The sequence below is a fragment of the Nelusetta ayraudi genome, unplaced genomic scaffold (assembly GCF_046127955.1).
Source record: "Nelusetta ayraudi isolate G7.1 ecotype Tasmania unplaced genomic scaffold, CSIRO-AGI_Nayr_v1 ptg000009l, whole genome shotgun sequence".
Lineage (NCBI taxonomy): Eukaryota > Metazoa > Chordata > Actinopteri > Tetraodontiformes > Monacanthidae > Nelusetta > Nelusetta ayraudi.
Genome location: NW_027466059.1, coordinates 1,060,245 through 1,183,540, shown reverse-complemented (window position 1 = coordinate 1,183,540; position 123,296 = coordinate 1,060,245). Strand labels below are relative to the sequence as shown.

Genomic DNA, 123,296 nt, shown 5'->3' with positions numbered 1-123,296 from the left:
CATTTACATTCGAGGATGGGGAGAAGGGGAGTGGGAGGAGGAGGAGGGAGGAGGTGGAAAAAAAAGAAGCAAACGGGCAGGTGGAAAGTAGGCAGAGTGGTGTAAGTCATTGAGCAGATAATTAAAAAAAAGGCACTGCCAAATGATTTAGCCTCGCAATACAGTCAGAGAGAGCGCGCGCACGGGTAAATATGTTAATCCCACCCCCCTTCCCTCCCTCTCCACCTCCGACTCCATTCTTAGCCAACTTCAAAGACAGGGCCGTGAATGAAACGAGACTCGAGTGCGTCAGGAGAACACTGGCACTGCAAAGTCCTCCGAGCTGTTAATTTCCATCACAGCCTCGTGGGCTACACAACGGCGCTTCTGAGAAAACTAGGGGGGGAAATGTCTCTCTCTCTCTCTCTCTCTCGCTCTCTCTCTCTCTCTCCCTCCCCCGGTCGAAGTTGTTTCCTCCTCCATGTGCGCCCTTATTTGCATAGCCAATAGTTCCTCGGTTCGAGCGAGGCTGTGCGATTGTTACTGGGCAGACTTCCTACCTTCCTTCCTACCCCCCATTCACTCTTCCTCCCCCCCATCATCCCCCCCTGTCGGTCTGTGGGTCTGTCTTCTCTGGTCATTTGTCTGTCTCTCTCCCCATCTGTTTCTGCAACACGCCGGCGTCACGAACCCCCGGTTCGAACGACTTCATGCGCTTCATTTTACTAAAAAAATGTCGGAATGTCCGCATGTTCGTCAAGTTTCACCCAGCAGCGGTAGGTAGAGGAGTTGAAAAAAAAAAAAAAAAAAAAAAAAAAAAGTTGCGTTCACGTGCCAGAGCGGGTGGACTTTATTTTAAAACGTGAAAAAAAATCGAGAAAAAAATATTTATGAATCTTATTGGCCATATCATAAAACGAAAAATTAAAAAAAAGATTACAGGTACAATAGAAAAAGCTGGTATGTTTTAATAAGCAGTTTCTTCTCTAAAATGACATAATCTTAATATACAGCGCATAAAAACGCCATTTTTATCCAGCTCAAGATTTTTTATTTAATTTTTATTTCTTTTTAAACAATTCAACAAAAATGGTTATGATTTCCGTGGAGATACGCCCCCTACTTATGAAATTAAGTATATTTCTTGATAAAAACGACAATAATAACACTAAAAAAAAATAAAAAGAATTAAAAAAAAAAATCAGGACGCCTTGGTGAAGGAAGCAGGTGCTCCCTCTCTCTCCTCCTCCTGCTCCTGCTTCATCAGCTGCTTCCAGCTAACCGGGATGTTTTCAGAGCAGTGCTCACAACATTAGGAATTTAAGACTAGTCAAACTCGCCGAGGACCATTAACTCACCGCCCACCACCCCAGAGCAGGATGCAATGCAAATACACTGTCACTCCTTCAAAAAAAAAGTTTGAGAAACTCGTGTGGAGGCTGATTTAAGGTATTTCCCCCACCATCAAATCAAATTCTAAAATAAAGATCAATCCTCTCTCTGAGAATCACTTGACAAGTTGCACTTTGATAAAACAAAACAAAAAAAAAAAGCACATTGTCATGAGGAGTTTCTGTGTTCAGAGCAGTGACGGCTGCTCTCACACAGAGCTGAGGACAGCAGCGGCGCGGTCCGTCCCCCGGAAGCGTTCAATTACATATCAGGCAAGGCAGAAAAAAAAAAAAAAAAAAAAAAAAAAAAAAAAAAAATCGGAACACACCCCATTGGTTAGAAAAAAAAGCAACTTGCAAGTTAACAAGTTGCGACACCATGCAGCTCCACTGAAACAGGAACGTTTTAAGCAACAACTGAGCTTCTAAAAAGTTCGTTTCATCTCCAGAACGCGGTGCAGCGATTATCTGTCCGCTAAAAAAAAAGAGAAAAAATATAGAATCCAGCTGTTGCGTCAAAAATCTTGTTTTCTTCGAATCAGGTTGAAAAAATAGCTGGCGCAAGTTGAGAAATGCACACGTTTGCACTAAATAAACATCAGACGCATCTTAAGTGTTTTGGAACAATTCTTCGAAAAATGTTGAGGAAACTTCGGAGTTCCGCCCACTTTTTCCAAATCTCAATCTTCATATTATTAATGATATTAAAAAAAATAAATAGGTAAATAAAAACGCGAGGCCACTTTTAAAGATCGATCGGCGAGTCATCATCACGTTTCAAATCAGCCAGTCACGAGCAGGCAGCACCCCGAGGTGGCTCTGCTTTTTTTCTTCTTCTTTTCTTTTTCTTTTTTTTGACGCAGCTATTACCGACATGAACGGGGGGAATCGGGAGGCTGAGAGGAGTGAGTGAGAGGAGTGAGAGGAGTGACCCACATGAGACAAGAGAGGTGTCTGTCGAGGGGGTGGGGGGTGGGGGGGGAATTCGGCAGGCTGAATATCAAAGCAGTCAGAGTTGTGAAATGACAGCGGCTCAGGTCTGAGCGTGTTTATTTGGAAGCAGAAGCACGCGGTGACAAATTACCATCAGTGCGTCTGGCACCTTCGAGGCTACACTTCCAAAAACACAGAGAAATTATACAGGCGTTTATTTGTTATTGTACAAAAATAAAAAAGGAGAATCGATCAAATTAAAGCAAAACATGCATTAAAATGTATTTAAATTTACACGATCTAATCAAGTCATCAAATGAGATGCAGTTGAACCTGTCAGGTTCCTCCCAAAACTAAATGTGAAATTTAAAATGAATTTTCGTGTGTGTGTTTCCCTGAGAAGGTCTAAACAGTCAGGCAGAGATATCATCTCCTCTGGCATGTGACAGAGCAAACAGCAACACACCTGCAACAGCAGGTCAGCAACTAGCAGGCACAGAAGTGCACGTCAGCATCAAACAGAAAATAACGATGTGGTTCTTGGTCACCACTGCTCTTTTGTTTGAAGCATTTGAAAATAAAGAGAAAATGTAAAAAAGAAAGAATGTAAAAAAATGCTTTGACTGATGTGTGTCAAATCTTCCACATATTTCCAGTTAAATATTGAATAGGTTAGTTTGTGAACTTTTGAAGATGATGTAATTATTTTCTTAATTTTTATGACAAATAATTACAATAATATTTTTTGTAATATTTTGATTGTGTTCTAACACTGCAATTATATACATTTTTATTCAATGGATAAAGAATTGACTTATTTAGAGAAAAGATAATTCATAAAATGAGTTAATTGGAAATAAAACAATTAACTCAAGTGAAACATTTTATTCTTAAAATTAATATTTGCTCTTTTACTAAATATTTCATAGGTGAATATGTTTGATTTATGTTTGGTATGAATTCTACAAGCAAATATTTTTTTTCAATTACAGAAAAAAAATAACATACATGGAAATATGTGCAGGCGGCAAAAGGGAAGAATGAGAAATGAGCACAAAATATAGCGTAATAATTACATTAAAATATGTTTTTTTATATTTATTTATAAAAGAGAGATGCAGAGCAAATTAGAAGGGAGCATTTTATCAATGAAAGGGGCAATAAACAAGAAACAGGTGGAAGCTCGATTGTGTTCATTATGTCTTCAGTTTACATATTTGTGTCTTTCTGTTGTTCAGACAAAGGTTCTGTTTGTCCTTCCAGAAGTGTCCCGAGGATGGACAAACAGAACCCTTGTCTGAACAGAAGAAAGACACAAACCTCAGAGACAGGTGAGGCTCGCAGCCGCCTCCTCCCTCTCTGCCCCAACTTCACTTTCCTGGGATTCATCCACGAGCTGAAGCACCCAGCTCACTTCCGCGAGGAGCAGAGCGACGAGACGGCGTCCTCCTCCCAGATCCACAGCAAACATTTAATGAATTACAAACACACAAAACAACCCACAGAAGAATTTCCTTCACACCTCTGCACGCCTCTGAAGCGACAATTCCATTTACAAGAAAGATATCGACTCCAAAACACACACACACACACACACACACACACACACACACACCATTTGTTTACCGTGCCCGTGTTTCCCCATTTTTTGCACGTATTGTTCTGTGGTTGAGTAGCTGCAGATGTGGCAGCCAAACAACAACCCAGAGAAAACCTACTCATCCATGATCTGAAAAAAAAAAAAAACTTAAAAAAAAAAGACACAAAACAAAAACACCACATGTGAGAATTCATCGCAAAGTCCTCGGCTTTAATGGCCCAGGAGGACGGCAAGCCGGAAGTGCTCGGTGTAAACACGTCCAGGCAATTTGTATCTGATGCTTCGCTGCCTCCCGCTGCGTCCCGCCGATGCACCAAAGGCAAAAACGACAACGGCTCGCCGTCGCTTTCTTGCCCTTTGGGATGAACACTCCAACCGTTACAAACCGTCTATTCATTTGACTAGATTTTTCTTTGTTGTTGTTGTTGTTGTAAATTTGAATGGCCGCACACATGTGCTCCTCCAGACTCGGGGCATTGAACAACAAAACAAAACTCTCAGAAATTGTGGGCGGCGAGATGAGTGAGTCACAAAAGGTTCGCCACCGCGTCGGGACGAAAACAAGTTGAGAAGTAGGATGAAGAATCATCAAGACGCAGCTCAGATACACCAGTTTGGAGGTGAACACAACAACGTCTCGTTTCTCCAGGGGTCTGGGGTCAATCAGCTGATCCAATGACCGGCACCGTCCCTGACATTTCCACCCTCCACCAACCACCGGTTGGGATTCCTCCGCTTGGCCCCCCGTGTGACTGATGCCGCAACAATGTAGCTTTGGTACCGAGCGCCAGACTCCCTCAGAAAATTCTTTTTACGCAATGCACATCCTCCCTGAATTCTTCCAGACGTGCCCTTATCTCATTAGCCGGAGGAGAGACCGGGCGGCCGAATGGGAAGAGATTCTTTTAATTGTCTGCGTCCGTCTCTGGGACGGAGTCACGTGGGCGCTTCGCTCCGGACCCAGGTAGCAACTGGCCAGGATCCGGGAATCTAAGAACGTCAAGAGTGCGAAAGGAGGCTGCAAGCCGCGGACGTCAGAGGCAGAAGCGGCGTTGCTCAACGTGGAAATTCAATCATTCAATCAATCATTATTATCCCCGTGTTGGTGGAAAGTCCCTTCCCACTTAAAACATCCCTAAAGGTTCATAACAAAACAGCCGATCTGTTGTCTTCAAGCGGCGCCGCAGAAGCAGCAGCAGCAGAAAAACAGAGAGTGAAAATAACTCGAGTGACTAAAAGGTGCCATCAGGTTCATCCAAGGTTATCAAAGGGCTGATTCATTGTCTGATCAGCTGCGTCTGTTTTAAAGCTGCACGCAGACGTTGTCTGCTTTGCCTTCCAGACACGTCCGATGTGAATGTTGCAACACGGCTTTCACGTGAAACTCCAGCAAAAAAAAAAAAAGAAAAGTTTTGAAGACCAAAAAAGTTACTCTTTTTTTGTTGTTACTCTTAAAGAAATAATAATGTGGGATTAATGTGATGATGGATGACGGATATTTTTCAGTCTTTCAAATTCTACATATTCAATACATCTGAATGAAAAAGAGCGAACACAAAACAGAGATAAAAAACTGTTTCAGTGCCTACAGATACAATATGATGCAGTGGAAAGAGACAAAGCAAGTTGCGAGGGGGGCATTCATCAAGGATGCGGATAAACATCCTCGTTATCATTATCTTCACATCGCATCCTGTTGCTCCTAAAGTTTCACTGTGATGCATATTTGCGTGCGGGATCAATGTGTGAACATATGATTGGCTTAGATGGACTCTGAATTTATTATTCTGAGAGCCTGTCATGTGGTGGGTGGGGTGTGGGTGCTGTGGAAGTTGGAGAGCAGTGTGTTTGTATGTGGGACCTTCTTGAAAACGAGGTGCTGCATCTCGAGGGAATAACCTGAATAAATTGAAACATATGAATTAACCATCTCCTGAGTCGGAGCAGCATCTGTAAAATAAGACTGATCCGGTGTGAACAGACCGACGTGCTGCTGGTCCTCTGCCACTCAAGCCTCGACCGCGACTGGTCAAAAGACTTTCATTACTTTTTTAAAAATTTTTTTTTTTTTCAAAACACAAGTCATTACTTGACAAAACTGGCGAGGCGACATTCCTGCCCGCCCCGCCCGCGCGCATGTTTTCGCAGATAGTTCCGGTAGACGCATTTTCTCGCCCGCTTTGGCTCTTTTCTCCCGAACCCTAACCGACGCCTGAACGCCTCTCCCAGCGTGGCGCCTCCCTCTCTGCTTTTCGTCCAAACGTTGCGGACGTGCCAACGACGATGCATCAAACCCCTGCAGCCGGTGCCTTGCTGCAGGGGAGCTGCTCGCTGAAGAACGAGCGGGGGGGGGGGTTCTTCGGCTCCACCAGCTCCCACCAGTATGAGTGATGTCATCAATGTGGTGTTGTAGTCGAGACACAACCGACCGACCGAGACCGACGACGCACCAAAACAAGCATGGCGGCGGCAAAAGAAGAAAAAAAACCAAAACAGCGAGTGCATTTGTAGCTGTAAGTACGAGCTGTATTTTGAGTTAATCTCGTCTAAATGAAAGAGTATTGTGGTTCGTTGTACGTTGTGTGCAGGAAACAAGACATTCTCAACTTGGGAAATCTCCACGTCGCACCTCATAAATGGCTGAAAGCCATGTTTACAAGTAAATCAGCAGTACTCTGCACAGTAGAGATCTTTTAACTACTACGCTTCTAACTATTTTAACAATATGGGCTGTGCAAAAGGCACCAGTGGTGTACACGAGTTTGTTCGGTGAAATGTGCAATTTGCGTTCAGAGAGCAAGCATTCATTCATGTTGAGAGGACAGAGGCAATATTTGGAATTGCAAAATTTGCACTTTGATCAAGTTCATTCCAAAACATGAGCAACTGTTACTTTATCTTTTTTTTTTTTTTTTAAAGTAAAGTAATTAGTAAAGGATTACGTATAAAACAAAGTAGTTAAAGAAGTAATATAGATGACTTTTTTTTATTTACAGAGTAATCAGTAATTAGTAGTTGGATTACTTTTATGGAGTAATCCCAACAACACTGGTCATTGCAAGTCTCGAGAGGTCTTGATAAAAAAAAAAAAATCCGCCCAGTCCGACACCAAGACAAAACCAAAACCAATCTCGCGTACTACAACACTACATCAAAGATGGCCGCCCTTCGTCGGATATTCTGCCCCGTATCACCCCTCTCAATCACACCAAACCGTGTCAGACCTGTGGTTTTACGCATTTTTCTGATGAAAAATGCACGGAAAGGGTACGAAGTGTCGGAACGGTGCCTGTAAAGTGTTGGTGTCAAGTGATTTCGATGTCAGGGGGAAAACTTGCCGGGTGACGACGCGCTTCCAGGCAGCGAAAGCGACAGCGGGTTTGACGGAGGGTGCAGCTGGTCGAAGGTGTGTCCAAGGGGCTGAGGGACGAGGTGCAGGTTTCGTTGTTGTATTTCTACAACTTCCCTGACAACAACGGAAGCGGCGCACGGGTCAGCAGCTTTGAAGCTACGTACACATACGCGCAATATGAGTGTATAAAGTGTTTCAAAATGACAGTTTTTTAATCATTGTGGGCATTTAGTATCAGCACAGAAGAACTAATTCTGAAATATTGCAAGTTTATTTTGTTATTTTCTAATGGGAGGTAAGGAGTTGTTCAGGTGAGATATAAATAATAACAGGAACTGACAGAGCGGATAACTTGTAAACAAAACGATTAAAAAAAAGATTTACTTCACTTCTTCTGCTTCTTCTTCTGTGCTACAATGATATCTCACCTATAAACCAGCTCAGTGGTCTAGTGGTAGTGTGTCCGCCCTGAGACTGGTGGGTCGTGGATTCAATCTCCGGCCAGGTCATACCAAAGACTGTAAAAATGGAACCCATTGCCTCCCTGCCTGGCACTCAGTATTCCGGTTGGGGGGTTCGATCACCCAATGATTCCCCGGTCGTGACACCACTGCTGCCCACCGCTCACTCAGAGGATGCTGGGTCAAATACGGAGGAGAAATCTCACATCCTACAGGTTGTGACAATCACTCGGGCTTTAACTTCAAACCTGACAATTTCACGACAAACCAACTCCAAATACTTGGACAACAGCAAGGAGCGGAAACAGAAGCTGTCAGAAGATTCACGAAACTTGAGAGTCCTTTGGCGGAATGGTGTTTGCTGGTCAAATAGTGTTTTTTTTAATAGTCCGGAGCCACTTTCTTGCACCTTTCTCTTGGAAAAAGCCAAACAAAGCAAACAAAACGGTGTCGACAAACCTTGTCCTTCCGTCACCCCTCCAGTTCCCGAAACAACAAAGACGGAGGTGTTCATCTTTTCAGGCGCTCCGCCAACGCAAAGTTAAACCCGCCATTAATAACTAGAAGCAGCTTCTTTTTTTTTCTTGCGGCGTCGCCATTCATCACAGATGTCGTTGACAGCTTGTTGAGCGACAGATGACTCCTCTCCGCCGGCCCAATTGTGGTGGAAGGTGTGCCTGCGGAACAATGAGGTCTGGTAGCGGCGGACAAACCTTCAGTTAACTCAAGAAACAAGCTGTCTGGTATTCATTTACCCCCCCCCCGACCCCAACCACCCCCCGTCTCTCACTCTCTCTGCTCTGCTTCCTTCATCCCTTCTTCCATCCCTCCCCTCCCTTCTTCCACATGCCTGACCCCGACTTCTGAACCCCGCTGACAGGGTCTCATCCGGTCAAGCCGAGGGCCAAATCAGCCGTGATGGAGAGGAGGGTCTACGCTAATATCAATATCCCCCCCCCGGCTGTAATGGAAGATAAACTACGACTTCAGGATCGCTCCATCTGGACCGCACGACGCCAACGCTTAAACCATACGTTTGTCACATTGCCTGTAAATTGTCGCCTGAAAAGGTTACGTTATTTCTGCTGGAATTTTCAGCGGTGCAGCCTTCACTTGCTCTGCTAGGCCCGGCAAGTCTGCTGTTAATGCTGCATTTTCACTCGGGCTCCGTTTTCACAGGGCGGCGCTCAAAAGCGACCCTAAACTGGTGCGAGAATCGGCAAAATCGGAAATGACGTTGCAACGCACGGGCGGAGACAGGGCGCCGCTTTCGCTCCTGGCCTGGCCTAGCCTGGCCGTCTCTTGGAGCTGCAGGTTTTGCAAAGTGTGCTTTATTTCCCTGCAAACGAGCGCGTTTGCCGAATAAGGCGCGTCAGGCGACAAAATCGGGGGAATTCGGAATGCGGAACGGCGGCGAATTGATTGAGTCAATTCCTAACGCCGCGTACGCAGTCACTAACGTACAACACTCACATCGCGAACTGGCTGGTTTCCGTTCTGAATTTCACGAGGGATTAAAAAAATGCTGCCGAGAAAAAATGCTGACCTAGAATCTGCCAGGCATTTTGTTAAAAAAATAAATTATATATATATGTATATATGTATATATCTATATTTATCCATCTATATCTATCCATGTATCTATATATATGTATTTATGTATACATTACATGCATACATATATATATGTATGTGATCATTTTCACCTCCTGACAGCAAATTTTCAGCTGACCCTTTGTTACCTGTTGCTCTTTTCTCTAAGTGAAAACTGGGTTCTCGGGCTCGGCTGCTGCACACTGAGCCCCGCTGAGTGGCTCAGCTGCCGCTGCATCTTCCCGTCCAGCTCCTCCAGGATTTTTCCATGTTCCTATCACCAGCCCTTGACTTTGTCACTCATGCAACAGCTGCTCGCTGATACCGCGCCGCAGCTCCAGCCTGTTACTCTGCCCGCTTTCGCCGCGAGCGCGAGCGAGAACAAAGGTGTTGCTAATCCCGCCGAGTCCTTGGTGCAGAATGCAAGGACTTTCTGGGAAAGCCCTGCGAACTTCCAGAATGTAACCTCAAATTTTCTTCTTTTTTTTTTTGCGCCGAGCCTCCAGATTGTTTGAAAATTGTGTCTCTTTGGTGCTTTGGGGAGGATCAACATTGGGAGGACTTCCACCTGGAATCACAACTAGTTCAGACTAAAACACATGGCAGCTTTAGGTCACACTGATCTCACAGCTGGTTTTACTGGTATTCCACCAGTGGCGGCCCTTCACATCGTAGCTTATTAGAACCTGTTGCTGCAGCGGCACAAAGGTTATGCGAGACGCCGAGTGAAGCGACAGCGCGAGCAAACCTCTAATCTGAGCCATTCAAGCCGCGCATGGTTCAACTATGAATCACGAGCCGCTCCCAGCTACGGACAAAAGAAGTGTTGCCTACGTACGTTGACACTGTCAAACAGAGCGAGAGGCGCGAAAGCGTAAAGGAAGTTCCTGGCGGGGCGTCTAACCTTGCGTCTTTTAGAAATAAACACACGCGTGCGCTTGCGTGATGCCGCCGCTGTTGCCCCAAATCTCCAGCAGACGGTCGCAGATGTCGCCCAGGATGCTCGGGAGATTAGGGACAAGATTGCTTCAGCTAGCGTTAGAGAGAAAAAAAAAAAGAAAAAAAAAAAGGGGGTTCTCTTGTTTGCAGCTGCGTCAGGTGCTAACCTGCGAGCCGTTGCCAATAATAAGGGGGTAAAAATAAACGCAACACAAATAGAACGCACAGGTGTCGGCGAGGAGGCACAATGTTCGCAACGGGATGTATATGAGCGAGTGCGAGCAAGAAAATTACCCGCACTGATCCTTTAAAGGGTCAATGCAAGGTCCAGGATGTCATGTTGGTCTTTACCAACACCAATAAGAAATTATTTCTATTGCTAATTTCCCTTCTTGAGGTCACCTGCTGCCCCAACCAGGTGTTTGCTCCTGTTTGCAGCACTTTTGAGGACGGCTGCAAACGCAGGGCTAAATATTAAGTTTTTTTTTACTGAGCTTCCACAGACTCTAATTAGTCATATTGGGCCACTCCACTGTAGTAGAATGTACAGTGCGGGGCCGCTGGCTGGAGGTGGGGGGGGGGGGATTCCATCATGACAGCACCGCACATGAATGCATGAATGCTGCACGCCATCCTCCCCACCGCCCTGCCGCACCAACCGGATCCTTTTGGGAAACTGAGGTGTTGGACTGTAATTTATTAGCCGTATCTTTTCAAGTCTGCCCCCCCCCATACACACACACACATGCACACACCTTCCACCTCCCCTGGCTCCACCGGTGGCGTCAGCTCGCTGAGCCACTGTGTGCGTGCGTGCGTGCACGTGCGCGCGCGCGCCTGTGTGTGTTTAACGGGTACATGTGTCGCTCCCTATCTCGCTCGGCGAGCGGCACAAAGGTAAAAGGAAGCTTAACAGCCTGGGAAAAAGTTGAACAGTGTGAAATTACCTTGATCCAAAGATTCCTGCCACATACCAGCCCAATGAACCCATAACAGAGCAGGCACTCAGTCAGAGAGCCCTGCCTGCAGGGAACAGCTGAGAACATTACAGAGGAGGGAGGAGAGGAGAGGGGGAGGGAGGGGAGGAGGGTTTTGAAAGAAAGAAAGATAAATGGCAGCAGGAAGGAGGAGGCCCACCTCCAGCCATCTCCAACCAGCGGCCGGCCAGAGTGTGGTGGTGGTGGTGGTGGTCGGGGGGGGGGGTCAGGGTGACGGGATCTCATGTACATGGTGTGATACCGCCGGACAACTGGCGGGCGGGGGGCCGGCGACTCGGTCCAGTCAGATGTTGCTCTCTCAGAGGCCCTGCAGGGGCGGCGCAGCAGCTGGAGGGCTGCACGAGGAGACCAGGGGCCAGGACAGACGCGTCGCGCGTCGACCTCTCCGGATTATGACGTGCCACTTCAGGGCTTCATTCGAGCCTTCAGAGCCGGAAGCGCAAATCAGACCGTGACGCGTCGCGCTTGCGGGAAACATATTTCATTTGGAACGCCGAGAGAGAGCGAACACAAGGCCGTGCGGAGGGAGGAGCACAGCGGAAAAACGTCGAAACGAGTTTGTTGGTAAGGAAGGAGATGATAAAGTTGAGCTGAACTGTCTGCGGAATGCATCAAAGTCCAAATGTGGGGGTAAAATAGATGCTTTGAATAAGTTTCACTTCACTAACATGAACCTGCTTGTTCAGGACAATATCTCTGTAAAAGAAATCTTAAGCGAAGGATCTTTCTTTGACTCAGGAAACAGCTTTTTTTGCATTTGCATTTTAGGGAGGATATCTTCTTTGTACAGATGCACTTTAACCGGCCAGATGTTTCTAGATCCATCAGACCAGCCTTGATAGTGACGAGCAACTCAATGTAATTAATATATTACAAATTAAAAACTTAAACACTATGATCATTTTTCAAGAAAAAACAGAATGAGGCTGTTTTTTTTTTCTTATTTAATCTGAAAAATGCTTAACTTGAAAATGTTGCACAAGCTAAGCCCCAAATTTAGAAATGACAAAGCCGACAAGCAACATTAACAGTGTACTATTTATTTATTAACAAATAAAAGCATTAGCGAGAGAAGGAAATTCCTTAACTTCCCTTAGTATTGAAAATAACCTTCCAGTCAGAACTTCATCTTCTTGTTCATCCAGCCAAATGGTTGCGTCTTATCTTCAGCGGGCAGCCGTGACACTGGAGGCCAGTTTCATAATAAACCCTCAACGTGCTGCTCAGCGCTGCACGAAACACGGTTTGGAAAACCCAACGACACAGTTCAATAATCAGCCGTGGCGTCGAACCCACTTCTGATTATTTGTTAGCTTCAAAATTACATGTGTTCTGAAATCTGTAAAATGAAGAGGGGAGGGATTTGAATCATTCTGCAGAAACATAAATGGCAATTTTCTAAACCATTTCTGGTGGGAAATTTACATTACATTATATTAACATACATCCGTATGTGGATGATGGCGATGTTTCTGATGTTAAATTCTGGAATTATTATTATTGTTTTTTTGTTTTTTTTTAAAAGAGAGACTATAGCTAAAAGTGTAACAGAACCACTTGGGCAAAGGCAATAAGTAAACAAACAAACAAACAAACAAACACCTCAGACTCGCTCCCCGCCATTCCTCCACCAATAACAGGCTGGAAGTCGCATTGAACAAACACCAGGATGACTGATGGGGCAGCGAGTGACAATGTGTTCATCAACTGTCGACACAAGGTGATGTTGAACAAGAGCTGCCATTATTGTCCCTGCTCCGGTTCACACAGGACAGCCACCTTCTGACGAGTGCAGCCGGGGAATGACTCGAAAACCGCTTTGTGGAACGCGGCACTTTTGCTTTGTGTCAACAGCAAGCAGGCTCAAACAGGCAGTAAAATGGACTCGACTTTGTGGCTTTTTCCTCAATCGGAACAGCGGGAATGCTTCTGCCCAATCAAACCGAGAGACGTTGACGCTGAGGGGATTCCACAGGTGAATTACTAACCCCAGCGCAGCCGCGTCCTCCTTATCAAACACGCAAGGCGGAAGCTCCGGGAGGCCAACCCGGTCGTTTCGGGGTAATTCACAAACGAGCGGTTCCTGTGTTTGCAGCTTGCACCTGTCTGTTGTGTGCCAGCGTGAGACAAACTTGGCTCTTATCACAATATCTGCAAGCACCTTCTGCAGAAAGAAAGACAAGGAAAAAAAAACACACACGCACGCACGCACTCGGCCAGGTTTAGAGGCGCGTGACAATAGTTTGCATGCAAATAAATGAAAATGTCTGCCAGGCAGGCAGACGCCTCCTGGCTCCAACGGAGCCACGTGTGAGCGGAGGCGCACTTTGTTAAGTGGGAGTGGACCACCAGGTCAGCCAGGTGTGAACGCTCAAGTTGCAAGCCGGAGGGTCTTATCAAGTTGCATTTCCCACTCTGGTGCAATCAGGGAACGGCTTCCTTCTTTCTCTCTCAACCCACTAACACACAAACACACACACACACACACACACACACACACACACACACACACACACGCTTGCCATATTTTACGATACAAGACACGATGCGAGACACAATTCCGTTGGCTTATTTTATTTTTGAACAAACAAGAAACGACAACTCTATCCTGGAACTCCGACGGTCGACTTGCTCTGCAATGTTATTTCATCTCAAGGACTGAGGAAACTCTCCCAGCCACACAGAGGAGGCATAAAAGTGGCGCTGCTTCATTTGCAAATGAGCCTTCTTTAGTTCTGCCGGCTCCCTCTTTATTGCACTTCTCATTTTACTGTGGTTTCTGTGACTGCAGCGCAACATTCCGCCCCCTACTCCCCCTCATTAAAACGCGTCATCCGCGTCCAAAAGCGCTTAAAATTCTCTTAAACTGGCGATCTGTCTCTTTTGTACGACTTTTGGAGAAATCGGCCGTGTGTGTTTCTAAAATGAGCAAACGTGGAAAATCAAAAACCGACTGTGTTGAATTGACTTAATTTGCTGTCTCGTCGGTGACTTTGTTGGTGTGGCTGTGGTGGGATGGGTGGGCTGGAAGGCTGGGATGTAAAATCCGCACCTAGTTAGATGTGAGCGAAAAAAAAAAAAAAAAAATGGTGACAATGCAACCGCAGCCCTCAGACGCGCACCCCGAGTGGCCCGGCTGCATTAAAAGAGGCTTGAACTAACGACCGCGGCCATAAACTCATTGGGGAACTGTTTACTGAGGTAATAAATCCAGCGATAGGAGGAGCTTTGAAACCAGAGGACTTCCTTTTCAAACACCAGTTCATCTGTGTTGCCACGGTCAATACCACCACCACCACCGCACCGCCACCACCGTCTTCAGCTGCGCTCCTCACAGTGGAGCCACGCAAGCTTGCTTGGCCCTCTGCTTGCTAGCAAGCTGTTCTCCTAAGTGCCGAGGTTTCCGACGTTGCTATTAAGACCTCTGTGTACTGTGCAGCCTACGCGAGCTAGCAGCTCATCCCAACAGCATTCCGCTGATATTTCATCGCAAACAGAAAGGCAGCGCCGGAAAATGAACCAGTTACTAGTAGAAATGTAATGTGTTGAATGCATTACAAATCATAATTTCTTTAATTTTTCAACTTTTCACTCACAGGCTGCGTTCAGACCGCAGGCGAATCTGATTCAAACCAGATTCCTTCTCAAATCCGATTTTTAGGGCTGACTGTCCTCACTGTTTTTAGCAAGTGTCCAAATGGGATCTGGCTCTGTTCACACTGGGCCACATTATTGACCCATCTGACAGGTTGCTGTAGCAGCGACGTCGTAGCGTAGGCGTTGTCCGGCGCGTGTAGTGTATGACGTCATATCATTGCAACAGCGGCAAAAACTAGAAGACGTCACGGCTTGAATGGAGCTATCTCCCCACAGACTGATGAGGCAAAGAGTTTCCTCCTTTGTCCAGGGACTGCTGTTTTCTACTTCTTTTGTCTGATCCATAATGTTACTGCTCCGCACCTGCAATGGGTCTTGCGTTGCGTAGAGTGACGTTGCGGACAGCCAAAACCCATCAGCGTGTTTGGAGCTGTTCACACTGAGACGCACCTGTCCAAATGCCATTTGAAACCACCCCCTGAAAGTGGCTTCAATCCGTTTCGCAAAAATGGGATTTCGTGTGGTTTGTCACTATTCAGACTACAACAGTGCCATCCAGTTTCAATCCGGATGGGCTACAAATCGGATTTTGGCTGGCAGTCTGAACACAGCTATATTGGTGGTACCTTGCGTGCATTTCTGAGCCTTTCTCACCATCGTTTTTTTTTTTTTTTCCAGCAGCATCCAATCCTGACTGAAACAACCCCCCACCAGATTTATGTTGGAGGTAAATTCATAATGACAACAAGATGACGTGAAGGAGAGTCGGTAAACGACCCCAACCAGCGATGAAACCTGATCAAAACCTCGGCCTCTGACAGCATAATCTTTGTCAGCAGGTCTCGGACGGGACATCTGTTCATGTTCAAGAGACAAAAGAGCACTTGTTGGAATCCCGGCTCTTGTCAGTGAGGGAAGGAAACTCCGCGCCTCCGCCGCCACCGCCACCACCGCCGCCGCCGCCGCCGCACCAGTCCGCTTTGGGGAAGGGTCAGGCTGTTTAGACGGGTCAACAAAACATCAGACCATGACCACAGGGGTCTGAGCTTCCCATTCCTGTTTCCCACCAGCCGATCAGCGCTGCTCTCTTGACCGTGAGTGATCTTCCGCCACCCCAACCGAACCTTTCGCCTACAAAACATTCCAAAACTTCAACGGGAAACTTTGCAGATTCCATTGTGCGGGATATTGCTGACATGAGACAGATAGATCGATTAGATAGATAGATCGATTAGATAAATGGATAGATGGATAGATGGATAGATATTTTATTGATCTCCAGGAGAAATTTGCACACTTTAGGGAAGTTTTTGAGGTGTTCTTGGGACGGAAGTATTAAGAGAAACTGAAGATTTTTGATGAAAATTAGAATCAATGTTCCCTCCTCTGATCACATGTGTCCATTACAAAAATCTGTTGGCCATTGGCACCACCTTTTCACCCCCCTTCAACACCTGAACTGCCGCCGTCTCGGCTGGGCACTCGCCAATGGTCGCCCAAATCAATGAGTGACTTCTTTTTTTTTTTTTTGGGGGGGGAAACGGCGCTCAGTAATTCCCCTCCCCGTCTGATTGATCCTCCACCTCGGGAACTGCGAAGGCATGCGCTCGCTTTTTTTTCTTCTTTTTTTTTCTCTCCTCCTTAAAGGCGGTGGACTCATTCATGTTCCATTAGCTGTGGAATGTCTACGGCGGAATAAAGGAGCAGCCACACATCACAGGACGGCATTCACCTTTCAATCACCCCCCTCCTCACCTTCACCTACCCCCCGCCCCCACCCCGCCCGCCCGTTCTCCTCCAACCCCCGTCCCCACCCCCCACCCCCCCAACCCCTGTAATCATGTTAGCTCATACATAATCGCATTTCAATTACTGACAGGAGTGTGACCCCTGCCTCCAAACACTCCTAATCTAATACATGTGTTTCCTACAAGACAGAGGGATGCCTTGTTTTGGTGGAGGGGGGTTGGGGGGTTGGGGGGCAGGAGAAGGAGGAGAAAAAAAAAGAGAAAAAAAAAGAAGAGGAAGAAGCATGCATCAACACGCTGTGTCATGCTCAAGCTATAAAAAGGAATGCTGCATTTCCCCCCCCACCCCCTCCGAATCAGCCGAGGAAGTCGGCGGCTATTTTTAGCGTATACTGTGCACGGTGCCTGCCGGGGAGCCGGTGATGTAAACACGTTGTCCGAGAGGAGGACAAAAAGGAAAAAAACACAATCGCAGACACCAACTGAGTGCATGTGTGTGTGTGTGTGTGTGTGTGTGTGTGTGTGTGTGTCAGGGGGCCCTCTGAACTCGAGGGTTCTTCCTCAATCCCCACCGTGGAGGAAAGTGAAGAGAAAACACCAAAGGTTCCCCCGCACATAAATCTGTCGGTGGAGCCTCTCTATCTCCCCCGCTGGGGCTGGGTGAGGTAATTCCTCCCTCTCTGGGTATACTGCTTCTTCTTCTTCTTCTTCTTCTTCTTCTTCTTCTTCTTCCGTGTTTGTTTTTGTAAATAAAGTGTGGTTGTCTTCTTCTCCTTCCTCTTTCCTCCATCGTCGTCGTCGTCTTTCTGCAGGACCCGGGGTCGCCTCCCTCCATCCCTCCTCCACGACCACCGCCGCCACCCCTCCGCGTTTCCCACCCCTGTCGCTCTCCGCGTCTTGTGTGCTTAGCGGCCCTGTGTCATTATTATGGGTCAATTTGTGTCAATGCTAACATCCCATTCATCATTGCTAGGAATGGTTTCCGCCAGGAGTCCGGAGGTTGGATGTGGGGTCGGTGTGGGGTGTGGGGGGGTGGGGGAGGGTGCTCGCATACCTCACCTCTCACATTTTCACCATGGTGGCATCCGCTCCGCTGCGGGGTCGGAGGTCAGAGTTCCAGACCTCCTGAGTGATCACTGACTTCTCCCTCTTTCCCTCCCTCCCTCCCTCCCTCGCTCTCTCACTCGCCCCCACCCCCCTCTCCGGCCCTGCCGCCTGCACAGCCAGATCTTTCAGGCCGACCCATCACCCATCACCCACCCACCCAGCGCCCCCCCCACGTCTCGGATTCTCTCCGGCCCTCCTGCAGCGACCCGCCAACGCATCGCCGAGCGCGCAAAAACCTCCACTTTTAGTCTCGTCCCTGTCCTTCCTTCCCCTTTCTCGTTTTCACTGTCCTTTAAATGCCAACTTCTGCAATTCAGTCGCATCGATATAAATGTGTCAACATCATCAACAACAGCAATACGTCTTTGTGGCTCTGACGTCTGCAAAAAGCCTTTGAACCGTCCAACCGACCGACCCACCCACCCCCGACAAACACTCATGCCCCCTCCACTCACTGAAACCCCAGCCAGCCAGCATGCGGGTTGACGGTTTGTTTCTTATGAATGAAGGGTCGGCAGGAAAGTGCATTCCTGCCTCCTGCCTTGAGAGGAAGCAGCTGGTGGCTCAGTGACTTCATGTCTGACTTCTGTGTTTCACATTCCCCGCACACCGGAGAGTAGGAACGGGCTTGATTGAGGGCGCAGGGCCACAGCGAGGGGGAAGAGAAAGCAGGACATCAACCAACACAAACAAAGCAAAAAACAAACAAACAAACAAACAAACAAATATGCAGAAAAGGGCTGCAGAAAAGCTAAAGCTGTCGTCATGTCATGTCGCTACCTTTGTACGGCCGGGTTGGGAGGGAATGCAACAGGGTCCTTGCTGTTGTGTTGTTGCACATGCGCAATGAAAGTGGATACAAACATAGCCGTGCAAATGTGAGGAAAGTGCACCGGGTTTATGAATATAGAAGAGCTACTTTGACTGTTTCTTGTATTTTCTGCGTGCTGTATAGTTGCTATACAGTTTCATTTTTTGCATTGTAGTTCTGCAACAGCGTAGTTTAACACTTTGGGATGAATAAAGCACATCTATCCATCTATCTATCTATCTATCTATCTATCTTTTTTATCTACCTAAAAGGAAGTTTCACCGTCACAGGGGATGAAAAGCAAGATAGGCAGTACGACTCTGTTCCTTCAACTCACATTCTGCATTCTGACTAAATCTCTTCTTAATCTGTTGTCGTGCTCTCACTTTCAGCCCTCCTGCCAAAAAGCCTCTCCGACATGGCTTTGAAACCACACTTTGATTAGCCAGTGAAAAGATTAATACAGGTCGGGCGACTTTGTCCACTTCCGCCAGCGATCGTGAAAAGTCGTTCAGAGTTCGGTGCCAGCGGGGAGAAATTTCCATCGTTGACGGACGTGTGGAATTCGGTAGCCCCCTCCCTCCCCCCACCCCGGTCTCTGCAGGAGTCATTAAAAGAGTCCGAAAAAGCTTTTTTTGGAGGAGACGCACCGTGACAGTAATCCCTCCGCAACATCTTGTCTTGCAGCGAAATGTCGGCCACGGGAGGAAACGAAGCCGAAGCAAAAGCGAAAGGTCAAACGCAGAACCATCGTCGGCTGTGACTGTCTCTTAAAAACATTGCAAACAAGTTTTAAAGCATCCAAGCCAACGTGATCTCATGGAGCTCTTTCTGTTTGTGAGGCGTTTAACAAATGAATTACGGCCCGCGCAGACGAAACCTGGATTGCGTAAAAAAGCCGAGAACAAAGACTTGAGAAACAGAAGTGAACTCTTCCCCACTCGGGCTGGCATGCACTCACGCAAGCCGAGCTGAAAGGATCCTTGTTTGTCGGTGAAGTTCCCCCCCTCGCTACTTTTTCAGAAACGGGTGTTTTCTGCAAAACTCTTGCGCCGTGAGCTTGGCTCCGGCGTGTCGCGGGCTGCCAGACGGAGGCAGGCACAGAGGTGGGGGTTGGTGGCCGGGTGGGGGCAAGAGAGGGCATGCGGTAGATGCACGTCCGTGGCCATTTCTCTCTCTGCCAGCTCCTAATTATGCTCAATTACACCTTTAACACAAGTGCTCCGCTGTGGACATTTCTCAGGGTGCGAGGTCAAGCATTTCCTGTGTCTGTGAATGACCCGACGTCGGGGGAATTGTCTTGCGTGCACCGCCTCCCTCGCTCTCCCTCCCTCCATCATTCACTCTCGCCGTCTTTTGACCCCCTCCTCCACTAAAAAAAAAAGAAAAAAAAAACCCAATCCCAGACCTCCACCATTCACAAATGAGTCAGATAGTTGGGGGCTTAACCCCTGTGACTTGGCCAGGGCTCTCATCTCTCAAACACAAACAAACAGGAAAAGGCATGCGCGCCCTGACTACCTCACGTACACGCCTGCGTGAACACACATGCAAATAAGTGCATGCGTGCAAAAACCCTCCAATGGAAAAAAAGAAAAGAAGGATAAATTCCAATAGGACGGTTTCAAAGCGGAATGATGTGACTTTATTGTGGAATTGCGGATTGGATGGTCCGGCTTCTGCTCCTGCATTCCCATCACTAACAGATAAAACACCTCATGGTGCTTCTCAGAGGATCGCAGATCGCATCTAATCTTTTTTTTTTTTCAATCTGCTCATTTGTTCGAAAGCGGCAACGCAAAACGGCAACAAAAACAGGCAACCTCGGCCCGCAACAGAAGTGTACCAACAGGTTGGCCGAAACCGCCGCGCCAACACACACACGCACACCCAAACGAGAAAATAAATACTTCATAATCGCCGCCTATCAAAACAGGCTACGTATTGCGGGGTGAACCCAAAATGGCACATTCCATGGGAAATCCATAGCGAGCGAGCACACGCTCCCTTCGCCGCCCCTGACATTTCAGAAGCACAAGGGAGAGATTAGAGGCACGTACGGGAGGGCCGCAAAACCCACCGCATGAAAGATGGTCGAGGGAGATGGGGGCGGGGGTGGGAGGGGGGGTTAGGCCCCCCTGTTTTTGCAAGATGACTCAGCGGCGGAGGCGACACCAGCGGCCGGACAGAGCGGAGCGGACGCCGCGACCCGCCGGGATGATTTATTCCGCGACTAGGATTTTCCTGGAGATTGTACAAGCCACCGGCAGACACGGACGGTTTTGCAACATGTATCATGTTGCCTTTCTGTGACATTTTTAAGCGCGGTGGCCCGAGCCGTCGGGGGAAAAGAGGCGCACGGGAGGAACGCGAAAGCCACACGAGGCGGCTAAAAACGGGTCTGAAATTGCGCACGAGCGAAAGGAAGAAAAAAAAAACCCCGGTTCAGAGGACAAATGTTTTGTGCATCTTTAAAAGCAGCCGTCTTTGCCCACCCACCACCCCACACGGTGCTGCGGGGATACAGTTACCGCAGATGACTGAGCGTTACGCTCTGCCAAGAAGACAGGAGTGGGAACAGATATGAGAAAAACATCCTGCGAGGAAGAAAAAAGAGAAACTGGAGGATTTCTTCCGTCTCCCCCCCACCCCCGCTCAAATGCTGAGTCGAGGAGTTTGGTTATTATTGGAGGTGCGGAAAAACAAAAGAGGTCATTCATGACAAAGAGCCAAGATATGAGGAAACCACACTTGTGTCTGTAACAGGCATGGGGGGTGGGGGGTGGGGGGTTAGAGGAAGACTGAGCCAAGTTCTTCGTCTCAGCTGTTGTTCCAAGTCACATATTTATCACACAGCCACTTCCCCCCGGCAAGAAAAGAGCCTCACAGGGCGGCCGGGGGAAGGCTGCGTGATTTGCTCAAGCGGCTGGATGACCCTGAATACCAGAGAGTGGCAGGTCCGCCGGATGAAAGGAGACCTTGTCCCGGGCCCCTGCCACTTTAAGTGCTGTCCCACGTTTAAAGGTGGAGCGAGGTCTTCGGAGGGAGACAAACTACCTGGCAAATATTTGTGCGCCGGATCTCACATTGTGGGCCGTGCGACGAGGAGAAAAAATAGAAAAAAAAGAGCCAAACTGAGCGGAAATACGGGCCTAAAGCTTTTAAACACACTCGCCGTCGTCCTCCTCCGCCTCCTCCCTCCTCGCGATCGTTCGTTTTCGCCCCTTTGGAAAATATGAACAGCGGCGGAGGGAAAGGAGGAAGAGGTGGGAGAAGGAGAAGCGGAGAGATGGAGCAAAGTCCAACCTTGGGCCATACTGAAGAGCATTGTACGTAGCGCTTTACCGGGCTAACGATTACGGGAAAGCTTTCCCAGGTTTTGGCCATCTGTCACTTTTATGAACAGTGTGGTAGGAAATTGGGTCTTTGGGTTGTTTGGCCAGTGGAATAATGAGCCACTGAAAATTATTGTTATAGATGACCTCTTGGCGCTGTTCTCATATGGAGCCAATCGAGAGGCAGCTCCAGAGGCCTCCTAACAATCAAGGATAAATCAATTGGATGTTATGGGTCAGGGCCACGGGTGCTGCAGGAGGCAGGCCTGGGAAAACAGGTAACAGCCCTCTTCCTGCGCGGAGGGTGTTTCGTGAAAGAAGAAAGACTCGGCGCCCCCGTCAGAGGGTGCGTGTGTTAATGTGGTGCCTGAGAGCGTTTAAAGGAGGGCGCATCAAAAGGTTCAAGTTAAAGAGCTGCGTTGCTGTTTTTCGGCCTTAAAATCGCGCTTTTAGTGTAGCTTCCTGCAATCGCGTCCATCAGACCGAGCTGATGGAGAATAAATTGGAACACATGTATGGCCGGTCAGGACTGGTGTTCTTGCAAGAGGGTGGCGGGCAGGCAACCAGGGTTGCACATTTCTATGCCAGGCCAGCTGGGGGCGCTGCGTCAAAGGGTCACAGGGCCTTCGCAAGTCCAGGAATGCTTCATGGCGGCTGGCGAAAGGAAAGAAAAACAGACGGATGCCAAACTGGAAACCGACGGGCACCGGCGGAGGGTGTGGGAATAAGGAAGAGATTGTGGCGGAGGTATGGGAGGAATGATAGAGGATGGGGGCAGGGGGGAGGGAACGGGGGAGAGGAGTATTCACCCAAAAAGCCTATCAGTTGTAATGACGAGCCCTCTTCGGATGCCCCTCAGACAAAACAGACCAAACAGCCGATAAGGTTGATTGTGAGAGACATTCCTCGGCTGAATGTGTGTGTGTGTGCACGCCGATGAGGGCACATTGTGTGGTCAACAGCTCTCACAACACTGACACCACAATCCCCGGGAGAGAGAGAGAAAGAGAGGAGAGAGAGAGGAGAGAGAGAGGAGAGAGAGAGAGACAGCAGCAATGACACATTAATAGGTGTTATTGTGTCCCTTGAAACCAGAAATGCACTTTAACGGTTTCATGACGTGAATTCATTCAAAAATGCAATGGCCGTGGATACTGAAGGGTTGAATTTGTTGTGGAATTTTGCGAAAAACGTATCGATGATATTTCAGTATATGTAAGGCAGAGCATTTTTGCTGCGTTCAACACAACAATCCTTTGACTTTGAGTGTTTTTAGAGTGTATTTACCATCGTACAGGTAAATACCAGTTTGGTTCCATTGTGCCGTCTGTCCATGCAAAGCATTACCTGCATTTTTTCTTTAAAATGACCTTTAACTGTTAAAATCCACTATTCCACCACCCACGTGTGTGTGTGTGTGTGTGTGTGTGTGTGTGTGTGTGTGGGGGGGTGTTCAGGAAGAGACATTCCTGAACCCAGGCCAGTGGCTCTAGACCCCCGATCAACCCGCTGACAGTTGGTTCCTCCTGGGATCGAGGTAGGGAAGCGCCAGTATATCCCCGAGGTAATGCAAAGCAGGGGATAATAAATATGTTATCTGTCAGTGTTTCACTTTTCAGCAGCTTCTTCCGTGGACATGAAAAGGCCTTATTATATCCACGTCTCTCCTGGACCCTCAGGCCACCAGTTCAGGATCTTATCTACAATTGTCCCTCTTTGATCCCGCAGGCCTCCGTCACTCCCTACAGCCTCTAGTGGATCCTGCTGTCTCGCCACGCTCCAAGGTGAACGTCCCCTTTGCTTGAAGAAGAAATGTCGTATTCAATAAATCAGAGGGATGGGAATACCGAGCAGTGACTTCAAAAATGATAACAGTCATCACCGACATCGAGCATACATAGAACACCTCACATAATTAGCAATAAGATTTTTTTTTTTCATTTTTTACTTTTACTTACTTCCTTACTTATGTGCTAGGTTCTAAATGAAAAGCAATCAAATGTCTTTTCTCAGTGCAGTTTTGCAGCAACATATCCAAAAGCATTGCTTTTTCTTAACACCTTATGCTCACTTCGGCATGCACACTATACATACAGTATGTACAGGCCATAAGACATACAATGAGAACATAATAACACAGAGCCGCAAATGTTTCAAATATCAAATACATTTATCAAATACACAATAAAGCTAAAAAAAAAAAATCAATAAAGTTCGCCTGGGATTTTTTTTTCTTTTTTTTTTTTTTTTTTAGCATAAACTCTATCAACCCTCCCCCATTCTCTTCCTGCAGCTTGAGTTATGAGGTGCCACCAGCACTTGTTGCATGCAGACAGCTGCCCCAGCAAACTGGCAACACCGCGTATGAAGTGAGACTCGTAGGACCTGCTGCAGGCCTGTATCATTAGCGAGACAGTGTTTCACAGAAATATGAAACACTGTAATTTTATAAGCATGCATGCGCACACACACACACACACACACACACACACACACACACATGCTCATGTGCTGCTCCATGCACAGCAGCAAACACCACGATATTCTAGCCTTTTTGGGCTGAGCTGTTATTATTATGTTATTACTACAACTAAAATGAAGAATATTTGACTTTTCCCCATTAGCAGTCTAAACAGCCTTCTGAGCCTTCCAGACTGAGCCCGTATGTTCACTTGTTGCCGTTTCACACTGATTGACTGCTTTGATTAGCGGAACTGTGGCAACAAAGAGAGATATTTTTGGGTGCACGAACATCTGCGGCCGGCGGAGTTGGTGATTATGAACGAGAACGCAGCACTGCCATATTGTAGGGGAGGAAACAACACAGGCGCTCCGAAAACAATAACAAGATGCACAACCTGTCGGCCAAAGGCAACACGAAACTGTGGCTGTTTTTCAAATCACGCGTGGGTGCGAATTCGAGCAGATAGCAGCCACCAAACGAGGGATTAGCCAGAGCGTCAGCGCAGCAACGTGTTTGTTTGTGTTTAGCAATCAGGCGCGGCAGTCCGTTCAGTCAGCGCGCTCAGTGTGCACTGTTGGACAAAGTGAAAACCCAGATGGAATGTAAGAAGGATGTTCTGGAAAGAGACGACGACTCTGCAACAATGGCTGCTTTATTCCCGCTTTGGTGCTTAGGACTTTTTTTTTTTTGTCTCGACCCAAAAACCTCTGCTGCCAGGTTTGTTGGAGGCGGAAGAGGAAGTGGTAAACAGGAGGCAATACAGACCAACGAGTCAATCATTAACACAAATTGCGAGAGGCACATGCTGTGACTTATGGTTGCGCATCTTGGGCCGGGTTGGGGGCGGAGGAGCGGTTGGCAGTGGTCTGGCTCGCCACTGACTCATCGTCGACCAAGCGCCGAGAATTCCAATAAACTGATTACAACCAAGTTTTTTTTTTTTTTAAAAAAAGGGGAAAAATGTTACAAAGCCTTCTTTAACAGATTTCTAAACAACAGAGGCTTCCAAAGAATCTATCTATCTATCTATCTATCTATCTATCTATCTGTCTATCAATCCAGACAAGCTTGTTTTTTCATCCTGTCTGTGTGACCAGGGCAGCTGCAGTTGCACTTCCTGTTGTTTGGTTGTCAACGCCACCGTCTACTCGGTGGTAAAGCTTTCACGCTATGTCAATTGTCAACATAGTGCAAGACAAACTACTTTCATAACAGTGTTGAAAGGTTTTGTCTATCTTTTGGTTTTTTTGGCATGCTTTGCATCTCCATGGGGGTCGACTGTACGTGCAACTTGGTTGCAGCGACAAGATGAACGCTCACTGGCCCCAACGCTCACTTTATGTATGCATGTGTACTGGCTGAAAAGATATGCATCTCATTAGAAAACAAACAAACTCAATTCATTTGACTTTCTTTTACAACTCCAAATGTTTACGATGAAGGCGACGCAATGTGGCCACCCTGAAACAAACTGAAATTTAACCTACAAAACCCTTCGCTTGGTCGCGCCGCTCTCTCTCCTGGGCCTTTCGTCATCAGTGTAAACAAGTAATCTACTACTAACTTAATCCACTACTGTAATTAAAACTTTTTTTTTTAGTAACAGAGTAATGTAACGGGATTACTCTGGCAAAACTGGTAATTATATCATAATTACTTTATCAAGTAACGATTCCATTACTTTTCTGAAGTATTTTGTGAGCTAAAAATGTCTTATTGTCCAGAAATTTAGAAAGACAACTGAGAAGAACGATGCCGCAGATTGATGGTGCAGCCGTGCATGCAACATCACTGATATGGATATGCGACGACGCATTGATAGCTGGAAATACAAACATTATTTTTGAGTTCATCTCGTCGAAATGAAAGAATATTGTGGTTTGTTGTCCACTATGTGCAGGAAACAAGACGTTCTCAACTGTTGCTTTATCATTTTTTCACTAAAGTAATCAGTAATTAGTCATTGATTGCTCACGAAACAAAGTAGTTGAAGAAGCAATTAGATTACTTTTTTGAGGAGTAATCAGTAATCAGTAGTGGGATTACTTCTATGGAGTAATCCCAACGACACTGTTTGTCGCCGACGTTCAGAAAGGGAGAAGGGAGGACGAGGAGAATGGGAAGCGGCAGGCGAAAGAGAGCAAGAGAAAGTAAGAGGAGACGAGGGGAAGGGGGAACACTGCACAAAGGAGAAGCCTGGATTAAGTCATGAGTGGCAAGCGACATAGGTTGGATTTTTAACGAGTGAGATCACATCCTCTTCCCTAAACAGAGGAGGAACTCATCCTAGAGTGGACAGAACGGGCCGGCGGAGTTCTGCCACTATCTCTCTCGCTCCCCCCCCCCCCCCCCCCACCCCCCACGACCCCTCTCTGGTTTTTTCCTTGCAGTGTGTGTGCATGCTTGTGCTCGCGCGTGTGTGTGTGTGTGTGTGTGCGCGTGCAACAAACAGGACATCCATTACTGGGCTGAGACAGTGGCATGCAGCCCTGGCTCTGCACGCAGGAGGCTGCACACATGTCGGCAAGCTGCACGCGCAGGGACGCCGCGTTGAGGTGAACGAGCAGCGGAGAGGTTTTTTTTATTATTTTTTTTTTAATCCGAGAGTCGCATTCGGTATAGAAGCAGAAGCTCGACATAAAGGCCGAGCGACAACGGTGGATGCTGTCACCAGCTGTCATGGCGCAGCCGCCCCTGTCCAATAAGCCGTGCGTGTCATGTACGCTTCCTTTAAAAAAACAAAGACAACAAAACCAAACCAAAAAAAAAAAAAAAAATCCTGATTCAATGCACAGCTCGAGAGTCACAGGAAATGGAGAGGGGAGGGTGGGGGGAAGCAGGAAGTGACGAGCGGCAAAGGACTCGCCTTGAACTGAGCTCGGCGCACTGTACACACAAGGTCCACACTGATATCGTCCCACAAGAAATACTTGCAACGTAATGCTCTACTATGCTCATATTGATATTACGTTGTAATGCACCCCTGATAAAACAGTAAAACTGCGATTCAACATCCACGAGGCCGAGAACCAGAAGTTCACTGTTGGTTATCTCGGACACTCAGGATTCGACCGTTAGAGATGTTAAAGGCGTAATCGTGCAAAACTTTTCAAAATGCACAAGACTCCACAATCGATACATATGCACTGACTAGGATGCACGGAAATTTTTTTTGTGCCTTTTCAGGAATTTCGCTCAATTGCACAGTTTTGAAAAACCTCTTTTTGAAAATGAAGTAAATCTGCGTGTGCCTGTTTCCCACTGTGAGCAGCGTGAAGCTACGTAAGCTAACGAGGCTACGTGAAGCCTGCAGCTGCTGGGCGTGACAGGACGGCCGCCACACGGCCGCTGTGCTGCAAAAGAAGCAGAAACCCAGCAGAAGAACAGAGCGATGACTTCAGGAAACACTGTCGAGTCGAGAAGTGGCTGTTGGATTTTTTTTTCTCTCGAAGAACGAGGGGGCAGAGGAACACTTTGGTTTCCTCATCCGTCCAGACGGATCAGTTAACGCTAACGGCCACGTTTCCCAGCAGCAAAACGCGACGCGCAGCCGCAGCGTCGGAGTTGATCCTGCGGACGCTGCTCACTCAAAACCTTCCGTGCGTCGACAACATTTTCCGCGATTCCCAGAAAACAAACAAATGAATAAATCCCATTCACCGTCAATCAAAGGTGAACCACGAGGTAATTAGCTTTGATTTGCATCAAAGCGCGAGCAATGAAATATGCAAACATTTGAAAAAGGTCTTTAACGAAAAACATATTTGCAGGTCTCGGAATGTGTGAAGCCGATTTTTGTGGAAATTCTGTCGATTTGACTCTCAAATCTAAAAAAGAATAAAAAAAATATATTTTTCACACATGTTCTGTTCGTGCTCCACCTCCAGAGTGCGAATAGTGCTTAAAAAAATGAAAAGCTGCACAGGGACACCCATCCCTTGGTCTCTTCCAGCGGTTCGACCTTGAGGGAGAACATCCAGCAGGCTGAGGGGGATGAGGGGGGGGGGGGAGGGGGAGGTGGTGGGGGTCCAGGAAGGGAGTCCTCCCTCGCTGTCTGCCTGCACCCTCCCTCCGGGTTCCCATCCCCTGACCAGACGTGACCCCCGGACGGGGCTGCAGGGTGGAGCAGGCCAAGTCTGTTGGAGTGGAGATGGTGCGCAGATGGAGATGGTCTCCCCTTACAGCCAGGATGATGTAAAACCAAATTAAAAAGACAGAGGGACGGCTTTGAAAGGAAGGAAGGCTGGGCGGGGAGGGTTCGCCCAGCCAAATAAAAACATTTTCGGCTTATTATGGGAATTTTCCTCCCTCGTGGAACTATTTCTTACACGTCTTTTAGCCAAGCGGCCTGTTTTTCATCCCCCACCTCTCTCTCTCTCTCTCTCTCTATCTCTCCCTCACTCTCTCTCTCTCTCTGTCTCTCTCCCTCACTCTCTCTCTCTCTCGCTTTCTCCACCCCCATTCTCGCTCCCTCCGCCCTTCCATCACTCCTCTCCAGACTGGGCTTTCACTTTGGGGGGCCCTCAGCTTCCCTCTCGGCTGACCAGGGAGCTTTCAAGGTACCCTGATGGATGCTAATGCCGGACTCTTTCAGATCGTTTTACAGCCGGGCCCTTTGATCTGCCAGCAGGCCTCTCTCCACGGGCTGCCTGTCCTGAGAAAATGTAAATCCCCGCCTTACAGACACCTGTAAAAAAAATACAGCAGAAAAGAGGGTGGGTGGGTGGGTGGTGGAGGAGGGAGGGAGGGGAGAGAAAGAGAAGTTGCTCCAAAGGGGGAAAAAAAAAAATGGTACAGTATTGTGACATTTGGATGAAAAGGAGGCATAGTTTAGACTGTGGCAGAGCGACAAAGAGCGAGATGGAAATTGTGCCGAAATAAGAGCGAGCGGCTGAAAAAAAAAAAGAGAGAGAGAGAGAGAGAGAGAGAGAGAGAGAGAGAGAGAGAGAGAGAGAGGACTTCAGAGAAGGGGAGGGAAAAAAAGGAGCGGAGAAACCGAGACACGGCGAGCGACAAAGACGGGAGAAGAAGAGGGATGGGGGAGCAGGGGTGGGGGTGGGGGGGCAAAAAACAAAACAAAAAAAAAAACAGCGGGGACACGGAACGGAGGCAGAGGCGGAGAGAGAGAAAGGCGGTGACAGCGAAAAAAAAAAAAAAGGGGGGGTGAGGAGAGAAGGTCGTATAAAAAAAAAGGCCCAGCGTGGAGGACAGGAGGAGAATGGGGGGGAGGGAGGGGGCAGGAGGGGGGGCGCCGAGAGGCGGCAGCGGGCGGCGGGCGGCGTGGGGGTGGGGGGGTGGGGGGGTGGGGGACAGATGGACGGTTCGACTCGGCGAAAGGCGGGAAAGAGAAAAGGGAAACACAAGGGAGCCGCTGCTGCCGGAGCCGCCGCCTGCCGCCGCCGAGGAGGAGGAGGAGGAGGAGGAGGGGGAGGAAGAGGAGGAGGGGGAGGCGCAGGAGGCGGATGTGTGTCTGTTGGGGTTGAAAAACGTAGGAAGGAAGAGGTGAAAGAGAAAGAAAGTACAGTCGGGGGGTGGTGTTGGGGGGGGGGGGGGGGGGCCCAGTGACAGCAGTGAAAGAGCCCCCCCCCCCGACTCCCTCACCACCCCCCCCCCACCCCCTCCTCCTCCTCCTCCTCCTGCTGCTGCTGCTGCTGCTGGACAGCTGGCCGCAGCTGATCACTGGACGGACTTGTCTTCCTGCGGCCAGCTGCTGCGTCCAGAGGCCAGCGGCAGCAGCAGCAGCGGCAGCAGCAGCACAAGGCTCAGAATTGATGAGCGGCGGCGCCCGGGCCGGCCCGGGCCGGCCGGTTGGTTGGTTGGCCGCCCGGCGGTTCAATGGGGGGCGTTGGGTGGGGGTGGGTGGGGGGGTTGGGGGGGAGGGATGGATGGAGTGCGAGCAGTCGCGGGGCGACTTTCTCTGAAGTAGCGTTCGCGACGCGTTCGGGGAGCACAGCTGGCACTCACTGTATCCTCTCCTGGGGACAAAGCAAAATGGGGGTCGGAGGTGGGGTGGGTGGGGGGTGGTCTGCTATTATTGCGACCCTTCCTCCTTTTTCTCCCCCCCCCCCCCCCATCCTTCATTCAGCCGCCCCCCCTGCCCGCCGCCTCACCCCCCCGCCACCCGGCTCTTTTCAGCCGCTCGCCATCACTCTTCTTCTGCTCTTCCCTCCGGAGAATGGCGGAGGAAATGGCTGTCGGTCGCAAATGAGATAAAGTGCGGGGCGAGACCGGGGCGCGACGCGCACACACACACATGAAAAAAAAAAACAACAACCCAAAAACAAATAAAGCCAAATAATAAAAAGGGCTCGACAGGGCGTCGCTATGGAGCGTTGCCTTCAGGTGCCCGCTTCTTTTCGCACCACTTCCTGTTGGGCCTGTTGTGCACACTCTGGCCATGTGCATGCGTGTGTATGTGTGTGTGTGTGTGTGTGTGTGTAGGAATATTTGGCACGTGCCGCGGCTTGCTTGATTGTTCGGAGGAATTGAAGGAAGGACTCGGACGTCACGTCGACCCTCTCTGATCCGATCGGCCTTTTGTTTTCCTCGCGCGCCTTGAAACGCTCGCCCACGCAGCACCCCCCCGCCCCCCGCCCCCCAACCCCACCTCCCACCGCTCCCCGTCTGCCTCGGCCTTCCTGTTGTCCTATCCAAACAGGAATGATGTCACGTAGCACTGGATGGGAAGAAGAAGAAGAAGAAGAAGAAGAAGAAGAAGAAGAAGAAGAAGAAAAGTCCCAACCCCAAAGTCCACAGTAGCGGCGGCAGCGGCGGCGGCGTCCTCCCCGCCCGTCTGCGCGTCTGGTCCTTGTCAGTCCGTCCGTCTGATCGCGAGCACATCCGGCCATCCTGACTCCCCCTGCGGTTCCCCCACGGGGGCCTCTGCGCGTGTGTTTGTGCGTGTCGGGAGGAAGGAAGGAAGGAAGGAAGGAAGGAAGGTCCTGCGGTCGCGCAGGAGGGAGGGTTGGGAGAAAGGCGGGGAGGAAGCGTGAACGGCTGCCTTAGCTGGAGCCGATCCACTCCGCTGGAGCCGCTCACTATAGAGGCGCTGTTTGGACAGGGACCAGGCCCAGAGCGGGCGAGCGCACGTGGGCCGCGTGGGCGTGCGCTCTTGGCGGCGCCGCACCGAGGCCGTCAGATGAAGCGGGGGCCGCCGGTGACGCTCGGCCCTGGCGGCTGCTCGACCCGCGAGCGACTCCGGGGGGTTGGGGGGGGGGGGGGGGGAGCCTCGCTCGAGCGAGCGTGTGTGTGACTCACTCGCAGGCAGCGACAGCTTACTTCAGTGGAAATTCGACTGAGTCATCGGGTTTGCTGACTGCGCTCCACGCCGAGCGTTTAGCACCTTTTCCACGCGACGTGCAAATTAGCTCGCATGCACACACTGGGCGACACGCAGACACCCGTGATGCATTAATATATATATATATTTTTTCCTGTTTATCTGTTTTTGTTTCCGAGTGTGAAATATTGCACGGGGAACACGTCAGAACGCGCTTTAACTTGGTTTTTCTGATTTAAAGAGCCGGGCCGGGGACGTCCGTGCAGCTTCGGGGGTTTGTGCTTTGCGGTGAAAAGCAAAAGAGCAAAAGAGCAGCGCCGGCTACGCAGCGCCGGCAGCTACACGGCAGCAGCAAGCGACGAGGCAGCAGCAGCAAGCGACGATCAGCAGCAGCAGCAGCAGCAGCAGCAGCAGCAGCAGCAGCAGCGACGAGGCTGCACCAGCAGCGCTCTCGGCAGCCAGCAGTGCATCTCCTCTTTCTTTCCCCCTGGCTTCCCCGCTGCCGAGGGGCAACCGGCTGGAAAAAGACATTTGGGGAGAGACAGATACGTCAGCGTCCGCCATGCCAGCTGGAGCCGCCGCTTTCTTTCTTTCTTTCTTTCTTTCTTTCTTTCTTTCTTTTTTTGTTGCTACCGCAGAAAAAAAAAACCGAACACCTAGAAGTGAAGGCGGGGCTGCGAATTGCGCTGCGACTGCCAGCTGAGGAAGCGCTCGGGAGCCTTGCGGTTGGCCAACATCCTTGGGGCAAAACTACCGAGCCGGAGTTGGGAGGCTCGGCCGCGTGTTCTTGCGTGTGGCTGCTGTTTGCCGACACGCGTGCTTGATATCGAAACAAACGGGACGCAATTAAAGAGCAATTTGTCGCCCAGAGGTGGTCTCCTCCGCGAAGTACCGGGACGGAGAAAGGGGGGATGATTTTTGAGGGGTGGCCGGTGCCAGTGTGTGCAGTGCATATAAGAGGTGGGGGGTGTGTGTGTGGGGGGGGGGGGGTGAAAAAGAATCAGAGGAATTATTTCCCTTTGTTTCAGAAAGCTGCTCTGGTATTGGCTGCCAGTTACAGTTACAGGCTTGGCCATAAATCAACAACATCATTTCCGTCGCTGCGCCATTGTTATTCTGCTTGATTTGTAATTTCTCTTCTCCCTCTCTCTCTCTCTCTCTCTCTCTCCCTCTCCCTCTCTCTCTCTCACTCTCTCTCTTTCTGTGTATTCAGCTGATAAGACTTACAGTTGGGGTTTGGAGAAGGCACACCCTCGCCTGCGCTTGTTCAGCAACTAAAAATAAGCGGTGAAGTAATGTGAAGAACACTGCTCTATTTACATTCTGCTAAGTTACAGCCTTGACGCTGCCTAGCTGCCTGCCTGCCTGCCTGCAGCGTTGAATCTGGGCTGAATGGCTGAAGGGAAATTTCACTGTCATTTTTCACTGGAAAAGCCAGAATGGAGAGAGAGCAAACAAGAAAAGCTGAAGGGCAACCCGAGTATTTCCCAAGTAAGACAGTATTTGAAGAGTAGAGTGCAAACAACCAAATGGCTGCACCAAACTTTTGAATAGATCAATATCAACCAACTGTTCATGGAGTCGAGCTCCACTTTTGCGTGCAAAACTGCCCTGCAATCCTGCCGACTCACCGGTCGCCTCTGCTGGGGGCCAAGGAGGCTCCCGCGAGCGCTAGCTCTCCTAGTTAGCCGACCGCTTGAGTGCTAGCTCGTCGTTAGGACTCTAGTGTTTACCTTCTTCTCTTTTGTCGCCGCGCTCCAGTCATCTGCACCCTCTGGCCACCTGTACCCCACCGCCGCCACTTCCAAAGTCTCCTCGAAGCCTTCACTTTCAGCGAGCCCATCAGCTGTCTGTGGCAGAGAGCGCTCGCTAGCCGTTTCCACTCACACTTTCCACCGTTCAAATTCCCCAAATCACAGCTCATCATCTTATTTTTAGCTCCGCTCTTGCAAATGTTGGAAACACGGCGTGCCCACTAGCTGTTGTGAGAAATGCAAAGTGCACCGGACGGGGGATTTCCCACAAAACGCACATGTGAAATAAACACAACGGATCTGTAAAAAAAAAAAAAAGAAAAAAAAAAGGGACACCATCTGTCATGTAGCATAAAGGTACCTGGGAAGGAAGTAAGGAAGTTCCTTGATGACTACAGCAAGAATACCATGGTGTAAACTCGGCCTCGGACTGACAGACGTCACCTTCAAAATTTCTGGCCTACAGTTTGTATTTCACATGCTGTTACTGAGGCCTTTGACTTGAATCAAGAACCCTACAGGAAAGTAGAGAGGCATGAAAAGTAAAGTAGGGAACTGGAAAAAAATGTATACATCATTGTGAAATTTTCAGGATTTTAACGACTTTTTTCACCCCAGATATATTTTTTTTAATTGTAGAAGGACATTCGTGTAGCTGTCACGCTTCTTGGTGGCTTTATACTGATAAGTTGCAAAAGGCAATTGAAGAGGCTCCCTGGGCCGATTTCTTTTTGACGTAGGAAAAAAAGTACGAAACATGCTCCTATTTTGGAAATTTTTGGAATTTGAAAACCAGATGGGCTTGAGGAAAGCCACAAACCCTTACCAACATAAATTTAGCTATAAAATAATATAATATTAGCACTCCTTCACTGCTGTTGTGCATTAAGTTGTGATGAAGTGCACAGGACCTCACAGTTTACATGCTAGATTTAATAATCTTTAATCTTTAATTCACCTTTCATTAAAAACAACACTGCAGGTATGATGAGTCATCAAAAAGACAAAAAAAGAAAGAGGAACTGCTGAGTGTGTGCGTGTGTGTCAGCGCCTCATCTCTCTTGCAATACCCAGTGGAGCTGCTGTATCTTCTGGGTGGGTGGAGGGGCTCGGAGATAATGGAGAGACGGTCGGTGGACGGCCCGGGTTCGACGTGATTAAGATCTGAGGGACACGCGGACGGAGGGCGGAGACCCACCGGCGAGACAGTTGCTGCTTGAGAGCCGGGCGGAGATGAGAGCAAACGAGCTGCCGCTGCTGCTCTCAACCGACATGTGTCTGTGACGGAGAGTCCAAGAGGAGGAGACGCCTGTTCTGAGTGAACCAGCGACTTCAAGTACTGCAGGTCCTGACAGACGCTCGACTGTTGAGGCGAGGCGGCGTCTTCTCTGAAATCAGACTACGAGTTCTATATTGAACATGAGCAAAAGAGAAATCAATCAAGAACTTAAATAGTGCATTGAATTGCAGTTACATCTTTTTTTTTTTTTTTTTAGATAGTTTAATAATCCAGTGAGAATCCAGAATAATAAGAAAATGAAAGAGGCTAAAACACAAAGAAGCAATGAGTGAAGTTTGTATTATGTTAAAAAAATATCAATTTCTGTTGATGTTTCTTATATGTCGCAGCAGCATATGTGACAATTGATTTACTGTAAACTGTCTGAGCACGGATTGCATTTTGGAATATGTTTTTTTCTGTTTTAGTGCAACCAGTTTTTTTTGGAGGAATCGTATAAACCGCAATAAACTTTTTTTTTTTTTTTTGCAGAGCAACTTTGTTTTGGCTCGATAAGCTCGCGACCCCCCTCCGCTTTGTCTCAAAAATCAGCCAATGGCATAATCGCCTGTCTTTGATTCCAATTGTTTTAATCTGTTGCATCTTTCAAAAAAATAGAAAAAAATAAATAAAAAAATAAAAAAAAAGCCAGTGTGGGACCACAGAGCAAGGGGACCGTTTCCATGTGGCACCAATATCTCCAACCATCTCCTCTTTAATCTGGAAACAATTTGGAAGGTCTTGGGTGAGCATGAAAATGATGTAACAACAAAGTAATAGCCCCACCTATTAGGCGCTGATGTGAGCCTCCGTTTTCGTACGTCTTTATTCCATCCCGCACGCCTCACTTTTGTGGAACAAATATATTTTTAAATCAGGACAAAGCAAAGCTATCGACCAACGTGGCGGCGGCAGCTGATGATGAAGTCACATATTTTTGCCACAGGTCACCCTCCCAAACCTCTGATGAGGAAAAAGAAGTTTAAAAAAATAAAATAAAAGGAGCTTATTTGTATCTTATCGGCAGGAAATAGCATTTGCCAAAATTGTACTCTGGGGTCGGGGGCATGAAAGGGATGGCATGGCTGTGGCCATCATTAGCCTTGTCCCCCGACGTGTGGCCCGCCTCTGATCCGGAGCCAGGGCTGGGCAGGAAGGCAGAGGAAGGTGGGCAGCAGAGGGTCTGCAGCCCTTGGGTGGGCTCGGCCACTCTGGGCCTCGCTAATGGGCCGGCAGCCATCAGGCTGGTATGTCGGTATGCGGGCGGCCACTGCTCGGGCCCACGTCGGAGGGGAGGAGGGAGGTTGGGGTATTTAAAAAAAAAAAAGGGCCCTGGGCTGGACAATTGTGAAGCGAGAGTGGCCCGGCCGACCCCTGGGCTCACCTCAGCACACTCGGTGCCACGATCGCTAACCATCCGGCTCTCATCTTCCCAGCGGAGCCGAGCCAGCGGAGCAGAAACTGCGGCCGGTTAGTTCTGCTTGGTCTGGTCTAATCGCCGCGCTGCCTCTGCTCTTGTGTGCGGGTTTTCTTTTTTTTTTTCCTACCTCCTGCGCAGAGGGGGCAAAACAGCCTTTCTCAGCTCACCCACATCCCACAATGCCCTGCTGCTGCTGCTGCTGCTGCTGCTGCTGCTGAGAAATCAGCTTCTTTCCCAGAAACTCCTTTTCCCATGGAGGGAACCTATTTGAGGCACTGAATCTATCAAACCCGCCGAGAATGTAAGCGCACGTCTGAAAAGAATAGGAAAAGTAAATCAACTCAGCGCGCACAATTCACTTCTCAAATTAAACACGCTATTGTTTCCGAGGCATGTCTTTATATCAGTCTCATTTTTTTTGGCCCTCTTGTTTGTTTCGGTGGCCGCCAGCCCCAGTGTGACAAGACGTTTCCTGCTCTTTGGGAAAAAAACGCTGGGCTATTTCAAAAAAAAAAGAAAAAAAGAAGAAGAAGAAGAAGAAGAAGAAGAAGAAGGGAAAAACGCCTAGCGCCTTTATTTACAGTTCCCCCCCTTTTGTGAGAACGTATATGTGCGAACGGCTGCGACCGGCCCGGGGCACAACACACAACCTGCCATTCAGGATAACGGCCGTGTCAGTGCTGGAGATGCGTATCGCCTCAGCTTTTTTTTTTTTTCATTTTTTTTATGCGTCACGGACGCAGACGCCGCCAGGGGCGGCGTGTCGAGTGTCCGCTGGCGGAGGACTCGAGTGTCCGCCCCATTGTGCCGAGGAGAAGGTTGTGATGCGCGGTGACGCGCAGGCAGCAGAACAAAAACAGGAAGGTGAGGGAATGTATGATCCATAAGAGCTCTTTGATTTGGAATGACGGGAGGTTCTCACAACACGGGCGAGTTAGGGAGCAGCGCACTGGGCGACTCGTCGGATGGGGGGTGGGGGTGGGGGTGGGGAGGGAGCTGTCTATTAATACCAGTGGGACGTTGTCTCTCTCTCTCTCTCTCTCTCTCTCGCTCTCTGTTCACCCCCCCCCCGGGGGAGAAAAACACAGTGGAAGCCCATCGATTCTTCCCACCATAATCTCTGGGAAGGACAGACCTTGCTTTTTCCCTGCAGGGGTGACGGGGTTATTATTCCAAAAATCTTTCGAAAAGGGCCTAGACAAGGGCTATTTCTGTTCGCCGACGATGGCAAAGCATCAGAGGGGATCTTTTCCACTGTAGCACCAACAAACAGTCGTTATGGCCGCCCTCGTCTTCCCAGAACGATTCGTGACCCCCGTGAGTCACTGGTGTCGATCTGTCCGTCTCCGCCGCCCTTGTGCATTTAAATGGCAGCGGTGGACATTTCGCAAGCCTGGTGGCATGAGAGCGAACTTTGGCGTTTGTGAGCCGGTGCCCCTTGGAGACAAGCTAACGGCAGCGACGGTGAAAGTAGCGATACGACTCCGGCGCGAGGGGTTGATCTCTAATTACTCCTTCCTGTTGACAGACAACAACCTTGTTGATTTCTAGAGGCTTGGGGTCAACACGTCAGGATCAACAACTGCAACTCAAAAAAACACCCAAAAACAAACACGGCAGCAAAACAAGACAAATAGACTCAATCAATTCAAACTGTGGCCCGAGCGTCGCCCCAGGACGACGGGAACGGCGAGAGGCGAGTCTAAAAAAACACATTCATTCTTCAGGTAGCGGGGGAGGTTCGCACTGTGGAAGCCGTGCTGTTCGCTGCCAGTGAAGCACCATTGTTGGGAGAAACCTGTCTGACGTGGCCGAGGCAGACGCGTTGACAGATGTGACAATTTCTTTGCCTTGATCTGTCGTCGCACCCTGGAAGTGACGCCGGCCAACGATAACATGAATGATAACATAAAGCATTAACTTTGACGGCAAAGGTTTTGTTTGCTGCTGGCGTGGGACAGGCTAGTTAATAATTTTAATAGTATCAATATACTTTCAACTGTACTCTCAGTATTTACTGTTTCATTATATTTTTTCACGGTTTTATGTTTAATAGTAATATCTGGTAGCTAACTTGCTAGCTAAAACGATTCAATTGCTTGCTAACGCTAACAGCAAATCAGCCAATCGCTCGGCGGCGACCCGGCGCATGTGGGCATGTGGGGGCTTGGACGTCGGCGTGGGTCAGAAATGGGGGGAGGAAAGGGAAGGGAAGCGACGTGACCGGTGAGGATGCGTTTGACCGGCGCGAGCAGGAAGGACAGACGGCGGGACGGGCGGATTCCGGCTGTCAGAGCGGGTCCTGGCGGAGGGAGACGACGAGCGGCAGCGGTGGGGAGTAAAAAAAAAAAGCCAGAAAACTGCTCGGCGGTTTGTGTGACAGGATGAGGACGAGGGGGAAGAGTGGCGCGATTATCAGTGCACGTGTGTTTGGCGCAGCTACCACTCTTCATCTGGCGGGCGAAAAACCACCACCGTAGGCCTCAGTGCGTGTGTGTGTGCGTGCGTGCGTGCGTGTGGTGTGTGTGGATCTGGAGCAGTTAGAACAGCAGTAAAGCAGATGTTTCCTCTGTTTGGCTCCAGAAACACGAACATGAAAAACAGGATCTATTTGATCAGCAACTGCAACTTGACAAGAAAAAAAAAAAGAAAAAAAAACAAAACAATTTAATTGTTTCAAACAGTAACCGCATCACGCGTTTGAATTAACAATGACGAGTGAATGACAGCGAGCGGCACCAGGCTCCGCCCTGCCAACCCCCTCCCGGACCCCTCACTCCCGCCACCGTCCCGTCCAGATTTGCGGCGAGCTGCGCAGCTGCTCAGCACTAATCCCAACAGGCAAACGTTGTTCTGCCGCTTGCCGCTGATGTACAGCCAACCACGTGTCAAAAGTGTTGAGTCACCCTAAGAGCAGCCACTTAACCCGGGAATGCCCTGCCCCACTGCTCTACACTGTAGGTCATTGCCCTGCCTTCACACAGCCCGTACACGCTTGTGTCACCATAATAAACCTTCTCTCTCTCTCTCTCTCTCTCTCTTTTATTTTTGGAAGGGAGTCAGTTTTTAGGAACCGCCCCCTCCTCACCTCTCCCCCGAACTACGGCCCGGTTTCACAGCTTTCATCTTTTCAAACGGGGGATCACGTCCCAAAATACCGGCGACTTGCGCGAGTCCCCCTCGTCGTCTTCTCGTAGATTCCTCGCGCCCTGCGGCTGCACTGCGTCCGCACGCCTCCGCAAATAAAAAAAAAAAAAAAAACGAACTCCGCCCACGACGGACGTATAAATGGAAGCGGCTCAACCAACGGTGAGTGTGTCGCAGACGTTCACGGCCACGAAGGAGAATCCCTCTAAAAATAAAATGTGCCTATTCGTAAGATGTGTTCTGTCAATAAAGATCAAGCGGTTTGTAACGGCAGGTTCGAGTTCCCGCAACTGCACTCGAAGCTGTCGCTCCGGTTGGCCCTACATCGCCGTCGGCAGTGACGTGACGACCGACACGAAGCCTTGCGGAGGAAAGTTTCAACCGGTATCTTTTCAGGTCGGCCGTTTGCATGAAAATTCTCTCACGCAAACCGGAGCCTTCAGTTTTTCCCAGGAGCTTTGATTAGAGATTTGAAGAGCACTTGAGGCGCTGTGCAAGAAAAGAGACTCAGAGAAAAAAAGCACCTCGAGGTCACATTTACAGGAATCCAGGTTTCAATAGCACAGAATGACATAGTCGCGGTATCACATCATTGTGATACTGAAAACGCTCGCAGAAAGGGGCTATAATAGACTCCGAGCTGGGCTTCAGCGCGCTGAAAGCCGCCGCCGACCTCCATTGTGAACGATTTATACACCTGGAGCCGAATAAAAAGACAAGACGGACAATGAAAGAAATGTCAACATAAGCACAAGTCTAATCCCGGCCACATTAAGTTTCATTTATAAGCTAAGGTGACTTAGGTTGAAATGAGCAAAACTTTCCACTCGCTCATAAACGTTCCTCTCCCCTGGCGATGCGGCCGTGGCGGGAGATGCAGGCGGAGCGAGACGAGACGGGCCGAGCCCGACTGGTTTCAATCAAAACAGAAAGCGCGAGCTCCCCGGCGGGGCGCCGCAGCCGCGGCCGACCTCGCGCGTCTAGACCCTTGTGTCGGCGGAACGTCGCGTTGCGTCGTCACCGTCGCACGACTTCGCACGTTTGCACGCATCCGTCCGACGGCGCACGAGCTGCGCCGCCGCCTCCACAGCCAATCACAGAGCGTTCAGCGTCCTTACCTGAGATCTCGGCTTTGAGGCTGGAGCGCCGATCCCGTTCCTGCAACACACAACAGAGTGTGATTGTTAAGAGTGACACAGTCAAGGAGTCATAGATTGATTTCGGTCAATCAGGCCGCAAAAAAAAAAAAAAAAAAAAAAAAAAAAAGACTGCGACTTGCAAGACTTTTGCTATTTAAATAAGAGCCAGGTGAAAAATTGTGCGACACGTTCAGTTTTGAGTGACACAAAATCATAGCACAACACAACTTTGATGTCCCACACTTTCCAGTAGACCGCTGCGCTTCGAGCGGCATTTACAGTACAGTGGTGTGTTTGAAGCAAAATGTTTTTTAAAAAACCCCCGCTCTGCATCATTTCACAAGACATAACTTAGAAGGTCGTGGTGAGACACCGTAAGATTAACTGAGTTACTGCACATCCCCCCCCCCCCCCTTGATCCCCCCCACCCACCCCAGTTTATAACAGGAGGGCTTATCAATCATCTCAGAGAGCCAGATTCACTTCCTCCGGCCTCCCCTCTCTTCCGACTTCCTGCAGGGCCTTCATTTAACACGGCGACAAGGTTGGATTCACCCACAAAGAACACCAGGAGCGGCGGAGGAGGAGGCCAGAGTGTGACGAGGAGGAGGGACGAAGGAGGAGGGACGGAGGAGCCAGTGAGATGTGGTTTTCAAAACACACATCTCCACTTTTTTTTTTCTTTTTTCTTTTTTTTTTTTAAGCAAACACGGTAAACGCAGGTGAGGCACAAAGAGGTTAAAAAGAGGCGAGACGTGAATCGCCGCCCCCCGGACTTCCGAAATCAGGAAACGGGATTAGATGGATGATGTGCGAGACATCCAGGACTTAAGGTTCCGTCCTTCGCTCACTGTCGAGCAGAGATTTTGAAAGCTCAAAGCCTCAAGTCAGAAACGGTCTGGAAGGACGGAACCCGACGTGCCGGAATGTGACTTTAACAGCCTTCCGTACGTCAGATAGCCTTTCCAATCCCGTTGGGGATCCTCGCCCGGCTACGTCCTCACGCAAGTTTACATTAGAGTTGTTTTACGCCCTGTGCAACAACAACAACAACCAAAATGCAAAAGAAAAAAAAAAAAAAAACCCCACACGGTGACATTAAAGAAAAGGTCGACGCCGTTTCTGTTTTGGATCGGCCGGGGCAACTGTGGCACTCGCTTGGCTTTGTGCGTCTGAGTCATTCAATCCCGACGCAGATTGTTTTAAATGGCTGGTACGTTAAACCCTCGTGCATCTGGAATGTCGAGGAGGCGTGGAGTGGGAGGAGGAGCTGCCAGGTGCTGGGAAATCCCGGGATTCTAGCAGGATGGGCGCTGGGTGGAAGAGCTCCGGCTCCTGGTGTCGGATTCTTCACAGCCTCCCGAACATAAAGCAAAGTTTGATTCTTGTATTCAATTATCGACGAGTCGATCGACTGATTTTTTTTTTTTTTGTTGTTGTTGTTGTTGTTGTTAAAGTGTCTCACTTCAAACGCGCCATCCTGACTTTTACTGTGACTCTCGTGTTTGGTCGACTTTTCCAACGCTTGTTGTGTTCAACAAAAACTGCATTAATTGACTCTTGACAATCACCGTTGGGCATCTCCGGTTTTTATGCAGACAAACAAGACAGCTGCATTTTATCAGAGCACCGGAAAGTCTTCAACGGCCTGCGTGCGTGCGCGCGCGCCCGTCTGTGTGTACACGTGTTACGCAACGTTAACAACTCGTGCAGGTGGGTGATAACAAAGACGAGGGCGCAGGTAAGAATCCCCGACTTTTTTGTGGCTGCCTAATCTCCCCCCCGTTCTGACGAGCACTTTGATTTGTGAGTCGGACAAAACAAAAAAAACAAAAAGGCAGAGTAAACAGCTCGACCCGACGCCACCCGGGTGTGGGGTAACTTTCAGTCGGCTCTTTGGTCTCTCCGGGAGTTTGTTCAAGGAGGCTCGACTTGTTGCAAATGATGATTTTTGACGGCTGCCTTTCAGTCTCCTGGTGACCCGGGCGCACATGAACTCTTAAAAAACACACACACACACACACACGCACACACACGCACACGACGCGGAGAGCGACGCTTCCCGTCGTCGATGAGCAGCGGGCCAGATGAGGACGAAATAATGGATGAGCCAGAAGAAAAGCCGGTCGGGGGGTCGGGGGGGGGAAAAGAGCCGCAGGCACTTTGAGGGACAAAAGCCGCAGATTCCCCCTCTGTCTTGTCCGTGCAGCACGGTGTTTGCTCTGCAGGATGAATAAAGGAAAAGTTCCTCGACTTTACCTTTTGACCGAGAGACCAAATCCAACCTCAAAACTTTGCAGTGTCTTGTTTTTTTTCTGACAGTGAAACAAATGTTGCACTGGATGAAAGCAAAGCTGGGCGGCTGGGATGCAGCCAGCAGCTGGACCAGTTTTGGTAAATGCAGCCAAACAGTGAGCACGACGGGGCTGACTTGAGCGACAGAAGGTCATCGACAGGATGCGTCCTGTCGATGACCAGTTGAAAAGTTGGATACGGAATCTGTGACCTGCTCTCTTCAACAACACTGCGGCTGTCGAACCGGAACGGGAGAAAACTTGACCTTGCGAAGGGCAAAGACGGCAAACAAAGACGAAGCCTTCCAACAGGTTTACAGTGACCAGGCGATAAATCAGACTGCGACCGCACGCAGAGTCCTGCCATCCCCATGTGTTCCGTTCCACTCCCCACACACACACACACACACACACACACACACACACACACACACACACACACACACACACACACACCCTACTTAAGACGTGAAACCTGTGCTGACAGATCAACCTGCTGACCCCGGCGACCCTTTCCTCCTCGCTTCACCTCCGAGTGGAAGAGCACCCAGGCTGCCGGGGGGGGGGGGCGGAAGGTCGAGTCAGACGACACATCTCAAACGCGAGGGAACAAGATGGATGGCGGAGGCCGCAGAGCGGAGGCAGCGTGTTTTTACTAGTCGAGGAATCTCAGAAAGCCTCCCTTTTTTCAGCCCTGCCAGCGCGTACAATGAATTTGTTTTGTCGCCATTGTTCGGCCTCTGCCCCCCCCCGAGGCAGGGGAAGACTTTCAAGATGGGTTGGGGGGAAGGCAGCGATTGTCTCTGTGTTGTGTTGATCTTCTGGGTTGTCTGCCTTTGGATCGGCTCCAGGCCCCAGCATCTGAGGTCTCAGCTCCGGCTATTTCTATCTATTATTTTTGGTTAGATTTTTTTTTTTTTATTATGAAATTTGATGTACATGGTCACACATCATTCCATCTAAACAGGAAGAAATCGAGGATGAACTTTATGGATGTATGAATGTTGCCCATGATTAATTCATTTGGCTGCCGGATGGAACGTCACAAGTTGACTGGATTTACTTCATGCATCCATTTTTCACCGCCAGTTAAGCCCGAGGCGGCAGTTTGAGGCGTTAAACTAAAGTTCTCGCCGCCGAAACCAGTCAAGCGAAGCAGAAACATATTTTTCTGATAGGAAAACTTTGTCCTTTCCTCTTTTTTTTGAAAGTGAAATTGGCGTCCCCATTGGCGTTTCCATTACAGTTTTTCGCAACAAAAAAAATTCTCGTTTGCTTTTGTTTACGTTTGTTTGCTGTCAATAATGGTTGTTCTATTTGCCTCTTTGATGACTTGCAAAAATGAATCTGTCTCCTCCTCCGTCCAAACATAACGTGCCATTTTCACTTGAAGTGAACTGGTCGCGTGACTCCCGAAATGTCACATCCGGTGACGTGTAAATGCGAAAAAAGTGTTTCCGTGACACTTTTGCGATACACCTCTATATCGACACCTCTGAAAAACCACCTCATGAGAGCGAAAAAACCTTTTTGTGATATTTGAGAGGTTTTTCAAAGTTCAGGTGTTTCCATCACCAGTTTTTTATTGCGATATTTAGGTTTTGCACAATTCTAGGGGTAATGGAAACGCAGCTTATGTTGCAGACAATGATGTTGCTCTGATGTCGCGCCTCAGCCTTCGTAGATAAAAGAATAGCCACCAAGAAAAAAAAAAAAACCCAACATCAGTGTTTCCACACGTTCACACGACATCGCTGGGTGAACCTTTAACTCTGAGCACCTTTCAAACACGAGAGCGACAACAAGACAATCGCGACAAGCGAAAACAATGCTTCCGGCTACCCCGCTGACCTAAATGAACGTTCCAAAGACGTTTGACCCCGAGACCGGAGGTTGCTTTTCTTTAAAAAAGAAAAAAGGGAAAAAAAAAAAAAAAAAAATCATTAATACCCTGAAGCATGCATCATTTCTCTCTGTCGCTCTTTGTGACAAAGTGAACAAGCAGAGGTCTGGGGGCTGCATTCTTGCCCTCTCCACACTCAACTGCCAACACAGCACGTGGCTTTGTGGCGGCTTCGCCGATGGCTCCTTTCTCGGGTCCTTAATGGGTCACATGCGGCACACACCCGTCGTTAGCGGGCGCCGAGCCGCCGTTAAGGCGACTGGCGGTCTGGCAAAGGGGTGGAAGGTGCGGAGGAGATGCGACATGAAGGCCGGCGGCTCCGTGAGGCGCTCCAGGGACTCGGAGATGCAGCGCGAGTCTCCTCGTTTCTGACGCCAGGCTCGAGGACTGCAGAGAACGACGCCGCAGCAAGTCCGACAAAACGCTCTGAAACTACACGCGAGATGCACTTCAGGTGACATTTCGGGCCAAAGTGCACAACTCCCACGCGCAGACGTGCAGACACAGACACGCGACTGATCTGATCGGAAACGATCGCGATCGTATCGTCGCCGTGACTCCGTCGACCGCACACAGATCTGCCAGTGACATGCATGCACATTGACACGCCCGAGACGCATGTACCCGCTGACTGTGTAACACACACACACACACGCGCGCGCCCTCGCGCACACACACACGGATGTGGCCAGCAGTGGTGAACAGCTGCATGGGCCGCTCTGGAGTGAGACCAGCCACCTCTCGGCCACAAAGGCCTGCTTGTGCCCTCAGCTCGCTAGGAACATAAAACACAAGAGATAAGACCAGACACTGTTTGCCAGGAGCGGAGGACCTCCTAAACAGGAACTGCAAGTGCAAGTGTTTCCCTCTCTTTCTCTCTCTGACGCACGCACATGCACACGCACGAGCCGCGTACATTCAGTTATACATTTCAAAAGCCGTCCGGTCAAAAGCAGGAGCAGCTACCTGAACCCGGAAGTCGTGAATTTCTTTCTGGAGTGTTTTGGCGACATGCCGAACATAGCAAAGTCACCCTCGCCTTTCCTCACAACACAAATACAAAAGCACGCAACAGCAGCATCGCAATCCTGTCTCTGATATCGACATCATTCGCTAGCTTGGCTTGGTACAAAGGTGACCAGCTCATCTCAGCAGGCTGCTGCCGACACGCTTGGCTTGGACTCATTTTGAGGCCAGATCTGACTTTGCTACAACACGCGGCTGCAAACCACCTAAAACTAAAAATGTCTTACATCCCCCCCCCCCCCAAACAAAAAAAACTTAGAGCGCGGAGTCCCTCTGTTAGCGGTGCCTCGGCTAACTTTGTTCATATCTCCTGCTACTCCCACCTACTCGGGCAGCCTGTTTGACAATATTTTAGCCGTGTGATGGACGTGCGGCTAAACAGGAAAGACTCCAGTTTCCTCTGTTAAGAAAATGCTCCCGACGACCACAACAAACCTGCGCTATTTGCAAAACAAAATTTGCTGCATTTTTAGGGGTAGTGACGGTGATCCCGCGTCTTTACTCCCGTGTTCAGTTTCTTCCATTACAGTGTCTGACGTGTTTCTGCGAAACAATCTGAGACGGTAACATCTGTCCTGATGAGAGAACAAATGTCGTATATGAATCAAATCATCACGCACCACCATTTGTCATTATTGTAGGCTGGACACGCAGCACAGAGCGTGGGGGTGGGGGCGCGGGGGTGGGGGGGGGGGGGTGGTGAAGTGTGAGAGCGCCTGGCCGCAACCTTTTTGTCTTTTGAACGACAGCTCGCGCAGGAGGCCAAAAAGAAATGCGCTTTAACAAGCTGCGCCTCATTCTGCTCCGGTTTTTGTGCTGAGTCATGATTTGCCCAGTCACCGCTAGCAGGCCCACACAGACACAGGGCCACACACACCATGACACAGTAGAGTCTGTGTGGCTTGGATCAAGGTCCACTCGCTGAGGGGAGCTCGGGGGGAGGAAGGAGAGGAGAAGGGAGGGAGGGAGGGAGGGAGCGAGAGCCTCCTCCTCTCTCTCCTCCTCCCCCTCCGCCTCCTCCTCCCCCGCCGACCCCGTCCCGAAAAACGTGACTGATGTCTTTGTCCTTAGCGCTGCCCTTCTTCTTCTTCTGCTCTTTTTTCCATCTGCCTGTCCGTCAGCGGCCCATCTCCTGGACCCTCCCTGTCGTCTCCCCACCACCGTCCATCTGTCCCCGTCCGCCGCTCCCGCCTTTATCCACCTCCGTCCAATCCCTGCTCTTGTTTAGGCAGAATGCAGACCTTTCGGTTTTAAAAAATAAAGTCAATCTGAGCAAGTGTGCATCAGCAAACTTGTAGACCAGAAAAAATATCTGTGGCCCTTTGCATGGACAGGGTGTGCGTCACTGCAGATCTGCAGAGCCAGATGTGTCAGCAGGGGGGGATGGGGGGTGGCGCGTTGGGTTGTGTCACCCGGGCGGTTTATTTTAATAATTTCCACTTCATTCATCAGCTGTCCATACTGACCAGCGGGCCGCGCAGCTGTAGCTCATTCATAACCTCCGCTGGACAACCGCACACGCTCGCGCACATCCAACGCATGCGCTTCAAGTAGCGCGGCGCCAGAAAAAAAAGAAGAAGGTTCAAATGTTCACGTCAGTCAAAAAAACCAAAAACAAACATGAAAAAGAACAACAATCAAACATCCAGTTTGATTGCCTGCTTCTTAAAATGAGGCTTTTTGGGGCTTTTTGTTTTTTGTTTTGTTTTGCAGAAGTGCAGCGTGCGTACAGAAGGTGGAAGCTTAAACATCTGTGTACGCAAATAGTGAGTAGTCTGCACCTAACATCAGAGAGGGCAAGGGTAGAGTCTTATGCTGCACCTGCTGTGACAGAGAATAATTCAAGCTAGAATGACTTGGTGAGGTTTATATTTATTTATTTCTTTTTTTAATTTAATTGCAAATAGTATCGATGGATAAGTTTTGTAAAACTCAGAGTTGAACATTTTCAGCTGGTGCTGTTGGTTCAGCTCAGCTTCAGCTTGATAATCTTAAATTGTTCTCACTGGAGCCAGTCACTGCGGTAAAACACATCAACCTATGCTGTCTGCTCAACTTTACTTGACTTTACCTCGTATTTACCTTAAACACTCTGTGTGTCGGCCCGGAAGAAAAAAAAAAAGTATAAATGTTTAAGAGCTGTGCAGGTATTTATTTTTATTTTTGAGGATAAAATGTCTCTTTAAGGTTAAGGGATCCTAGCGGTTATGACTTGCGACAAAGGTTTATTTTAAAACCCAGCCTGGACTGTGCATGATTCAGCCACGGGATATGCAGAGAAAATCCCCTGGAAATATCCATCCATATAGGGCTATTTGCACACCACTGAAAAACCTATTGCATTGAGTGAGTGAGAGTGTCACAATGATGAATGGCCCGGCGGTTTGTTCATAGTGTAGCTCTACTTTTAGATTCCATTCAGTCGTGATAGAGATAAAGGAACGTTTGGACAGCACCGACTTCAAAAGGAGAAGCTTAGTCAGATACGCAAAATAGCGACAATCGGCAGCGTCTCAAAGGCCACAAAGGAGAAAAAAGAAAGTTTGATAGATAATGGGAACAATAACTCAAAGAATATGATTCATGTTCTTCACACGAAAAAAAGCTAATTTGCTATTTGTCACCACAAGTTTTCTCCCCGCCGTGTTGTAATTCTCTTCGCTGTGGAGCGCACGCACGCACGCACGCACACACACACACACACACACAGACACACACACACAAACACACAAACACACCTACTGGAGGAACAGCCCGTGCCTATAAAGCTAACCAGAAATGAGTCTTGACGACTCAAACCAGAAGGAACTGCAAACAGCCCCACGCCCCACCGCTGAGACCAGGCCACCCAACTGACTATTAGGCAAAATATTCAGATCAAGCCTTTTGTAAATAGAGAACACAGTTTCTGACTCAGAATGACACAAGTCGTGGTTCCGTTAAATTCCAGCCGAATCTGGACAAGTTTATCAAATCAGGTGAGTTTCCATGAACGGGGCCAAAAAACGAACAAGCTAAAGAAGCCCCGACACGCCCTGTACACACAGGAGAAGGCAGCAGACAAAACATTTCTGCGAGCTACGTCAGCACCTGTTCGACATCAACTTCCGACGTGGATCAGCTGTTCATCGAATTAAACAAGAAGGACCCCAAGGCCGCACGTAGTTTCTGTAATCTTGTCTGAGAGACTCTTTAAAGTGCAGAGCAAAAACAAAAAAAAACAAAAATGAAGGACACTGGTTGTGTAATGAAACAAGATGTTTAATCAGGAAATTTGTCGATAAGAAGATGTGTTTGAAATAAAACCACGTAAAAGTCCGAAAAAAAAACCCAAAACCCACCGAGCGTTTGCTTGTACAGAGTCTTAGTTTCTTTCTTTTCACTGGTTCAGTTTTTTCAGACTGGTACAACATGGAGTTTTGAGGACAGACCTGCAGCTTTGCAGTGACTAACACTTGCATTTTGCAGCAATGATTCATATATTTAATCTTCAGTGGGGGAGAATGACGCAGCTTCCTGGGGAAACAGGTAAACTAATCTGCTGGGACTGCACACCCCCCCCCACTCCGTCAAAATAAAACACAAAAACTATTTCCAGTACAAGGCGCTGCTTCGAGCTTCTCTTTCATTATGTTTCAATGCAACTTTACACAGGAACCACTGGGCTGTTGAACGTCAGCAGCCCTGATAAACTATCAATGCAAAGTTAATGTTTTTTTTTCCCCTTAATTTTACTTTTTCTTTCGTTCTGACGCGGCGGCACGCTGGCCTGCACTCTTAACCCCTTCAGTGTTTGAGAAACCAGCTCAAGGGCGTGAGGATGTCAACCCGAGGTCGACGCCGCAGATAGATGATGTGTCAATTTCTGTTTTTCAAATATCGACGTTTTACCACATTGCAACAGCAGAGAGCCGGCGCGCGGTACGAAGAAGCGCTCGTCCATCTCCGTCCACTTCGCATTAAAATTTTAACATGTCGCACTTTGAGCCTCCGTCCTGAAATCCTCCTCACCCTTCCTGCCGGAGGAATCTGACTAAACTTTAACCGTTTGCCGGGCGCAAATGCGGCACATGACAGGAGGAGCCCTGATTCCCATGTGATCGGTTGATTATTGCCACGTTTGGAATAATGGAAAGATCAGAATCCGGGCTACAGTAGATGAAAGGGACGAGAAGGACGGAATCAGTCATTAACCGGAGGCGATACGGTAGCTAATGTATAACAGCGGATCAACCGCGGCGCGGGTCACTCCCTCCATTCACGCCAGCCTCCACTTCCCAGGACAGTGCAAAGTGAAAGTGGAGAACGGTTCACACCCACTTTTTTTCTCCATCCACCCTCCCTACCGAGTGACTAATAACCAACAAGGTGGGTCAAATAGAAGAAGTTGTAAATGTTGTTCTTGAGCTAACTTCCTGTTGCACTGCGCCTCACTGGGGCGGGCCGGGGGCCGACAACGGTGGCACGCCGAGTGCAACAGGAAGCTGCTCGGGGCGCTGCAAGAGGAGGATGTGGAAACGCAAAAGAAAAAAAAAAAAGAAAGGTGAAGGGCACCGAGGCAGGAGTCTGCCACAGCTGACGGCTCTGGTTCTGAGACAGCGGAGAGCCGGCGAGAGGTTTGACTCATCAAAACCATCGCGAGGCGAGCTGGGCCGAGCCGAGCTCGGCTCGCTCCGAGAGAAGGTTCTCATCGGGGAGGAAGCCCGGAGGTGTCTTCTTGTGAGAAAAAAAAAAAACAACAACAAAAAACCTGGACGTGTGTCTAGACCTGATTTTTGTCATGTCATGCTTTTAAGTTTAGCTTTCATACTGATGATGTTCTTCTCTATCTGCTCTGGTTGACAAAGTAAATGAGAAATGGTCAAAAAAAAAAGAGACAAAGGACAGAATAAACTGATGATAAAAAGGAAGAAATTAAATTGATAACGAATGAACATGTATGTATGTGTAGCTATCAGACAGGCTTTTGGTACATTGAACCGTGCACTTTAAGGTCTCATGGTTCCATTTAAGAACCTCAGTTGTTTTTTTGTTTTTTTTTTATGAAATGCTAAAGCTTACATATCTCAGTGAGATGTTGCAAACTAACTGCTAAGGACTGCTGCTTATTCTTTCCTAATTCAGGTCCAGCGTCACAACCTTAAAGCTCTCTCTCTCTCTCTCTCCCTCTCTCTCTCTCTGTGAGTGTGTAGTTCTTTTTTTCCCCCTTCTGTTCTGTTTGTCTCTTCAAGCTCCACGGCAGCAGAGAACCTTCCTCTGTGACTCCCGGCAGCTGCAGGCAGCCAGTCGTACTAGCGCCCTCTATGAGGCGCTACATGTTCCCGCAGAGCAGAAGGCAGCAAGGCAGCTGGACAGGGAACAAGTGCAGCTAGAGACAGTGGTGCAGCCCCCAGGAAACAGCTGCTCCGCTATCAGTCACACTTGGACCACAGACAGTGGATGTAGTGAGTTTTCTCTTTTAGGGCCTTGGATTGATTTAATAAAAAAAAAAAAAAAAAAAAAAAATAGACAAAGTTAACCGGTGGATGTGCGAATGCTTTTTTTTTTTCTGGATCGAAAATAAATATACCATCAGTTCTCATGGCCCCGAGACAGGTCAGCAGGTTCGTTGTTTCCCTTTTTATTGTGTGCGCCACGTTAACCACAGTGATAACGCCCTGAAGGCAGCAGCCCACGTAAATACAAGCAAACAGCAGCTTCATGACAGGAACACACAGAGCCTGTATGTCAGTGAGGCAACGCGAGGAAGGAAAGTCCGTCCGCTACTTCCTCTTGCTCGCTCCACGTTCCAGAAATCAGCCCCTTGTGATGTCACAAAAAAACGATACTACTCGAAGACGAGTGGAAACGTGTGACAAAACACGAGTTTTAAACAGAAGCCAAAACCAGCTTGTCATACTTTTCAAAGGAGGCTGTAAACAGAGGGTTAATACATTTTTTTTTGACACAAACTTGTGGTGAGCTGCCCAACTAAAGGCTCAGATAAAAATAAATATTAAAAGAAATTGGGTGTAACGTGGGATCTCTGAGTACTGGGGCATAGTGAACAAGCCTTTGAGGAGAACAAAAGTGACAATCCTGACGTGCGACACTTCTCGCGGCTCTGGCTTTTCCACCCAGTGGGAAGGATTCAACTCCTTTACATCCTTCTGTTCTCTGATGTTGTATCACTGTGCACACTTTTGAGTCCTGGAAACCATCATGTCACACCCAGTGTTGTCGCTTTCTAGGCGTTTAAGAGCAAAAACCACATTCCATTTATATGCTTTAAAAGGCCAGGAAGAACATTGTGATGTGTTTAAGTGCGTCTCTCGCTTTTGGCAAAAACACCCCAATTTTTTTGTTTAATCTTTTGTGTATATTGCAGCAAGGCCATGTAGGGGGAAATTTGTTGAAAAAAAACCCAAAACAAAACACAACAAAACAACATATTCTGCACGACGCGACTCACGTTGAAACTCTGTTTTTGTTTATTTATCGTCGTGATGTGCGACAGACAAACAGGACGGTCAGTCTTTAGGACTTCAGGAGGCAGAAAAAAAAGAAATCACAAAGAAAGCGACACGCTTGAGCAACATGTTTGGTAGTCAAGTGTTAAGAAAACATTACATGTAGCAAAAAAAAAAAAATGACTCAACGGGACTTTTGAACAAACTGCTCTGCCTAAAACTGCAGCTTCACAAATTCCTTATCTTATCTGCGGTGGAGAGAGACGTGGGGGTAACTCTGTGTTATTTCCGTTGGGGCAATTTCACATTAGTATTTATTGGCATGACCACTGTCCACGCAGCTGCGGCACGGAAAGGTGGTTGCTTATCGGTGCTTGAATAAAGTGCTTTGAACCAGGAATGTGATGACATTTGAATAAAAAACAAAAAAACCCTGTGATTTTAAACTTTGATCTGTAAAAAAAAGAGAGAAAAGAAAAGAAAAGCAGGCTGTCAGTTTTATTTTTTTTTATTTCCCTCTTCAGCAAAATTTGTGCGAAAACTTTTTTTTCTTTGCCTGATTGCGACTAGCAAAGAAAAAAAAATCGGCATGGTAAGTTGAAACGATCAACTGCTGCCACAGTTAAACGCAACATTTTCACTATTTTATAACAGAGTACTCTCGGTTTCATAAGCCCTAATATTGCTCGAGCACATCGGGTTTAATCAGAAAGAACTGAGACAGCTGAGACCAAAAGCAACAGCAGGTGTTTAAAAATGAGAAAATTACAGTTTTTACAGGGTTCACATGAATCATCTTCTTCCTCTACGAAAATCGACCTCGACGAATTCAGCTGCACAGGGACGGTATCGGATGACCGAATATCATGATCAATCAAGCTGGATGCAGAATAGACGTCCTTCCGTAATAATGGACACCGACTAGAAACAAGTGAAGGAATGAATGAGGTACAAGGTGACACAGAATCTAACATTTATCAATATACAGTAAAGTTTAATAAAATAGTCAACTCCACTGAGGGAGGGAGCGTCGATGACTAATAACCACAGACTAGAACACCGCAAGAGTCTGCTCTCTCTGGACCTGAAACCCTCAGATGTTCTCGCCTCATGCAAACAAGGACCAGGGTCCCACTTTGCTTCCCATGCGAGAAGCGCGTAATGTGAGGTCCAGGCCGTCGGTATCAGGTGAGCGGGCCGGCGAGGAGGGCGAAGCGCAGTTGGGGGTTTCGTATCAGGTGTCTTTCAAGTCTGTCTGTCGGAACATTCCAGCCCGCTGAACTCGGGCGGTCCATGTCTGTCTCCCTCCGTGGGAACGGCGTCTCGCGCCGCCGCCACGATACTGCGTTTCTCCACCGTGTCTTCGGCTGTGGCGCCGAGCTGGGGGCGCCGTTGAGGGGTTGACTTTTTTGAGCAAAAGGCTAAAAATGTCTCGTCCTTGAGTCCAAGAGCGCGTGAATGCACGGACATCATCAATTGGGATACACCTTCACTCGTGCAGTCGTTGTACGTGCATCTACAAGATGCACCTCTATGGTAAGTGCCGTCCATGTTTAATTGTTCAGAGTGCTGAGCTCCACTCCTGTTTCATTCATCTCCCTCTTCCTCATCTTCCTCCTCCTCCTCCTCCTCTTCTTCGTCCTCTTCCTAAGCCTCTGCTCACCCCAGTGTGGCCTCACCGAGGCCCACACCTCACTTCTGGGCTTCCTGGCTACTGATTGCAGCGTCTGACTCACAAAAGGCAGAAAACACAAGCTGCTGGGGTCTGTACCAGGAACCATCTGGGTCTGGTTACCCAGCAGAGGAGCCAGCCAGCCAGCCAGCCAGTCAGCCAGCAGGGGAGGCGGAGGATGAGGAGTCCCCCCCCCCCCCCCCCCCCCAAAAGTTAAACGAGAATGGAACAAGGCAGGCTCGCGTCCGACTGGAAAGGTTGTTTAACGGCGAGTGCGATGGAGGGTCCTGAAAGTCTCGCGTTTCTGCTGCCCACCATCGGCTGCCAGCAGAAATGGGCTATTTTAGGAGGTCGAACATTTGGTTTCCGTTTTCTCAAAATGGAGCAGTAACCTGATTTTCAACCTCACAGCAGGTTTAACGTCCAGAGTCAGCCAAAAATAACGTATACACACATCAGGAAAAAGAAAAAGTTGCATAGATATTTCACTACGAAATGCATTCGGACATCACGAGATTAATACAAGTTATCTTTGGCCTCGACAACTACAAGAGGTGCTCAAAGTGGTGGCCATTGGCTTCCTGATATTTATCTGTACGGCGAACGACTGATTGGTTAACACTTGCTGATGCTACATTCATGAGGGTAACGCCACCTGTTGGGAAAACCTCGTACAACAGTACACAGCGTTATCGTAATTTGGTCACTTTAAAAGAGTAACTATATGTATAAAAGTAATTATACAAATTAAATATGAATGCAAGTTTTTCTTTTCCTGGCGTGTGTCTACATCATTTTTGGCTGACTCTTGATATATTTTCGTCCCCAGACGCAGTGTATTCTATTGGCAGATTCACGTCATTTGGTGGACACATGGTTTCAAGTTTGGTGCCATTGAAAAGCGTAAAAATTAAAAAAGCTGCAATGCAAACAATGTATCACGGTGTTACTCTCACTCGCACTAAAAACGAGCTGATGATCACAAGAAGACGCTTCCGCGTTTGTCAGTCTTTTATATGAGTTGCGCGAACACATCAATCAACACATACGCGCTGCCGGTATAATTAGAGAGTCAATGTCGCCGCCCCCCCACCACCTGACATGTGGAAACATTTATGACACACAACTATGGCCGTCAAATCAAGCAGGGGCTATAAAACCACCGTCGTGTGTCACACGACACGCCGCCCTACTTGTGGCTCCAAAAACCTGAATGAAAATTTTTCCCACGCACATGCCTTCCTTTCGCTTGGTGAGGCTCGAACGGCGACGACGTGACAACAGAACGGCAGCGTTTTATTCTCTGCGAGTGCAAAGAAAACTGCAGACTGAGTGACTGGCTGACCCCTGCAGCAGCAGCAGCAGCAGCAGCAGCAGCAGAGGTGCTTCCTCTGGCCGGCCCGCTGTCCACCCGACCACCTTTATCTCGCAGTCACGCTGCAGGGTGACATTACTGTATGAAGGATGTCCTGGACAGAACTGATAACATTCCTCATCAGTGAGGCCATTTCCCACCTACCCGAAATGCATCTGGGCCAGCTGGGGAACTAGTTTGCGGGGCGGGGGTGCTAACCTGCAGACTGACACTGCCGAACAATTGCGGTCCTCGCACGTCAGCTTGTCGGCCAGCGAGCTTTAAAAAGTCGTAGGCGGGATTTGCGAACTCGGTGAAATAACACATTGCATCACGGGATGGAACGATGGGAAAAGGTTGCTCTCAGGAATGACACGATAATTAAAGGATTCAGCTTGACTGTGATGTCACTCAGCGTTGACAAGACAATGAGGGAAAGCAGAGGAACGTGAAGATGAACTTAGGCAAAATTTGACATGCACCAATTCTAAGCAGCTGTCATCGAACAATAAAAAAACAATAAATGTAAGAAGTGACTTTCGTTCATCGGGGAAAAAAAGCTGTGCATCGCGGAACAGTCGGAATTGTTTGCTGCAGCAATGCTGCGTTACTGTATAAATCATAAATCTCAGTGCTACAGTTTTACATGAGACACAGTGTCTGCTCTGTTCACAGGAATGTTCTATATGTACTATATATTCAATGGCACATGCCGCGCATCTCTGGCATAGTGGAGCACTGAGCCTCCACTGCTTCCTGGCTGTTTAAGAGCGTTGCTCAAGTTTTAATTTGCGCCAGGAAATTTCATCATTACTGTTCGCCTTTAAAATTCAGAGATTACAATTTTTTTTTTGAAAAAGTGTTTTCACAAGAATAATTTAAATTACCTTTATTTTCATGTCTTGTGTAAGTTCACTGCTGTCAGTTAGTTATGGAAAGTTGATGCTTTGCATTTATGCGTGCCAAAGAACTTGTTTTTAAATGTAGATGTTAGATATGTCAGTTTAGTCAATGTTGTTGTGCAGCAGAAGAGAAAAACAAGGCAGAGGTTAATGTAAGCTGGTTATTTGAATATGGCTTTAAAATGTAACTTTTTTTTCTTTTCTTTTTTTTTTTTTTTTTAAGATTTCATTCTTGATGGTGAGAACCGCCCCTGTCAGTTAGACTGGAGCCACAACAGGTGTCTATTTAAAGTTAACGTAAACTACACGCACAGTTGGGTTTACACTTTAAAAAAAATTTAAACTCGGGCCGGTCTGCGTTCGCTGGACCAAATAAATTTCGCCGAGCTCACTGGGGCGACGGACTGACAGAGTTATATGGAGGGTCTTGTGCCTTTGAACAAGAGGCCAAACATGGCCAGATCGCATCTCAGTAAAACTTTGGAGAGGACCTGCTGCTGTTGGCTCTGAAAGGAGAGCCGTCCCCCGTCAGGGTGGCCGGGTGATGACTCCTCCTTTGTTTCATCTCTCTCTCCTAATCAATTTTCTTTGGCAAGTCCTAAATAAAGTCATATAGTGGTACTAATGTTTTAATATAACGCCATGTGTCTGTGGCACAGTTATGGCCCCAGACCTCCTGATCCCCCCCTGTCTGTATCTTGATTCATTAGCAGGCGGTGAGGGAGCAGCATTTGTTCTGCTGCTGGCCATGAATGGATGAAGGAGGGGGGGCAGAAGATGAGCAAGAAAGACAACGGAGGACTAGGAGGAGGGAGACGGAGAGGAGAGGCGAGGAACAATTGGGAGGAAGAAGGGAGCAGGGGCAAAGAGAGGGAGAGAGACGCCGAGGGACACAAAGAAAGTGGGAGCGAGGCGAGTAATCCGCCGCGCAGAGGGAAAAACATCAGCTGTGGGATTAGACAGACGTATATGGACAAGCGTCCGCATGTATGTGGGAATATATGCATATTTCTAGGGAACCCCGCGGCACCCTTTGTCTTTCATTCAACTAAATTATTTAAGGTTCGATGTGTGACTAAGTATAACAATGGTTGGAGTGCAAAAAAGTTCTAATGTCTGTAGCAGCACTTTTATTTTCTCAATACGTGAAGGAAGAGAGGCGTTGATGCTACATGAAAGATTTTGAGTTTTTTAATGTCAGTGTTTCTCTCACCACATTTTGGGATTTTCTCCAGGCTTCTGACTGACTACGGTGTTCTCCCAGAGTTTGCATTGGCGCTACGGTACTTCAACTCATCTGCTGGCGTGGACAAGACTATCTCCAGGTAGCGTCGGTGTGTGCAGGGACATTGACTTGAACTGGAGGAGAAAGATTTTTAAGAGATATACCTTCGTACATGAGGGCCAGGCCAAAGTCTGGGATAAGTTTTCCCCAACAGAATGTGTGAGAAGAAGAAAGACGGTCAAGGAAGTCCAAGGTGCTACGGTACTTCACCTCATCAGCTAGCATGGACACAACTATCTGCAGGTAGCATCGTTGTGTGCGGGGACATTGCCTTGAACTGGAGGTGAAAGATTTTTAAGACATATAACTTCGTACGTGAGGGCAAGGCCAAAGTCTGGGATAAGTTTTCCTAAACAGAAAGTGTGGGAAGAAGAAAGACGGTCAAAGGAAGTCCAAACGAGAGAAGAGTTGGAACGAGAAAAAAAAGCCGCCCATCTGAGTGGGACTGCTGGGCTCAGCAAGTTGCCGATTACTGATTAGCCAGCTCGGTCCTGCGGGGAGGCCTGTCTGTCCTTGGCTTGGGAAAACAACATGAAAGGGAGCCGGCTGTTTTGTGACGGAACTTGAAAGCTCGCTAGCTATCGGGAGACATTAGCCTTATCAATGGCTGGTCACTAGCGCCGGCTATATGAAGCAACAAGGGCACAGCTTTTCCAGTAGGAGATAACGCAGGCATACCTCGGCCACATTTGCATTTTCCGGGGCAACGGGCAGACGCAGACACACAATATGACGGAGAGCGAGGGAGAGAGAGAGAAAGGGAAAGAGAGGGGGAAATGCATCAAAAATCTAGCCGGGTTAGTGCATCTCTGCCAACGGAGGCGGCAGTGCCAGCGAGTCAGTCAGTGTGTCCTGCCCAGAGCCCAGGAGGGTGTAGCAACCTGGCAGGCAGATGGAGCGCTATACTGAATGTCATGCGGATGCAAATGAGAGGTTAACAAGTGCAAAGGCACCTTTCAATCATTGAAAAGAACACCTTGTGTGTTTGTGTGTGTGTGTATGAGAGAGAGTGGAGAGAGAGAGAGAGATTTTCCACTGGGTCGAGTCCACTGGTTCAATCAGTTGACATGGGTCAATGGGAGAAAACATCAAAAGACTTTCAGGAAAGAGTCCCTTTTTTTCTGCTGCATCACCACTGTACATAACCCATTGGACCAGGTGAAACACACACAAACACACGCGTGTGCGCGCACACACACACACACACACACACACACACGCGCACACCTTTTTTTTGTGCTGCTCCTGTATGTTTGTGCTGATTGATTTTTGTGGGGTAAGGTCACTTGGAACAGGTGCTGACAGACCCGCACTTCATCTGGAGTTCAAAGAGTGCTCAGGTCGGTCAGTGCCGCTTTACCATTTGTACTTCGCCGAGTGGCGGTGTCACCAGGCACCACGTCTTGTCAACAAGCGTGGGCGGCCGGACAGACCGTCCTCGTGCCCGCCGCTCCTTATCCGACGTCAATGTCAAGCAATCGATGGCGGGGAGCCACGGGGTGCCGGCTCCACGCTCACATGTGTCCCGTCTTCTGATGCTGCCAGTCGGATTCCAGGACTGTTTGTTTTAAGACTTTCCAGGCAGCCAGTCTAAGTTTGATAGGACAGTGTTGATGCTCAGCAGTGGCACTGTGATGATCACGCATTTTTTGTAACTACAATGAGTGCAGAAGGAGTCAGGAGGTATGTTTACATCCGCAAGTATCTCCAATCCGAACTAAACCTTGGTGGATCGCAAATTCCAAAGGATTTTACCCCAACCAGGAAGTCAGGATCCGAATGGGTGTGTGCATGGACGCCATTCGGAATAATGACCAACGTAAACCACCTCTCTTTCGGAATGAAATTTCTTTCTGAATGGACCGTATCGGATCGGTATCTTCTTCCGATTGAGGCGTTTTCATGAAGCATTTTTAATCTGATTGGGCCTTTATTCCGATTATTTGTGTCCATGTGAACATAGCCATTGTTTTGTGTTTATGCTTTTATTTTGAAACATCTCAGTCCAAATCGTGACATAGACAGAGGGAATCCCTCTTAAGACCGACATATGATGGGTAGGTATGAGAAACACCTCTCCATACTTCAAATATCCCTTCATATAGAAATATGAATATGAAATATACCTTCACCTCCCTCAGGAGGCCCCCCACCTCACGGCTCACTCATGATTTAAGTGCCGCACCTAATTCTGTGTTTCTGATGATAACAAGGAAGGAGAGGACAAAGCAAGATGCTAGCTTAATAAGCAGGCAATAACAATGAACATGAACAAATGATATGCAAAATAATAAGTAAATACTGGAAGAGAGACTCTTCCACAAGTATTACATCATTTATTTTCCTGTCTTTGACATTCATCACGAGCTAACTCGACTGGCGAGGGAGAGTGGTGCCGCTCCGCTGTGCCCAGCTTAGCTTGGTTGTTAGCTTAGCTCGCGGTTAGCAGTTACAATATTGACACGTCATAATCCGTCAAGACGGACACCTTAAACAGGACTTCAAGTTGGTCACGTTTACGATCAACAGTCAAAACGCTAAAGTGCACTTTCAAAAGAAAACATCGGACCATTTGCGATATTTGTTCACCGTCAGACTGTCAGATTACCAACTACTCGAGCGTTGGTCGGAAGAGGCCCGTGGGAACTCCCCCCCCCGCCCCCCCGGGGGCTCCGACGCACTCTCGAATCGCTCTGACGGACAATCAACCTTGAGTGATTTGCACAGTGCCTGAGATCATAAAGAGTCGATAAATAAAAGTAACCTGGACGTAACGCCACCCGTCGGCAGACGCGCGGCGGCGACTGCCGGAGCCTGCGGTGTCGCTCCGGCGCTGTTTGCGATGCACAAACACCTGGAACAAGGTTCAAAGCGATACTTTCGGCAAGCCGGCGCCATTTTTTTTTCCCTTTCCTTTTATTTACCGGTCTCTGACCTCCTCCTCTCTCCCCCTCATCGCCCCCCTCATCGCCCCCCTCAGTTTTTCCCCTCTTCTTTGGCCCAGTTTTTTTTTCACGGCGGCACCTGCTTCAGATCGTGTTGTCTCTCAGCTGACTGGCTGGCACACCTCTCGGCGGGGGACAAAGTCCCCCCGAGTGGGAGGAAAACACACGCATGCACGCACATCTGAGGCGGTGAACGCATGTAATCAAACGCAAACACGGGCATGCGCAGCGGCACATCACACACACACAAACACACACACACACGCTACACAAGAAGGCACAGACGAAGGCACTCACTTCCAAAGTCCTCCAGCATCAGGCCTTCCCACCCTACACTTGATAAACCCCTTGTGAGAGCCTGACAAAGCAGGAGAGGGCACTCAGCAGCCTTTGAACACTCGAGCAGGTTGCATAAGACGGCTCGGTTGGATCCGATTCCCACAGCAGGAAAAAAAAAAAAAAAAACCTCCACGGAGCTGTGCCACATAGCGTGACTCAGGCAAAACAGTTTGTGGAATTATTTACTGTGGTCACTTTCTGCGCAAAGGCATCGCTCCCCCCGATCTCGTCCCAACATCGTCTTTGCCCGGTGTGACGCCTCCATTTCGCTCAATCGAGAGGATGCCGGCGGCCTGTTAGCTAACAATGCTTCGACGGCAGTTTGAGAGACATCGGGGGGGAAGGATTGGAGGTTGAGCGGCTTCGCTGGTGATGCCAGTTGGTGTCTGCATATCTCACAGCAACAGCTCAGGTGCACAGGTGAAATATCTTGTCAGGCTAGACTGAAAATGACCAATAGTAGCAAGCAAACAAACACCCCACTAGGACAACAACAAGGTGGACAACCAAGATAAATGGCAGCAATTTCCTCTGGGAACTGATGCCTTAATATGGTAGCGGTTTCCTCCGTTTTGTAATAATGGACAGAAAGTGAAGTTAACTTTTAACTAATCGAGTGTTTTAGGGTCAGCCGAGTATTCCCTTTAAACAGTTATCTCTCGCTAATCTTAAATCTTATCGCACTAAACTTGTATCTACCCAGATTAGTTCGTGCGTTAGGGACTTAACCGCTGGGATCGTCAGTGAATACGTGACAGGAAAAAAGCGCAAAAGGTTGAGGCGTGAAGCGTTTGGATTGAAGGTGACATCAGTCGCGTCACCTCTGACAGAATTACGAGGGAAAAAATGCACTGCATAAAGGTGGTGGATGGACACCGTCCAACAAAGTAGACATCGAGTGGGCGGGTTTAACCTCCGAAAAAAAAACTTTAATGCCACCAGTTCCGGTCAGATTTCATGGTTTAAATCAGGACGATTTATACGGTTCTACAGTCCGCTGCTGAGAGACCCCGACAAGTCGCCTCCTATTGTTGCCGATGTTGTCGTGGGAAAGTGATGCACAACACAACAACAGCATGAAATTTTGTAGAACTGTATATTGATGTGAAAAAAATAAAAGGGAAGTGTGCTTTGTTTTGATTAGTGCAGCCAAAGGTTTCACTCGGATTGCAATGATGAAAAAATGACAAACATGCTTGAATTGAGACCTGTGATGGAAACTGATGGAGTCTATAGACAGAGAAATAAGCTGACAGCTTATACGTTCTGAACCATGAGCAGTGGTCTAGTTTCAGCAAGATGTTTAAAAATCCTGCGCTGGTCCAGTCTGGTTTTGTCAAATTACTTTCTAAAAAAAATATACCACCAGAATGTAACCAAAATGAAACACACTGCACACATTATCTCACATCTATAATCAGTAAATTACTAAATTTGTTTCATTAATTTCAAGCAGCATAAATAATTAAACTGTGAAGGTAAAAAAAAAAAAAAAAAATTATATGGAGCTGTGGTTTGTCCACTGTGTCTCAGAGTGAAGTAGGTGTCCACAAGTTGGGGCAAGAGTAGGAGGGTTCTAATTTGAAGTTCTTGTTTTTAATGTATCTCTTGTGACCGCCTTAATTTTATACATGTGCAAAGCCACTAAAGCACTGCCTTTTAGTGAGCAAATCTTTTCATTTCCTTCCAAATTTCTGGCAGAGTTTTGGGCAATATCCTCTGAACTGGTGAGAACATCATGTGCTGAGGCGCAATTTCGAACAAAGCGTTTGAAAATGACGATATTTGTAACCCGAAATCAGCTAATTACACAATAGCAAAAAACCTTATTAACTTTGTATTTTCGTTGGGGGCGAAGGGGAGGTTTGGGGGAGGAGGGGAGTTCAACAGATGCAGACACAAAGTTCCTCTGGGCTAACGACACTGACACGACAAAGTGTGGAGTGCCACATCCTAGTTTTGGGCGGGGCTTGATCTGGTTTCCGGCAGAAGAATAAGTGACCTGATTACAAACTTCCTCAAATTACAGCCCGAGCATTCCATTAAGTGTGACGAGGCAGCAAATGAACGAGCTGCAAACATCTGACGCTGTGACTCCAGATCCAGACTGGTGGCGAACCTCCGACAGTTAACACTTTGAGCTGAGCTACTGCAGAGACGTTTCAGCGACTGGTCTGATCTCAAAAAAAAAAACAAAAAAAAAACTGAAGGAGCATTAATGGTCTGCTGGAGCAAAGAAAACAAGCTGGCACATCCGAGTCATGGAGTTTTGCGCTTAAAGAGGAAAGCAGAGGGCTCTGTTTGTCACTGATGTCATCGGCAGAGAAAACCACTCTCTGGTAAAAACTGCTAATGGGGCAGGCAGCAGGGTTATTCGCTCTCAAGCACAGAGGGGGCTTATTTGCTCAAGCGGCGCACCCTGCGTGTGCCTCCTCGCTGCTTTAGCCGCTCTGCGCTAATGGTTCCCCACATCAGCCGCTTTGCAGCGGCGCCGCTCGCATATGACTGCTGCCATGCGCCCGCCCGCCTCTACTCCCGTCCACCTCACCTCACCTCAACCTGCCTCAGTCAATTAGCGCAGAGCACGAGGGGCGCAAAGCAGGCTTCTGAAGGGGGAGGCGGGACGAGGGTGTGTGGGGGGTGGCGGTGGTGGGGGTCTCCTTGTCGGGTATGTGAACAGCAGGGCTAAGGAGGGAGAGCTGTATTTACTGAAAAGCACATTTGGGACTCACTAAGAGTAATCTGACTTTGATTTAACTTGTAAAATAATGGTGTGTGTGTGCGCATGCACACCCCTGTGCACGTACCAAGCCAGAGGTCTGTGGGAGCCCCGTACTGGGTAATTGAGACCGTATTTTTCAAAGAGTCCAGACCAGATCTTGAGTCAATCATGTCTGGGCCCATAGTTGGGGCAGACCTGGGTCGACATCACCGTTTGGCAACCAGCGGCGCGCAGATTGATTATGTGGCTGCAGCAAATTCATGGCCATCGGATGTAGGAGAAGGTACATTGCGATGGATGGGAAGACAGAAAGTAAAGGCTTGTACATTTGGACCAAGTGTTCCTCTAAATAAGCTTTGTTTTGGCTGCGATAAAACCAGGAAACAAGGCGCTTGTTTCCTGGTTACCCTAACCCTGCTAGCGGCTAGCTGCAAGTTCCTGAAGAAAACAAAGAAGACAAACAGGAAGAGACGGCGAGCCTCAAGAGCCTCAGTTTCTCTCGGCTGAACGGCTTCACTTCACTTCTGACCGGCTTTTGGCGATTCATTCTATGGAAGAGCTTCGTCAAAGGCGGTCACATGTCGTGTAATGCTGCACCAATAGGAGGTCTGTTGCTGCGGGAACCCGCCCGAACCAACTTCAATCACAATTCTGATTGGTTGCTGGGATGGAACAGACGGTGGGGTTTGGCCTGTCACTTCCTCCCTTCTACACAACATTTTGATGGGCTCCAGTCCAGATGGATACGTAAGATGAGTCCAGAAATGTTTCAAGTTTGTCACAATGTGCTTTTGCTAAAAAATCAAAATGTCTAATTATCCTAAAACAACAGTGATTTCCTTCACATGGATTTCAGCTCAACCGTCTCCATAAAAGGGTTACGGCTCGGACACATTCCTAAACACTAAGTTGGCCCGACAATATTAACTGGATGTTATTTTTGGATGATGTTAATGCATCATATGCAATTACAATGACACCAAAAGTCTTTTGGCATGTTTCACATAAGCCGATGCCAAACACATAATTAACAGCAGGAGACACCCTAGTTTGGGTTTCACATCTTCAGGGATCATCCCACACTAGCTGGGAAACTAAAAGTGTGTGGGTGTTTTTTTTTTTTTGTGTGTGTGTGCGCGCGCGCGTGTGTTCATGCTTCCAGTTTAACTGCTGCGTTACCTTGCTAGACCCGGGGAGTTTCTCTTCTCCCCTGCCTTTGATGCGGCCAAACGTCTGACCTCGGTGAGACCTGACGGAACTTTCCCCCCACCTACAATTATTATTGCAATTCATATGAAGAACGTGCCATTTGACAAAAGGATGATCTCGAGAGCCGCGCGAGAGCTCCAATAAATCCCGCCGCTGTATCAGATTTCGCCCCGCAATTTATTTCGGAGCGGGAGGAATGCAAAACAGATGCAAGCACTCAGCGGCATAATGTACACAAAATCAAATCAAAAGAACAAACTCATTATGCAAACTCGGCGTGGAGGGGCGGGGAGAGGAACGAATGCGCGGGCTTTAACGAAGGTAAGATGCGACGGCGAACTTCGCAGATGAGTGACCCCGACGTTTCGCAGCCGGGCAACATGTGAGAACAGTTTCCCTTTGCCGTGACGTCAGATTATTATACTGGGGGGGAGAAAAAAATACCATAACATCCTGAGTGCGCCGCGCCGACTTTCTCGCTCGCTGAAGATGTGGTTAGCTGCGCCGAAAAGCGGCTTTCGGATCAAACGTGCTCCAGCCTGGGGCGGATTAGATCCAATTGCACTTTGTTATAGGGGCCCAGGTTTACTCCCCGACATTTACCATACGGTTCGGGCAGGCGGAGCACCCCCCCCCCTCCTAAAACTATCAATGGAAAGGGGGGAGGGAGGGCGACTCTAGACGGCCCCAAAGAAACAAACAAGAAAAATAAAATCCAAAAAATGCCCCGAGAGCATCTGACTCCTATTGCCGTTCGCAGCCTGTGTGTTCCACTTAGCCACTGGTATTTTGAGGCCACGCACGGCACCATTACCAGAACCCCACGCTCAAACGCTCGTGATGTCATTGAGGTTCCATCATTACAGGCTGCAGCCGATGCCGTGTTGGACTGCGCCGGTTCCCACGCTTGTTTATGCAAATATTACTCTGGAAGCAATAATGCAAAGTGGCTTCTGGCTGATGCTTATGTAAGCGAGGGAGGGGGGGGGGGTGCGCAAGGGGGTTTGGGGGGGAGGGGGGGGGAGATCCAGAGGACCACTTAGAGGGATTGAGCCCCGAGACTTCCTGATGTCTTTTTTTGTTATTTCGCCTGTGTTATGATCCGTTTGGCAGCGTCCGAGCGAGGGTTCCCGCAGGAGGAGCAACAAAGCCTTCTCCAAAAGTTTTCTGATGAGGAAGGGAAGTCTTTGCATACTTTTCCTGTCAGCCGAACGCGGCCGAGGGCCCACACGCCCTCAGCGTTCTAACCCAAAAGAAAGCCCAGGCCGTGACCCGCCGCCACCGGAAGACCGGGAGGTTTTATTTTTTTATTTCTTCTTGCCAGCTGATGATTACAGATTTACAGCGCGAGTGGGTGTCGAGATCGCGATAAGACAAATTGTGGGCTCGGCTGCTCGCGACTTTCATGAAGGCAATCGGGGGAAGTGGGACGTAAAAAAAAAAAAAAAAAAAAAAACCCACTCCAACTTCCGATAAGGGCAACAGGTAACCCTGTCCAAATAGGCAATCTGCAGCCGCTCTCGCGGCCGAGCCTAATAAAAGGCGGCGCCCAATCAGATTGCGCCGCAGTCAGCGGAGATAAAGGCGAAGCAATAAAACGAAACAATCTGCCGCTTTGACGCGACGAGAGAGTGAGCGAGAGAGGGAGAGAGAGAGAGAGAGAGAGCTGTTTCCAGCGCCGGGCTCGGGGCAGGAATGTGCTCTTTGAACCAGCTTTATTTAACAGCCAAGCAGCATGTGCACAGCACGCCTCGAGTCTCCGGGGCTTGGCCCCCGGAACCGTTTGCTCTTGGCGTGGGCACCGTCAGACGCAAGGGGGGCCACCGGGTCGTGGGTTAGGGGGGGTGAGCTGGCATCCCTGTCACCCCTGGCACAAGCCGCTCCCCCCTCGGGGGCGTTATGGGCCCGACACCGGGCTCACAGAGAGCGGCAGACAGACAGGGGCCTAGCAAACAGCTTGTGACCATAACCGGCAGGACAATGGACGCAATTATTTGCAAGAACGTCGTCCAAGTCCCTTTTTAGTTTTTTTTTCTTTTTTTCCCCTTGCCTCTCTACCCTCTATTACGCCGGTTCACTCCCACTCTCCCGACCCGGTCGGCGCAGCCGTCAGCGGGGACCTTCTTCAACGGCGCCCATGCCGGGCCACCAGGAGGCCGTTCATTCAGGCCGGAGGAGCGTCTCCAGCTACGGCCCGTTTCCTCCCGGCCGCACATGTCAGTGCGAGGTCAAAGGAAAGACGCTCGCAACACGGTGGCGAGAGTGAGACAAGGGGGGGAAAAAGTGGATAGTCCATAAAAATGAATCGCTTTTTCTTGTTGATGTAATGAGGAAAGATCCGTCAAGGGTCCAAACAATAATACAGCGGTGAATCATTACTTTCGTGCACCATTAGGAAGGAATTTCTCTCTCGCTCTCTCGCTCACTCACCAGGTTTTAACGGGTGAGAGCTGGTGCAGACCAACAGGGTTCCGTCAGCTCGTAGCTTCGGAATAAAAGCCAAGCAAGGAGAAACGTCTGCTGGGGAACCGATACCCAACTTCAACCTCGAGAAATTCACCAAACAACATGATTTGTTTTGTTTTTTTTGTTGTCCTCAGAAAGAAGCTATTTCTAAATGAGTGAATGAGACCACGTTTTTTATTTTCACTGCGGGGTAACTTCCAGTGTCATAATTAGGACTCTATGTATTGACGTATGTAGGCTCTTGACTCCTTAAAAAGGAGCTTCAAGGAAATTGGTATTTATATTGTTTGCCAATTAATAGCACACATTTGGTTTGGCCTTGATACCCGTGAACTGGTTTCCTGACTTGGTTCGAGGAGGGCAGATTGCTAGACTCAGAATGATGTGGCATTTACTGGTAGCGCCGCTGATATTCAGTCATCTGTGATTGGATGGGCGTAGATTAATTTATCTCTCTCCCATATCACTCTCACATCTCTCTATTGTTTTTTTTTCATCTGCGACTCCTTTCTCATCATTTTTTCAAGTTTCGTCAGAGCATCTGCTGCACTTGTTGCTGGTTAGTCCACAATTTTAAGCCATTTAATTCTGTGGTTAAAATCTGTTTCACTTTTTGACTCTCTGGGGTCGGGCTGCGATTTTTTTTTTTTTCCAGCGCTGCTGTGAATCCCAGCTGAATGAAAATTTAATTGGCTTTTTAAAAGAACTTCTGAATGGTTATCAGTCCATCGGTATTGGATGACTGACTTGTTAGCTGATCGATGTTGTGATTGACGACAAGAGAAATCCTGCTCAGACTATCTGTTGTTTACATCTATCACTAATGTGTTGTTTCAAAGTAGGTAAAACGATCTGAACAAAGAACAGCAAAATATTAAAATCAAATCTTCTCATTCTCCAGTTTCTCTGAGGACGTAGCGCCAGGTGAGCGAACAACACAGGACTGGAACTGTGTCTCTTGCATCAGCCCCTCTGTGTATACGAACACACAAGTTCTCCTTGATCGACCTGGGCACGCTTGCGTCGATACAGTAGCTCCAGTGAGCCCCTCTCTCTCCGCTGTGCCTCCGCAGGAGCCTCCAGATGAAGAGAGCGCGGAGTGTGGCAGAGGCTCCTTCCATAAACAATAAACAACAGTCATCTTGTTGTGTGGCCCGTCTGTGTCAAGGGGCCGCGCAAAAGCCAAGACCGGCATCTGAGAGGCGTCTGCTGCTCTTTCCGCCTTTGGTCTCGTCCCTTTCAGCGGCTTATAAAAGTGTGGATGTCTGTGTGTGTGTGTGTGTGTGAGTGTGTGTGTGTGTGTGTGTGTGTGTGTCTGTGTCCACAGCACAGGGCTCCACTGTATTGTATTCTGAAGCTGGCCGCGAGTAAAAAGCCAGAATTAAGAGTGGCGGGGGCAGGAGAGAGACGGGCACTGCCAGCACGCTGCAGAGCTGCGGGGAGCTCCCCCCAGATCCCAGCTGCCCGGGACTGGCTCAGGGTTTGTGGCGGGTGCCAGCCTTCCGCGGTCCTGGTGGAGGTGGGCCAGAGAGAGTTGGAGGAACGGGAGGTACGTGTCTGAAGAAAAAAAAAAAAGAAAAAAAAAAAAAGAGGGGCCAAAAATAATATTGGGGCCTATATAAAGAAGGCCTTGGGAGACACAATGCTGACACACACAAGAAGGCAGGTTGGAAAATTAGGGGCCATTTGATCCAGTTTTCTCAGCTAGGGAAAAAAAAACTGCATTTATTAAGGAGTTGATATTTTATGAAGCCCTGGAATGCTGGATAGAGAGAAAAAAAAGGGAGCCAAGGAGGGGCCACTCCTAAGAAAAGGCCTTTCACTTTCGGTGGCCGGATCCCCCCCCCGACCCCAACCTACCTTCTACAACAAGGCTGGCGACACGGCGATAAAAAGCAACCGTTTATCTCCAGCTGTTTAATGCATTATTTGTCCAACAATCAAGGAAGTGAGTTTATTTTGCAGATAATTATAGCTTTTGTTTTGCCGATGGCCAAGATAAGTCACAGTTCCGAACCATTAACTGCTCGCGCTTTTTCTGGCAGGGGCCCGGCGGCCCCGGCCTCGCTCCACTGGACGCTCCCTCGGAGAGGCAGGCGGTGGATCAGACACAATATCAGTCAGTAAGTCAGTAGGTTGTCACGTCTGTCCGTCTGTCCATTTGTCTATGTGTCTACTGTATGGACGTCATGATTTGGCTGTTTCCTTTTGCATTTTATTTTGGAATTACAAAACAAATGCATTTCATTTCCTATCTATCTATCTATCTATCTATCTATCTATCTATCTATCTATCTATCTATCTATCAATCTATCTATCTATCTTTGAAACATTTGCATTTTCTACCGTTCAACCTAAGACGCCATAAACTCCGACGGCGACAACCAAATGTCACCAGAGCAGTTCCCACCCTTTAATCTCCTCATCTGCTCGCATCTAATAACATCGGCCGATGAAAAATTGAGGCCATTAACTGTACAGCATTTAAACCACATGTGAGGCCTACCCATGATTGGTCTCCCGCCGTACAGTAAAAGGTTGTAGTGTTGTGTAACGCGCCCCTCCCCCCTGCAAAAAAAAAAAAAAAAAAGTGTGCCTTAGAGCCGCGGCTCCACTGTAGGTAATAATAATTGCAGTGGAGCTGAGAGCCGGTGGAAATCCCCCTGCTGCTCCAGACACTTCAGCCCTCCGAGCTGACCCAGGACGTGGCCGGGCGCTAATCACAGCAAGCGGCGTCCTCCCACCCCTCCCTCCCCTTTAAACGGGGCTCCTCAGAAATACAACCTTCCTCTACGGATTCACATAATCACAACAAGAAACAAGATCACACCCAGCATCCGCTTGGCAGGCGGTCGGGCGGGCGGTCGGGCAGGCGGCCGGCCGGCGCGATCTGTCGAATCAAGGAGGAGCTGGAAAACAATTTCTGCGCTCCAGACAAATAGCAAAACAAATAAACCCCTCTGTCACCACGCCTGGCAGCCCCCCGACCGTCCGCTCTGGGGGTTGGTGTTTGTGGCGTTTGGGCCATTGTGCGCGCTCACCCTGGGGGCCAGCAACAGGAAGTGAGCCTCGCCACGACAAGGAGAAAGGGACGAACCCATTTTTACATCTGCTGGTTGTTTACTGGAGAGGCTGAGTCACTTTCAAGGTGTTGCAAATACGGTACCGTGGCAGCAGCGTGGCATCGTTTTCATTTCCCCCCCCCAACTCAGGAAAAACAAGGGACGAGTCCGCATTCTGACAAACCTTCCGCCCCCCTCTTCCCAGCCTCTGTGTTTCCTGCTCTACACGTGTTCAGCATCACCTCCGACCGGCAGGGTGCCCTAGTTTGCTTCCCGTGTCACCGTCCTGACGTACGCCGGCCGCGTTTTCCGTGGCCCTGTGCTCCTCGGCTTTATTTGTCAGGTCCGGGGAGGCTCGTTGGTACACATTTAATCAGCGCTTCTGCTGACAGGCTGTTCCACTCTTGCTGCTTCCACTTAGACTAATGAGACCGTCAGGATGTGGTGAAGTGTAAAAACATTCGACATTGCTACTAATGACTGTAAATATTGTGCGTCGGACACGTCCATGAACATTTCTCTTTGTCTCTTTAATGGTTAATGCTTTTTATGCGATGGTGGAGGCACCAAGGGGAATGTGATATTAAGTTGCTGAATTATCAGTGCATTGACTACTGGCTTTTTGAACCTGAAAGATTTCCCTTTGGATAAAGGCAACAATACAGATGTGAGAAGAGATTCACAGCAGTTGTTTACTTCCCAACACGGAGATGAACCCTCGGCCGACTTTTGCACGAGTCACCAGAAATTCCCACAGTCTGGAAGAAGGTCCCAATTTACAGAGCCGCTGAATATTTTTATTGTGACATAAATAAGGAGGAGAAAAAAAAGTGATGCATCTGCTGCCACACCACGTCTTCTGTTCCCATCAACTCGGAGCGACGGAAGGTTTTTCTCACATGGATAGAAAAAGCCTTGAATCTCACAGTCAAGAATGAAGCCGGGTGAAAAGCTCAGGTGGCTTCTGAGAGCGGATTTGCTTTTAGTATGTCACCACAAACAACACGCAATGTTGATACATGGCTTGTCAGACCTGACGGAAACGTCATGTTGACCAACCGGAAGCGGGACAGTAGCGGGACGCCACTGATTATTTTGAATCCACAGTTGAACAGTTGACAGATATAAAAAGAAGAACCATCTCACTTACGTGCAGAAGAAGCTGACGGCAGCAGCGCAGATCAGCTCTGGCCAAATATTCCAAGTTCATGATGTCACTCAGGTGGGCCAAAACAGAGAGTCTGACCCACGCGTGATGTCCAATGGAGAGGTGCTCTGTTGCTGCCGCTCTGTGCCTGGCATCGCATCATATTACTTGTCTTCATACTTTTGTGAGACCGTTTTCCAACACTTGGATGGCTGTTGGTAAAAGAAAAAAAAAGAAAAAAGAATTAACCATACAATGTATTTTTACATGTGTGAGTATTGGCACCCTGATTTACAGTACGTCCTCATCTTTGTTACTTCCTGTTGACCCTCAGTCGTCTCCCTCAGCCAGACCAACAGGGCTAGCCTAACCTGGCACTGACACAGTCAAGCTGTTGATTATTATCTACCCCACTGCCCACAGCAACAAGCTGACGGGATGGGCATCATCTGTCTGGCCAATCTAACTGTCTGCTTATGGAGGGTCAACAAGTACGAACTGGCCAATATCTTCAGACATGACCGTTTGGAGGTCTTGTAATGAGGCTGCTCAGATTCAAACCATCTCACCAGATGGACCAAATCCTTGAATTCACTGGATTTATTTCACATATCCATTTTGGAAAGTGTGCAGAAAAAGGTGTCAAAAGGAAGACGATGGGCAAACCTGTTGCCTGCCAGGATTTAATGTGTTGTTTTTTTCTCTTATCACAAAAACCAAGTCTGATTTTTGCTTTCAGAAAAATGCAACTTTCACAATAATTTCTGAGCAACAGCTATTATTTGTAGCACAAAATTACTTCTGCTTTTTCCCAACCAGTCATATTTGAGAGCACAGGGGAACTTTCCAAAATGGATGAACATGCTTTCAGATCGAAGATCTCACTGGTCCAGGCGAACTGCTGGCAACAAAAAAAAAGGTTATATGTATGTGAAGACTGAGTACACCAATAACCAAACCAGCCACTGTTAAGAATGAGGCTCAAACTCATTCAGTGTGACTAACTAGTGGGACCAGAGTATTGTTTCCAGAAATTGATTACCACTGCTTTCATTTTGACAAGCTCTATTCTTATATGACTGTGAGAAACCAACCTCGCCTTGGCCATAAAGCAAGAAGACCTTCCTTTAAGATGCCTCAAAAACAGCTACTAGCTTCACCACTGTCCCCAATCACTAGCAAGGAGCTCCGCGAAAACCCCTGTGAGTCATCGGAGGCGGCGGGTGCAACCACAAAGAGCATTTGCAACACGGAAAACAATAATGTGAAGTTAATGACAGATATGGCCTGTGACAAAGATGGACTAGGACTCTTTTAGACGGACAACCCCTCCCCCTTTGCTAAAATTTGAAACTGTACAGTTTAAAATGTTTCCTGAAGGGAACATGACCGGCGCTGAGAGATCAAAGACTGATGATTGACATTACAGCCTACAAACGCTAAAAACCCGGTATTTTGGTGTGGCAAAGCTGATGACTGTGTTCAGAATTCTGACTCATTTGTGGAATTTTTTTAAAATTTATTTCCAAAACCTATTTATACAAAAACAACACTGTTGTTTGTCGTCTAACGTCATGTGCCGTGTCGCTTGGAAATCTGGCCCAGAACATCTGTAACTAAAGAGGAGACCATCACTTATGACTCCTGGAACTGGGAATGATCAAACATTTTTCTAAAGTTAAAAATAAACACATAAGCTGCACATACACATGGACATGGAGGCCAGCTTTCCGGAGGCGTGTCACAAGTAGTGACTTTTCGAGGTTTGGGAGTGGTGAGATGTGGGTGGCCCAGCTCTGACCCCCTCACTACTGAGTGAAATACAGTAGGGCTAAAGGAGGGACGTTCAAAGCAGCAGGGTTCCCCCTACATGACAAACCTAGTGCGCGCGCACACACACACACACACACACACACACACACACACACACACACACACACACACACACACACACAGAGGGAGAGAGGTCCAGGAACAGGCTAACCACATCATCAAGACTGGTTTGTTGACCAATTATCTCTACGCCCATCTGTGCATACATCCACGCTAAAGCGAATTGCAAAAGGAAACAGATGGAGAGCAAAAGGCCAACACAGAGATGAACAAGTGTGATCACTACTCAGTCACAGGACTGAAAGCTGTGACTTTACCACCATTTTAGTTCACAAAGTCCAGATTCTTTCAACCTATGGACTACGGCTGTCTTGTTCTCACGAAAGATTAACTGCCAGAAAAGACATTAAGAGACAGAAAAGACAGGCAAAGTTCCTTGCAACATATCAAAAGTTATTTTATTGATTCTTTTAATAATTCTGTTATTGGTGTAAGTTATTGGTGAGAGTTGTAAGTAATAGTTAGAAGTCACTTAATTATGTATTAAGTTTTTTTGCAAAATTCTTGCTTGCTGTTTTTTTTCCTCTCATAACAGCTGTGATGTCAGGGTGAAATCACCAAACCATTGCAGATCCACGTTCTACTGTAGACGTGTGGTTGCAAAGTGTGACCGTTTCCTTACAAGTGGACCTGCTGTCTTAGTCAAAATATTCATTTTCTGTTCCATTTAACAGCAACAGATCGGCCTTTTTTGGTCAAATGCATGAGGTTATTTCTCTATCTATGCAAACCACAAATAATTTAAAACTTGGGCTAAAAATTGGTTCACAAATGTCAACTGTTCATGCAGATGCAGCACCCTTGACACTCTTCTGCCTCTGCCTGTGATCTATGTGAGCTGAAGCGTCCAAACTTGGAACGGCGCCACATTCTCAAAGTCCAAACGATCATTTGTATCAGCTTGGATTTGTTCCTGGAGGTTTTTGACATCAGCAACAATGAGACAGACAGGCTCTTTTTCTGGCTCAACTTGGTTGTTGGTTCTCACAGGGTGCAAAACATTCATAACCAGTGGTTGACAGCCCGAGAGGATCAAAGTCGTATGCATGTTACAAGCGTCACCAAAACCTCAAATTAGCAACTCAGTCCTTTTTAAGGCAACAAGTAGGTGTTTACCAAAATTGACTTATCTCAAATGAGTTATAAATGTTACAATTCTATTGCATCCAATTTCACAGTATTTGTGTTCTAATACATTCTGCAACAAATGTCCCATATATAAGCAATCCAGCTTTGTGTTACTGTTTCCCCTCTCTTGAACGCACAGCCCCCATGATTCTTGTCTCGTCGATTGATCCTCTCACTGGCCCCTGGGACCAACTTGAATATTCATAACAGTCTGCTGATGAGCATGCTAAATGGGTGTCAAAATGATTTGGCCACATGACAGAACTGGATTGTCTTTGATAAGTCCAGACTTGAGCCAGAACAAGGCGGCTAGGAGGAAGGGAGCCATAGAATGAAAAGAGACATTGACCCCAGCGGGGTTGTTTCTGGGTGCTACGTGCGAACCAATCAGAACCCGGGAGCAGAACCATTGGAGCTATAACTGGGCAGCAATGGAGGGGTCAGTAGGGGGGCGGACCCCTGCGGTGGTCCCAGGGGTGAAAGTCATTGTCAGTGGGCTTTAATGGGTCCCAAAATTCCTCAACTGACCAAAACCTGTGAGCGATTGAGAAATGAAAGACATTTGTGATTCAAATAGGGCCTCTGAGGGCTACACCATGAGGTCTGCATTTGGAAAAGCTTCCCAAAGGAAACAAACACTTTCACACAGCCGAAAGGATAAGCCAACCTGGTCCCCTTTCTGGTCAAAAATTCAAATTTTCATAATTTTACATCACAAAACTTTGGGATTTAGCTCATTTGACCCTGTGTGCAAAAGCAACTTTTACTTGGAAAATGAATGATTTAATTCTAACATGTCAGGAGGAAGAGCACGATGAGATGATGCCACCCAATCTCTTCTGTACTATAAAGGTACAACAGGAAGAATGATTATGGCAAATCTATATTCGAATGCATCGCGTATCTCACTCATCTTGTGTTAGTTGAACTTCAGTTAAATAAGGCGCATCTATCGGACACCAGCAGCAGACCAAATGTATTTGTTCAATAGTTGATTAAGGGGTGTCAACTTTTCTGCTGGACACATAATTGCCCTTAATGTACATGGAAAAGGTTTTACTATGTAATGTGGCCACAGCTACCAAGATTGAAGTGGAAGTCCTTCTCCCTCTCCCAGATGTAACATACAAACCCAAACATGTGCCTTCCTCTGTGGTCAGTGCGTGTAGTCAAATCAGTCAACTGGTGACATATAGGGACAAAGGTTTTGAGTAAAGAAGAAGACATACAAGACAACAATCAGACAGAATCACATGGTTACATAAGTACAGTTTGAGTTTGGAGTTTCTTATTATAGTTTTGTCTGCCCATAAAACTCATTGTACCTTCGGCAGAGATGAGGGCCGGCGCTGCAGTATTTGTTTCCACTGCCAGCTTAGAAACTTCTCGGCCCTCACTGTCCTAAACCCAACCCAGCTGCGATGGCAGACAAAGACCACCAACCACTCTACATCCACCCCGTTCCACAATCAGCAAAGAGCACCCCACGTTAACCAGGCACACACAAACGTAAGCATGCACACTCACACATGACAGAGAGCTGAGTGAAAATCACAAACCTGCCCGCTAATCTGCACTAAATCTGCCCCCATTTGGCTTTATCTCTCTTTTGTTATCAGCGCTGGGGCTGGAGAATGGCAGGAGGTCAGAAGGGTAAGGCTTCTTTTCCAGCATCTGCTTAAAGGGAGGTGTGGGAGGCGGGGGGCAAGGCAGAGCAAAGGGGAGGTAGACGGGGTCTGTGTGTGTGCGTGAGGGGGGCTCCTCTTACTCAACCCCTGAACCTTCCACACCCCAGCCCCCCTACTCTGATCATCTTGGAAGTCTTTTTTCCTTTATTCCTTCCTTTTCACCCCTTTTCCTTTCCTCTAAAACCCAAATAAAGTGTTTGATGGATGAATGAGCAGAGGCAACACCTCCCCCATCAATCTACAGCGTGCCTGGGTGCAGCGAGAGAGGAGGAGGTTGTGCCTTTAAAAGCCTCCAGAGGATTCCGCGGTAAGCCCACCATGCCTCTCTGCCACACATCCACTAGAGACACGCCGCACATCGTGTGTCTGCAGTGGCGCGCAATTGTCTTGAACGGCGTCAGTAAACTGTGCAGCGGGATGCATGCACGAAGGCCCAAGCGGTCTCAACAAATAAGCATACAATGCAACCGCCTCCAGCAGAAAAATGTCTCAAACCTTGGTCCTCCACTCCAGAATATTCACTGCAAATCATTTACAGCCCCGACTGCCACCCCAGAGGCCGTGGAAACCCCAGCGCACAGAGAGCTTTCCAGACAAATAATGTTAAATAGCCATAACCCAGACAGGAAGACAGCATATACTGGGGGGTTATGGGGTTGGGGGGATGTAAAAATAACAAAAGACTACAGGAGGGGTAAAGAAAAGAGTGCAAGAAAAGGAGACACCAAATGGTCCTGGTTAGTGGATGCCGAGCAAAGAGAGATCTGTACAACATAGCCACTCTCTCTCTCTTCCCCTCTTGACAGCAGCAAGAAGTGAATTCCAACAGAGTGTCGTCACCAGGAGCAAGCGAGAGGCAGGGAAGTGGGCTCAGAAGAAGAAAGAGAACCCCGGTTAAGCCTCGAGGTAGAGTTTGTGGGTGGTAGAAGTGAAGGAATCCAATGCAAACCGTGTGCACGCAAAGCATGAACATTCTGTACGTTTATGTGGCAATATTGTGTTGCAGTTTTAAAATATTCACAGCACACTGGTTGGTGATGGAATGTCAACATGCGTATGTGACAAATAAATGGAAAGGACAAGTTTTAGAAGTCAATGGCACATGATGGCATAAAGGGTATGAAATTGTTGTTTTTTTTTTTTTAAGTTAGTTAAGTTTTGTTTTGTTGTTTTTTTAATTAACTTTAACATAAAGCAGTGTAAGGGAGAGTGAGGACTATATCCTGCACCATTGTTCCATACATGCTCACTGTTCTATGGGCTTGGAGTTCTTAGAGGGGTTCAGTGGAATAGCAAATGTTGCAAGTGTTGAGGCAGTGCCGCGTGACAAAGTCTGTGAAGTCGCCAGGCATTTTCTTTGACTGCGTGTTCAGAAAATAAGGAAAGACAAAAGGGGGACGCACAGCCAAAAAAGATTCATTACGCAGATGACACACTGAACACACCAACAAAGTGAACTAGGGATTCTTGGAACATGGCATCTTCATTTAGATGATGGAGTTGGCACAGCTGCTAGAAAAGGTAACAGACTTTTGTGGCCATGTTTTGAGACAAATAAGAAAACACACAACTCGCAGGTGACGCTTGCGTCACCAAATGGAACCATGTTGTGTTGTGATCTCAGTTTACAGACACAGCGACAAACGGGGGAATAAAGAGATACAAATCAAACAGTTTAAGTTGTGTTGTGAAATCAGTTTATGTAGGGGCTCCAGCTCACACATCGCCGCACACTCCGCTCTTTAGACACGCGTCTGTTGGCGGAATGTTTTTAGTTATAACTCAAGCAGCAACAACACTGCAATAATCAAATTCAGGCAAATTCACAACACACCTGAATCTCCTATGCAAAGTGCCGGCAGTTTATCGGACACCTGCTGGTTAACGTGGCGACAAGCCTGTGCTTGTTTTATCTCGCAAAGAAAGTGACTGCTGCCAGCGTGTGTGTGTGTGAGAGAGAGAGAGTTTGTGTTCACAGCAGTCTTTTAAAAGCCATTATGTAATAATATTGATATCGCAATGGAGCAAAATGCTTGAGCGTATACTGTAAACAAAGGGTTTGATGTGGGGGGGGAACTCAAAAAAATGTGTGTAATTAATGGCTGCGGCACAACTTCTGAAATTAAGGAGGACAAATGCTGTCGACGACGATTAAAAAAATAATAAATCATGTGTTTAGCCTTTGCGAGTGGGTACCCATATTCAGACACAGCGAACATATCAGCAAGCAGCCGGGAGCAAACCATAACATTACTTTAGCTCCTCTTTTTGGCAACCCGATATTTCGAGGTTGTTGTATAAATATTTCACGCAAAAAAAAATCCAAAAAAGGAAAGCTGAGCCACACCAGGACTAAAAATACTGTTTATCACAAGCCGAGGGGTGCAGAGCCAAACATAGAAGCAAACTTCTGACACAGTTTGGGAAGAGATGGCCAGACGGAACGAAAGAGAGGGAGAGAGGGAGAGAGAGAGGGAGAGAGAGAGAGAGAGAGAGAGAGAGAGAGAGAGAGAGAGAGAGAGAGAGAGAGAGATAGCCTGGCTAATGGCTGTGAACATTTTCCATTTGATGCGAAACATTCCCGTGTGCTCGTGGCCCTGCACACTCCGAGCAGGCTATCCTCTCTCAGCTCCATGCGGTATTTGTCCCCAGCTCAGATCCAGGGAGTGGGAGGGCGAGCTGCAAACTTTCCCAAGGATGCCATGCAGCCACATGCCAGCCACTCTTGCCCTCCCTCTCGGCAGAACGTCTTCTGTCGCCCCTTCTGCCCAACCCTCCGCCTACGTACCTTAGCCTCTCGCGAGCCGGGCGCACACGGGACGCAGGAATTCGTCGTCGACGTAGATTTGTGTGAGACGGCAGAATGACTGGATTCGCCTGTGAAGGTTTTCAGTCGTCCGGGTCGTCTTAGTGTGGAGGGGTGAGGTTGAGGGCACTGGACTGGTTTTGCCATCTTGAAGACGTTTCGCCTCTCATCGTCAAGATAGCAAAACCCGTCCAGTTGCCTCAACTTCGCCCTTCTACAATGATGAGAGTCACCACTTTACAAGTAGCCCGAGCAGCGCTTGACAACACGCCAACACGCTGTCATGCCAGTCGACTTGGCCAGGAAGCACTTCTGACATCGAAAGGGCTGGTCCATCAAAAAGTGGCTCTGTAAAACTGTAGTTTGTAGTTTTTGTAGGCGACCGGCGATTACAAAAGCACTAGTACATGAAATCTGTTAAATGGGTCACAGGAGGGTGAAATGACACTGACAGACATACAATACTCTCCATCTCTCCTCAGATTAAAGATAAATAAATGGTTAACTCTGATCTAAGCTCATCTATGAGCTGCAACAGAAAAGATACACACAGAATAAACAAACTATGACAACTTTGACTTTTATGCACGTTCTCCAGCAGAATTTTTGGGATTGCTCAGTTTTACTTGTACCGTTTATATTACTCAGCTACAAAATGCACATAAGGATGTGCTACCAGTAAGATGGACAGTATTCTAAACGCCGGTGTCACAGTAAAAATGCATCAACCGTTGATTGATTGAGAGATACTTTGAGCGATTGTGGAGGAGCCTGGCAAAATATAATTTTTAATGTCTCCATGATTTCTAGAATAAACTTTGCTTGGCTAAACTGAAATAGCTCGTACATATATATATATATATATATGTATATATATATATATATACACACACATATATATATATAATTTTTTGTGCAGTTAAACAGGAAATGGCTTGACACCGAAATTTATAGCTTTTCCTTTTTTTTCTTTCCTCGTCCCCTGCCTGAGCTCCATATGGCTGATTTCGACCTAACTCGCCAGCCCCAGCTTCTGCGACTTAAACGTTTCACATCTGCGTACTTCCTCCCAGCAATATTCCGCCATTCTCTCCCTGCCTGCTCGTTGCAACCAAATGCACAGTGCGCTACACTGTCTCTCCCCTCTGCCTGCTGCAACATCTCGAGGGCCGTCGCGACTGTAACCGGCCGCGCACGTGTGCCCATGCTGCTGTGTCCCCTGGATTTCTTTTTTTTTTTTTTTTTTGCTTTTCGGCTTTGTGTGTCCTCGGGATCTTTGGGTCTCCAGTTGTGTGGGTAACCCGATGCTCCTCCGGCCCCAGCCAGTTGCTGCAGATGGTAAAAGGAGCACAGGCGCGGAGCGCAAGAAGGGGAGCGAGGAGGAAGTGTTGTTATCACCAGCTGGCTCGACGGCTCAGCCAAAGCAGCCTGTAAGACGAGTGCAGCAACAGGAACGCGTGGGTGTGAATGTAGGCTGCTCGGAGGCCCACGCTGTCTTAGAGGGCAAGTGCTAGTGCGCGCGTGCATGTTTTTGTGTGAGAGAGAAAGAGACTTTTACGACTTTTATTTTTTTACAGATCCGCATGGTGCATGTGCGACTCCAGCGTGCACGGCCATCGGCGCTCATCGGCGCCCAGGAACACACTTGACGTAAATGAAGCCATGGAACATCTCCTGTGATGTTCACTGCGGTCGCGAGTGCTGCTTTCATACTCGCCGTTGCACTTTTGGTCCCCTATAGGGCGCAAAAAAACCCATCTACACATCACCATGAGGCTCTTGGCTCCTCAGGAAGGAGAAGATGTCCTTTGAACGGCTGCAGCCTGCAGCGGGCTGAATGCCCTTTACTGAACGACACCTGGCCGCGCCGAGGCTTCGTCGGTCTCTGAGGGACCCGAGCGACCTCTGACAGTTGGGAGGATGCGACAATGAGGCCTTGCGTACCCGTAAAACTAAAACAAGAACTTGGTTTCCCGTAACAAACACACATTCCCCTCCCATGTGTGTGTGCGCACGCGCGAGAGAGAGAGCGCTTCTGTGTGCGAGAGCTGCGGCTGCCTGGTGTTGCAGACTTCACCAAGCCTCAAATTTGCCCTCGGAAACGTCCGTAAACGTGTTTTCTGAACTTCAAACGGCGATAACCGCTTTTCAGGCTTATCATTGCGCTGCCTCAAAGGCCAGTTCCTAAAGGCATCCCAAACTCTGCCACCAGCTCTACAAACTCCCCAAAAATACAAGTCAATTCCCTGGGCCCCTGCCTCTCCCAAGCAGCTTTTCTTTTTTCCGCGCAACTCTTTCCATAATTGCATTTTATTTATAGAGAGTCCAAGGCCGGCGGTCCTCTTTCTCTGCCCTTGTCATCCCACCCTTTCCTACAGTTATTGTTAACGCTCATCCAATAGACATCAAATCAACAAAGGGGGGATTGTCCACTGCGACAAAAAAAAAGAAAGGCAGCTGACATCATCTCTTCCTGGTTTCTTTTAATAGCTCTGCGATGTCCACGTTCGGCTGCACCTCTGCCACGCCGTTCCTTTGATAGAGCGGCGCTTCTGTTGGGGAGAGCGGCGTTACGTAACAGAAACAGCCGACCCCCACCTTCCCCACCACCACCACCACCGCCGCCGCCGCCGCCACCCACGCTTCTCCCACCCCCACCCTCTCAATGCCTCGCGCGGACATGCCTCTTCCTTTGCACATGTTCCAGAGTGTGACTGCCCTGACTTTAACGCCGAGAGCGGGGGGGGGGACAGAGGACCCTCAGAGCGGCCGGGACAGCGGGGGCGCACGCACTGGCGCGACGTTCTCGCCGTACATCATCCCTCCTGCTGCCCGTCTCCCTCCCTCCCACCCTCCCTCCGACCCTTGCCCGTCCCCCTCCCTCTCCCCCAGACAGACAGTCGTCTTCAGTTCCAAAGACATTGTGGCCGTTCAACTAAAATAGTACCTTGACTTAAACTTTCTTCCTGCCGAGGTCCCGGCCTTGCAACATTTGCTGGTCCTTATCAAAAGAGGATGCTTAGATGCGCCGTAAAGGGCAGAACGGAACATTGGGAGACCTGAGGAGCAGCAAAACATAAAGTAGGAAGGTATGGCGTAGAAAACGTAGGGCTTCTTTCCACTGGCTCGCTTGGTGTGAGCTGGTTTCCACTGGCCCCTCGTTACCATGTTGGTCCCTGCTTCCTTGGGGTTCCAAGCGTGCTGACCAGGGACCATAGTGGTGACGTAGCACAGATCAGGGCACTGATTGGGTAAGAGTTTTGACGAAAGCCGAGAGAGAGTCTTTCACAAAAACCAAAACTGCCATTTCTGAATGTCCCACATGTTGGTTTTTACATTTTTAATGTATTGAAAACTGAAATGCTAATGAAACTGTACCATGGGTGAACGAAGAGCAGCAGACTTTTTTGTTCTCGGTGGCTGAAGAAAAAGCTCAAAGACAGCTGGATGGATGGACACGTGCAATGAAAAAGTCTTCCTGGTTTCGTAGCTGGTGGCCATAGTACAGCAAAACAGTGTCGGGAGAAATTAAAAGAAATGCCAAGGACTACAACAGTCGGAGTGGAATGAACAGAGAAGATGTTGGAGGTTTGTTCAGCCTCATGGACGTGATGGACCACCGGCCCGGTGGGCAACGGGAGGGAGGCGGCCTCAACTCGGCCGGTGGACGATGAGAGAATAGCCGGCCACGGCAATATTTGAAAACATGCATGAGGACTGTGAGTGTACTGTGACCTCAAGCAACTTTAGTTTTAAGGCTATTGGCAAAGAACAGCCGCTGAATCGTGTCGATAGACTGTTAGCCACCACCGCTAACTCCGTGCTCTGCTTGTGTGTTGTGTTCGCTGGCAGCGAAACTTAATGTTTAACTTAACGTTCTACTCCTTATAGCAATTGGAACGCTGCTAGCGTGTTAAACCAGTTGAATTGAGCTTTTCCTGTTTTGTGCTTTGTGTGGACTTTAGTTGTGCGGATATTCTTGCCTAATAATAAACAACTCTTAGACTCAAGTGATCATTTCAGCATCTACCTTTTCTCATCTAGGATATTGTTTTGATACAAGTCAACAGTATTAAACAAAATCATTCTAAGTCCTACTAAAATGTCTTGCAAAAAACCCCCCCAAAAAAACACGGTCAAACAAAAACTAAATCTTACGGTTCAGGGGACACGGTAGGCACAACAAACGTCCAGGGACCTTCGGTCCGCCTACTAGCCGTAACTCTACCCATGCTCAGGTAGGAACCAAGCCAGTGGAAACTACCCTACCGAGCCATACCGTACCGAGTAGAGCCAGTGGAAGCACGCCCACAGATACAAACTAACAAACACACACAACAAAACTGACAAAACACACCCATCCACGCACTGATAGGCTCCTGTAATGTTTCTGTAACTTTAAGGGACTCTGTGACCATGACTCTGTCAAAAAAAAAAAAAAGTCATTAATTGAGTCTGACCAAGTTAGGCCACAGACAAGAGCGAGCGCTTCAAGTTGCAGGAACAACAATGGGCACGCACGCTGTCAAAAGCCGACTCTGCTCACCCACAGAAACACACAAATGAAAGCTTTAAATAGGCCCAGCGACAGAAAATTCCCCTAAAATCTTGGCCTGAGGGGGTGGCGAGGAGGTGCACGAGGTAACAGGAAGTGCTCCAAAGCATTTGCATTCAGAAATATTTGCATTGCTTTTTTGTCTCCTTTGAATATGTTTGAATTGCACATATTTTCAAATAGGGGAGACGGACGACATGTTTCCTTCATTGCCAATCACGAAACATCAATCAAATAATGGTGTCAAAGTGAACTTTCAAAGCTATTTAAATGGCATGAAGACGGTCTAATTTGCATCGAAACCCCCCCTGGAGCATGGCGCTTTCTGTAATTATTCTCCTTTGAAAAGAAAAGAAAACACCGCAGTAGGTGTGGAGGAACGAAGAATGACAAAGGTCTGGGCATGTTATCTTCCGAGGGATCAGCATTTTACGCTCATTTACATGTGTGTGCCTTGGCTTTTGGCCAAGGAAATAACTGCGATTTCACGAAAACAAGGCCCCCCATATCATGTGGTAGGTGGTCCATTTGTCCTGTTGATTCCACAATGGCGAGAGATGGCCGCTGTGTTCTCGTGGTGCTGCTCTTCACTGCTGATCACGACACTGGGTGTCCAATACCGGTGGTTTTGATAGTTAATCAACACTCAAACAAAACTGAAACTGTCTTTGAACGTTTTTTGCTAAATTTTGCCATGAAAAGACCTTTGCACCAGATGACGGTAGTGAAGGTAATGTGACGCGGCTCTGCAGGTTCTGAGAGACGGAACCCACTTTCATTTGCCCCTGTGAGACCCCCCTCAGGATATTCTGCTCGGCGCAAAAACAAAACAAAAGAGTTTTTTCCTCTGCATTGTACAGAAAGACGTGTTGTGAAAGGTTTTGGCTCAGGCTGCCTGACGAAAGCGGGGGCTGCCCGTGTGAGGGCCTCATTCATGGCTGTGGAAATATGATGTGGTGAGTAGATGCATATGGGGCTGTACGTCTCTCTCTCTCTCTCTCTCTCTCTCCGTCTCTCTCTCCTCTTCCCCTGTGAAGTGCATTCAAACCACGTTGTCCTACTGAGAGCTTTATTACGCTGCCCAGGGGAAACACATCGCCTCCGTGGCTGCGTTGCGTCCAACCGGCTCCGTGAACTCGGCCTCTGCGCTGTTTTTCCTTCCGCGGCCCAGTCACCGAACTGGGAACGCACCTCCATGACACCCCCTCCCTCTCCGGAGGACCACCAGGACTGAACAGCACGCGTCCTCTCATCAGCAGCTACCCCCTGACTCATCCCGCTGCCACATCCTTAGTTCCCTGTTGGAGCTCCGGGGTGGGGGTGGGGGGTGGGATAATTTGAGCCTCGGAGGCAACGCATTCGCAACTAGGGAAGCCATTAAGACATTCTGGGTTGCAGAAACACCTTTTGTGCGTGCATTTAGGTCGGTCAATGCATGAAAAAAGGGCGCCGCAGGTAAAAACTACGGCGGGTTTTTCGTGCGAGCGCGCTCAACAAAGGCAGCCGCAGTTTCTCTTCTGCAATGCGAACATGTGAGGATGCTGCACGCGACAAAAAACAAGCGCCGTGCGTGTTTACCCGTCTTGCCAAGTAAGGCATACCGGGGCGGCTTTGACTCGAGTTGTCCTCCTCGAACAATTAACAACAATCGCTCGCCTCCCCTTAAGGACTTTCCCAGACTAAAGTGCTCGCCGCATCAATGCCGCCCCGCCGCTCCCTCCCTTGCCTGCAGTGCTGCGGTATCATATCGGGCCTTTTTGTGCGACGGAGGGGGATTTCCAGCCACTGACACGGTGAGCCGGTTGGGAATGGGCATCCGACCTCTGGGCAGCGTTCCTTCAAACGTGTGGGAATGGAGCGCTGTGCGCGCGCGCGCGACCGGCTGACACATGCGAGGTGCACGCAGACCTCTTTCTTTGTAAGGCCGAGCAACGCAGGTGAGGTCTGCGGAGCGGGACCCGCTAAGCTCATTTCAGAGTTCAGTGGAATTTGAGGACGGCTGTCGTCCTTCCCCGCTGATTTACGAGAGGCAGACAAATATTTATGGTAGTGTCCGCGCTGCATCCTGCTTCCCCATCATAAACAAAATGAACAACAGACCTTTGACTGGTTTGACGCGCAGAACGTGCAGTGCGGGACGTTGCAGTTTCCTCAGCTCGAAGGAAGTGTTGACTTTTCATTTGTGGATGTTTGGAGAAAAGAGTTTCAGGGTGTGAATGTTTAATTTAATTTAATGTTTAATTGGTTACACAGGGTCGTGGCGTAACCCGCTTTTTTTTTTTTTTACTGGCATGGCATCATTTACATCCTACTTCTATTTTTGATCCTTAAATGTGAATCTGGTCCACTTTAAACACTATTCTGTAAAAGCAAAGTCTTGCAGAGGAAGGAGCAACCAAAGCAGTGTTGGTTTCAGTTACATTTTAGGGTGAAATGGAATTTTTTTTCACAGAGCTTCACATTGTGAATGTGCAGCCGCTGCAGAGAAGACAAGCAAGCTTTAGGGATGTGAAATTTCTCATCATCATCCCTCATCCATATAAGTAGGTAAAAAAAAAAACACAAAACGGCAAACAGTGGCTGACAAACAGATACGAGGTTGTTAGTTAAAACATTATTTATATTTTCATTTCAAAGACCCGTGGCCCATATTAAAGGCTGAGGGGCACATGTGACTGCTTTGCAGAGCGACAAATTCCTTGCATTCTTTCTGATCAAGGGAATTCTTGTGAATCAATGATGACTATACGAAGAACTGGAAGTTTATGAACTATCAGGCGCAGTTGGAATTTTTTAATGAATGTACTTTAGCCTTGGCAATATGGCTGAAATTTCACATCTTGACATGTACATATTCATTGAAGGAATACATACAGATTTTTCATAGACTTAATAAAAATACTAGCGACGGGTGGCATCTTCCGGCTTAAAGGCCTCCACAAGTTCCTGCTCCATATATTAATGCATAACCTTAACATATTCTTATAAATACAGGCCAAGAAGACAAAAACAAGGTGATACAATTAAAGAAGTGACATTATTAATGAGGGGGGCCAACTTTCTAAGTTAATGCCTAATATGACGACAGACAACATTCTCGACTAGCAACACACTTCCTTTAATATCACTCCAAAAAGGCCTCGGGTGTGATTTGAATTAAAGCTAGAATAGGAAGCAACGTACAGACATGTCCTTCCGTACCAGCGTACCAGTGCATTTAAGTATAATGTGAGAAGTTCAACGCAATTGCAGATAAATGGGACGTATGTAATTACATTTGCGGCGCTCTTGACAAAGAACCTCTCACTCAGCACGTGACCTTACATAGTGAAACTCTTGTACGGACGAGAGAGGCTAATCTTGTGTCGCATTGAGTCAATTGCGAAAAAACACGTCTGGCCAGTGGTCAATAATGAGCAGACGGAAGGTTTAATCAGATCTAATCGGCAAACGCAGAAAACCCCAGCTGCACTGAAACCATTCTTCTCTTAACAGACTTGTAATTGCGGACAGAGACAGACAGATGCGGCTTACAAAACAACTCGTGAAGAGGAATGCCAGCCATTTGGCGTGTACAGTACAACAGATGAATGGCTTTTGTTGAGGGGTTTCACCGGGGCCGGTCGACAGAGGGCTAAAGTCACTGCTCCCCGGCCTGGCAGACAGGCGGGACAAAGACGGGCCAGTGTATTTCGCTTCGCAGTTTTTTCCCTCCGCGGGCCTTTTCACAACTAATCCACTGGGTCTGCGAGGAGCAGCAGGACAGGTCCGTAATGCTGCTCCACCTCTGCGGAGGCCCGAGTCTTTGGCAGCATTATGGAGGGAGATAAAGGAGCTCGACGCTGCCCTCTGTGTCTCTGAAGTCACTCTTGTCAGGCTGATCTTGATCCCCCCGACATTGGACTATAGCGAAGAGGGCTGGCGGGTCACTGGCCTCAGTTTGATGGCCAGGTAAGCTGCTGTTGAGCCTGCTGTTTGTATAATCTGGCCCGGCTGGACGCTCCGTCTACGGCCCGGCTGTCATCGGAACGACAACAGACATCCTTTTACCTCCCTGTTTGATTCTGTTGCTTTCTCTCACTTGGACCTGGCGCTCTTTCCCAAGTCTCTGCCTTCCTTCTGGATGCCCTAAATCAGTCAGCCCACTTTTTTTCTTTTTTTTTTTTATTAGTGGCTAATGCCTCTGATTCAAAAGCACTCCGAATATGTCACATTCCACATGGTACCTATCTCTGTGGTGCCAAGACTTTCTCACAGAACTTAAACCCTATTTTTCTTTGAATAAGTGAACTCTATTGTTGTTCAGATTGTCCATGCAAACCCTAGCAACTTCCCCAAATCGGTATGTCGCAGGAATTCCTGGCTCCGCTGCCAACTCGAGCTACCTGGTAAAGGGGATTAGGGCTGCTTTATTCTTTAGTCAAGAATGCGGAATGGCTGAACTTCTGACCAAGTCAGACAGGCTTGACATTCAAAGCTTGTGTTCCAGGGCGATGCCTCCAACCTCTCCTGTCCGGCGCTCAACCTCCAGTGCCACCTCCACCGTTTGACACCAGTGGCACGACACGAGCTGAGTTTGTATGTACATACTATGACCTCATCTTTCCACTCAAGTGGTGCCGGTCCTATTTTAAGATACAGCGCCAGTGTATCTACTAAACAGTCAAAGTACGAGTAAGGTAGCGATGTTGACAGAAAAGCTCTAATGGAACTTGAAGATCAAACGTTAGCCATACTCAGGTTGGCGCCTGGCAAACGCCTGGCCAGCAGCCACACTCCTGATATAATCACAATCCTCAAAATTCACGTTCAAACAACATCCGTCCCAGGTGGAACAGGTAGAGCCATTTGTTCCACTCCCTCTTCCTGGCCTCCAGGATATCATGTAAAAATAGCAATCACTGTTAGCATTCCTGAGTCACGACACCCAAGGTACCTACCGCTCCCGGCAACCCAGTGGCAGCTCTCTCACGCGGTGGCTAGGACCCTCTGATAGAGAGCTGGGGCACATGATGCAATGATCACCCGAAGCGCAAGGTGAGTGCTTGAAATACAGACGTCGCTGCAATAAAGAGTGCCATATTCTAAAGCGCAAACGTCCGACATGACGAGGCAGAGCTGAAAATCAACACAATCTGCTCTTCCCTTCTACAGCTGCACCAAGTTGAGCAACATGTACTACATTCAATATATACATCAATTTTTCACATTACCTATTATCACATCTTCAGTTTCCTATCTGAGTCCACTGGGTCAGCCCATATTGCATAAATGCTCGATAGGTGCAAGCAGCAGGCATGTGCAAGCACGCGCATCAGATCTGCAAATTGTCTGGGAAAGAATTTAATTCTCTTGAGTTCGGAAGGTGGTTTTTTTTTTGTGACTTTTACCTGTGCAAAAGAGAGTTGTTTATTTAAAGACTCATTAAACTATCAGTTTGGGTAAAAGGCTTTACTGTTCAGGTCAAAAACAAATAATTAATGACAGCAAAATAAATAATTGACTGTGTGAGTCAACCGCCTCTCAGGCTCTATCTTGAGCTCATGTCAAACTGCTACACTGTATTTAGATACACTCACAATACACAAGATCTTTAAGGCGTAAACTTATATAAATTCTAAGAAACCGTTGCAAGGCCACAACCCAAGCTATGATCAAACACAAAACCAAATCTTCAATGCTTCTCAAATCAAAACCAAAATTGGGGCTTTTCCATTTTAAGTCTCTACCTGCCTGGGTATTACCACATGAACAGTTTAAAACAGAAAACAAACGTGCAACATTGGGTGTGTCTTGGTTTTGGCAAAGAAAACGTGTAGCGCCGAAAAGAAACAAACAGGAAGTTCTCATATTAAATGTTTTATGCAAACTAAAAGGAAACTGCACAAACAAGCCGCATTGCATGTTATTTTTTTGGCTTCCGAATTTATTTTCTTTCTTTTGTTTGGCCTTTAGGATCTGCTTGTTTTCAGTCGGCAATTAGAGGTTTGGTGAAGCAACGCAATGTAGTTTTACATTAATGTTGGCAAATACCACCAGCTGGCCTGGTAGAGGGCTACGTAAATGCTCGCCTGCCTGGCACCCTCTCATGAGAACACATTTCACACACCAACACCAACATCTGTTGACCTGCTATACCATGCTAGCTAGCTAGCTAGCCTCTGAATGTTAGCACTGGCAGAGCTACCAAGCAGACCAAACACAGAGAAGGAGCAGAAATACTGGCGAGGACAGGACCACCAGCGTCACGTACTGAACTTAGCTCTGCGCCAGATTACAACCTTCTTTGAATACACGCAAACGTAGATTGACTGATGTGATTAAGCCCAGTCGTGCTCATGGTTTGGTCTGACGATGCAGCTGTTATGGGTGTGTTGATTTTCGCTCTAAATTGACACCAAGCCAATGTTTTGTCATGTAACTGATCCGCTTCTTGTTGCTACTTTGAGTCATACCGGTAAGTAGCATCTGAACCACACCTGGCACAAACATTATCTCAGGGTAGATGCTAGGTGCCACCACAGCCCACAACAATGTTTTGTAGGGTGCAAGGGGTCAAATGAGATGACTGTGAACACAACCATCCCATATTAGGTCATTGGAATTGGAAGTCACAATGACGCCCGTTTATTCATGTTGTGGCAATATTTCCTTAGTGCAAATCCATTCTTATAAAAAGACAACTAGCAGTTTGATTGTGTTCATTATGGCTTCAGTTTTCATAGGTGCGTGTCTTTCTTTTGTTCAGACGAGGGTTCTGTTTGCGCTACCTGGACATGGTTCGGCGGAGCATCCACCTTCCTCAGAAGTGTGTGACTCGTCTTTATCAGCTAAAATACATATGTCAGATTTGACAGGTCGGTCACGCCTCCCGCTGTCCGTTCGCATTGGAGGAGAAATGTCTACAGGACGCACTGGAAACATGGGCAGAAGGCAAAGGGGCAAAACCAGCCAAGAGGAAGGAACCCGAACAGAGGAGGAAAAAGAAACCCACAAATCGAACTGAGAACAGGGGAGTGGTGCCACTACCGTACATCAGAGCGGGGTCACCGAACGCATCCAAAGAAACATGAGAAAATACAACTTCAACACATCAGTCAAACCACATGCAAAACTACGACAGACACACCCCAAGGACAAAAATAGAAGAAAACAATAAGATGAGATAAGATAAGATAAGATACTCCTTTATTAGTCCCACATGGGGAAATTGCAGTGTTGCAAGCCGCCAAGTAAAATGCAACGTTATGTATGAAATACCAAGTCAATCAGGAAAGGAGACAGAAAAGAGACAAACAAGAGCAATAAAAAAAAGAAAAGCTGCACCAGGAAATGCACAAATCAGCCATAACGTAAAAGGGAACAATGCATCATGGCCTGGGACAGGGCCAGAGTCAGATTCAGATGCAGATGCAGATTACTTTTGCTGCCATTTGTGCAAAAGAACACATAGGAATTTGTTTTGGAAGTCCCAGTGTGCATCAAATAATTAATTAAATAAATAATAAATAAACATTAAATAAACCGGGGGAATTTTTTTTTTCTTTTCATTCACACAGAAGACAATAAACACCAGCGTCGGATCAGGGAGGCGATTGAAATAAGGAGACGCTGCCTACATGGTCTGGGTCGTGAGAGCCTACATGGTCCCTCACACCTGGAGCAGCATCCTGGAGAGGCGATTGGACAGCTGGAGGAGGGACCGTCCTGTCACTCCTGAGAGGCTGGTCACTCCTCCACAACACCAGCTGATAAAGACGAGTCACACACGCCACCAAGTGACACTTCAGAGGAAGGCGGAGGCTCCGCCGAAACGTCAAAGTAGGACAAACAGAACCCTTGTCTGAATGAAAGAAAGGCACAAACCTAGAAAAACTAACAGACTTTGCATGCTGGTTGCATGGTACATCCATAGAGGTTTACAAAAAAAAAACCCAAAAATAGAGCCAGGCTGCGGTGAAACACAGCTACTTTTGTTCTGAGACACAGTTGGGAAAATGTACAAATCTTAAAATGGTGCATTTTTAAACACGTTAATGTGCATATGTAAAAAAAAAAAAAAAAAAAAAAAAAAAGTATTTAATGTTTTTGTTTTAGACATATAACATCCAAATCTACCCATGCTGTTAAGAAAAAGGCTTAGTTGGTCAATTACCGGCATCTAAATTCTCGTTTCTGAGCGAAAGGCTGTGACATAATTCCTCTTCTGGTAATCACAAGTTTGTTCTGTCACCATCTAGTTCCATCCTGCTGTCCTCCACGGCAGTGAGGAGGCACCAGTGAGGGGGAAACTGCCATCTGTTCTGCAGAGCAGCTGACTTCTATCAGCGGGCCAAATCTATCAGACACACCACGAAGAAAAGGAAGTATCTCCATGCACTTTGTACATCCTCCCTGTCCTGCTCTGTTTTTTTTTTCTTTTTTCTTTTTTTTTTTTGCATCGCTCCTATTGGTCTTATCTTTAACAGCCCTGAAAAATAAAATAAAATAAAAATAACAAAAAAACAAAACAAAACAAAACAAACAAAAAAAAAACTGACACAGGCTCAACACCTGATGCCGTTCTCCTGGCACCAAGAGCCACTGAAAGATTCCTCAGGCCTGTGAAACCAGCCGGCTGTGCACAGGGTTCAAAGATTCAACAAATTCCAGGGCAGCTCTCAGGGGACAGCGACTCTGTGAACGGCCACACAGAACCAAGAACCCTTCAAATATTTCAGAAGGTTAATTATAGACTCTCTGACTCTATCAGGTGGGCATTTCTTAGAAGTACCATTAGATAATGGGTTGTATGCGCACATGTGCGTGCGTGCGTGCGTGCGTGCGTGCGCTTGCGCGTGCATGCGTGCGTGGGTGGACTGTCCAGATGGACCGGGGGCATATATGGACGGAATAAGGTCACAACAGAAACCAGAGTATCAAAGCCGGGACGGCCGATTCCAGAAACTTGGCACTTTCAAGTAGCACTTATCCAGGGGTATCGTATAAACTTAACCCTGCTGTCACGAGGGCCGCCTGGAAGGAAATGAGTCGGGGGTCGCGACCTTGAAAGCACAAGTCAAACGCCGGCCGGCCGCGTCGCCCAGAGTTGCCGAGGCCGGAGCCCCGACGCTCCAGATGGCCCCCCGAATCCGAGTCGACGGCCGGGAGAAATCTCCGAAGACCGCGTTCTATCTCGGCCTTGATACATAAGTATCGGGGCAACTGTCACAGGATGGCCACACACGGGAGCGTTATTCTGGGGCTCTGAGTGAAATCTGCTAAATGTTTGACGTAGCTTCTGGTTCACTCTGGCAAATGGTCGGGGGCTTTTACGGACACCGATGCGTCACTGACCACTCTGCTGACGAGGCAAGTAGGTCACAATGACACATCGCTACTACGAGGTCTCCACGGAAACAGCGCTAACAAATAATTGATGCAGGACGTCGCCCAATGCTGGAAACAGCAGCTGCTCAAATCAAGCAGCCCTTTAAACAATTGTCTGCATCTGATGGATGTGTTGCGTTCTGAGGAATGCTGGAACAGCACTAGCATTTTGCTACCTAGCAGGAAAAAAGAGCCTGACTGACATCGCCGTTGAGCGTGCGAAGTTGGAACTACAGTTGAGTGCAAAAGCTCAGCGATGGCCGCTTGTTAAAACTCTGGCCCAAGGCTTATCCAGGCTGGCCTCCACTCACAGCTCACTTCAAACGCTCCGCGGACGGCTCAACCCAAGGCCTCCCGCTCGTCCCCGTTGCACCACGCACAATGCCTCGTCGAGGTGTCTTGTTTCCGAGTCACATTCCAGGATGAATGCTATCATGAAATCAAATCATGTGGAAATGAACGGACAATAGGTGGCCTCTGTCAAGGCTCGATTGGTGGATGTGAAGACGGGGGCTTGCTCAAGAAACGACTTGGTCCTGCTCCCAATGCTGCTAGTCTGTTTATTTGTACATAGGTATAAATATCAGCCATTTAGTCTTTTAGGCAAGATAGCAACAAGAGGTTTTCTAAAGCTATGCAATGTGGTTTTATTTTTCAACACTGACGATGCAACCAGCTAGCCTGGTAGCAGGTTATAGCATTGGTTGCCTGCCCGGCACTCTCCCGTGAGAACACACTTCACACACCAACACCAACATCTGTCGATGTGCTATAAGAGGCTAGCTAGCTCACTAGCCTCTGCGTATTTGTATTGGCAGAGAAAGAGGAGGGAGTTTCGGAAGAAATCACTGGACACGTGTTCCTGCCCAACGGTGCCGGGCAGGCAACCAAAGCTATATAGTCCTATGCCAGCCAGGCCAGCTGGCCAGGTGCACTGTGCCCATTGCATGAAGTCAATTCAAGATATTTCAATCTGCAAAGTGACCAGAAGAGCAACTTTAGGACACTGACCTTTTATATTAAAGTTCCAACAGGAACCATGAATTTCTACATCATTTCCTCTTTCGAGCTTTTATTTTTTTTTATTTAACATTTAGCAATATCTCTACTGAAACGGCTTCCAGTGAAATGACCTAACTAAATGGCCCCATTGCTCTCTTGCATCTGACTATTTGGCTTCGGTCATCAAAACTTTTCATTCACAGGTAACTGATGTGCAAATTTTCACCCATAGCCCTTCCGGACAAGTTGCTCAGAACAACCATAGTAACTGTGAGGCTACTTTGAAATTAAGCACATGGTTACTTCCAGGATGCTTAACTTACAGTGACGTGCAAATCTCTGAAGGGTTTTGCAGGAGTGAACAAAATTTTCCACACTTGAACCATTTCACGTTTTCACCACTTGTGCTCCTCCGTCCAACTTTTAATCACTTGCTAAAAGCGACGCCTCCTCTTCACGGCTATCGTGATCAGAGGTGGCAGCCTTGAAAAAAGACTGAGCAGCAGAATTATGCAAAGGAGACCAATGTTTAACTTAAAAACACCAAGCGTGCTGATGCTGCGACGATAGCACTTTTTTTTTTTTTTTTTTTTTTTGCTTGCTTCTCGGCAACCGTTTCTGTGATAATAAACAAACAAACAAAAGAACTCGAGGCAAATTAAGAATTACTCATTGCTCAGTAGTTAAGCTTTGTTGTATATTTGCTGACTTGTGTTGCGCTTTCAAGCAAAGTGAGGAATCCTTTTTCTAATTCTATGACACCAGACTGTCCAGTTTTAATGCTCAATGGCTAAATGCAAAATAATGCTAAATAGGCATCACTCGCAAAAGTGTTGGAACAAATTTAACAAAGTCAAAATAGAGCGCCTGACATTAATCGCTGAGGGGCAATCCCAGATTAAAAAACAACAACAAATCATGGAATCTTTTGGCAAACATTTTTGCAAATTTTTCCAAACTTTGTTCAGTCCAGTGGTCGATGAAAACAAAATGATTAATCTCTTTTGGAGTAAAGCTAAAAGAAACAGCGACTCTAAACAGGAAAAAGAAAAAAAAAGCAACCCTACAACACCGCATATGGCTTCGCATTCCTAGAAAAAAAAAAAATAATACCAAGAACAGGACGCGTGCGCACACGACTGCGTCACAGCGTTTCCATTGTGCCGTTTGGTTGCCTGACAACAGCTGCTCCGCTGCCTACTGCATGCAACACGCTCAAACTTCTAGAAACTATAAGGCGCGCGATGCCAACAAGCGATCCTGCCCCGTCACATCTGGGCGCGCTAGGACCTTCAAAACGCAGTATTTCACAGCAAAGAGAAAACATTACAAGTGTGGCTGCACCGTGACTGGCAGTAGGGACTGTTGTGTGACGGTTGTCATGGCTTTGCAAAACAGAGAAACCTGCACTGAGACACAAAGCGAGAGCTGGCACTTTGACCATTGGAGTCAAATCGGTCGTTCTGTGGCACGCTCGTCTCCATCTGCCTACCAACAGCGACGCGGGCAAACATGTAAACAGTGGGCGAGTGACGCGGCAAACGCAAAAGAGCACGACGCGGCTCGTGCACCTGCAAGGAAGGCGCACCGGGGATGATGGCACGTCTATGTTGCATGGGCGGAATGGATGCGACGGTGCAGGAGAACAGGGCACGCCGGCGGTGGCTGGCGGCGTGACGAGAGCCGCTGCCTCTTCGACTGTTAGCCCACAGATGGTTGCACACCTGCGGCCCTCAAAGTGAGAACCGTGAGTTAGCGCCGGAGCTCCAGCTTGCAGAAGTCAGATTTGTGCGTGACCACAGATGAGGGAACAACCGTGCGAGATATTCTTCAGGAAAAAAACCCCACCAAAACGCTCAAAGCTGAGAAAAACGTTGCTGAAGCTGTCACGACGCCTGACGATTCAGTTCAAAGTCGCAGTTGCTGAATAAAGGCCTTTGTTCTGGGATTCTATTCGTGCATATGTCAAACGCGCGAGACTTGTTTTGCTCGTTGCGCCCCCGCCGTTGTGACGCCGCATTCTGCTTTTGTCCCATGATAAACAAATCCAGCCATAATATGTCGCAAATGCGGCACAGGTGCCAGATGGCGGACTTGGACGTATAGAGAGAGTGCTTGGCTTCAGTTAGGAGTGGTTGTATTTATGTATTTCCTTTTGTTATTTTACAACTGTCACTGTGTGAAGTCCGAGGAGTCGGTCTCTCAGGAATCGGTTCCCACAATCTCCAACTCGCCTCGACACTACGAAAACAGTGACAGCAAACACAACACTGTATTTTTCAAATAGGATTTTGAGGTTTTCGAGGAATATTAGTAATTAATGAATTAAAAACTAATTAAACATTAAAAAAATATTGAGTCTGACTTGCTTCAATTGTTAAAGCCCAAATGTTAGTTTTGAGCTCATCTCAGTCTGTTTACTTAAATAAATGTCCTTTAATTGGTAATTATCATGCAGAGTGATACAAGTGATACAGTGAAACAAAACAAATACAAAAATAAAAAAAGTCAACCCTCACTAGTTGATCAAGTTGGTTAAATTAAAAAAAAACAAACTGGAGTATTGCTACTTTTGAGGCATAGTAACTCCATAGATGTGCAACTATCCTAACACAAGTACAAGTGTTCTTCGGGGGGGGATAAATCTAAAAGTCATCACCCTTGTATCAAAAATTTCATTAAAATAAATAGATTATTTCTCACAACAAACAATTTAATCTTAAATTGTCTTGAATAATTAGCTACTTCCCCTCTTGATACCTAACATCACGACCTTCCACATCAGCAGGCTCTTAAAAAAAATAAAAAAAATCATGTAGTTTGAGAAATAAAGAAAGAATGAAATTCACATTTTCCCAATGTAAATCACCCCTGAAGCCTCAAACATATCGGAACTGTTCTGTGGTTCCAACTGAACGGCAATGGCAAATTAACAAATGACAAATCCAAACACCAGTTGCATTGTTGCAAGCTCCCAGTCTCCCCGGTCATTCATTCTGACCAGATCCAGTTATTCTTTGCAACATGTGCTCTTCCAACTGCAGCATCCTCCAGAGCGTGCTGTGGCGGGTGTGCTGAAATGAATGCAGTGGTTCCATCTAAAGGTCTGCGTGGGTACTGCAAGCCCGGCAAGCTCCACCACTGGGACGTCCGCTTCCTCGCAGAGACGCACAATTTTGCAACTTCTCAACAAAATTCAGACAAAGGGGCGTTTTGTGGCGTGCGTGCGATGCATCTGCAGGATAGAAAATATGTGTTATCTGCGTAGGAGATGGCCGTCACTGAGGCTATTGAGGGAGCTGTACTCTGTGGAATTTAAAAGGTCTGCATTTCATTGACCAGGGGGTCTCTGAGCCCGATTTGTTCGCGGGCCGACGGAGATTTCGCAGAGGGGCGCTCACAGAGGTCCTCTCGAGATGGTGGCGATACACCGATCGGTGGCCCGGAAAACACCAGCCAGACGGGGCACGAATCTGAACGGATGGCAGCTTTTCATGTTGTTTTCCAACGCGGAGCGTCACGAAAGCGGTCCTCCCGGTGCGACGAGGGAGTGGAGACGGCGGTTAAACCGATCCCCGGCACCATCCGTCCTCACCTCAGGTGAACCAGGACTAGGCCCAGCGTGGAACTGGCCTTTCCTGAACGCCGTGTTGTTGTAAGATGAGAGAAAATAAACAATGAAATGATAAATCAAACGCTGAAAAGTATGCAGGTGCTGGCAAAAGTCTCGAGCGAGTTAAGACACAACGCTGCGGCAAGCATCCTTATTATTAAGAAGTCGCGGGCGGAAGCTCGGGAAATACAGGTCCGGCAAATCCAAACATTCTTTTCCGATGAACTCGGCCGATCGTGCGGGCCTGTTGTTGGTGGCCCGGTTCCCGAGAAGGAAGAGGGCTGAGGAGTCGCAGGTCGACGCTGATGCTTTAATGCTCCTGACGGGCGGGGACGCGGTCAGCACGCTCGACGGTGACGCAGCAGCTGAGCACCGGCGGCCCTGCTAGCGTCGCCAGAGCGGCTCGAGCCGGCTCGGCCCGGAGGAGAGACGGCGGGCAGACGTGAAGCAGGGATTGGAAAATGGGGGATGATTACATTACGGACAGCGGAGCGCGGCGAGGGGGGGGGCGGCGGCGGCGGCGGGAGGATGAATCGCGCGGGGGGGTTAAAAAGTAAAAAATACAAAAAAACTACAAAATAAAACAAAAACATCCAGGCGAAAGGCCCCCCGGTTGAAGTACAGTAAAGGGATTCAAGACCAGAGGGCAGGAGGGGGGCTGGCGGGAGGGGGCGGGGGTGGGGGGAGGGAGGGGGAGGGAGGGGGAGGGCAGATTGAGCGTAACAAGCGAGTGCGCACATAAAGCCGCTCTCATTCTTTTTTTTTCCCCTCTCCTCTCCTCCCGCCCTCCCTTTCCTCCCGCTCTTTGTCTCCCCCCCCCCAACACCCCGCCACATCCCCCCCGTGCACCCCAACCGCCCCCTTTACCCCCCCACCTCCCCACGCCCCCCACCCCTTCTCTCACCATTTCAGCAGCATTTGAAGCTGAGCTGCTCAACTGTTCCAAGATGTCAGAACTACAAAGCTCCCTTGAATGAGGGAATGTGAGGCCCAGGGCGGCGAGGGGCTCGGGAACAGCTGGCCCAGTGGTGGGGCCCTCCTGCTCCTCCGCTCCGCAGCCGCCAGGCCCGGACCGCCGGGGACAAGACAGCCACGTCTGCCTCGGAAATTGGGTGGCGTTGGCGGCGGCGGTGGTGGTGGTGGTGGTGGAAGGGGGGTGTGGGGTCGGCCGGCCGGTCGGTTGGTGGTCAGGGGAATGTCGCTTATCTCCTCGCTGAGCATGTGGGAGTTGGGAGTAGGGGGTTGGGGGGGTCCCAGCAAAAGGTCCCCCCCCACCCCAGGCTTTGGCCAGAGGGGGGAGAGGGGTGGACGACGGCGACGGGCTGAACAACAAGCGACGCTTCTAGTTGAGTTTGGGGGGAAGGGGGGGGGGGGGGTCTCTCGCCCAGAAGACGTTTGCATGACAAATTCGATGGAAATGGGAGGATTTGCAGCGGCTTCCTCTGAGTCGCAACTTCCTCTAATTTGAAACTACGTTGGACGGTCGAGGAGACGCTGCTCGGCCTCGTTCACGGGAAAAAAAAGAACCAAACATCTACGTTCTCCGTTTGTTGTCTAAACCTCTTCTTCTCCTGTCCTCCTCTGTCCTCAGTCACATCGAATCACTCAATGGAACTGCGGGCGCTGGTGGTTTTGTTTTACAATGTCAATTTCTCAAAAGCGTTCTATTGGACGCGCACTTAGCTGTTGCAACCGTGCCCGCCACCAAAACGGAACCGAGCGCGGGGGAAATATTGACATATTGGGAAAGTGACTGTGTTGGTTTTTTTTTTTTTTTTGGTGGGGGTTACGCGCGAGCACTGTCACGGATGCGCTGGAAGTGCGTGGCGGGAAAAGGAGCCGCATCCCCATCTGCATCGCGCCCCCTTGCACCCCGGGGGGGAAGCATCGGGTGGTGGTGGTGGGGGGGTGTGGAAAATTACAAGGGGGGGGAGACGCTGGTGTCGGACAAGTGCGAGCGGGGGAGCAGAGGCGGGAAGATGAAAGGAGACAAACTATTTTCGACGAGCGTGAGCCACGGAGAACGAGCTCGGAGGCGACGTCTGAGAGGGAGGTGGTGGTGGGGGGGAGGGGGGTCGGTGGCGTCAGGTTCAGCAGGAGTTCGGGGCTGGCGAGGCGCCGCGCGCGTTTCAGGGCGAAGCGGCGCTGCGAAAGGGCGCCAGGAAAGACAAGTCAGCAGAGCGGAGCTGACGGGGAGGAAGTCGAAGCGGCTTCGTCTGCACTTAAGCGCTGCTGCAAACGGAAGCTCGGAAGGAGCTCGACGGCAAACTGCGAATTGTTGGCTAACGGTGCCCGACCCCCCTCCACCCCCTTATCACCCCCGGCTTGCGGCTGTATGGCATCCTTCCGAACGGGGCTATCATTTTTTTTCCTTTTCAAATCTTTTTCTTTAGTTGTATTGCTATTTGTTTGTGTTGCACTACCCCCCCCACCCCCAGCATACTTCCAGAAGGCCGTCATCCGCCTCAATGAGACACACATGGCCTCTCTGGCGCATGTAAACATTAAGATGCACCCCCGCAACCCCCTCCGCCACCCTTCCGGAAGAAAGAAAGAAAGAAGACGCCACACCAAACAGAAAATGTGTGCAGAGGCAAAACAAGGGCGGAAAGGCGGCGCGCACGTGCGCACGTGCACACGCACACACGCACACGCACGCACACGCACACGCGCAGCGAGGAGGGCATTCCCGCGTCGCTCGGGACACTTCGCGGGGACGGTGCAAGGGCAAGAGATTCCGAGACGGGCAAAAGAAAAAAAAAAGGCAAAAAAAACATCCCCCTTTAAATAGATGACTGGGTTATTTTACAGGAGTTTCCGTTTGAGGGCGCCACACAGTCGAGCATGTGCGCCACCACGCACCGCACAACGACAGCTACGAGCCCCGGAGTGTCTTGGTGGCCCGGGGAGCCGTCCAAATAAGATTAGAGGCGAGTCTCAAAACAGGATCTTAATTGTGTACGTTTGTAATTACGCATTGGTTTTTGCCCCCCCGACCCCCTACGCCGCCGCCACCCGCCGCCACCCCTTCATGCTAACTTGAAACATCTGAAAGTGAAGCCCGACGGCGGCCTTTTGCTCAGAGCGAACCCGGAAAAGAATAAAGTCGGGAGGAGAAAAAGCAAACAGAGTTGGACCGCTGGTGGAGGCTTCCCCCCTTTTTTCCGGAACACAAGCATGCGAGGTATGCGCTGGAGGAGGAGGACACAAAGATGATTCCTCCCGGAGTTCCTCTCTTTTCGGCTGGACGACGCAGCGGCAGGCGCGCAAACACAAAAAAGCTCAACCTCCCCCCCGAACCCTTTTTTTTTTTTTTTTTTGTCTGGTTCCCGGGGGCCGTCCTGCTGCAATTAGTTGCAGCCAGCGTCTCTCAGCAGCTCGGTGCATGTGCAAGCCGCGCCGCGTGCAAGCGTGAGCATGCACATATGCAAAGTTCACCACAGAGCAATCCGATGCTTTCGGGAGGCAGATGCTGTGGTTCAGGGGCCGCTGCGAAATCAAAATGCACATGGAAACATATTTGTGATTTGAACGGTTCATGTCTGTAGTTTTTATTTATTTATTTATTTTTTCTTCACTTGTCACAGAGGCCCAGGAGGGGCGGAAGGAATAGCACAGGAGCACAGGACGCGTCTTTGCAGCCGCGTGGTTTTTAGCTCTTTGTTGAAATGGCTCTGAAAACACAGAATCGTTTCTTCAAGTTTGGCAGGCCGGATTAAAAAGCTTAGCGGGCCGCATATGGCCCCCCGGGCCGTAGCTTGCCCATGCCTGCTCCAGACGGTCGGATTGGGGTTTCGTCTGGTCCGGACCACTTGGTGCCGTCACCAGACTTTGCCCAGTCGTCCACCTGGACGTCCCATTCTGCTTCAGGGCAGCGACGGGGTCCCAGTATGTCAAACACGCTCACCGACTGGGAATTTATTGTAGGTTATTCCCTCTGCAGGCGGGTTTTTGTATGTAGTCACTCAAGGCAATCACTGTGACAAACCACCCCCACCCCTCCGCCAGCCCGGCAAATGAAAAGACGTATTCATTTAGACCCGGGGCCCAAACTCTGCTTTGATTGACATAATGGCGAGGAGACAGTTCATTAATCTCCACCGTAAACTCACGCTCGCGACGGCCGGCGCTTTGAAAGCCGAGCCGCGGCGGCAATCGGCCTCCCGCAAACGCACGACGTTAACATGAAGTGAGGCAATAGCGCTCATTTCCTCAGTTTATTATTGCACGCGCTGCTTACACAAAGAGAGCAATCTTACACAATTCACTTCTGCTGCGGGATTTTAGAAAGTAAGAGGAAGGCCCCCTCCCCCCCAATCCCCTCCCCCCACCTCCCCCCTGTGGGAAAGGAGAGAGCCGGGCGAGAGTCGCAGCGGAGCTGCTGGGGTCGTTGGGACGCAAAGACACGACGGAGCGAGAAGAAGTGAGGGCAGAAGGAGAGAGAGAGAGAGAGAGAGAGAGAGAGAGAGAGAGAGAACTTATGAAAGGAGAGTGAGTGTGCGTAAAGTCCCTGACATGTGCGGCGCTCGCCTTGACATCATATCACCACGTGTTTTCACTCAGCGCCGCCGCGTGTCAGGCCAGACGCGCAAAAAAAACGGACGAGAGGAAAGCGAGAATATCGGCCGCCTTGTTTCAGAGAGCATTTATGGAAGATTGGAATTGGAATTGAAATTGTCTGGTGGACAACCTATTAAAGTTCCAGGCTAATAAAGGCATCAACAGTAAATCTGTCACAAAAAAAAAAAACCTCCCCCAGATGAAAAGGCGGCCTGACAAGAGTCGAGCGGCACCAGAAGGGCAAAATTTTCACATTTCGTCTGAGGGCCGAACGCCGGAAAAAAAAAAAAAAAAAAAAAATGCAAGTGATCCAGTGTGAGATTTAACAACATGGAAATCTCCGAGGTAAGTCGATTGCACCTGGCGAGGCCGACCTCGGTGACCTCGGCGAAGTCTTTTACGACTCGGAGGCCCCGAGCGACCTGTTTTCTCCCCTCAGACAATGCCTGGCGCGCTCTGGAACCTGACTTGACAGAAACGACATGTGACCGGCGCAAGGACCAGTGTTGTTCCAAGCCATCGGCGGCGGCGAAAATATGACTGATAAAATCCTATCAAGTATGCGGATGTGAACTGCATACGTGTGTGTCTGCTTTTTTTGGCAGGTTGCAATCGCCACAGGGCGGACACACACACACACACACACACACACACACACACACACACACACCGACACTGACACACACACACACACACACGGACTTGCACACACACACACACGTTGCACTTCTGCATCGGATGACTCAGACGCCGTCACATCTGGTTAGCGTTGGGGGGGGACATTGTTCAGGCGGCGGCGCGGCGACTTGACTCGAACGCGGCTCATAATGGAAGGAAAAGGGAAAATAAGAAAGCGGCCGAGCAGGATCCATTATTACGCGATTCGTCATGTATTATTATAGTCGCGCGGATCTCTAGTAATGTTTTTTCCTCCGTTAACAATAGCGGCCAGCACAGGGGGACGATGGTGAGGCCAACAGTTCCAGGATAACCTCACGAGGTGGAAAACATACTGGAGGCTGGAGAGTCGGTGGCATTTCAAAAAAACCTATGGGGCGCCCAAAAGTGCTGCGTTTCCATCAAGCTCTCCTCTTGCACTTTTTGGTTGGGTTCGCGCAACAAAAAAAACGAGATTGTTGGAAACCCCCAAAAAAAGTTTTTTGTTTTTTTTTTACATTTCTCGTGGGCGTTAGGGGGTCGGAAAGGTTGCGGCCAAGGTACGAGGCAGGCATGGATTCAATGGAAAAGGCTCGAGCGCAAAGAAAAGATGCAGTTTCCGCATCAGGTTTGCAACACAAAACGTAAGTGAACTCAACGGAGATGGGCTGCTTCCCAAAGAGAGCACAGGACGCGGGCACAGCTCGTAGGGTCACAGGGTTTTCTCGGGCCACGCGGTGTCGACGTGGAGACGTCAGCACCGCCACGATGACGACGAGGAGGAGGACGCTGTCCACACAAACCATCGCTTGAAGCTGGGTTTCCCGATGGTGATTTTCTCGCCGTCGATCACCGCGTTCGCACGGAGCAGCTGTTGTGCGCGTGTGTCTGTGCGATGACGCGCCGGGGGGGGGGGCACTCGCCCGCGTGCGTCGGAGGGTATGGAGAAGTGAAATTCCGTTCGGCTGTGAAAAAAAAAAAAAAAAAAAGAAAACTGGATTGAGGCCGCGGCGGTTGTGAAACTTCGCCCGAAAAATTTATCAAGAGGTTTTAGCCTGCGCGAAAACAAGCTGGGGGAAACAAATCCGTGGTGAATCTGCCCTCTCATCCCTCATTACCGCATCCCCTCGTGGCTTTGTTGGAGGTGGGTGGGGGGTGGAGGTGTGTGTGTGTGTGTGTGTGTGTGTGGGGGGGGGGGGGGGGGGCACCTTGGTTAAGAGAGGCTGCTGCTGCTGCTGCTGCTGAGGAGAGCGGAGCCACCTCCCTTCCTCTCCTCCTCTCCTCTCCTCTCCTCCTCTCCTCTCCTCTCCTCTCCTCCTCTCCTCTCCTCCTCTCACCCGGCGCTGCCTCAGGAATGCTTTTCTTCTGGGCCCCTTTAGCCCCCCGTGTGTAGACGCCCTCTCCGCAGGGTGTGTTTTGCATGTAAAGCAGGGGCTGCAGATGCTGTCCGCGGAGAGAGAGGCCGAGGAGGTGGAGGAGGGAGGGAAAAAAAAAACGCCACCAGGAGGGACGGGAGGGGGGGGGGGGTCGGAGGGACACAAGGAGGCCCCCGCTGCCGTGCCACCCGCCTGGCCTCACCTCGCTCTGCTCGCCCGCCCCCCCCGCCCGCAACACCTCTCATTACTTTCACCCCCTCCGAAGCCTCCCTCAGCAACACCCCCCCCCTCCACCCCCTCCACCCGCATCCCTTGTCCATCTCCAGTTCGACATGCCACCCCTCACCCCCACCGAACCCCCCCGCCGCCACCCCCCCACCCCACACACACACACACACCACCCCCCCTCCCACCCACCCAGCCGGCCGTCCCTCTGCCACCCTCCTCGCACACGCAGTTGTGCGTCTCCTGGGAAACATGCTTCTGCTCGGTGTACGGAGGCACGCTGGGGGCTCGACAGACATAATGCTCGCGCGCTAGCGCACACACACACACACACACACACACCCACCATACCACTTCAATGGACAGAAAGGCCCTGACAAACAGCATTTGGGACAGAGAGAGGGAGAGATAGAGCGGGAGGAAGAGGGAGGGGGCCAGGAAGAAAGAGAGTGATCGCTGCTAATAAAATGCTTCTTTACAATCCTGTTATGCATATTCGGCTTGACACGGCCACATTCAGGGGAGATAATTAACAAGTGCATGGCGTACATTAATATTGCATTTGACAGCGGACAGGTGGCTGGCTGGGAGCAGATGTTAGGAGCTGGGAGGGGAAGCGGACTCAATAGAGGGGGACGTGGAGAGAGAGGGGGAAAAAAAAAAGTTTCTCGAAAGTTCTGCACAATGGCAGCGCACAGGGAAATGGCAGACGCCTGGCAGACGCAGGGAACCAAAAGGCATTTCGACTGAGCAAACAGCTCGCGTGTGAGTTCATTAATCATTCATTAATTTCATTATTTTCCAACAGCAGCGCTTGTCTCTCCCTAAGTCCAGGAAAAGTCCATCCCTGACTTATTTTTGCTCTCTTTAAGATGCTGAAATACAGAGAGTTAAGGAAATTACCCCATTGTGACATCACAAAGGACTCTGATATATCACCAATATCGCTCCCAAGTCACCATTCCAACATGCGGTCGGTCCAATATGTTTCATTCAAGTATGGAATCGGAATTAAAAATCAGACAGTTTTTTTTTTCTCCAGAAAACTCATGAGCAGGAAGCCAAAACAAACAGAAAGCTACACGAAGATCATTCATCTTGCAAAGTTGCTCTCTTGGAGCACAGGATGAAAAATAAGTATGGACATGGAATTATATTAATATTATTGTTATTATTATTATTATTATTATTATTATTATTATTATTATTATTATGGGATCTTTAAAAGTAAATGTAATGCCGAAACATGAAAAACAAACCAGCAGCTGGTTGCGCTTCACTGGTTTTACAGTAAACTGAGCAACACATGCGCCACTTTAGTGGCATTTTCAGTTCAGTAAAACATCCACCCGCCTCGTGCTACCCTCTCGCTCCTCTGACTGCTGCAGACAAAGCACCACGGTGTGGCCAGTCAGGGGCGGTGCAGCCGGGAGAACGTCACGCCGTTTTCCATCCAACCCTTCCACACCAGGCATCAGTGCCTCAGTGTGTCTGACCGTGTGTGGGGAGACACGCGGGGGGGGGAATCATTGCTCCTTCTTTGTGTCATTGTTGCGATGCAGCGAGGGATAAAAAAAATAATAAAAAAAACTGAAGGACAGAAAATTAAAAAAAAAAAAACTTTCATACAATGAACTCGTCTCCACCGCGTTCATGACTTTGTTAATCTGGACAGCAGCTGCGTCACTCACACGTCGCGTCTGAAACCTAGCAAAAAAAAAAAAAAAACTCCAGCAGAAAGCGTTTCTCAATCAAGCCCTGATTTTGAACGGCATCTGCTGCCAGATTTGGTTTATTTTAGTGATGAAAGGGTCGGAGGCACCGGAGCAAAGAAGCAACTATTTCAAGCTGCGTTGGGTGGGGGGGGGAGAGAAACAGGAAGACGCGCAGAGAAAGGAGACCAAGGGGCAGAAAGAAGAGGAAGAAGAAGACCCTGAGAGGATGCTGCTGCAGTTTTCAGCCATGCGTGACGGCAAACATTATCAACATCGAGATCGAAGTCTTGATTTTGTGTGACTGGCCAAATTCATTTTCAATTTGCAGCCCCAATCACTATCCTTTGAATGGCGCTGCGCCAGCGGAAAGTTTATATATATATATATATATATATATATATATATATATATATATATATATATATATAAAAACAACAACAACAACGCCTTCCTCTCTCCCGGCCCTGAATACTGATACTCATCCTGGACCACAGTCGCTGACTGGACTACAGTTTGTGTCTCCGCTGCCGAGGTGCCCGCAGCAAACACACCAGGGTCAGGAGGCAGGAGGAGCCCTCCGCGCTTTTACTTTCGGCATTTGGAACCACTCTCGACCTATCACAAATTCCTCTCTCTTGGCAGCCGGGCAGTTTTCCTTCTCTCTCTCGCTCTCTCTCGCTCTCTCTCGCTCCCCCTCCTCCTCTTTTCATCAGCGCTGGCAGCAGAACTGTGGGCCACATTCTGCACTAATTAACAGCCTTCACGAGGAAGACCACCAAACATGTAAAACCCGCACCCCTGACGCACGCTCGCAGTGAGGGTTCCCTTTCATTCTGTTTTTTCGAGCGCCTCTTCCCTCCCCGTCCTGTCCACCTGAAGGCCGCGCCTGTGCTGAAGGTCGCCTCGGCCCGAGAGACGCCGGCCGACGTGTAAATCCCGAGGCTCCCTCAGGACCACACGCCGCTGCAGAACCCGGCAGTCCGAAATTTTTTTTTTTTTAAAATGATCGATGCCCTTTTTTTCCGGCGACCACGGCAGCGGCTGACGCTCGCTGTGTGTTATCGGAGTATCTGGATAAACACCAGCAGCGGCAACGCGGTGCCAAGTTGGCAACTCGGCCGCGGTGACACACAGAAAACAATGGACAATGCTTGCTCCCCGTGTTTTTGATGCCATTACAGCGCCGCAAACGCACACATCTCTCATATGGAAAGTGTTAAGGGTTACAACTTGAAGGGGAATTCTGGTATTTTTAGAACCTGGGATTCGTGTTTTTACATTCGAAAGTGTGAGATTTATTCGCGCCAATAAGACGGGACTTCCAGTAAATAGCCTTTGCCAGCAGCGCAGCACACCTGCAATTTGTGAAATGGAACTCTAAGTGGGAAGTGCAACTGCAGTTAAACCAGCAAAAAGTGTTACTTTCTGAGTCTTTCGCCGCCTGAGAACGGCGTGTGCCTGGAAACCTGAAAGCCGTGGGCGGCTTTGGGGAAAGTGACGTGATAGCTCTGAGTCGGAGGAGGAGGAAGAGGAAGACGAGGAGGAGGAGGAGATGGCCTACAGCCTTTATGAAAGATTAGCTCCAGAATCGCGGCTCGACGCGCCGATGCTCAGGTCACTGACAGATCCTGGCCATGGGAGGAATGGTGTCTGTCGATTCAGGACGAGAGAAAAGGCCAATCGTCCTCCACCGATACCTTGCTAGGCAGCGGGTTGTTTGCGACTCACATTGTTGCTGTTGACAACATCATTCCGCGTCGCACATCGAACAATCTTCTTAACATGTGCTGTGTACTGGGAATTTCTTAGTCTGACATTTTAGTGACTGCTTTCGCACGTCAAAGAAAACAGTTTAATTGTCATACTATCAACTGAGTGATAAAGAAACACAATTTGTACATTTTCTCAATTCTACGGTATAACAAAAAACTGCCCTTTGACTCTGGCTGGGAAAAGTTCCAGAGAAACTTCCAGAGCAAAGCCGGCAGCGAAGGGAAGGCCACAGGCTGCTTTAAATTTATTCCCAGCGCTTCTCATGTTTTACATACTTCACTGTCAGTGTCGCGAGCGCACCGCTGCGACCAAATGGAAGGGAGTCCATTAATCACGGCGAGAGCGCATTGAAACCGGGGACAAACCTAAGCTGTCTCCTGACAAAAAAGGTGGCAACGCTAGGTCGCCCGCTCGCTCGGAGCCGCTGAAAAGCTTCGGTTTGAGCAAGCCGGCGACAAAAAAAGAAGCTCCGGGGGACCCTCTTGTTAATGCATCCTCGAGCAAGACGTTGAGCAAATATTTGGGTGGGAAACAGCTGCAACGTCAGCACGCACAATGCAGCGCCGGTTCAAGGTGTGCGGCGCCGGCTGAATATTAAGCGGGGATCCGCTGCAGACACGCCAGACGCGGCGTTTTAACTTTCCATTTATAAACAAGGCCACAAAACATCTCAATGTTCTCGGGGACTATGGGGCGGAAGGTGGGGGGTGAGGGGGGGTGAGGGGTGCTGGACGCGGGAAAAAAAAAAAAACACGTTTAACAATCAACAGAGGGATTCACAGAAGTTGACAAAAGGTGTTCCGTGTCCACCTTCACGTTGACAACCTCTGCTCATTGTCAACGGCCTGACAAGAAAGCCCAAACATATAAAACCCGAGGGCCGAAAGACCAAAAGAATGGAGGCATTCCGAGAAGGGAGCGGGTCCACGGAGACGGTCGGCCCCCGTTTCCCAAAGAGATGCTCTGGCATGCCAGTGATCACAGGCCAACCTGCCAGCGCTAAGTGACTTTGAAAGGAAAGCGAGGGGACAGCGAGAGGACGGATCAACAAGACCGCTGGAGCAGAGCGGGGCGGAGTGTCGGCGGCGGGGCCGGCCCGCATTGTTCGACCGAGCCGAGCGGGAGGCTATCACAGCCGGGGCCAACCGCTAGCCACGTGCTCCTCGCTGAGGCCCACATGAATTATTACATTTCGTTCTGTTATCTTCCATTATGGTTCATTACAGGCAAACAATTGAGCTTCGAGAGGAGCGCCACGCTCAGGGGTACCCCCCCCCCCGGCCGCTCGGATGCCCCCAGAGAGAGAGAGAGAGGGAGAGAGAGAGAGAGAGAGAGAGAGAGAGAGAGAGAAGGAGGGAGAGGGAGAGAGAATCCTTGCACTCTCCGCTGAAAAGGACAGAGGAGGATGGACAAAACCACATTGTCCGCGGGTTTAAAAAGGAGGCTTATGGCTGCTATGAAGGAAAAAAAAAAGAAAAAAAGAAAAAAAGAAAAAAAAAAGAAATGTTCTTTTAAAAGCGGAGAAGAATGAATCTGCCCGCTGATGCACACTCAATGAGATGTACGCCGGCGGAGCCTCAGAAAAGACACAGGAATTGAAAGGGATGGAATCTGAGGCAAATGACACTCGAGTGTTTTGAAAATAACTGACAGCTGCACAATGGGGCACCAAAACAGACTGCAATCTGCCCGCACGTAGATGAAAAGGCGGGGGTCTTGAATAGAAGTGCGACCAAATACATACAGAGATACAGTCCTTTCACGGCGGAGGAGGATAAATAGACAGGCGTGAAAATGGACATGAAAGGTGAGGTTCTGCCCCGATAAATGAAGCGGACAAAGGGAGAACCACAAAGAATTTGTGTGACAATTAGGCCGTCTCATTAAGGACATGCCGCAAATATGCTCACTGTATCGCTCCACTTGAAAAAGTTTTTTTTTTTTTTTTGAACTTTTAAATTGGGTTCAGTTGAGATCAATTGAGTTGGTTGGCAAGGCGGAAGTGGACAAAAAAAAAAACCCCATCTGAATCAGTGATAAAACATCCAGGGTTACTTTAAGAATATTTCAAGTTAGTCACCATCCACCTGCAGGTATGTGTGCCATCACCTGAGACCACCAGTGCAGTGCAGGTCCAAATGTGGAGGTTCCCAACAAAGCATCAGTTGCCATATCAGGGTTTTAACAGTGGGCTAAATATGCCCTCTCTCCATAGTTCTTTTTATTTGAGGGGCATTTAATCCTGTGAGGCTGCTTCACTGGACTCTGGGACACAAACCAAGATGTGAAAATCAGATATGGGACGTTGAACCTGTGTGAGGAGCGTGTCCATGTCCTGAGAGGTGAGTGTATCAGAGCACGCTCCTTGTCACCGGCTCCACAACGCAGACATTTTCCATTCAGTCAGCAAGCGAGCGGCGAGCGCGCTGGCTCCGTCGAAAACTCAGCCGCCACTTCATTAAATGACTTCAGGCCGCTGGCAGAGCCAGTGGGAAAAAGTCTATACCGACTGCGCGCGAGATCCACACGGTGACCAACAAAGGCCATAGTTGTTCCTCGGCGCTGGGTGCCGCTCGGGGGGGAATTCTAGGAGGCCTCGTCGGGGTACCCCTCCGCCGTGCCCGCTGCCTCGCTGGCGTCTCCCCCTACGGCTCTCGCCGCCCTGCTTTCCCCCTCCGTCGGAACCCGCAAGAGAGACACGGGAAGTCGCAGTCAAACGGCGTTTTGCAGAGATGCAAACTGGAGCCACATAAAGCCTGGGTGACCTTCAGCCTACTTTCCAACAAGCGCCGCCGGAATTGGGAGTTACTGTAAACCAGCAATAAGGCAAAAGCGTGTGCGCGCGCGCTCAATTGGCGGGGCAGTTTTCGCTCGAGCCAAGCCGTGGATTACATAAGAGAATCGGGCGATGAGACGAGCGGGCGCGCGGGCCCGGAGACGGAACAAAAGGCGAGGGACTGTAATCTCCAGTCATGGTGCCACATAAAAGGATGTATAGACGAGAGGGACAGCTGGTGGCACCGAGAGAAGGAGCTGGCAGATGAATCACAGCGTTAATTGTTGCGGAGCCAGGTGAAGATGCTGGGTCATTTCGGAGCAGATGGTCAGAAAATCGGCGGATCGGCCGGGCATAATGTTCTGGACTTGTGATGTAACGAGGAATCAGAGGACAGCAGCTGCGGCGACAAAAGACAAACTCTCAGCCTCCGGTACAGGAAGATGATATCATGCGAGATGGGTTTTAAGCCCTGTGACTGTTATGATAATGCGCTCGGAGATGAAATTTTACTACGACGGAGGCGGCGTCACTGAAACCCTCGGGAAGAGATCGAGTATCGCACGTTTCGCGCGAGCGACGGGTAGTTGTTGGAATTCTACGATGCGGAGGAAGCAACTTGTGATGAGCGCTGCGACGCATTAGCCCATTAATGAAATTGCGAATAATGTTTACAAGGTGCAATTTCTTTTCTTTTTTTTCCTCACAAACAAATGCAAATCAGAGTAGGAATGACACTATTACAAAGCGCTGATACTGATCACTGTTCACCGTCCAGTCAGGACTCTGTGCTCCTCTGGTCCCACCTCCTTGGTCATCGCCAGGTCCAAGTATAAAAAAAAGTTTGGAGACTGGACATTTGCCGTTCAGGGCCCCCCCGTTCTGGGTTTTTCAGGCTCAGTTAAAAAAAAAAAAATTTTTTTTAAGGCAAGTATTTTATACATAGCCACTGACTGGACTGCTGCTTACTGGTTTTACATTTGTGTTTTAATTGTGTTTCACTAATTTAGCAATTTACTCTTGTTTTATAATTGTACATTTGTGGTAATGTTGTGTTTTAACTGTTCACTAGTATTGCTTTTATTATGTTTCACTCTGGAAAGAACCTTGTGCACCATTACACCGTACAATGAACTCACCTCAACAATAAAATTTGACTGATTGATTGATTGATTGATTGATTGATTGATTGATTGATTGGCAATAATTGTAATCGGGCAACATCCTGAACGCTACAGAATTTGAAAACGTCAGCAGGACCAACACTCACTTCAGGGATATTCAACCTAAAAGTGTTGTGTTAGAAACTTTTGTCGCTGATTGAATGCTACGGTCATTTAGATCACGATGGGAAGCAATGGCAGAAAACTACGCGTGAACCTACTCGTAACAATATATCTCCTCTAATTAGTCATTAAATGGTGATGTTTCAATTGCCACACACGCGTGCACATGCGCGCGCAGACAGACACACACACACACACACACACACAGACACACACAATTAATTATTCAGTAGGAAAAGGTTGCAGGGCCAAGTGAGCCAAAAGGACACCTCAGCAGAAAAGCAGAGTCATACAGTTGATCAACCACGGTGACTTGATACGGGGCTAATTTCAATGATGACCTTTAGCCAGTATGCTGGATTTATTTGTTCTAATTAAGCAGGTTAGGGCCACATGCCTTCACAAATTAGGCCATTTATCTTGATGCGGCGAGTTGGAGGGAGTAAAGGTCAATTACTCCAGGAAAAAGGGAGCCATTTCTTTAATACCAGGATGTAGGAGGTGTCAGAGAGGGCTCACATTTAAACCCACACGTAGGTGGTTAACAAAAAAAAAAAAAAAAAATCTGCTAATGCGAAGATGAAGAATTTCCACTGTTTCAGTTGTGAGCCGAACCTTTCATTCGTCACAGCTTTTAACGCCGACGCAATTAAAGTGCAGATATACTGAACTCAGGATCCTACTGCATGCACTCAAAAAGTTCTTTGCTGTAGAAGACTTCATTAAAAGCGCATCAAGAAGGAATAACAAGAAAAAAGACAGGAGTCAAATGAATGCCGTGGCAACAGAACTGAACGTGTCTTCACTCTTGTATCCCGACACACTGGTTGCACTGTGGCCGTATTGATGACAGCCGCATGAGTGTTTTCCCCTCTTCAGGCTACTGTAGCTACTGTAAGTGCGGGACGTGACTGCACGCTTGACGGCGAAATATTAAAGAATCACTCATATGAGCACAAGAGCGCCGCCAGTCCTGCGGCTTCGCTCCTGCGTGACTGGCCGCTCCTGTCTCCTGGATGACACAGAGCTCACCTTTAACTGGGAACTCTTCCCCGGGAAGTTTTCTTTTGATTAAAGCACACCGCAGAGACGCTCGGCGGCTAACCTGTAAGTGACTCCTGAGTCCCGAGCCGTCCGCCGCATCGGCCAAATGAAGGAATAACACGAGGCAACAATGCGGCTCAGTTCTTCTCGCCGCTCTGAGATGTGTTTGGACTTCACGCTACATCCTTCCTACAGTGCACGAGAAGCCTGAAAAAGGCTCTGTTTCTGATTCGCCTTTGTATCGACGTTCAACACCCCCCACCCCACCCCCACCCCTGCCGATGCACTCGTTGCAGTGCAAAAGCAAATGGTCCACGTGTGCGTGTGAATGTGCAAACACAGAACATTCCCGTATAATCCATCACCATCCTCTGTGTGACCTGCACTCCGGGCTGGGTTTTTCCTTCTAATGTAAACCTTCATGTTGAGGTCAGACGCTGGGGTCACCGCAGCCGGCAGAGGAGCTTGCAGCTCGACTTCAAAGAGAAAAAAAAGGTCTTGTTTATGAGCACTCATCTGCCCTCGCACGGCCCCTTCTGCCCCACATTCAGGTCTGCTTCCTATTTCTAATGACAGTTAAGGCCCGAGCGAGCTGCATTTATATTTGGACGTGAGACTTTTCCTGGTTGCCACATTAGCCGGGATTACCGGCCTCCGCTGATTGATGGTCAATACACAGCTTTCTAAACTAACAATAGTGAGACTGTGAGTGCGTCTTCAAACAAGATTTCCCCTTGGGGATCTTCTGCTCAAGCTTGAGGTCGACTTCACGGAGCAAAATTGAGCTCAAAACACATCATAAACCTGTTGCATGAGTAAATTAATTATAATTATTACTTTGCTGTTACTTAATACTGCAGTGATAACTACGGAGGAAATTAGTTTTTCTGAGGATGCGTGAAAAATGTGGGCCGTCAGTATAATCTCAGCGCCATGATCTCCCGTCTTCCCCGTGTAGCGAGTGTCATTAAGCACGTCACACCATGATGAAGTTGCTTAACGCTCCAACTTTGCTTTGCCTCCCTCTAGCGGCTGTTAGGGGACATTATAGGGCAGCCATTATAAGGGCAATGATATAGTATGTATCTATATACAAATATTATACAAGGGCCATGTCAGTTGAAACGCCAATAATATTTTACATGAACATGACAATGAAAAATGGTTCCTCCAGAAATGACACTACACCATTCAGCATACCATGTGTTGAGGTTTATGAATTAAATAAATGTTTGTTTTTTTCTTATTCAATGTTCAAATGGCTAAGAAAGATATGATCCGACTTAGAGAACTATATGACTGATTACATGGTACAGCTATTAAGCAGATGAAAATGGTATTTTTTCTGGACATCACTATTTATACAACATTCTCATGGTTTCTCATAGAAATAATAGAATAAAAAATAAAGTAAAATGAGCAATTCCAGTATTAGGAGTGTGAAATATCCCGACTCTTGGATTTTTTTTTGTAACAAATATATGTTTTATTTCATTTTAACAAATATTCTATTGAAATTCATTATTTTAACTATTTACCGCTTTCATCATTTATGAAAAGTATATTATACATGTCTGGTTTTTATGATGAAACCAAGAAAAACAGCCATTGCAAAAAGTTACAATTCCTTTTGTTGATCAGAATGCTTGACAGGTGGACACTGACATAATATTTTGATGGCCACATGAAACATACATGACAGAAAAGGAGTATTTTTTTCCCCTCTAAACCAGGGGTCACCAACGTGGTGCCCACGGGCAACAGGTGGCCCCCAAGGACCTCATGAGTAGCTCGTTGCAGCTCATTGAGCTGTGTCTAAAATTCAATTTTATCCAACCTTGTTAAGTCATTTTTGATAATTATTGAGAACTCATGAGCTTGAAAAGTGTCTTGACATAGATAAGTATCATTAATAATAATATATAACTCAGAGAGTTAGTTATTTCAGGAGAATCTAGCAAACTGGAACCCCCTTATTACGGCTCAGGACCCATGAGGTAGCTCTCAGTGGCAAAAAGGTTGGTGACCCCTGCTCTAAACCAAGCTGTAATGCTGAATGCTGTCTTGAACGCCTGCTTCTGCACAACCTCAACTCACCACTTGGGGTCAGAGTTCTACAACGAGTGAGAATGTGATGAGACGCGTTGCTGCGTTTGCTCTTTGTTCTTCATAAAAAAAATAAAACAAAACAAGAACTGATCAAAATGCGAAGAGTTTCTGATGTTTTTTTTTTTTAACTAGAGTGATATTCAGTCTACACCTGGAAGTAACAGCAAAGTCAAATAGACTTGAACTCTCTAACTTCTGCCATTAATAATCTCCAAGCAGAGATGTTAAACGTCATACAACGGATGAGACATAATCTTAATTAACCAATATATGTAATGTTTAATCACATTATTAAAATGCTAAAATCTGAAAACTTGAAAAAGAAAAAGGAAAGAAAGTGCATTTAAACATGTAATGAATTTTACCCACAAGTTTGTAAAATTAAGTAAACTGCCCAAATTTAAAGTCTGGCGCCTGGCACATTTCATGACATAACTCTGGATATGTGTTCTTATATGGGTGCAGAGGGGAACTTTTATTTTCATAACTCTGCACAGTCAGCAGCAGGTGATAGATAAAAGAAAGTTTACCACAAACAGCTGTAATGTCTGACTTACTGACGTGCATACGACGAAGAGATTTCCTGTGAATAAAAACTGCTTTAAAAAAAGAAAAAAAAAAAAAAAAGAGAGAAGTCTTTCAACTTCACTGATCGCAGTAAAAAAAAAAATGAAATAAACCATCTCACAACAAGCCTCAGTGACTTTGCAAAGGTACACGTTGTTCCGCTTTTGCTGGTGCAAAAATAGAAAATAAGAAAAAAAAAAACTGAACAAAATGGGGGGCGGGGGGGTGGTGAAAATGATACGACACACGACAGGAAATACATTCTAGATTTACATTTTAGAAAATAAAAACACAAAAACGAGCTGCTAACTTTTTGGCTACTTTGGAATTCAGAGATTCAAACAGCACGCAGTGGGCTAGATAGGGATGGATTTTCTCCTCATTTACATTCAGCATCTGAACATACAGTAAATCCACACAAATGGCTGGCATTTGACTGCAGCACGGTAATTTATGTCAAATGTGCACATCCTTGCATTATGCAAGCCGGCGCCATCAGCCCTCGCCAAAGACAGGGCGCTCATCCTATACCGAGCAGCTGCACAGCACCGCGGCAGTCTCTCTGCTCTGCTCTATTGTAAACACGTCTGTACGTACGGTGAAATCTGACACCGCGTCTCTCAGCGTACACTCGAGCCCGCCCCACACGTCTCTGCAGAACATGCCAGGAGCCTCCGATTAACCAGCCTTGCGTCAGAAAGTGGAATTCGCGTTCTCTTTCACATGAGCCTCCTTTCTTATGGGATCAATCCTCCCACTACTCACGTGTGTGTGTGTGTGTGTGTGTGTGTGTGTGTGTGTGTGTGTGTGTGTGTATACACATATACAGCCTGGCAAACGGGAGCTCTGTCTGCCTCTCGTGGCAGTGAAAGGTATTACAAACGGGGCAGCTATAGTAAGCTTAATGATAAGCCTTACGGGCCATGTTACAAAAAAATATACTTAATGATTAATAAAAATGTAATCTGCAAACAGTAAGAGAGTCAACAGAGAGGTCGGACAGAAGGAAGGACTTCTGGAGCCACTAATCACAGTCATGGGAAGCAGTATCTGCCCATTTTCCTGCCAACACACCAATGATCTAATTAACGAATACAAGCCAGGGGAGAGTTTACTCAAGGCTTCTAATAAAACGGCTGACTTACAGACTTATTTTACCGGTACTACCCGAAAAATTAGTCTATCAAGTAAAAGTTGTTTTATTTTGGCAATTTAACATAAAAGACGAAACCAACATATTTTATTGAGCCATTACACACAAATTGACATATCTCAAGCAGTTCCTTGTTGTAACTTTGCTGATTAAGATTTTCATCTTATTGAAACCACAAACCCACAAACCCAAAGAATCCAAAACACCTGCAAAAGGGTCCTGAGCCGTTAAAAAGTCTGTCTTGGGTTGGCTCAGAAGAGTCCAGACATGGGGAAATACAACAACCTTTTCAGGATATTCTAATTTTCTGGGTAGTACTGTATGTTATGAGGGTTTCTGGATTTGACCAGAATGGACTCAGACCTCTGGACGGTGCACGTGACTGACTAAAATCATACGGCATCATCACGGCAATATGTCACTGTGGAAACTTTATGTCATAAAACAATACAAACTTATCAAGGCAGCAAAAGTGATGCTGATTAATATGGAATACGAAAAGGAGACCGGGGGGAGGGGGGAGAGAGAGAGAGAGAAAAAGAGCACTAAATAACACACTAAAATGTCTAGCTTTGAATCGCCTCAGCTGCCATTTGGAAGACTTGCAGTCGGTCGACAAATGTGAAAAGTTAAATCAGACCATCTGATAAAACATGTTTATCATTTTAAGATTCTGAGAGTAAAATTGATGACCTGAAAACATACTCACAGTTCTAATCACTGTAGAAATTATTATTGTTATTATTATTATTATTATTATTATTATTATTATGACTTCTCTGAGCCTAAAATGACCCTGATATGATGTGAGAGCTACTTACATCCTGACAGAGCTCTCTGATGGCCAATTTGTTGCTGTTGTCTGAAGCACACAGTGAGACCTACTCTGCAGCTGCTTTTTTGGGCTATTTTGTTTCGCACCCGCAAAAAATAAATAAATAAATAAATAAATAAATCTTTCACAAAGCGTGTCACCACCAGCGCTGGAACAGGCACCGATGCAAAATTTGGTCTATTCGCAAAAATACCAAGAGAGTCACTTGTGACGATCAGATTGTTGCAAACTCTCTCAGCAAGGTAACAGTTGTTTGTTTCTGAGAAATAGTCCAACACAGTTTCCACTTAAAAATTATGCAAGTTTCCCCATTGTAAACAATTTTGTCTACAGCACTCTGGTATACACTTCAGCAGCAACAAAACAGAAACTCATCACACGCAGTGGCAACGGGAATAATAAAAAAAAGGAAACTGTTCTGCTTTTATTCTCCATGGAAGAAACCCCCCTTTTCCCTCGTTGTGCCCCTGGCACTCTCAGCACGGAGAAAGTAATCACCCTTCTCATCAAAACTGCAGCATCTTCCTCAGTGTGCGATTTGGAAAACAGTCAAACCACCAAAACATGTCTGTTATTGTAGAAAAAAAAGAAAGTGGGCTGTGTTTGTGTTTAGGCAGTTATACAGGAAGTGATGACGTCAATGTGCTCCACGTCAAACTGAAACTTTCTGTTCGAGCAGCCCAATATTGACACAAACAGTCACCTCGCTACAATGTCATCAGCGGTTGAAACCAGGAAGTTCTAGGTTTCACTATCAGCTGAGTATCAGTTAAAAGGAAACACACCCAGTCAATCAATTTGCGCGTGATTTGCGCACAAAACTATTTACAGTCCAACTTTTAAAAACATGTCTGGATCCCTCTGCAGCCGCCATAACGTATGTATTTGTATTTTGCGACATGTTTAAAACTGGGGGAAAAAAATCTACAAACGGGCTTTAAGACATGAGAGTTTCTCAAGCTGTGAATTTAAAATGAGTCAGTTTTTGTCTGCCTACTTTCTACACCCGCAACAAACCAAAGGCAAAATTCAAAAGGTCATGCTTCAGTGTTTTTGTGTTGTGTATCACATATCGCTCGCCAAACAAACTGCAGCTATAAAGTCCACACTCATGAAACTGGAAGGCGGTTTGACCAACAGCGCAAGAGAAGCAACAACCCCTTTCCTTTCTTTCCTTTGTTTTCAAAGTCGGGGGAGGAGGTGCAATTCCTTCAAGGTGAAACAAACCCAGCAGGCCGCCCTAACCAAGACGATCCTCTGCTTTGTTCAAACTTATGTCTCCACGCAGACAGGCTGCAGCGCGAGCGGCTCCCCCTAGCCAAGCACTGGCCCGTGCCAAAAAACTTTCAGCCTGTTGGGTTTGTCAGCCCTTCTGACAGGAAGCTTTCCCCTCCCCCCCTTCTGTCTTCCTCCACCCCTCCTTCAGCTGAGGTGGGCGTGCTGAGGGAGCACAGAGCATACAGATGTTGATGTTCCACAGCGAAAGCTGTACCCACATCCGCTTATGATTGTGATTTTGCAGCCCAATAGCAGCAGCAGCATGTTCAAACTAACGTTAAGAAGAAAAAAAAAACAAACTAAACAGACAGACAAACAACCAAACAAAAGACATAGTGTCAGTCCCATACTGGATTGTTTAGGGAGTTTAAGTATAAAATCATGGCTGCTAGGACGCAAGACAATGCATCTGCTCTGTGAGCGCAGCCAAAGAGTTTTTTTTTTTTTTTTTTTTTTACATCAGTGATGAAATTGATCAGTCGTCATTACACTTGATTTTCTCACACTGTGAGCAAGTCTTTGCCTCTCTTTGACAACCCCGCGCGAGGCTGATCGCAGGTCAGCATCACTCAGCTGGGAAACCGCTCGGCGGTTTCCAGTGAACTCGCCTCGATCCTCACCACCGCCTGACAACCCCGAGCGGTGCTTGCTCACGCTATTTGCCCCTTTAATTTATAGGTGTGAAGTTTTCATCCACTCACATTTCGAAAGAAGTCGGCGGCAAGGCACCCCCCCCCCCCCCCCCCCAAAAAAAGAGCGTGTTAACTTCTGAAGACTTTCATCACCACTCCCTTAAAACTCTTAAATAAGAGGCGAGTGATGCGTTCAATGGACAGCACAACGTAATGCTCCGGACAGTAAACCTGACATTTACTACGCCGTGAAGAACATTTCTGTTGTTGCGTAAGACACGCAGATTTCTGTTTTTTTTTTTTTCTTGTAGTATCATAGAAAAAAAACGGAAAGCAGCCACAACACGTCCTTAGCTCCAACTCTACGTGACAGCTGCTGCTGCTACTACTACTACTACTACTACTACTACGAATCACGCGAGCTAGCGTGACAGGAAAAAAAAACATATCAATTTACTATTTTTCTCATTAAAAAGGAGTAACAGCTCACCTGTTTCGGTGACTTTTGGCACGGAAAGCCGTTTCACGGTCGTAAACAGACGTAGTAAACAGAGCAGGGGAGTTTAAAGCGGCGTGTGAAGAGTTGTTTACAAAGTTTCGCCGAGGAGCGCGATTGGTCTGAGCCGAGAAACGTCGACGCCCCGATGCTTCGTCACCGGCTGGCCGAGTGTCAAAGCGCTGCTTCCGGCTTCTCTTCGGAGGGAAGCAACGGTCGGACCGCAATTGTTCGAACAGCCGCACCATGCCTTGTCTTCATCTTATTTTTAATCATTTTTTCCCCTTTTTGTTTCAGTTCTTACCGACAACCGAAACACATACAGAAAGTTACCGAATTGAGGCAGAACAGGACACAATGCGATCACAGCTTTTTCGGGGGCTTTAAAGTCTAGGAAATCACGGTGTTCACTTTCATGATGTGTTTGAAAGTGCTCAACGTTAGATGTTCCACGACAAATGTGAATTATACGTGTATGTAATGTAAAAAACACATATGACTACATATATCATCATCATCATCATCATCATCATTAAATATTATTAGTTGTTGTGGCATTTCTGTCTATCTAGATAGATATATAGATAGTTCTATTTTTTATTTTTTTATTTTACACAAATCTTAAATCTGAATTTCTCTTGTTTTCCCCTTGGAGGTTTTTCTCAATAAATGCATTCTTCTTCTTCTTTTTATTATTATTATTATTATTATTATTATTATTATTATTGTTGTTGTTGTTGTTGTTGTTGTTGTTGTTGTTGTTGTTGTTGTTGTTGTTATTATTATTATTATTATTATTATTATTATTATTATTATTGTTATTACTTAATGATGTAATGTACTTAATTTGATGTAACATAAAGAATCAAATCTGATGTTATTTATTGCTTGGGTTTCTGTACTCCCACAAACACGTACACACAACGCACCACCATGAGACGATGTCAAATGTTGGGCTGTTTGTATTTATTTTCATGTACTAACAGAAGACCGCCACTTATCAGCGGAGGTGGGTCTGTTTTGTGCACTGTTGGCCATTGTGTTGTGAGTGAATTACTCCTGGCGTCAGTGCTTCATCCACATCCCTCCGTGAAGTGAAAGAAGAAAAATGCTCAGGAGATAGATTTTTTTTTGGATACTTACCTCGACTGGTCATGAGTTTCGTGGCCGCGGAGTGCAGGCTCTTAGCAGAGTGAGAGAGCAGCAGCAGTTCATCTGTACCTTGCCTGTGGGAGTGTTAGCTCATTAAAAGCAGAAAATCACTTTTCTTCAGCAGCAGTATAAAACCAGATTTTGTCAGGAGGAAACCCCAACCTTCAGAGAAATACAGCACAATTACACAATCATGTACATACACATAATTGGTATAGTTATCACTCTGTTAGAGTTCAGGTAAGGTTCCTGAAACGTCAACACAGCACCTGAAAACCGATGATACCTGCAGGGAATTGCTTGGGGATTTACAAGACTATCTTTGCATTTTTAAAGGGCTTGCCATAGTTTTATTTTCTAATGACCTCTGACCTCTGGAAAGTTTTATAATAACATAAAATAACATTTTCATTGACTGTCTAAATAACACAAATCTCAAGCCTGGCATTAACCCGCCAATTTGGGTCATTTTAATTCCTATCATAGACTATTAAACAGCTGATTTCAGAGTAGTTTGATGGGGGTCAGCGCATGTCAGTGTTCTCACTGCTCTCAGAAGATGATTTTAAGTGGGAACAAACTATTTTACATTGTGAAAAGGGTATAATCATGTTTACAATGCAGATGTAAAAAACAAAACAAAACACTGTGCTTAGCAGGCATGTTAATGCTTGGTATAGGTGAACTAAATTAAAACTAAACTTTGCAGCCAACATGTCTCTGCTTGTAAGACTCTAGTTGCCAATACGTAAGCATAGTCTACTTTGCCTGACACCTATTTTCAAAAAATCAAACTTGTCTGTGACGTGTGGAAAATACAGATGTTCATATAGAAGTTTTAGTCACAGTTTCATGAAAACTAATTAAACCAAAAAGTATAAATTAATCATTTGTCTGAGATATTTCTAGTTAAGATAAAAAATTGCTGTATGTGTCTTCAGGTTCATTCAAACACGCTTATCACCATGAGCCGTCACATCTCTCTGCTTCACTGAAAGTCACCTGTGCGGCCTAAAGTCGCACAAAAGGTTCTGATAAATGAATTTTTAACAGAGCTAGAAATAGAATTCAGCTGCTTGGTGGGCTTACATAATAAGTCTATTAAAGCAATGAATAAAACCTAAGAGCCACCTTAGATGAGGCAAAAATAATTATCTTGGAGACGAGAGGAAGAAAAGAAGAATGTCTTCACAGGTGTCCCAGTGTCCACGTAAAAAGGAGCAGGAAGTGAGAACTTGAAAAAGGAGTGATACAAGTATCTACACATTTAAATGCCTGTCACGCTCAATGTTCTTTTTTCCTTGCCTCATAATGCTCAATACCATCCAAGATTAAACTCTCACATGCAGGTCTGCACATAGAGAAAGAGATGCAAAAATATTAAATATGCAACCAATCATTGCCATGTGAAGCAGCATGACTTGATGTTGTGTATATATTTCTAAGATGTAGCAATCGCAATGGCAGCATATAGTCAGTAATCTCAGTCAGCGACATTAACTTGCATATTACAGTGTCTTCTTAGTACGCAATGTGTAAGTTAGTTAAATGTGAATAAAAGTAATACATTAAACAAATAAATACTCTTTATGATTATACATTTTCATTATATCTGTGAAAATACTAGCTTTGTACATCATGGGCTTGATACGTTAAAGTATGTTACATTACATTACATGGAACAATTCCTGGCAGATGAGAATGAGCAAAGCAGCTACAGAAACAAGTGAGAAGAAAAATAAAGAAAACAAACCAATCTCTAACCTCTCTCTCACACACAATACAATGGCAACACTTTTCTTTTTTTTTTGTTCTTTAAGCCAGTCTCTGATGGTCCAGCTGAACAATTCAAGGAGACAGGGAAAATTGAAAAATAATGATCAATACTGAACAGACTAACATAAAAAAAAATAGCAAAGATGTGGTTGGAATAAAATGTTATTTCTCAGCAACTGGTGTTCGGCAATGGCTGTCGATTATCTGGTCTAGATCCTCAGGGTTCATTCACATTGAGTGAACAACCCCTAGAGAGGCTATTACATGACTGCAATCATGTTCTTTGATTGTGCCACTTTCATGACCATCCGAACCCTCCGGGCAAAACTTAAAATCCAACTTGTTAACCGCCACATGGTGACTTGGACGGTACACCAATTCACTGGCAGATGCAGAACAGTTTGGCCATCTCTTGGGTGTTGTGGTGGCAGGCTGGCATGAGTGACACAATGCTCAAAGGGAGTTATGCTTCAACTCCAGCTTGTGACGTGTCCAGAATTTTTTTTCTCAGTTGCGGTGGAAAGTGAGCAAAATGTCCCAGCTTTATCCTGCAAAAATAAACTTCTTCAATGTACCGTCACAGAATAGACCACTTTTTTGTTTCTCTGTATTGGTGCCAGAAACTAACACCATTGTAGCTTGTCTGAAAATCAGATTCTTATTTAGGAGTTGATTGCAAAAAACTGTAAACTCAAAATGCTTAATTAAAAAACAGACTGTGTGCCAAATT

General features: G+C 47.8%; 1 long non-coding RNA gene across 2 annotated transcripts; it reads right to left on the bottom strand.

The window, feature by feature from the left end:
• Window positions 1–12,270: 12,270 nt before the first annotated feature.
• LOC142883902 (uncharacterized) lies at window positions 12,271–120,051 on the bottom strand. Of its 2 annotated transcripts, XR_012926094.1 has the most exons (4): window positions 119,633–120,051; window positions 71,106–71,314; window positions 40,306–40,345; window positions 12,271–12,585 (listed from the first exon to the last, which is right to left on the bottom strand). It is a non-coding gene; the product is annotated as an uncharacterized LOC142883902 (long non-coding RNA). The 2 variants fall into 2 exon arrangements; XR_012926095.1 differs by lacking the exons at window positions 12,271–12,585; window positions 40,306–40,345 and adding an exon at window positions 67,720–68,449 and having other exon boundaries at window positions 119,633–120,046.
• Window positions 120,052–123,296: the final 3,245 nt, after the last annotated feature.